We start from the raw sequence: 144,179 nt of genomic DNA, 5'->3' as shown, positions 1-144,179 counted from the left end.
GTTGAAAAGGTTAAGTAGAAATAACGTAAAATTATTACGTAACATCGCTGTGACTTTTTTACGTATATTTTAGGTAAAATTTGACGTAACTTTTGTCGTAACTTCTCCCAAAATGTTGACGTTTGTTTGACGTTATATATACGAACACTGTTAGCTGGGAGCCGATGAGTTGTGTGAGGAGGGTAACATAAGAGAATTACACCGTTATCTCTTGCATAATTTATTAATTCCAAATTCTTTGTATGTGTGATTTGTGGGACATTAAACTGAACCGATGCACGGTAATGTCCCATTTCGCCGTTGATTACAGCTCTGACCGCCCCTTCCATAGACTGTGTAGACCAGCTCTGCCTCTGGGTGACACGTTTGTATTTAAACACCATCTGAAACAAAGTACCTAATTTAAGGAAGGGCAAAATGGGGTACCCCATTTTACCCTACCCTACTCTACCCCGTTTAGCCCGCTTTGCACTACTTTAGGTTAAGTGTTAAAAAATTCTTAAAACATTGTTTATTTGAACAACCGCTACGACATATTACGCTCAAAATAGTACATGTTTAGCTGAAATGAAAAAAAATAATGTGCAAGTAACCCAACAGTACTTACCTTAGTTTAAATCGCTCTTAACAATTACAACTAGTACTCGTCCGTTAGTCACACAATACACGTCAGTCGCCTACAACGGTATTGTTTGCACTACCGGTTTAAAACTCGATCAAATTACAGAGGCTCGTCTCCTGCAAGTACCTGTTACGGTACAAAGTAGATAGAGTTGGGGGTTTCGTTCTCAATCGCGGTACCCCGTCTTGCCCGTCCACCCCGTTGTGCCCGCCCTTCCCCTAATGCCCGTCTCCCCTTAAGAATCCTTCCTCATTAACAATAAAAAAAATATGTTTCAAAATAAAACATGCCTAAAATTCTTATCGGGACCTGATAGAACGTTTGAACTTGAATTTAGGTATTTGATGATTACAAAAATGATATTTATTACTTGTGTTTTGGAGCCTTGAAAATCGTCATCTTTCGTTCTTTTTTCAGTTTTAAATTGTTTATAACTAAAAAACGATCAACTCTAGAGAAAAACTACATCAGACCTTTTTTGTTTAGAATGATCCAAAAAATTTGAAATAATATTTGCCCGGGTCGATTTTTTTTAAAGTTCATTTTTTAAATATTATTTAATTAATTATACTTAGAACAAAATTAGATCGGGCAACCCTTGTTTTTTGTAATTGTTACCATGCTAAATTACATATTATATCCAATAATTTTTATCCGATAAATAGCTATAGACCAGGGCGCATCTGTAAAAATATTAGTACATTTGGACGTTGAGAGGTGACTCAAATTTTTTTGCAGAAATTGCTTGAAAATAAATCAAATAATAATATTTGAGTTATCCTCCCTCTCAAAAAGGTCCGGAACATTGTTTAAATAATCAAAATGTCAAAAAATTAAGGAAAAATTCGAATTTTTTCTTGGTTTTTTGATTATAACTTTAAAAGTATTCATTTCCGAGAAAAGTTGTACTGACATAAAAGTTGCATAATTAAATTTACTACAATATAGAATTGACTAAAAATTAAAAAAATAGTCACCCTTGTTGCAAAATAGCAATAATTGTGAAAAAAACATACAAAAACAAGTATTCGCATTTTACGTTTTTCAACCATTTATGCTACACTTAGGACCTTCATATTTCACCCTAAAAAACTTTATGATACAGTAAAATAACACTCTATATTTCATTAAGATCGGTTCAATAAATTTTGCAAAATATATTTTGCAATCCAGCTTTCGTAAAAAAAAAAAAAATTTTTCAAAATGTTACAGGACTGAAAATAAAGCAGATAGCAAGTTGAAAATTTATTTTGCGTATAGAAATGTACTGTACCTTTCATTTGCAATTTTGCAAAATTAAAATCGATTAACACCACGGCGTCAGGAATTTTTTTAAATAAACATTAATTATTAGTGCTACGCGCAGGACAGCGGATAGTTTGCTCTGATTGGGCATTCCAATGACGTTTGATAATGATTGATACATTTTAATTGTTATTACATTTCGATATATATAAATAAATTTGTTTATTGCAAAATAAAAACACATACTCTATCCTTTGAAATAACACTTTTATTAGCAAAAACTTCTTTGTTCATATATTTTAACTTAAATAATAAAAGTTTATTATTTTTAAACATATGCAATTGTTTAAACAATATTTCACAAACAATTATAAAATTAGTTTGATTTTTGTGGAATTAAAATATTAAAATACAACAAAATATAGAGTAAGAAAATAATATATTAGATAAAGATTGGAAGAAATTTTTGTTGGAAATCAACTTGTGTGAATCGAACACCGCTGTCCTGCGCGTAGCACCAAAAATTATTGTTTATTTCAAAAATTTTCTGACGCCGTGGTAATTAATCGATTTTAATTTTGAAAATTGCAAATGAAAGGTACAGTACACTTCTATAAGTAAGAAAAATTTCAACTTGCTATCTGATTTATTTTCAGTCCTGTAACGTTTTGAAAAAATAAATTTTTGGTGCGAAAGCTGGATTGCAAAATTTATTTTGCAAAATCTATTGAACCGATCTTAATGAAACTTACAGTATTGTTTTACTATATCATAAAATTTTTCTGAATGAAATATCAAGGTCCTAAGTGTAGCATAAATGGTTAAAAAACGTAAAATGCGAATACTTGTTTTTGTATGGTTTTTTCGCTATTATTGCTATTTTGCAACTAGGGTAACTATTTTTTAAATTTTTAACCAATTCTATATTGTAGGAAATTTAATTACGCAACTTTTATGTCAGTACAACTTTTCTCGGAAATGAATACTTTTAAAGTTATAATCAAAAAACCAAGAGAAAAATCGAATTTTTCCTTCAATTTTTGACATTTTGATTATTTAAACAATGTTCCGGACCTTTTTGAGTGGGAGGATAACTTAATTATTATTATATGAGTTAATTCCAAGCAATTTCTGCAAAAAATATGAGTTACCTCTCAACGTCCATCTCAAAACAGATGCGCCCTGGACTACTAGGTGAAGTTCGACCTTATATCAGATCCTCTTTGTTGATGTATGGTGTAGGGCCATCTACAACTTTTTTATTAAAATTTGCGAATTCTCGAATCGGGTTCGAATTTTGGCCAACACAAATAAATACGACGGGTCTTAAGAAAGCAAAAAACAACGAACTACAAGAATTTTTGAAATCGAACAAATGAATAACAAAGAAGACTAGTGAATATCTACTCTTTAAAAATCAGTACAAAATAACCACAAAATATTTTACCATGATTCCAAATATAACAACAAATTAAAGAATAGAACATCATAGAATATGGCAGTAAAGAATTACTAGAAAACCTAAGAAATGCGAGGAACAAATAATATCGGACAGACAGTTCGGTATCATTAATGGTACACGACAATTAGACCGAAATCATTAGACCGAAAGCAGTAGACCGAAAAGCACTTTACCGAAACCTCATTAGACCGAACAGCATTAGACCGAAATGGTACATAAATTAAAAAAGATTGCAGTAAATTATGCTAGGATTTTGTAAATCTGTCTTTTTGTTTATTGTATTTTTTTTGTATTATTTTATACATAGACTGTACAGTCTGATATGGAATAATTTTCATCCGTTAAACAAATTAGTGAAGGTAAAACTAAATTAAGGGTAGAGTGACGATAACGCCATTTTAACTGTTTATAATAACCATCCAAATACAAACATTTAGTTGTAATTAATTACATTAGTCTTATCTCTTTTACTGCGACAAATAAAAATAACTGCTCTTCGGTCTTCTGCTATTCGGTCTAGTGAGGTTTCGGTAAAGTGCTTTTCGGTCTAATGAGTTCGGTCTACTGCTTTCGGTCTAATGATTTCGGTCTCTTTACAGTAAACCATCATTAATGCAGTGGGTACCTACCAGAGAGGCACTTTTTGAAGTGCGCAGGTACTGATTCAAAAATGCAGGGACGTTAACTGCGAAGTATACGCGTGTTTGATCGACTATGAAAAGGCATTTAACAGAGTTCAACTCCAAAAGATGATTAACATTTTAAAAGAAGCAGACTTGGATGATAAAGACCTCAGAATAATTTCAGAACTCTACTATGGAATCAGACCGCATATATGAAAATTAACGAAGAAGAAACAGATGGCATAAAAATACTACGTGGGGTTAAACAGGGATCTATCCTATCGCCGTTCATATTTAATATGTATTTAATATGTTGATAATTAATACGGTACTCAGAGACAATTTTTAACGAGGCTCCGTTAGGCATACTTCTAAATGGAGGAAGAGTAAACAATATTAGAGATGCCGACGACACCATGGTGATAGCAGATCGTTTAGAGGGACTTCAGAGGCTAATACCCAGAAAACGAAACAAATGATTATCATCAAGGAGAATATAAACGGAGCTCATCTATACATTAATATTAAAGTCACCTTATGTTTTTAATATTATTTTAATACCTATTTAAAAATTTATGCAAGTTCCCTATTTCATAATTTTATTTTGGAATTTTCGAAAACGATTTCCGGATTTTAAATCAAAACAAGTGTAAAATGTAATTCTCACTACAAGTAATGGTTGTGATCTATCGTATACAGAGTGAGTGAATAAATTCAATACCTAGCTCAAATAATAATTGCTTTTTTGAAAAATGCTCAGACCTGTCGATTAGTATTTCAAATGGAAATTTTTTTCATACAATAATGGGAGATATGACGTCTTCGTTGATTTTCTTAAAGGGCAAAACTGTCATTTTGATAGCCATTTTGATAGGGTATGTAAAGTTATAGTACATAACTGCAAAATGTCAAATTTTTATTCCCTGCCATTTACAAGATAATAAAAAATAAAATTAAATCTCTAAAGCGCGTGATACACACGCAAACTTTAAGTACGCGGGTTTAAAGATCGCGGACTTACACGGCTCGCCGTCGGTGATACACGACAGACTTAAAGTACGCGGTTTTAAAGATCGCGGTCGCCGTCGGTGGTTTGTGCTATTTAGAAATTTTATCTTATTATATACTTCGTATCGTATCCTATCGTGTTATATATTTTTAATACTAATAAAAAAAGACGAAATCGAAAAGTGTGGGTAACAAACAAAATATCATAGATAATAAGAGGGTGGTGATATTTTCATCAGGAGGATAAAACAGCCTATAAATAATTAGGTTTACTCAAAAACAAATAATCAAAAATAATTTAGTATAACTTAAAATAGTGTTTTGCGGTTTCCTCAAAACTTATAAAATGTAACTTGTCTCCTTTCAACAATAAACGATTGAATTATTTCTAGGCAATTTGCTTAATTAGTGAACATATAAGTGTAACTTTAAACGCAATAACATGATGGCTCGAGGCTCGTGGTAGTGATACACGTACGGGTTACGAGTAGATTTCAAACTTGTTGGATCGACGGTGTACTTACTCGGCCGACTTAAAGTACGCGTACTTGCTGTGATACACGCGCGAAAAAGGTCGTCGAGCCATAAGTTCGCGTACTTACTCGCGTGTGTATCACCCCTTTAAAATAACATTATAAATTTATGTAAAAAATTAAGATTTGAAATACTAATCGACAGGTCTGAGCATTTAAAAAAAAAACAATTAGTATCTAAACTATTGAATTTATTCCAAATTACAGACTCACTCTGTATATAAAATATTATTTAAGTTAATATGCCAAAAAACAGTTGATGTTCATGTATATTCGCTAAAACGTGCCTTAGCTGTCAAAAAACTGACTTGACTTTGACTTTTGATTAAATGTCATTGTCAATATGTCAATCGAGATTGTATCTTTAATAAATTGTTTGTTATGATGTTTTTACAATCTAATAATACAAATTAATTAAAAGTGTTTTTGTAACTTTTTGGAAACTATGACGACTTCGGAGCAAATCGGTCTAAATAAAACATGGGAACTCTCTTTGTACGAGTTACATCGAACTCCCCAAGAAGCGATCACCGACAACACCGAAATAGCTGTGAGTCCAAGAAGCCTCCACAGTGAATTGATGTGCCCGATTTGTTTGGACATGTTAAAAAAGACTATGACTACAAAAGAATGCCTTCATAGGTTCTGTTCAGACTGCATTATTACAGCATTGAGGTCCGGTAATAAAGAATGTCCTACTTGCAGAAAGAAACTAGTTTCAAAAAGGTCCCTGAGACCAGATCCTAACTTTGATTTGCTAATATCGAAAATATATCCAAGCAGAGATGAATATGAGGCTCACCAAGAAAGGGTTTTGGCTAAGTTGAACAAAAGCCATTCACGAGAAGCTTTAATGCAGTCAATTAAAGAAGGAATTAAAATTCAATCCCAAAACAGACCTAACAGAGGAAGAAAGACTAATGAACCCGTGGTTGGCCAAGAGAATAACTCCGAAGAAAATAATCCAAATGCTCCAAACGCTGCAGATACTGCTGTAAGTTGTCATATACTGAAATATATAAAATACAATAATGTTAAGGGCACTCGAAGTCCCATTTAATGACAATGTTAACATTATGTCACATATATCTCTAACCAAAGCACATAGAGACCTAATTTTTTGTTTATTTTGAAACTAGATGCATTGTTTAGTCCCGCGTAGATTTCTGTAAAGGAAGCGTTCAAGTATTACGTAACACAATTTTTGAAGATTTTTGACCTCCCTCCCCCCATGTAACGCACCATAACGTTTTTCTGTACCCCCTCCCCCTACCTAAACGTTACGTAACACCCAAATGGCCATTTGAACCTAAATGGAAAATGAGGTTGCGAAAAGTACCGGAAACTCGGTAAAAGAACTTTGCTATTATTTTAATGGCATTTGAGGTGATAATAAAAGCTTACAATTATCATTCAGCCTTAAATGTCCACTGCTGAACATAGGCCTCCTCCCCTCGTTTCCAACCACGTCTATCCTGCGCTGCTCTCATCCAGTTTTTATTTAGCTTTCTTAAGTTGTCAGTCCATCTTTTAGGCGGTCGACTGACGTTTCTCTTGTCTTCTCTTGACCTCCATTCAATAACCTTTTTGTCCATCGCCCATCTGTCATTCTGGCAATGTGTCCTGCCCATCTCCACTTCAACCTGGCTAGCCTTTCAATGACGTCAGTCATCTTTGTTCTTCTCCTGATGTCTTCGTTTTTTATTTTGTCTTGGAGAGTTATTCCTAACATTGACCGCTCCATTCTTCTCTGCGTTACTCTTAGTTTGGTAGCTGAGGCTTTAGTTAAGGTAAGTGTTTCTGATCCTTACGTTAAGACTGGGAGGACGCACTGATCAAATACCTTTCTCTTTAGGCATGTGGGCAACTCACTTTTAAAAGTTTCTCTCAGTTTTCCAAATGCTGCCCACCCAAGAATGATTCTTCTATTCAGTTCATGTGTCTGGTTATCCCTGCCAATCGTAATTTCATGTCCCATGACATGAATTATGTTCAAAACTTACAATAATATTCTTTTATTATTAATTTTACATTTACATTTTCCCAACTTGGCCCCATCCTTACATACATTTTTGGCTTCATTCTTTATTGTTCTTCTCATGCATTCTTCTATTTTACCTTTTTTAATAAAAGCTTAAAATAAAATAACATATTTATTATTTCAACATTTTATTTTGCTTAGTAAAAATTTTTGTATGACGAATAATATACTATGTTACCAGTAGTTTCAGAAAAATAGTGAGAAAAATGTGTAAAACTTTTTGTTCTTCAACGCCCTGTATCGTGAAAACGCACGCCGTTACAAAAATTATTTAGTAAGCAAATCCCAATTATTTTTTAATTTTTCACCTATTCTAGAGATTGTGTTACCTTTTTCTGAAACACCTTGTATATACAGTATGTCCCTGTAAGTTGTATCCATATGGAAAACTTTTTTATTATTAATTTTACGAAAAAAAGTTATTCTTTATAAAAAGCTCTGCATGGTCCAAAACCTAAGATTTAACCATCAAATATAAAAATTTTTGAATATTATACGAGGTATGTCAAAAAGTTTGAATTTCACTCAAAAGTAAAGTAGCTTTATTTTTCGTAATATTGGAAATTGCTATTATGAAAAGTTGTTTGGAATTAAAAACTATATTCTAATATGCAATTACATACTTTTAATTGACAAATTTTTTTTTTTGAAAAATTATGGATAACTATCATTATTTTTTCAGTTATTCCAATTCTGATAATTCTTTTATTATTAATTTTACGAAAAAAAGTGATTCTTAATAAAAATTCTGGATGGTCTAAAACTTAAAATACAACCGTCTTATATCAAATTTTATCAATTTTATACGAGGTATGTCAAAAAAGATAAATTTAGATCAAAAGTAAAGTACCTTTATACCTCAGAATATTAGAAGGATATAATTACATACTGAAACATAGTTTAGAATTCTAAATAACTTTTCATAATAACAATTTTCGATATTGTGAAAACTAAATGTATTTTACTCTTGAGCGAAATTCATATTTTTTGACATACCTCGTATAAAATTGATAAAATTTGACGGTTGTATTTTAGATTTTAGACTATGCAGAACTTTTTATTAAGAATTACTTTTTTTCGTAAAATTAATAATAAAAGAGTTATCTGAATTAAAATACTTACTGAAAATAACATTAGTTATCCATAATTTTTCAAAAAAAAAAAAATTTCAATTAGAAGGATGTAATTGCATACTAGAATACAGTTTTTAATTCCAAACAACTTTTCATAATAGCAATTTTCAATATTGTGAAAAATAAAGCTACTTTACTCTTGAGTGAAAATTCAAACTTTTTGACATACCTCGTATAATATTCAAAAAATTTGATATTTGATGGTTAAATCTTAGGTTTTGGACCATGCAGAGCTTTTTATAAAGAATAACTTTTTTTCGTAAAATTACATAGACATACTGTATATAAGAAGGCACTTATGGAATAACATTATTTCTGTCCTTGTTTTAAATAATTTTAAAAAACGCCGAGACCCGTAGATTTCCATATATAAAAATGTGTGCTTTTTAAACATAAATTTAAATGTACAGGGTGATTCATGCAAGCCTAGCGTAGTCCATTATCTTTAATTTTAATTAAACACCCTGTACCTGTATATTTTTGTTTTTAGAAGCTGCTTAACAACCTCATCTCAAAAATGTGTATTATGTAGGGTCTATTATGAATAATGCAAGGTGAAATTTTGAAATTATGTATAATTTTCGTCAAGATGTTAATCACATAAAACTTTGAAATTAATAATTCAGGAATCACACTTTAAATAAGGGTATTATTTTTTAAAATATCTATTAATTTTCTAAACTAACTATCAATATAGTGGGTTTTGTATTTAATGCTTTTTATTTAAAGACATTTTTAAATAATTTGAAAATTTGCATATTTAAAACATTAATGAATACCTACTGCTCAAAACTATACTGCATGTTATGGACTTCAGAAAACATACATGATTTATGAGCATGTAGTTCCCTCTGCAACCTCTTAATCCCATAATATGTATTTTTTCATTGTTTGAAAAGACAAAAATTACCCATTTCATTTTTACCAAAATATAAAGTACCTATCTATCTATTCATCAGATAAACCCATAAATAACTCCGAGGGAACAGTTCCGGATATTGGAAACATAATATGACACATGGTCTATTGAAAACAAAACAATTCTCAATGAAAGAATCCCTTGTTATCTTAGGTTAGGCACTTGGCATCATTTTTACCCTGAAAATCCTATGTCGCTAACTTTACCATCAAATATAATTTAGGTGAAGTGAAACGAAAGAAGATTAATGCGCTGTTGGATGTTGGGCTTTGGGTTGTATACTATTAATGAGAAATGGTTTATATTTGAGCAGTGAATTTTTTTAGATTTTTTCGGTAGATTTTATACAGTTTTCAGTAGATAAGTATTATTGGAGTTAAAATCAGTAGGTTTTATATAGTTTTCAGTAGATCAGAGTTCAAAGCGGTAGGTCTACTGAAAAAACAGTAGACCTGGTAACCTTGTGTGAGGGTGCAACATAATACAATTCAGTGGTCTATGTAAAACATAAAAGAAATTATGTAGTTTTTTTATTTAAGTTAAAAAAGAATGGTATGTAACGCGCTGCAGTGCGCTGTTCGAACCCCCTCCCCCCATCTACGTGCCGTAACCTTTTACGAGACCCCCCCCCAAACTGCGTTACGTAATACTTGAACGCTCCCAAAGTTAGAGTGAAAGAAACATTTGTTTTAATTTTTTTTTAAATACTCTTACAAAAAAAACCAAAAAAGTTTGGATTTTATTTTTTATTTTACTTGTTTTTTTCAATAAAACTTTACGCGGGACTTGATATTATCTATCTACAACTACTGTAAAAATTTGGACCTTCTATCATCTAAGGATCCAGAGATATTTGACATCAAAAGTTAAAAACCGAGTATTCGGGAAATCGCAAAAACATAAAACACTAATAGGCTGTAAAGCTACCAGTACACAGTAACTTGAGTGCAGACGTTCAAAAAACAAATAGTTTTGTACCATGGATATTTTCTACTATAATGTGTTATATATCGTTGGAAAGAGAAGATTTCAGAGAATAATTTTCAATTATAACCCAAAAAACTTAAAAAATTTAATTTTTGGACTTTGGGTACCCTTAAGGCATGCTTAACAAATTTTGTACATTTATAAAATATGAATTTACAATAGTTCTGTACTTAATAGTAGTTCTTGAAGCATAAAATTCAGATATGCTTCTTAGTCTAGACCAGTGGTTCTCAAACTGTGGTACATGTACCACTGGAGGTACATATCATTATTTGAGGTGGTACACAAAACTCAAAAACAGCCAAAGTCAGCACCACTATTATAGTTAATTAGATCACCTAGTTAGATAGGATTTCAGTTAGGTGGTACCAAAAATAATAAAAAGTATTTGGTGGTACATGACTCAAAAAGATTGAGAACCGCTGGTCTAGACTCTAGACTAGACCTAGACAGGTTCGAATTATGGGTGTTTGCAGTATTTTTAATCTTATATTCTTTTAGAAATGTCTCCATATTTATGAACAGGATTTAAATATACCAAGTTGTGTAATATTTTTGAACAATAAATTTACCAAATAATCATCTATTCTACAAACTTCTGGACATTTTGGAAGCTTTTATATCTAAAACAAAATCAAATAGATTTTAAAAAATTCTTATCAAAAAAGAATTTCATCTTTTAACACTTTATGTGCTGATGGCATACATAGTGCCTCCACCAATGTGCGGATGGCTCACATGTATGCCAATGAATATATGAACTAACATGAAAATTAATTTCAGTTCAGAGTACAGTAGAACCTCAATTATCCTTGCTCCACGGGTCGGGATGTGGCACGGATAATCCGAACATATATTTCTTATATATTTTATGATACATATGTACACACATACATATGTACCTACTATCAAAAGATAACAAAAAAATAAACCTCATAAGTTTAAACTAACTTACAGTTCAATATTCTGATGTATTCTCCGCAAGTTAAAAATATCGACAAGGTTCCAAGCTTCTCGTTGCTCAAGTCTAATAGAATATTGACAGTTTCCTCAGCCACATGATTAGTTACTCTTTTGACTGATACCGTCCCAACATTTTCTTAGTCTTGACTATCATCTTCATGAATGAAATGTTCCTCATTTGAAATGTTCTTTTATTTTCAAGTGTTCATGAAAAATTTCTTAACACACATTGGCCCAGAGATTGTTATGTCCTCTGATCTTTGCAGAAACCACTTGGTTGGAAAGGGTTTCATCAAGTTATTAAAGTCGATCCTTTAAACAAACGATTTTCCTTGCACATATGGTTTGAGAGAGTCTGACTTACATACATATGAAATTTTGTATAATTTTATATTTATATGCTAATTTAATAGATTTACTTTAACGATATTTCGATAAAACCTCAAAAATGCAATTTGAGTAATGGAAAATTATAGCACAGATAATCAGGGTTCTACTGTATGTCTTAACTCATTACATCTGCACGCAACAGGTTAACATACCGAAGCTTCGCAAGAATGTAGGCTTGAGTCAAAATTTGACGAAATGGGCTTATTAATGTAGATCTACTATAAATAAAAGTATCTATTGTGTGAATAAAGACCTATTACGTTAATAATAATAGTCGCTAAGAGATGGCACTAAGTGTCTATATTTGTTTGGCGCGAAAACAGTTAAATACTTAACATTTTTGTATGAATTCAGTCCAAAGTTAGTTACGCAGCATACTGTGGAGCAATTTGTGTATTTACTTCTCGTCAAGGCAACGGTTCTTATACTTACAATTAGTTTTATGTGAAAATTCTCTCTAAAATAAGGACCGTTTTTTAAATAGGGCAGTGTTTTAACAAACTTGAAGTAAGTTTTTCTCAGGAAAAAAGGCTCAAATCTAATAGGGCTTAACAAAATGATAAATTTAACCATTTTAACGCTTTATAAATTTATATACATAGTTATTACAGTTTGTATTTAGATATACCCCATCCCACGAATATATGACCCTCTTGGATTATCGCGACAACGAATATTTTACTGTGCAAAATATGAAGAACGAAAGTAAATTGCAAATTATGTTGTTGATTATTGGAGTAATTATTAGAGCAAAACACTTTCGAACTTCTTATGATGCACACTAAAATATTCGTTGTTGCGATAATCCAAAACAGTCGTATATTCGTGGAATACACCATATACTTATTTCTAACAAAATTGTATAGCTAATTTCTTAAAATTAACAACTCATTCGGAGTTATGCCCATAATCATATCTATAAAATTTTAAAATGCCTCTCCTCTAAAATCGTCTTTTTTGACTTAAGCCTACGTTCTTGCGAAGCAGCGATATTAACACCCAAATTTCTAATTTGCTTTTTTCATTATCCATACTTCGCTACCATGTCACTGTGAGCCTTATTACAGTTTTATATAGGTATCCTTAACTTTGTTCTTCTCGATACATATTTGGATTTCATCAGTGTTCTTAGGTCTCCCATATTTTTATTTGCCTTTACCAATCGGGCATTCAGATCCCATTCTTCCTGGCCTTTCTCTTAATAACCCCCAAATATATAAAATCGAAATTATTCCCTTGATTCATTAGATATGAAAATTAACTGCCTCTCTTCTTTTTGCTCTGTAATTCCGAGTATCATGTATTTTGACTTTTTGTGGTTTATTTCTAGGTCAAAACATTTTGCCTCCTTTTCCAATAAGTTTTCTTGATTCTTTTTGTTTTTTAGGAAGATCTTCAGCGAAGGCCAGACATTGATGTTCATTGTTGAAGATTGTTCCGGTCATTTTAACTCGGCTGTTTCTGATTATTGTTTCCAATGCCAACTTAAAAAGCACCGTGAATAACAGATATCCTTGCCTAAGACCTGTGTTTATTTCAAATTTATCCTATGAGGATCCTCCAAACTATGTACATGATTTCGTATGCTATTCAGAGTCTTACTAACCTAATCAGTTTTGCAGGTATGCCCAAGGATCTCAGTGCTTCATACATTTTATTCCTTCTTGTCCTATCATAATGCTTGTTTAAAATCCATAAACAACTCATGAAGGGATACCTTATGCTCATAGCAGGTAGTGTGAATTTCTTTTAGTGTAAAAATCTGATCTGTCACTGATCTATTAACTCTAAAACCGGCGTGATATTCACCTAGTTTATCTTCAGCAAATCTGTTGAGTCTTTCTCTTAGCATCCTGGCTAATACCTAATACCTTGTAACAAGTATGCAACAGAGCAATACCTCAACATAATGTGTAATTTTCACATTCCAATCTACAGTAGAACCCTGATTATCCGTGCTCCTCGGGACCGGAAGTGGCATGGATCATTGAAAAGCACGGATAATCCGAACATTTATTTCTTATATAATACATATTATGTACGTATATACATACATATGTACCTACCATATACACACAACTAAACTTATATGGAATCACCATGTATTTCAAAGTAATATTTATTTCTTTTGAAAAAACTTGTTATTGTTGCGAAAAATAAAGGTTTTTATTGAAAATAAATAAATCTATAAGACAATCAGATAGTACAGCTCGGTACGGTATAGGTTATTTGCTTGAGTTGCAAATTGAACGAAAATAAATAAACTAACTTTTGTGTCAAAAAATGAAAATATGCCTCATGTGGGGTTATAAAACTTTTTTTTCTTTTTTTTTTGAAAAATGGCTTTGGCAGAGCCAATTAGCCAGACTTTTTTGTGATTGATTGCAGATTCATAGTCATAAATTTCTTATAAATATAAGTACATTCTACAATATTATTTTTATAGATACAATGGTACATTGTGTAGCTTTTTTTATTTTGTTTTTTTTTTCAATTATTTTACTGTTTTTTTAATATATATTTTAATTTGTGCGAAACACTTTTTTTATTCTTTTTTTATTTTTGTTTTTATTTTTTTTTCTTTTTTTTATTTATAATTTTTTTGTTATTATTTTATTGTGTTTTTTTTATTTATTATTTTTTTTTAATTTTTTCAAACCACATTAACAAATTATGCCTATTATATTACGTTTACAACTTGTATTTACATAATTTAACATGTTTATAAATGAGATGAAGAATTTCCATATCTTTTGTAAATATTAAAGTAAACTGCGCGTCATAGAAAACGGGCACCCTAAAAAATGGGTCATTTTTGATGTCGCGTATCTCCTAAACCTGTTGTCCGATTTAAATGATTTTTTGAATATGTTATAGCCCTATTCTTTGTCAATATCTCTGTAATGATATTTTTGGAAAACAGGTAAATTTTCATTGTATACCGGGTGTACGAATCAAACTGTGTTTTTTTCTCAAAGTTCGCAACACCCTGTGGATTATTCTAGCATTTATAAAATACTGAAATTAAAATTCAACTATAGCCTCAGATTTTCTTAACATTGTGTTTTTTGATTCATTCGCTTATGTTGGATAATACAAAAGTTATGTACTTTAACAACTAGCCATGTTCTTCATCAGTATAGGGTGTTATAAGTCTAAAGTGTTTCAGGGACTAAATAAGTTCGACAAACTTTAAGGGGTAATTCTGCATTAAAAATAATGACAGTTTGCTTTATAATCATATATCCGCAAAAGCTTCGTTTCCGAGATACGGGATGTTAAATTTTTTCTTACAAACTGATGGTTTATTTATTGCTTTAAAACCGGTTGAGATATGCAAATGAAATTTGGTAGGTTTTAAGAGATGGTTATTGGGCATTTTTTGACATTCAACTAAGAATTTTATATTCACTATTGGAGCGCATACGGGTAATATGACCGATCATATTATTCGTATGTACGCCAATGGTGAATAAAAAATTCTTAATTGTATATAAAAAATGTTCAAAAATTACGTCTTAAAACCCACCAAATTTCATTTGCATATCTCAACCGGTTTTAGGGCAATAAATAAATCGTCAGTTTTTAAGAAAAAATTCAACATCTTGTATGTCGGAAACGAAGCATTTGCGGACATATGTTTATAAAGCAACCGGTCATTATGTTTTCATGCAGAATTACCCCTTAAAGTTTATCGTACTTCTTTAGAAACACCCTGTACTGATAAAGAGCATGCCTAGTTGTTAAAGTACATAACTTTTGTATTATCCATCATAAACGAATGAATCAAAAAACACAATGTTAAGAAAACCTGAGGCTATATTTGGGTTTTAATTTCAGTATTTTATAAATGCTAGAATATGCCACAGGGTGTTGCATACTTTGAGAAAAAAACACAGTTTGATTCGTACACCCGGTATACAATGAAAATTTACCTGTTTTGCAAAAATATTAATACAGGGATATTCACAAAGAATAGGGCTATAACATATTCAAGAAATCACTTAAATCGGACAACAGGTTTAGGAGATACGCCACATCAAAAATGACCCATTTTTTAGGGTGCCCGTTTTCTATGACGCGCAGTTTATTAAGGTTTATTAGGAAAAAACATTTTAAGGGCCGGTTGTTCGAACGCTAATCAACAATGATCATTATCAAATAATTAATTACTGTCAATGTCAATTGTTAAAACATAATTAATTACAATTCTGAGACTATAATCAATTAATATAACAATAATTATTAACATAATTAATAATAAATCTCATAATTGTAATTAATTATGTTTTCAGCAACCCAAACAAAGTTGACATTGACAGTTTTGGTGACAGTAATTAAATATTTAATAATGATCATTGTTGATTAGCGTTCGAACAACCGGCCCTACATCTTTTAATTCCTTATAAAGGTCGTTTATGTGATTTATGTTTAAATGACATTCTAATATGACATGTGTTAGATCTCCGATTTTGTCACAAGTACAATTGGGAGTATCTGACAAGCCGATTCTATGCATGTAATATGGCGTAAGAGCATGATTGGCTCTCAGCCGATTAATGGTCTTTATAAAATATGGTCTGTTATATTCTGTGTAAAACCATATTTTTGAGAATATCCTAGGGTTACAATGAGCCAAATTTGAGCCAGTATTACATTCTCTGTAATGCAATTGCCAATTATTTTACAATTATAGAACTTACAACGTGGAAAGCTTATTGGTCTTGTGGAGCAAGTAATGTTCTCAGAGGGACATAGCTGTAAAGCTAGGCGTAACACAAGGTGTTCTGTACAAAACCTGTGCTATTCTCCTTTTCATGAACATTTTTCAGTGCGTCACAAATTATAGAAAAAAAGGTAAGTCCGTGATAATACACATTTATGACATTTATTCTAACGTGACATTTTAGTTAAATCTGACAGTTGTCAAATTTTATTTTCAATTTGGAATAAAACCAAATCAATTGTGTCTATTGCATTTATAAAATGGTATTTTCTTTCATTTGTATAGTCTTATAAATTGTACAGATTATATTGATAATAGTATTATTTTATTTAATAAATAATTATTTTTTGATTATGGCGCCATCTATCGACAACTAGAATAATCACCAAACTAGAATAATTACCAAAGTATTCACAGACGTGCCTTTTTTTCTGTCACATACAATTTAATGCGTTAGAGAGAAATCGAAAAACTGTGACGCACTGAAAGATGATCATGAGAAAAAGAATAGGTAACAGGAACTAGCAAAGCTCAAAAATAAAGCAAGGGAAAGTCGCCAAAAAGTAATAACGGCTCGCCATGATCGTTTAATTTCGAAGACAGCTTTTAGAAGCTACAGGTGTAACTGTTTCAGTTGAAACGATAAGAAGAAGAGTTCGTGCCAAGAAGTATACAACAGTTATGGGTTCCCGAGTTATCCAGACAGCACAAGATTGATCGTCTAAATTAGGGTCTTACCACCAAAAATGGAACATTGGGAATTGACAAAATGTGCTATTTTCGGAAAAAATCAGAATTGGTGTAAAATCAAGTGACCCACAAAATCGTGTGCTTAGACGTCGAGTAAGACAAGCAAGAACGAAAACTGTCAGATCTGTTCACAAATATACAAGGGGAAGTGTAATGTTCTGGAGAGGAATTGGGATCCGTAAAAGAAGCTCATTTAATTTTCATCCCATCAACTTTAACTGCTCTCACGTATGTTGATAACCTGTAGTTAGGCTCTGTATAGGTGCAACAGGAGAAAATTTAATTTTCTTGCATGATAATGGACCTCCACATACCATTAGGGTCGATTCTCACTATACCTCCCGTTTACTTTCCATACGCATGGCATTCCGTTTCCATAAAATATTATTAAATACAAATCATATAGTATATGCCCACTTTCCGTTACGTTTACCTACCATCCCCGAAGCTTTGCGTTCAATATCGGCCACGTATTTTTCGGCGACGTCTCGGATACCCTATGGATAAAGTGAATATTGCTATTACCTCGCGGTTCAGTCACGTATTTTTTTCTACGACAAGGTGTGACTTGTCGGGTAGAGTATGGATTGGGGGAATACATAGCGGTTATGGATAGGGGGAATACATGTTGAGAAAAATTTGGACAATAAAAAATTTATAGAACTTGTCTGACATGACTTTTTAATTTTGAAAATAAAAAATACAGTGATAATACATTTAAAGACGGCAATATTTTGGGCGGCTGTTGCCAAGGAATTAAATATTTTCTTCATCCAATATCTTCTTAAGCAATTCCGCTGGTTCATCGGCGGATTGATAACCTTTACGGAATATTGTCACTCCATTTTTTGCTTGTTCGGCCGATACTTCTATCGATTGGTGATTTATTTCTTGCTATTTTGACCACACGTGTCTCTCTATTCTGCTATGTGGTTGTTCCATTCTTTTTTCTTCTGTTTAGTGTCCATTCGTTTATACATCCTGGGATATATAGTCCTGAACATTTCAGGGACTACCTTCTTCGCTTTCCGGTGACACAATTATAATATGTCTGCTTGTTCTAACTGCATCGTTTCACTAGAAACAAAGTTAGAGAACTATAGGTTCTTCCAAGTTGTGCGTTACCTTTTTCGCTTTCTGGTGACACAATATAATTATAATATATCTGCTTGTTCCAACTCCGTTGCTTCACCACAAGTGAAGTTAGAAAACTATAGGCTCTTCCAAGTTGTGCGTTACCTTTTTCTCTTTCCGGTGACACAATTATAATATATCTGCTTGTTCAAACTCCGTTGCTTCACCACAAGCGAAGTTAGAAAACTATAGGCTCTTCCAAGTTGTGCGTTACCTTTTTCTCTTTCCAGTGACACAATTACAATATTGTTCAAACTCCATTGCTTCACCACAAGCGAAGTTAGAAAACTATAGGCTCCTCCAAGTTGTGCGTTACCTTTTTAGCTTTTTGGTGACCCAATTATAATATATCTGCTTGTTCCAACTCCGTTGCTTCACCACAAGCGAAGTTAGAAAACTATAGGCTCCTCCAAGTTGTGCGTTACCTTTTTCGCTTTCTAGTGACCCAATTATAATATATCTGCTTGTTACAACTGCGTTGCTTCTCCAGAAACGAAGATAGAAATCTATATATTCTTCCAAGTTGTGCGTTACCTTTATCGCTTTCCGGTGACACAATTATAATATATTATCTGCTCGTTCCAATTGGAACGATTATCAGAAACAAAGTTAAATTTTTAATTTATGAATGTTTTTAATATTGATAACGATTTCCGAAGTGAAAGTCGAAACGTCAAGTAAACTTGATTTCAAAGTCGAATTGTGGCTTATGCCCAAATAAAATAGTAAATCTTATTTTGTATTTCTCACGCCGCGGCGCGCCGGTAAGAAAACAAATGTGAAATAAACTTTTTTTACATTGGTCCGCATGTATATTTTACATTTCTATTATTAAATTTTCTTCAGACCACATATTTCATCAAGCCGGAAAAAACACGTGTATTCGAATCAAAAATTTAGGGTAAAATGTTACCAAACCGGTACAAAATGTGTGGAATATTAAGTGGGAAAAGTAAACGCGACGTCTAGTGAGAATGGTGGTTAAATTAATGGAAGGTGTATGGAACGGGTATGGGAAGTAAACGGAACGTATAGTGAGAATAGAATTTTAATGGGAGGTGTATGGAATAATTATGGAAAGTAAACGGGAGGTATAGTGAGAATCGACCCTTAGAGTGACTAGAGACATCATTGAAGCAGAAGGTATCCCTTGTTTGGAGTGGCCTGCTTGCTCACCCGAGCTTAACCCTATAGAGTATCTGTGGGATATGCTTAAAAGAAAAATTAGAGCTCGCCAGAATAATCCACAAAACACCGCACGGCTAGTACAAGCTGCTCTTGAAGGATGGAGCAACCTACCACAACAAAATGTTGATAATTTGATTAGAAGCGTGCCCACGCAAACTGATGCGTGCATAAGGACTAGAGGTGATAACACTGACTACAAAAAAAAAACAAAAACAAAATAAATAAAAACAATTTAAACATTTCGTTTTACATCGAAATTTTTTATGCTATTGACTTTAAAACAACTAGTTTCAATTTGTTTGTCAAATACTTTATTGTTTTATTTAATTGTTATGTATTTGTTATTAAATTGCTTTAAAATAAATATTGTTTGACTTCATGTGTTCGTTTTGTTAAATTCGCACGAAATAATAAGAAATATGAGATGATTCCATATAAGTTTGGTTGTGTGTACATACATAATATTATTATGTACCTGTGTACCATAAAAAGATAACAGAAAAAAATAAATTTTTCTTTACGAGTCTCCATCTTGATGTATAGAGTTTCCGAGTGATTTACGGTGGCGTCATTTTGATAAAACCTCAAAAATGCAACTTGAGTAATAGAAAAATCATAGCACGGATAATCCGCATCATCATCATCATCATCATTTGGCTCTACAACTCTATGTGAGTCTTGGCCGCGTTTACTATTTCCCTCCATTGTTGTCGGTCCTGAGCAGCTATGTCCCATTGCTGTACTCCCATTTTGCGTAGATCGCTGGCTACTGCGTCCTTCCATCTCTTTCTTGGGCGACCAACTGACCTTTTTCCATCGGGCCTTTCCCAGAATGTGGCGTTTAGAAGTCTTTCGTCACTTGATCTTAGTACGTGACCCGCCCATCGTATTCTGTTTGATTTAATGTAGCGTACTATGTTTTCATCTCCGTATATTGTCTGGAGTTCATCATTGTGTCTTCTTCTCCATTCTCCTGTTGTCTCTTCTCTGCAAGGCCCATAGATAGTCCGCAGTATCTTTCTTTTAAGTACCAGTAATTTTGTTGTTTCCCGCTGATTCAGAGTCCAGGTTTCGCTTCCGTACGTTATTGTGGGACGAATTATTGTCTTATATACTCTTATTTTTGCTGGTCTTGAGAGTATTTTTGATTTAAGTAGGGTCCTTAACGAGTAATATGCCCTGTTTCCTGCAATAATCCTGGCTGCCACGTCCTTTTCATAGTTATTTTCAGATGTTATGATCGCTCCCAAGTACTTAAATTCTTTGACGACTTCAAAATTGTATTCATTAATTGTTACGTTTTGTCTAACCCTTGGTCTTGGGTTCTTCGTAACCACCATGTACTTGGTCTTGTCCTCGTTGACCTTAAGACCAACTTCCTTGGCTCCGTTCTCGAATAGGGTGAAAACTTCTTTTGCATCTCTGGTGGATTGTGCAATTGTGTCCACGTCATCCGCAAAGGCTAATAGTATTTTTGATCCGCAGCCTGGATAATCCGCACACGGATAATCAGGGTTCCACTGTATTCTCCTTTTTGTATATGGGGCATAATAAAGCTTTGGTCCAATCTTTGGGCATATTTTCTCTTCCAATAACCTCTTGATAGGGTTATACATCCTTTTTTGTTGTTTTTCCCCTCGATTCTTTAGAATTTCCACAGCTATTTCGTTTTCTCCTGATCTGTTGTTATTTCCGAGCCCGTTGATTATATTTTTAATATCTACTTCATAAAACATTTTATATTGATTACATGCGAAATTATACTTTGTATTTAGGTACCTGCAATTACTCAGCCTGTAGCAGCCACTCCTCCTGTTCAACCACCTCTTCAAACTAATGTGACAACAGCTCCACCTACTGCAAATACAAATGCTCCCAGCCCATCACCATCAGGCAGAAGTACCCCTTCACAACCACCTAGTCCTGTCTCATCTAGTGTTAGTTCAATTAGTAAGTCTTTGGGGAAGCGGCCAAAAAGGTAAGTTGGTAATAGAGGATTAGATTTTTTATAATTAACAAATTATTTGTTTATAGTGTCTTAACATCTGAAAGAAGCGAAGAAAGTGAATCTAGTGAGAGAACAGAACAAACAGATACTGAGGGTGAAGGTCCATCTGAGCCAATGACTCTTAATGAAATTGAATTGGTATTTAAACCACACCCCACAGAAATGTCAGGAGATAATTCTTTGGTGAAGGCATTAAAAGAAAACTCTATAAGGTAATTGGCCAAAGCATATGTGTGTAAATAAAACTCATTTTCTTGATCAAGACTGAAAAGTAAAGTACGTCAAATGTTAACTGCAATTTTCATAATCATCATCATCCTCACTCGACCCACTGCTAGATATAGACCTCCCCTGTTTGTCTCCAAAGTGTTCTATCTTGTGCTTTCTGTATTCAGTTTTTTGTTGTCTTTCTTAAGTCGTCTTGCCATCGTGTTGGTGGTCTTCCTCTGCTACGTTTATCGGTTCTTGGTTTCCATTCAACTAGTTTGCGAGTCCATCTTCCGTCCTTCATTCTGAAAACGTGTCCAGCCCATTTCCATTTTAAGTTACAGTTCAATGACGTTTACGACTTTGGGCTTAGCGCGTAGATCTTCGTTTCTAATCCTGTGTCATAGAGTGGCTCCTACCATTGATCGCTCCATTCTTCTTTGCACTACTCTTAGTTTTTGTGCGTTTTCTTTGTGAGCGATAATGTTTCTGCACCATAGGTCATCACCGGTAGCATGCATTGGTCGAAAACTTTTTCTTCATATTGGCTGGAATTTCACTCCTAAAAACGTTCATAAGAGCTCCGTATGCTGCCCATCCTTGTATTATCCTTCTGGATACTTCGTTTGTTTGATTGTCCTTACCTATCTTAATTTCATGACAAAGATATATACATATATTTGTCTACCAGTTCTATTTGTCCATTTTGTATTTCAAGGTGGTTACTTGGTAGTAAGTCCGTCATATATTTTGTTTTTGTTATATTCATTTTTAAGTTCTTCCAACATTTCTTTTATTTGTTCCAAATCGTCTGCAATCAAGACTATATCGTCTGCGTAGCTTAGGTGGTGTAGCATCTCTCCGTCCACATTTATTTCTTTGTCACTCCATTCGAGGGTTTTAGTCGCTTTTTCTAGAGCCGATATAAAAAGTTTAGGTGACAACGTATCAGCTTGTCGGTTTCCTCTTTGGATTTTTATTTGGTTGCTGTTAGCACAGTATAAAGAAAGACAGTAGAACCACTCTCCGAAAAATTATAAGTAAAATCTTTAGTCGCGCATGGCAACCGCGCAATGTTCCCAGTCGCATTTGCCCCACTCTCGCATTGCTAGTCGCGTAGAAACGTACGGGTTTTAACAGGGAAAACCCGCATCCACCACTGGTGAATTACCAATTGCGTACTGCCGGTATTACTTCTTGAGATCAAAGTGCCGACATGGAAGAGGTTTTACTGTCTCTCTTTATACTGTGCTGTTAACGTGTAGTTGTATCAAGCTTGTAGCATTTTTATATATGTATACAGTACAACCTGCCACATCTGGACCTCCCATATCTGGACGGTTCTAACATCCGCATCTATCGAAATCTACCGAGAAAGGCAGTCCTGCTGTTGAACAACGCACTCTCTCATCCCGATCCAAAAGAACTAAAAGATAGCGAAATAAAGTGTCTTTTTGCCTCCAAATTTGACCTGTGTCAGCCTCTGGACCAAGGTATTATAGAATCTGTAAAATGTGTCTATCAACGAAAGTTATTGACGGCGTTGATTACTGGAATGTATGAAGGAGAAAATGGTTTCAGAGACTATAAAAGAAGTAGTCTTGATATCCTGATTTTTTCATATCCGGATTGGTCTGTCGCCACATTGATCCGGATATGGCAAGTTTTACTGTGTTACATATTAGCCTCGAATATCGGCTATCAATGCGATTCTCGTTTAGTGCTTCTATAACACTGTCGAGTTCTACTGAATCGAACGCTTTGTGGAAATCTACCAATGTTAAAACTAAGGGCTTGTTATATTCTATGGATTGTTCGATGAGTTGTTTTATTGTTTGGAGGTGCTGGTTGGTTCCAAAGTTTGCTCTGAATCCAGCTTGTCCTCTACTTTGATATAAGTCTAATTTCTTGTCTAATCTTGTGGTGATTACTCTCGTGAAAAGTTTATAAAGATGATTTAACAGACTGATTGGTCGGTAATTTTCCAGATCAGTTTTTTCTTCAATTTTATACCTGCATATTTCATTTTCCATATATACCTTCTCTTGCAAAATTAGTATAAATATAAATCATACAAAGTGTTTTAAAAGCTTAATACTGGAAAACTGTATACGAAATAGTAAAATATTATTTAAAAGTATGCCAGTTGTATAATGTCCCCTATCGTATTGTATAATACCTGTCAGATTTATATCGTTTTTAAAATTCAGTACAGTCACTGAAGGTGAATATTAGTATGATAGAATTGATTCAAAAAATGACATAACCCAGACATCCAAAGTGAAAGTTATCCTCCAACACCAAATTATTCTATATGGTCCATATAATGTTCAGAAAAAAGTCACACCTTTTTGAGCGTCAGATTTGGGGGGGAGGGGGGAGAAGTCGGTAAATTCGTAGTTTTTTACGTTTTTCGTCAATATTTCTAAAACTATGAGGTTTAGCATGAACAACCTTCTACACAAAATTGTTCTACATTAAATTTGAAATAAAAAAGGCCCTATGCATAACCCTTCTAAAATGAACGGTTCCTTAGTTACGGAGGTATAGTCCGTTCGCTAAACTCAGACTCAACTGGCTACTGATTTAAGCTAGTAATTTTGCCAATTTGATAAAATTGGCAAAAAAATAATTACTAAATAGTTAATAATAACTAAATATTTAGTAATTTTGTAAATTTTGTCAAAATTGGCAAAAAACAAAAAAATTACGTACTAAAATCATTAGCCATTTGCGTCTGAGTTTAGCGAACCGACTATAGTATAGTATAATTGGTCCAAAAAAAGGCCTAACCCAGACATTAAAAGTAAAAGTTTTCTCCAACACCAAATTGTTCTATATGGTACACATATTGTTCAGCAAAAAGTTACACCATTTTGAGCGTCCGGTTTGGGGGGGAGATGGGGGAGAAATCGGTAAATTAGTAGTTTCTTTACGTTTTTCGTCAATATTTCTAAAACTATGTTTGAGCGTAAACAATGTTCTATACAAAAACGTTCTACATAAAATTTAAAACAAGAATGGTCCTATCCATAATTGTTATAAAATCAACGATTCCAGAGTTACGGAGGGTGAAATGTGGAGGTTTTCGATACTTTTTATATTTTTTGGGCAATTGATGATGATTTTGGGTGGTGAGGTTGACGTTTCTTCAAGGGCTTATCACTGACATACCATAGGCCACTGAAATAGCAAATCCTGTTAAGGAAAATTTCTTTCAATCAGTAAAAATATTATAAATTGCGCAAAAAATATAAAAATATCGAAAACCTCCACTTTTCACCCTCCGTAACTCTGGAGTCGTTGATTTTATAACAATAATGTAACGGACCTTTTTTGTTTTAAATTTGATGTAGAACATTTTTGTATAGAACATTGTTTACGCTAAAGCATATTTTTAGAAATATTGACGAAAAACTACTAATTTACCGATTTCTCCCCCCGCCCCCCCCCCCCCCAAACCGGACGCTCAAAATGGTGTAACTTTTTACTGAACAATATCTGGACCATATAGAACAATTTGGTGTTGGAGAAAAACTTTTACTTTTAATGTCTGGGTTAGGCCTTTTTAGACCAATTATACAAATACTACTTCCGTAACTTTGGCACCGTTCATTTTAGAAGGATTATGCATAGGGCCTTTTTTGTTTCAAATTTGTATAGAATGTTGTTCATGCTAAACCGCATAGTTTTAGAAATATTGATGAAAAGTTTAAGAAACTACGAATTTACCGATTTCTCCCCCCTCTTCCCCAAACCCTACGCTCAAAATAGTGTGATTTTTTCTGAACATTATGTGGACCATATAGAACAATTTGGTCTTGGAGAATAACTTTCACTTTGGATGTCTGGGTTTGGATCTAGTTATACCATACTATATGAGCTATTACCTCCGATTTCGTTGAACCTTCATCGATTTTCATGAAAATTGGTGAGTAGTTAGAGGACACCTCAAGAAACAAAAGTGGTATGGTGCCAACTTGCGTTTTTACCCTGGGGGTGGTTGCCACCACTTTCCGAGGGCGAAAATTATTTTATTAAAAATAACCCCATAAATAAATATTGGGAAAAATTCTAAGCAAATCAATACTTTTTGAGTTAATAAAGATCAAAAATTTTAATTTTTCGTGAAAAAGATGCGTGTTTTAAAGCAGTTTCATAAATTCATAAATAATTCAAAAACTAAGTTTTTACAAAACAGTTATTATCAAAATTGAAGTTAATAAAAAATCGAATAAGTTACAGTGGAACCTCGATAACTCGGATTAATCGGGACCGCGGCCGATCCGGGTTATCGAAAATCCGGGTTAGCCGAGAATATAGTAAAAATTAATAAAATACAGTATAGTTACAGATAACCTCCATTATAATTACAAAAACATAAAACACATATGCACAGTACACATCTAAATTACGTATAGTTGTATAGAGTGTAGAGTATTGTTCATTTCTTGGTAAAAAACTCAGTCATACTGTAGATGTAGCGACACCATATGATGCTGCAATAAATTGATTTTAAAGATTCGCCTTTATCAATTCTACCTAATGCTTCTAGTTTCTTTTCCATTGTCACTACAACATTTTTACGTTTTGTTGCCATTACATAGGCAAAAAACACGCAAACACAATCTGAAGCACGATTACAGAACTGAGGTGAACAATACGACTATACTACACACAATATGGTCACAAGGGACAATGTTGGTATTTCAGAACAGACTAAGACCATTGTTTTAAAAAAGATTTTTTTAAATAGTCTTCTAGTCTATTTCAAACAATGCTAAGACAGTTTGACAAAAATAAAGGAAAAGGAATACAGACAGGTGCCTGTTCTTTCCGATAAGCCAAGACGGTCGCTCTGCCGCCGTGTGTCATGAATAATTTTTACTATCGTATAGTTCAAATTACACAAATACACATTATCTCTCAAATATTATTTTGCCTACATACATTTTTATTTGATAAAATTGTTAAATTGTTTATTTGTTAATGATGAAAATCGGTCCGGGTTAGCCGGACTTCCGGCTTATCGGGGGCCGACTTATCGGGGTTCCACTGTACTTGAAAAACTTTTAATATTAATTCAAAGTGCGTTATAGGTAATTGAATGTATATTTTTTTGTGCGAATACTCAAATCTAAGTATTTAAAATTACATAACGGAAAAACGATGCATTTTATAGCATATACTTACTAAAGACTTATCAAAGTACTCAGAAATACGTATCAAATGAGCTCCAGGAGTAGCTGATAGCATCAAAATTGATGCTCCAAAAATTTTTACAAGAAAATGTTTTTTAATGCCTCCGTTAATTTTTATATCAGGTTTATTCAAAAACCATTTGAAAGGTAATTTCAAGGGCTATAAAACATGTAGTATTAAAGTTGATCTTTTAAATCCCTAATTTTTTTAAGATAAAAGGGGAAAGGGTCACGGTTGTATGGTTATCGCAGTAAAATTTAGGCTTTAAACGTTCCATATCGGTTATTTTTTATCCTACAAAAATAAAAAACGTAAGATCTTTGCTAACAAAAAACTCAATTTCGTCTTGATATCATTTTTTACGCATATCGAGTATTTTTTTGAGTTATTATCCAAAGAAAATTAAATTTCCAAAAATTAGAAAAATTCTGATTTGCTTAACTGTTTAATAAGTACCTATATTTTATAAAATGCATAGTTTTCCCGTTATTTAAGCTTGAATATTTAGATTTGAGTACTCGGCAAAAAAAATATACATTTGATTGCCTATAACTCACTTTGAATTATGTAATATTAAAAGGTTTTTCAAGTAAGGAATTTATTCGATTTTATATTAGCTTCAATTTTGGTAATGATAATTTTTCTGTAAAAAAGTTTTTGAGTTATATATGAAAAACCGCTTTAAAACGGATTTTTTTCACGAAAAATTAAAATCTTTGATCTTTAGTAGATACAGTTGATCCCAAACCCTTTTTTCAGTGCGTCATTAATTTTGACGTCATATAAGGTTTTAAGAATGCCGCGAATCGCTGCATGACATTTTAGATCAATCTGACAGTTGTCAGAATATTTATATTTTATGTTTAGATATATAAATATCAATATTTGCTAGAATATGAATATTTAAAATATTTTAAGGAAAAAATAAATAAATATAGAATACAATTTCACTATACAATGTCCGAATATACCAATGACATAAAATATTTATTTTTGCGTCGTTGACAACTGTCTAACCTAGAATTACAATTGTCATTTTATCCGTTAACATTGCGTAAGTACTGTCAGGATAGATTACTTTTGTTTAGAATTATCTTTATTCGTATCATGGATTGGTTATCCATTTAGAGTATTGTAATTGTCAACCAATTATGCATCTATAAGTGTAAGTCGCTTTAATATGGAAATACCCTTCAACAAATAAATAATTTTCGAAGTTCTATGTATAATAATCAGGGGCGTCCGTTTTTTTCTGTCACTTCGAGCTTAATGCGTTAGAGCGAATTCGACAAACTATGACGCACTGAAATAAGGGTTTGGGATCAACTGTAACTCAAAAAAAATTGATTTATTTACTTAGAATTTGCCCCTCTATCGATTTATGGGTTATTTTGAATAAACTAATTTTCACTCCTGAAAAGGAGTGGTGAGCTGGGCCGGGTACTGATAAATTGTACTCAGGTACAGAGTACCGGGTACTTTTTATATTTGAGGAACGAGTACAGAGTAACGAGTACATTGCCCAAAAAAAGTACTTAGAGTACAATACTCAAAGTAGAATTACCCGAATTTCTCGGGTACTTATTTCGAGTACATTTGAATATAGAACCCGAAAAAAGGTAAGAAGGTACCTAATAATTATCTCTGCCTCTCTAAACATATTTATATATGAGTCATGAAAACATAAAATAACGTACAATTCCAACTTAAATAAAAAAAATAAGAATTTTAAAAATTGATCATTAATTAATAGACCAGGGCGCATCTGTAAAAATATTAGTACATTTGGACGTTGAGAGGTCACTCAAATTTTTTTGCAGAAATTGCTTGAAAATAACTCAAATAATAATATTTGAGTTATCCTCCCTCCCAAATAGGTCCGGAACATTGTTTAAATAATCAAAATTTCAAAAAATGAAGGAAAAATTCGATTTTTTTTCTTCGTTTTTTGATTATAACTTTAAAAGTACCTATTCATTTCCGAGAAAAGTTGTACTGACATAAAAGTTGCGTAATTAAATTTCCTACAATATAGAATTGGTTAAAAATTTAAAAAATAGTCACCCTTAAAATAGCATACAAAAACAAGTATTCGCATTTTACGTTTTTCAACCATTTATGCTGCACTTAGGACCTTCATATTTTACCCAGAAAAACTTTATGATATAGTAAAACAACACTGTAAATTTCATTAAGATCGGTTTGATAGATTTTGCAAAATAAATTTTGCAATCCATCTTTCGCAAAAAAATTCATTTTTTCAAAATGTTACAGGACTGAAAATAAAGCAGATAGCAAGTTGAAATTTTTTTGCGTATAGAAGTGTACTGTACCTTTCATTTGCAATTTGCAAAATTAAAATCGATTAACTACCACGGCGTCAGGATTTTTTTTAAATAAACAATAATTATTGGTGCTACGCGCAGGATAGCGGATAGTTTGCTCTGATTGGGCATTCCAATGACCTTTGATAATGATTGATACATTTTAATTTTTATTACATTTCGATATAAATAAATAAATTTGTTTATTGCAAAATAAAAACACATACTCTATCTTTTGAAATAACACTTTTTTAGCAAAAACTTTCTTTGTTCATATATTTTAACTTAGAGAATAAAAGTTTATTATTTTTAAACATATGCAATTGTTTAAACCATATTTCACAAACAATAATAAAATTAGTTTGATTTTTGTGGAATTAAAGTATTAAAATACAACAAAATATAGAGCAAAAAAATAATATATTAGATAAAGATTGGAAGAAATTTTGGTGGAAATCAACTTGTGTGAATCGAACACCGCTGTCCTGCGCGTAGCGCCAAAAATTAATGTTTATTTAAAAAAGTTCCTGACGCCGTGGTAATTAATCGATTTTAACTTTGCAAATTGCAAATGAAAAGTACAGTACACTTCTATAAGAAAAAAAAATTCAACTTGCTATCTGCTTTATTTTCAGTCCTGCAACATTAAAAAAAAATGAATTTTTTTGCGAAAGCTGGATTGCAAAATTTATTAAACCGATCTTAATGAAATTTACAGTGTTGTTTTACTATATCATAAAGTTTTTCTGGGTAAAATATGAAGGTCCTAAGTGTAGCGTAAATGGTTGAAAAACGTAAAATGCGAATACTTGTTTTTGTATGGTATTTTTCGCAATGATTGCTATTTTGAAACAAGGGTGACTATTTTTTAAATTTAATTACGCAACTTTTATGTCAGTACAACTTTTCTCAGAAATAAATAGTTTTAAAGTTATAATCAAAAAACCAATAAAAAATCGAATTTTTCCTTCATATTTTGACATTTGGATTATTTTTTAAACAATGTTCCGGACCATTTTGAGTGGGAGGATAACTCAAATATTATTATTTGAGTTATTTTCAAGCAATTTCTGCAAAAACATTTGAGTCACCTCTCAACGTCCATCTCAAAACAGATGCGCCCTGGACTATAATACAGTAAAACCTGTCAGTAACGGCCACTAAAAATGAAGGAACTTGGCCGGTATTTCCAGTTTTTGTAGTCCCCAAATACATAAAAAATAATTGGAACTTTGTTTATTTTGTTAATAAAAGCAAATATAATTCTATACATAAACGGAAACTACTAAAACTACTTTAATATCCTAATATAAAACAAAACTAGGTAGGTACATACTATACTACGGAATAAACAGATTGATGTTAAGCTTTTTTAAAGAATTTTTCAACTCCCTTTTATTTTTTTATATCCTTTAATCATTTGAGTTTTTACACCATATTTTTCTGCCAACTTTTGTGAATTTAAATCATACTTATAAATAGTGACAAACGTTTTTCTTTTACAACGCTTTTACGATATTTTATTATAGGATTTTAAGAACCTTGTGACCACCGACCCGATGCAGGTTATTTAATCTCCTGTTTAGGTAGATACAATAGGTCCTAATAGTACTGCGAATTTCCATCAACAAATAGACAAAATTATTTTGACCGACATTCACATTCAATTTTTATAAAATGGGCTTTAAAAATATTTAACTAATTTTTCAAAGTTTCATCAGTTCTTCATAGCATTTCTTCGAGGGCTATTAATTATTATGGCATAAGAGAATAGGCGCGTTTGCTTGACTTTGCGAATGGACTGATACTGAAAACGGCGTTTTGCGTGTTGCTATTAATTTGCTGTCCCACATGCAACGACAAGTTTAGACTTGCAAAAAGTACTCGATAAATGTACTCGTATAATAAACGCGGGTACCAGGTATTTTATCCATACGCTACGGGTACGAGAACCGAGTACTTTATTGAAAATGTACTCGGGTACTGAGTACCCAAAATGTACTTAGAGTACAAAATTCGGGTACTTGTACCCGGGTATTGCCCAGCTCTGGGTGGTACCCACCCCAGGGTAAAATTCCAAGTTGGCGCACCATGTAACTTTTATTTCTTGATGTATCCTCTAACTACTCAACAATTTTCATGAAAATCGATGGAGGTTCAACAAAATCGGAGGTGAAAACCTCCGATTTTGTGTGACTGCACTAATTAATTTTGACTTTTTTGTCCTAAGAATCAAGGTCAAATATGATTAGGCAAATGAGACCATAGTTTTCACAGTAATATCATTAATCTCTTGAATATAGAAATTGCTCATGATGCCAAAATGTTCTTGTATGATGTACAGCTGTTAGCCCAGTCGGGATACCATTTGACCTTGCATTAGAAGCTGCCCCAAATTTTATTTTTCCAATCTTTAGTGGGGATCAATAGTAGTATAAATTTTAAATCTCGACTGAATTTGACCGTTGCGTTAGCCGCCATCTTGATTTTAAACGAGAACCGTTTTTGCTCAATATCTCCGCCATTTTCAACTTTTCGACAAAAAATATACAAACTGAAATTGTTGAAATTGCGATTTTCTATAATTTCGTTTATTATAATTTTTTCGTGCGGTCCATATTTTCCGAGTTATGGGGAAAAACAGTGACAGTTAAAGCATAATTATTGATTTATTGAATTATCTCGTTTATTCTTACTTTTACAACAAATTTTAACCTATACAAAAATGAAGAAAATTAAATTTTGTACAATTTTGATCTCTTTCATTTTTTTGATAAAATCAATATTTAAGGTAGTACTTATGCGGTAAAGGCGCGAGCGTAAGACCCGATTGATTTTAAAGCAATTGTTTTTGTTTAATATATTCCCCATTTTCAACTTTTCGACAAAAAATGTAAGGCCTGAAATTGTTGCAATTACGATTTACTACAATTTTTCGAGAGAACCTGTGGCGGGTCTAAGGGGGGATGGGAAAATTCCCCCAACGGGGTCCAAAATTAAAAAAAAATTGTTGAAATATTAAAATATTCAACAAATTCGACAAATTCAACCAATAAAACCCGCTAGTTAATAAAATTGAGTGAACTTAATGCATATAAGTTATTATTTATGTCTTATATGTACTTAGTTTGGTTGGTGTTTTATTGGAAGTTTCAAAAATTGTATAAAATATAATTCCTTTATTTTTGTTTATGTACAATTATGTCGTAAAGTTAATACTAAATGAGACAATTCAATAATTATGCTTCCCCTCCGCTTCCACTATTTTCCTCCTCAACTCGGAGAATATTGATCGCATAAAAAAATTGTGGAAAAGAAATTGTAGGAAATTGCGTTTCCAACAATTTTAGTTCCTACCGTTTTTGTCGAAAAGTTGAAAATGGCGGAGATATTAAGCAACAACGGTTCTCCTTTAAAATCAATATGGCGGCTAATGCAACCGCGGAATTCAGTCGAGATTTTAAATTTACACTACTATTGATCTCCTCTAAAGGATAGAATTATAAAATTTGGGGCAGCTCGGAAAAAAGATTCAATTCAGTAATTATGCTCCCCCCACCACTTTTTACTATTTTCCCACTTAACTCGGAAAATATCAACCGCATGAAAAAAATTGTTAAAAAGAAATTGTAGGAAATCATATTTGGAACAATTTAAGTTGAAAATGGCGTAAATATTAAACAAAAACAATTGCTACAAAATCAATCAGGGCCCGGATTACGTACACTCGATACGCATCGTATCCGCCATGTTTTCCCATAGCGCCTTACGGGAAAACATGGCGGATACGATTCGTATCGAGTGTTCGTAATCCCTATGCAGGTCTTACGCTCGCGCCATTATCGCATACATACTACCTTAAATATTAACTTTAGCAAAAAAATTAATAAAACTAAAATTGTGTAAAATTCGTATAGGAACATTTTTGTCGTAAAAGTAACAATAAACGAGATAATTCAATAATTATGCTCTATTTATATATAACTGTCACTATTTTCCGCTATAACTCGGAAAATATCGATGGCACGAAAAAATTGTAAAAATAGAAATGATAGAAAATGACATTTTCAACAATTTTGGTTGTTATACTTTTTGCCGAAAAGTTGAAAATGGCGGCTAACGCAACGGCGGAATTCAGTCGAGATTTTAAATTTACACTACTATTGACCCCCCCTAAAGATTAAAAAAATAAAATTTGGGGCAGCTCCTAATGCAAGGTAAGGCCTGTTATTCGTCTAACCCGATTGGACTATGTGACCATTGAATAGTTTACACTCTTTAATATACAGTGGCCAATTTTTTGAATTTTTACTTCGTTTAAACGCTCCTTTTACGTCAAAGTGACGTTAAAAGTTGGGGACCCAGAATAGTTTGATGAAAATTAAAAAATCAATATAAAATTACTCTATTTTACAAAATGTAACCAAATGGAAATTATAGAAAGAAGTTTTCTTGAATAAAATTGAGTTAAAATTATTGAGTTTGGCAATTGCTTTTGGTTTTGTGCGTCATTCAAATGTATAGGCATTTTGGACGCGTTTAATCGCTTTTTATTATAAACTGCGCGTCATAGAAAACGGGCACCCTAAAAAATGGGTCATTTTTGATGTCGCGTATCTCCTAAACCTGTTGTCCGATTTAAATGATTTTTTGAATATGTTATAGCCCTATTCTTTGTCAATATCTTTGTAATCATATTTTTGCAAAACAGGTAAATTTTCATTGTATACCGGGTGTACGAATCAAACTGTGTTTTTTTCTCAAAGTTCTCAACACCCTGTGGATTATTCTAGCATTTATAAAATACTGAAATTAAAATTCAACTATAGCCTCAGGTTTTCTTAACATTCTGTTTTTTGATTCATTCGCTTATGTTGGATAATACAAAAGTTATGTACTTTAACAACTAGCCATGTTCTTCATCAGTACAGGGTGTTATAAGTCTAAAGTGTTTTAGGGACTAAATAAGTTCGACAAACTTTAAGGGGTAATTCTGAATTAAAAATAATGACAGTTTGCTTTATAATCATATATCCGCAAAAGCTTCGTTTCCGAGATACGGGATGTTAAATTTTTTCTTACAAACTGATGATTTATTTATTGCTTTAAAACCGGTTGAGATATGCAAATGAAATTTGGTAGGTTTTAAGAGATGGTTATTGCGCATTTTTTGACATTCAACTAAGAATTTTATATTCACTGTTGGAGCGCATACGGGTAATATGACCGATCATATTATTCGTATGTACGCCAATGGTGAATAAAAAATTCTTAATTGTATATCAAAAAATGTTCAAAAATTACGTCTTAAAACCCACCAAATTTCATTTGCATATCTCAACCGGTTTTAGGGCAATAAATAAATCGTCAGTTTTTAAGAAAAAATTCAACATCCTGTATGTCGGAAACGAAGCATTTGCGGACATATGTTTATAAAGCAACCGCTCATTATGTTTTCATGCAGAATTATCCCTTAAAGTTTGTCGTACTTCTTTAGAAACACCCTGTACTGATAAAGAGCATGCCTAGTTGTTAAAGTACATAACTTTTGTATTATCCATCACAAATTAATGAATCAAAAAACAGAATGTTAAGAAAACCTGAGGCTATAGTTGGGTTTTAATTTCAGTATTTTATAAATGCTAGAATATGCCACAGGGTGTTGCGAACTTTGAGAAAAAAACACAGTTTGATTCGTACACCCAGTATATAATAAAAATTTACCTGTTTTGCAAAAATATTAATACAGTGATATTGACAAAGAATAGGGCTATAACATATTCAAAAAATCAGTTAAATCGGACAACAGGTTTAGGAGATACGCGACATCAAAAATGACCCATTTTTTAGGGTGCCCGTTATCTATGGCGCGCAGTTTATTTTTCAATACGCGCGAAATTTTTGACAAGCAATTTGACATTTAGTCAATCTGTACTAAATTGCGATTTTAAAGTATTACAATATAAAAATGAAGGTGTAAAATACTTAGTGACCACGACTGTACATGGTCAGTTGACATGTTTATAGTTTTCTAATAATGACATACTTGAGTGATTATTTCATTCATAGGAGATTCTGACCAATAGAAAGCTACAGAAATCTGAATTAAATCGATAATTTTTGATAATCTCCCGTCGTTAAGTATATTACGTCAGATGCCCTTCGTTGCTACGAAAAAATACATTCAGTGACATTAATGACAATTAATGTTTTAAAAATTATAAAAGTGATGACTTTCAATCGTCAAATATTTATAAAAACTGTGTGTTTAATGGTACTTACATAAATAAATTACAATAAAATTTTGGTTTTGAACAGTTTTATTCATGAAATAATCGCAACAAATTGCACTCGACCTCTGAAATTAATATAGAATTTTTGCTCTCGTGACACTTTGACATAATTTCACTTCGGCTCGTGAAATTAAAACTGTCAAATTGTCACTCGGGAAAAATTCAATAATTTCAGAGCTCTTGTGCAATTACTACTGATAATTTATGTTACAGATACATCAAAACAACTGCAAATGCAACAGTTGACCACCTGCATAAGTATCTCGCAATGCGTCTTACACTTGATTTAGATTCACAGTTGTCAACTACACACAATTTACTAAATTTTTGCATTTACATATCTCCGGCCACAGGCCAGTATGTGCAGTTAAATGGCAACCAGACTCTTGGTCAGGTAAGTCAAATAATATCAATTATTTTAAATTTCTGTTATAGTCCGGGAACTGAAGCTTTTCACCTCGCAATTTTTACAGAATGGACCGATTTGCTTGAAAATTTGAGAAAAAGTAGTAGATAGTCCAAGGATTAAAACCTATATGATGCCGAAAGGCGCTTTTACCATGGGGGTGGTTGCCACCCCATCCCGGGGGTGGAAATTTTTTATTATATTTTGACCGCAAAAGTTGATAAAAACATTCATTCTAAGCAAAAAATGTTCTATACATTTTTTTGATAAAATGAATAGTTTTCGATTTATTCTCTATCGAAAGTGTTAGTTTTATATCGAAAAAATAAGTGTTTTTCAATAATATATTAATTTATGATTCACTCAATTTTTGCCGTACGAAAAATTTTCTTAAACCAATTTCTTGGGAATTAAATAACCTACAATTTCATATTTAAACATTTTTTCTTATCTCTGATGCTAATGTTTCTATTCTGAAGAAATCAACATTTTTACCAAACTACAAAAACTCGTTATTCGCTTTTAACCCCAGTTTTTTAAAAAATAATCTTTCTAAGCCAGTCAAACTTCTAGAATCTATTAATAATACATAAATCAAGAAGAATGAATAAGGCCAATGACTAAAAACACCGCTAACTTACATTATTATGCTTCCAATTGGATTTCTCCTTTTTTTTTTTCTAAAAAATATGTTGATTTTTTAACCGTAACTTTTCTATTTTTTATCGTAGAAAGTTTGACAAAAAATAATTTTGTAGGTTTTTATAAGGACTATAAGACTGTTAATATTAATTATATTTAAAATCCACAGTCGCAAAAAGAGGTGACTTTGAAAGGGTTGGTAAAGGTGGTTTTTGCATGTTATTACAAGTTTTAATTATCCATAGCTCACTAAATTTTTGCTGTAGTAAAAATTTTTGCAAACCAGTTTCTTGAGAATTAAATAAGCTACAATTTCATATTTAAATATTTTTTCGTATCTCTGATTCTAATCTTTCTATTCTGAAGAAAAAGCCATTTTTTTCCAAACTACAAAAATTCGTTATTCGCTTCTAACTCCATTTTTTTACAACTAATCATTCTAAGCCGGTCAAACTTCTAGAGCCTATTAATAATATAAAAATAAAGAAGACCAAATAAGGTTAATGACTAATTTTAATAAGGGTGGTGATTAGGAGGTTGCTTCGGATCACTTTTTCGCTGAAAAAAGTAGGGATTAACATTCTTTTCAATATGCGTCACTTAATTTTTGAGCTAAAGACTTTCTTTTTATTTCTGGAGGTAGATATTTTCAAATGCTTTAAATTAGTTTGAACAAGTTATCCTCGAAAAATGCATAGTTTTGTCGTCTTTTGACTTTGAAACTACAGTATTTAGCATTTGACGAAGAAGAGCTAACACTTAATAATGTATAGCTCGATTACTATTGGTCTTAAAAAAAAATTAAAAGAAACGGTTTTGTTTATTGTTTCAAGAGGTACATTTTTGTTAAGTAAAGTTGTTTTGATAAAACGAAAACTTTTGGAGTTATTAGCCGAAATCTTATTAACAACATTGATTTTTTCGATATAAAACTAACACTTTCGATAGCGAATAAATGGAAAACTATTAATTTTATCAAAAAAATATATAGAACGTTTTTTGCTTAGAATGAATGTTTTTACTAACTTTTGCGGTCAAAATATAATAAAAAATTTCCACCCCCGAGATGGGGTGACAACCACCCCCATGGTAAAAGCGCCTTTCAGCATCATATAGATTTTGATCCTTGGACTATCCACTACTTATTCTCAAATTTTCAAGCAAATGGATCCATTCTGTAAAAATTGCGAGGTTTTGTCCTATTCTAAGCTTCATTACTTGGACTATTACTCTTTAATAGTTACAGTGGAACCCCGATAAGTCGGCCCCCGATAACCCGGAAGTCCGGCTAACCCGGACCGATTTTCATCAGATAAACATTTTGATTTTCAGTACCTAGGTATTTTGTATTTTGACAATGACACCCATTCTGGGCGTCGAAATGTTAATAAAATTATTTTTTCAATTTAACAGGGTTTTATTTCCCATCAAAATAGTTAATTATCAGATAAACATTTCAACAATAAAAATGTATGTATGTAATATAATATTTGAGAGATAATGTGTATTTGTGTAATTTGAACTATACAATAGTAAAAATGACTCATGGCACAAGCCGGCAGAAACAACAGGCATCTGTCTGTAGTAATCCTTTATTTTTATTTCAAACTGTGTTAGCATTGTTTAAGAAAGACTATTAAAAAAATTCGTTTTTAATCAATGGTCTTAGTTTTCACTGTTCATAATACATAATAACAAAACATCGTTCCGATTGTGACTGTATGAATACAGTACATATTGTATTGTTCGCTTCCGTTTGCTTAGGTTTGTGTTTGCGTGTTTTTAGTAATTTAGATGTGTAGGTACTGTGCATATTTATATGTATATATTTCATGTTATTTCAATTCTAACGGAGTTTATCTGTAAGTATACCGTATTTTATTAATTTTTACCATATTCTCCGGCTAACCCGGATTTTCAATAACCCGGATCGGCCGCGGTCCCGATTAATCCGAGTTATCGAGGTTCCACTGTATTTATGCACCACGGGCATTAAGTAGATGTTTATGCTTGAGGGCGACTGTCTAAGTGGGCGCTCCCAACGAGGCGCCGAACTTAGTAGGCGAACGACGCACCCCTAATTTGAGCTTAGAAATCGAAAAAGCGACCATGATGGGTGAATGATAAATTTTTATCATTCTTTATGTCTCTGACTGAATTTAAAGTTTATTTTGATCTAGAGTTGGTCGAACATGTTCAAAAACTCTTAGTTTTTCATTCCTGTAACTTATTAAAATAAACATTATACAGCGTGTCTACTTAAGTTGGAAACATATGGGAAACTTTTTTGTTATTCATTTTACAAAGAAAAGTTATTCTTTATAAAAAGTTCTGCATGCTCTAAAACCTAAGATTCAATCATCAGATATCAAATTTTGTCAATATTATACGAGGTATGTCAAAAAATATAAACTTCGTTCAAGAGTAAAGTACCTTTATTTCTCTCAATATCGAAAATTCTTATTATGAAAAGTTGTTTGGAAATAAAAACTAAGATCAAATATGCAATTAGGTAGATGCTTCTAATTAGAAAAAAATATTTTCCAAATTTTTCTCAAATTTATTGATACTAACTTATTTTTATTTATTACACATACGATAACTCTTTTATTATTACTTTTACGAAAAAAAGGTATTCTTTATAAGAAGCTCTGTATGTCCTAAGACTGAAGATGCAACCATCAAATATCACATTTTATTAATTTTATACGAGGTATGTCAAAAAATATGAATTTCACTCGAGAGTAAAGTACCTTTATTTTTCACAATATTGAAAACGGTTATTAAAAAAGTTGTTTAGAATTAAAAACTATGTTTCAATATGCAATTACATCCTTCTAATTGAAATATTGTGAAATATAAAGGTACTATAATCTTGAGCTAATTTCATATTTTTTGACACACCTCATATAAAATTAATAAAAGTTGATATATCATGGTTGTGTCTTAGATTTTAGACCATGCAAAGCTTTTTATGAAGAATAATATTTTTTCGTAAAATGAATAATAAACGAGTTATCATATTTGTAATAATTAAAAACGATGTTGGGTAGGTATCCATAAATTTGAGAAAAAATTTTTATTTATTTTTTTTTTCAATTAGAAGCATGTAATTGTATATTTTATCTTAGTTTTTAATTCCAAACAACTTTTTATCATAAGAATTTTCGATATTGAGAGAAATAAAGGTACTTTACCCTTGACTGAAATTCATATTTTTTGACATACCTCGTATAATATTAAGACAATTTGACATATGATGATTGAATCTTAGGTTTTGAGGCATGCAGAACTTTTTATAAAGAATAACTTTTTTTCGTAAAATTAATAACAAAAAAGTTTCCCATATGTTTCCAACTTAAGTAGAAGTTTTCAGGGACTTTCGGCCCTCGGTAATAAGGTAATCTTTTATTCTGCGTTTAAATTTTTCAAAAATACTTATTAGTTTTCTCAGGATTCGAAAAAAACGAATCCCATTTAAATAGTTTTGGAGCCGAAAGTTTGCGTCTATTCCCTTAATGTCAAAGGTGCATACAATCTTTTATGTCATACTAGTTTGTTATTGTATTCACAATCTAAAAAAAAAATAAATTTGGAAAATTTATCATAGTAGAGTAGGCAATATCATAGTTAGGATAATGATGTCAAACATAAATAAGCATTTGCTGCAATTCAAACATAAAAAGTGAAAATGCAGGAAAGTTTTGAAATTCCCGAAGAAATCACAAAAAAAGCAGAAAAGGCAACACAAAACTTGCTACCAAAGAAATCGAGAGATGCGTGCTACAAAGAATTCGAAAAATTACTGATCTGTATGGCAGAAAACTATGTAGAACATAACGAGCGATCCACAATTATTGGGATCAAAGCTAGCCGTGCAAAAAATTACGTATGTCTTGTTTTAATCTGAATTTATATCATTGGTTTATCAATTAATGTTGATTAACATTATAAAACATAAAAATTTTTAACACAGAACTTTAATCAAAAATAAAAAGAATTAACAAAATTATAAGTAACAATAATAAATAAAATCAAACAAGATGCTGTATATGTCCACCACCAACATCTCTACATAACCTAACCTTTCTTGTTAAGTTGACGTACACTGCAAAGTTGACGTAAACTGGAAAGTATATCTGAATTAAGAATAGACATGCACTGTATAGCTATCTCTGTCGTTCAGAGCCACCTATGGTGACAATAATTTTGGATCACACGTTATTAATGGAACTGTGCTGCTTAGATACTTTGGCGATGTCGCTGAAACGTTTTTTCTGAGTTCCTTATGATTCAAATATTCAATGGTATTTAAAGAAAACTTTAATGGTAAATAAGAATATTAACATCCCTAATTACCATAAATTAAGCGAATATTTGAAACAAGGGTCAAAAGGATGCCAGTCAAATTAGTCGTAAAGTTCTGTCTAGAGGAGATGTTTTAAAATTTATCCATGAAGCACCGAACGAGTCGTTTTTAATCAACAAATTTGCATTAATATTTGGTGTATTTGGTGGATATCGACGGCAAGAACTGATGAATATGCTAATTACGTAGAAGATAGAAAATCAGTTTTTGTGGTAAATGTACAGATACAAAAACCGACAAAAGGCGCGTTTTTGCTATTATTGACGAAGACAAAATGAACAGTTAGAAGCTAATAAGAGATTAAATGTCTTTACAACCACATAGTTGTTAAAAAAAATCTGACCTATGAAGGTCACTGTACTACACAGCCAGTTGGAAAAATACATTTGGAAAAATTCTCATCATCAAAAATATCGGGTTTGAACGATCCTGACAAGTATACAGGTCATGATCTGCGTCAAGCATTGGCATGGCAGACTCTGGGAGTCAATATGTCAACGTCGAAACAGCATTATGGATGGAAGAGTACGTCAGTTGCTGAAGGATATAGAGAGGGTAGTATGTCTTCAAAAGATTATGTTTCAGGGATGTTGGCAGGGATACCTTTTGGATCCGGCTTTTCCTTACATAAACTTGATAGACTTGATTTGGATCCACTTCCCGTCCTTCATTCTGGCTACACGACCCGCCCAATTCCACTTCAACCATGCTATTCGCTCTATGACATCTCTGAAGCCAGGGCCCAGAGCACGCCAAATAGAATTCTATTTTGCTGACGTCACAAAATAGAATTTCATAATGGGAGAATCGACGGTTGCTAGGCAACGTGACGTCACTAAAATAGAATTCTATTTGGCGTGCTCCCACAGCTGTCCTTCTGATTTCCTCGTTTCTAACCCTGTCTCTGAGAGTCAGTCCAAGTAGTGACCGTTCCATTCTTCTTTGGGCCACTCTAAGTTTGGTTGCTGTGGCCTGGCTTAACGATAGTGCTTCCCAATGACTGGAAGCACACATTGGTCAAACGTCTTCTTTTTCTTCAAGCCCATGTTCACATGATTTGTAGATCTAAAACAGGCATTCGACAGAGTACGATTGAAGGACGTGCTCACTATCCTTGGAAAGAAAAACATAGGTCAGAGGTATAGAAACATAATCAAAGAGCTCAATAGATCCAACAAAACACGAATAAAAACCACACACGGGCTCACGGAAGAAATCAAAATCAATGTCGGCATTAGACAAGGGGACATCCTCAGTCCATGCCTATTTAATTTAATAATGGAGGAAGTTATACGTAGTGTTAACAAACAAAATGAATCAGGGATACAAAATGGGTAACCGAACCATGAGAATACTTTGCTACGCAGATGATGCAATCTTAATAGCCGAAAACGAAGATGACTTACAACGCCTACTACAAAAATTTAAAATAACCGCCGAAAAGTATAACCTGACACTATCCACAGAGAAAACCCAATCGATGGTAATATCCAAGAACCCAATTAGATGTAAATTAGTAGTGGACGACCATATAATCGAACAGGTAATGGATTGTAGATACTTGGGTGTAGAAATATCTAGCGGCAGGCATCTGTGACAAGAAACAAAACAGCAGGCAACTAAAGCAGCGAAAATATCTGGATTCCTGAGGGATATAATCTGGCGGAATAAATATATGAGCAATGAAAGCAAAGTCCGCATTTATAAGACATGTGTTAGACCCGTACTGACATACGCAGATGAGACAAGAGCCGAGACAACAAAGACCAAACAAATAATGAGAACAACAGAGATGAAAACCCTAAGATCCATAAGAGGTATTACACTCAGAGATAGAATACGAAACGAAGACACATTGAGAGAGCTAGGTGTTCAAGACGCAGTGAGATGGACAAGAGCACGACGACGCATGTGGAGATATCACGTAGATCGGATGGATCCTGAACGTATGGCGCAATGGGCGAAGACACAGAAGCCCAACACCAAGCGACCCATATGAAGACCCAAAAAACGATGGTACGAGAGCTGGAGCTCCGGATCGCAGCAGAGACTGTAACAGAAGAAACAGGACATAGTCCTATTACAAGAAGAAGAGAAAAAGAAGTCTTCTTTTTCAGATAATTTAGCATGTTGCTCTTGAAGATGTCTGCTAGAGCTCCATATGCGGCCTTATTGTCCCTGGCAATTTGGATTTCATGCCCTAAGTATTTATATTTATGGACTATTTTAGTGCAGTCACTGAAGGTTTTCGCCTCCGATTTCGTTGAACCTCCATTGATTTTCATGAAAATTGGTGAGTAGTTAGAGATTACCTCAAGGAACAAAGGTGACATAATGCCAACTTGCGCTTTTATCCTGGGGGGTCGATTCCACCCCTTCTCGGGAATGAAAATTATTTTATTAAAAATAATACCATAAATCGATAGAGGGTCAAATTCTAAGCAAAATTTGTTATATAAAGTTATTAAAATAAATCAAAACTTTTTGAGTTATTAAACATCAAAGATTTTAATTTTTCGTGAGAAAAATCCATGTTTTTAACTGATTTTTCGTAACTCAAAAACTATAAGTTTTTACAAAAAAGTTCTAATTACCAAAATTGAAGCTAATAAAAAACGAAATAAACTACTCGCTTAAAAAACTAAACTAATGGTAATTGAAAGTGAGTTAGGGGTAATTGAATGTATATTTTTTTAGACGAGTACTCAAATCTAAGTATTCAAGCTTAAATAACGGGAAAACGATGCATTTTATAAAATATACGTGCAATGCACTTATCAAAGTACTTCGGAATACCTATCAAATGAGCTCCAGTAGAAGTTAATAGCATCAAAATTAAGCAAGTTATGATGAAAATAAGAGAGCCCTTTCGAATTTTTTAGGAAAAAGTCAAAAATAAAGCATACGCCATTTCCACAAAAATTAAAATTTATAGTAATCCTTACTAGAATTTCTTTATAGTAATATAAGTAATGATTTCAATAATTTTGACCGGTTTAGAATGCATATTTTTGAAAAAAAGATATAATTTAAGAAAATCAGAATTTTTAAAATTATTGTAATTTTCATATTTTCTTTTGATAATAACTCCAAAAATACTTAATATACGTAAAAAATGTTATATAACCAAATTTTAGTTTTTTCTGTACCAAATATTTCACCGTTTTTACTATTTCCCTAGAGTAAAAAATAACCGAGATAGAAACGTTTTAAACTTAAATTTTGCTGCGACAACCATGTAACCGGGACTATTTTAAAAGCACACAGTAGCGATCAACAGGTAGCAACAAACGCGGTCCAAGATTGCGAAAGTTCTGCGAACTTTCAAAAGTGAGGCAACAGTGCGTCGGAAATTCGACAATGACAGTGACGTTTATACTATCAAAAACAATAATGTTTATACACATAGGCGCGAAATGTTGCTAAGTCAGTGACGTTCGATTTCCTGTTATAAAAAAATCGATTTTTAGTAGTTCCAATGTGACACAAAATCTAGGCACGGAATAAAAAAGTTTATTTGAAGAAAGTGTATTTTTTTTGTCTTTCTTAATGGCGGTACAGGTTCCTTTTTTCAATATTTAATTTAGTTATAGAGTAATTTCTACATACTAACATATTTCTGAAATTGGGCTCTGTACCGCCATTCTTTATTATATTACGAATATGTGTGCCAAATATCTCGACAAAATATTCAAAATTAGAGCCGCAATCTTGGAACGCGTTTGTTGCTACCTGTTGATCGCTACTGTTTGTTTTATTTTTAAAAAAGTAAGAGGTTTAAAAGGATAAATTCGACTTGGTTTATTATCCCTTGAAATTAGCTTTCAAATGGTTTTTAGGTGAACCTGGTATCGTAAAAATTGACGGAGTTATTAAAAAAAACAACACCATTTTTTGGAAAAATTTTTTAAAGATAAATTTTGAAAAATTTTTGGTGCATAAACTTTTAACGCTATGAACTTGTTCGGGGACTCATTTGATAGATATTTTTAAGTACTTTGAAAAATATTTAATTAATACTTTATGTTATAAAATGCATAATTTTCCCGTTATTTAAGATTAAATATTTGGATTTGGGTACTCGCCAAAAAAAAATATACATTCAATTACCTATAACTCACTTTAAATTAACATTAAAATATTTTTTTAGTAACGAGTTTATTTAGTTTTTTATTAGCTTCAATTTTGGTAATAACTGTTTTCTAAAAACTTACACTTTTTGAGTTATTTATGAAAAATCGATTAAAAACATGGATTTTTCTCACGAAAAATTAAAATCTTTGATGTTTAATAACTCAAAAAGGTTTGATTTATTTTAATAACTTTATATAACAAATTTTACTTAGAATTTGTCCCTCTATCGATTTATGGTATTATTTTTAATAAAATAATTTTTAACTCCGAGAAGGGGTGGCATCCACCCCCAGGGTAAAAGCGCAAGTCGGCATCATGTCACCTTTGTTCCGTGAGGTATTCTCTAACTACTCACCAATTTTCATGAAAATGGAGGTTCAACGAAATCGGAGGTAATAGCTCATATCCACCTTCAGTGACTCCACTAATTTGGTTGAAGTCGACTTTTGGATTTTCGCTTGGTACCAGGTTTGTCAAGTATTGTGCTTGCCATAAAGTATACTATTATGTAGTTGGTAGCTAAGCAGTAAAAACACAATAGTTGAACAATAGTATGTCATACTAGTCATACAATAGTACGACTAGTATGACATAAAAATATTTAAGCTTTTGTACACTAATTTAATTTTTATGTTTAATATTTTTCAGGTCAATGACAAATATTGGAAGGTGAATAAACCCTTGGAGATGTTCTATTCATGGAAAAAAACATAGGGAATGGGTAAGGGGCCAAAAAAGGCTCCCTAAAAGGGTGAGCGAGGATTTTTTGAAGAAGGTGTATTTACTCAATGGAAAGATAGCAAAATGGTCTGAATTGTATAAAATTAGCTATGCAAATTATGATCGTTTGTGGTCATTTTAATATAATGTAAGCTTGTATATAGGCTGTAGTATTACATTAAAGAAATTAATAATTAAGATGAATCCTGCTTTTTTTTTTTCTAAAAAACAATAAGTCATATTGATCGTGTTATAATCGAAAGAACACATCTACACTAAAACGGCTCTTGTCTAAGTTAAATATTATGTTTATGTGGTTTTAAGCTACATATTTATTGTAATGCTGTTTTTAAAAAAGATTATTTTAAAAATCCTGCGAAAATATATAAGCAACAAGTTGTTGTTATTAGGTTGTTTTCACAAATTTTGAAAAAAATGTGAAAACGTTGAATTATCCACGTCCGTCCGTCTGTCTGTCTGTCCATAAACTCAACCCCTTCGTCATTATACCAGATAGAATGACAAATGAGGTGTCAAATGAAAGCTTATAATCCAAGGATGGTACTAAAGGTGAGAAATTTGACCTAGGACTTCCGGTTTTAGAAATTCAACCGGAAGTACTGTTTCAACGTCACCGGAATATTACAAGTGATCTATTATTCGACGCCTTTCGCAAGACGAGAACAAATATATACTTCCGGTTTCATGACTGTCTGTCCATCCGTCCGTGAATACAACTCCTCCGTTATTATTACAGATATAATGACAAATAAGGTGTCGAATGAAAGCTTATAATCCAAGGATGGTACTAAAGGTGAGAAATTTGACCTAGGACTTACGGTTTTAGAAATACAGCCGGAAGTACTGTTTTAAAGTCACCGGAATATTACAAGTGATATATTATTCGACGCCTTTCGCAAGACGAGAACAAATATATACTTCCGGTTTCATGACTGTCTGTCCATCCGTCCGTGAATACAACTCCTCCGTTATTATTACAGATATAATAACAAATAAGGTGTCGAATGAAAGCTTATAATCCAAACATGGTACTAAAGGTGAGAAATTTGACCTAGGACTTCCGGTTTTAGAAATACAGCCGGAAGTACTGTTTTAAAGTCACCGGAATATTACAAGTAATATATTATTCGACGCCTTTCGCAAGACGAGAACAAATATATACTTCCGGTTTCATGACTGTCCGTCTGTCCGTGAATACAACTCCTCCGTTATTATTACAGATATAATGACAAATGAGGTGTCAAATGAAAGCTTATAATCCAAGGATGGTACTAAAGGTGAGAAATTTGACCTAGGACTTCCGGTTTTCGAAATACAACAGGAAGTACTGTTTTAAAGTCACCGGAATATTACAAGTGATATATTATTCAAAGCCTTTCGCAAGACGAGAACAAATATATACTTCCGGTTTCATGACTGTCGTCCGTCCGTCCGCGAATATAACTCCTTCGGTACTATACCAGGTAGAATGACAACTGAGGTGTCAAATGAAAGCTTATAATCCAAGGATGGTACTAAAGGTGAGAAATTTGACCTAGGACTTCCGGTTTTAGAAATGCGACAGGAAGTACTGTTTTAAAGTCACCGGAATATTACAAGTAATATATTATTCGACGCCTTCACAAGACGAGAACAAATATATACTTTCGGTTTCATAACTGTCTGTCCGTTCGTCCTTGAATACAACTCCTCCGGTATTATTACAGATATAATGACAAATGAGGTGTGGAATGAAAGCTTATAACCCAAGGATGGTATTAAAGATGAGAAATTTGACATCGGACTTCCGGTTTTAGAGTTGCAACCGGAAGTACTGTTTTAAAGTCACCGAAATAGTATAAGCGATATATCATTCGACGTGCCTTAGGAGAACAAATGTATACTTTTGGTTTTTATATCATTTCCGGTTAAAAAGTTCTAACCGGAAGGGCCATATTATAGTCGCAGGAATAGTATATGTAACACATCAATTGAAGCGTATTGAAAAGTCGAGCTTGAACCTTTAGTTCCGGTTTTGAAGTCATTTCTGTTTAAACAATTATGACCCAAAGTTTAGTAAAAATGACTCAAAATTAGTAAAGTCGTTACACGAAGAGTTCAAATATCGACTTCCAGTTCTATTTTCGATTACTTTGGGTGAAAACCTAGGACTTACGAAGTTCAATTACTTGTTATGTTTTTCAAAATTGATGGTTGATTTACTTGGCCTTGATCTTGTAGGCATCAGTATATTCACTGTAGAAAAATTCCAAGTTGAAAAAGTTTATAAAATGACATATTTGAGGACTGTCATAACGGACCGACTACATTGCGGTGCAAAAAAATCGATCCACTAAAAATTTGGTCATTTTTGATGTTTCGAATTTTCTAAACCTGTTGTCCGATTTAAGTGATTTTTTACCACGTTATAGCCTTATTCCTTGACAATATCGTTATAATAATATTGTTGCTAAACAGTCAAACTGTCATTGTATACCGGGTGTACGAATCAAACTGTGTTTTTTTCTCAAAGTTCACATCACTCTGTGGATTATTCTAGCATTTATAAAATACTGAAATTAAAACCCAACTATAGCCTCAGGTTTTCTTAACATTTTATCTTTTGATTCATTCGCTTATGTGGGATAATAAAAAAGTTAGGTACTTTAACAAGTGGCCATGTTCGTCATCAGTACAGGGTGTTTCTAAATAAGTACGACAAACTTTAAGAGGTAATTTTACATGAGAAAATAATGACAATTTGCTTTATCATATGTCCGCAAACGCTTCGTTTACGAGATACGGGATGTTCATTTTTTTTACAAACTGACGATTTATTTATTGCTTTACAACCAGTTGAAAAATGCAAAGCAAATTTGGTGGGTTTTAAGACGTAGTTATTGCACATTTTTTGACATACAATTAAGAATTTAATATTCACCATTGGCGCGCAAACGGGTATTATGACCGATAATATTACCCGTACGCACGCCAATGGTGAATATACAATTTTTAATTGTATGTTAAAAAATGTGCAATAACTACGTCTTAAAACCCACCAAATTTCATTTGCATATCTTAACTGGTTTTAAAGCAATAAATAAATCGTCAGTTTGACAAAAAAAAAATTGAACATCCTGTATCTCGGAAACGAAGCGTTTGCGGACAAATGATTATAAAGCAAATTGTCATTATTTTCTCATGTAAAATTACCCCTTAAAGTTTGTCGCACTTATTTAGAAAAGACCCTGTACTGATGACGAACATGGCCAGTTGTTAAAGTACATAACTTTTTTATTATCCAACATAAGCGAATGAATCGAAAGACAAAATGTTAAGAAAACCTGAGGCTATAGTTGGGTTTTAAATTCAGTATTTTATAAATTACAGAAAAATATACAGGGTGATGGGAACTTTGAGAAAAAAGCACAGTTTGATTCGTACACCCGGTATACAATGACAGTTTGGCTGTCTAGCAACAATATTAATACAGCGATATTGTCAATGAATAAGGCTATAACGTGGTAAAAAATCGATTAAATCGGACAACAGGTTTAAGAAATTCGAAGCATCAAAAATGGCCAAATTTTTAGTGGATCGATTTTTTTGCACCGCAGTGTATATCCAGAAATAGAAACAAAACACAGAATAGCAATGAATTAAACGACTTTTACGAAAACTGAGTCATTTATTTGCAATAATCATTTCAGTTAAGAACTAAGACAAAGAATGATTACGTGCTGTTTGATATGTGCCTTTGTATGGTGCACTAAACTAAAAGTATCGACCATGAACAGAATTGAAGCATTGGAAATGTGGATTCACAGACGGATGCTGAAGATACCTATTGGACTGCAAGAAAAACTATCGAGGAAGTATAGGTAGATAGGTACTAGGCTAAGGGTCAACAAATATAGAGAACTGTTAAACACCGGAAAATGTCTTATCTAGGACATAATATTTCACCTCACTATATCATAGTGAGCGAAACTCGATATATTGAATATCTACTATACCTACAACTGACCCTTAAAGGTAAAAATATAGAGGGCCGTAGCAGTGTAGGAAGAAAACAAGTTCTTTGGTTAAAAAAACATTCGTGAATGGGCTCAGATATCAAATGCAGGACAATTATTCCATATTGCAGAAGATCGAGAAGCCTTCGCAATGGTGATCACCATAACGGATAATTTTGGTAGGTATGACGCGTGAGGAAAAAGATAATATATCCAACGAAAATTCATGTCGACAAAAGTCAAAGGGGTTGATAAAGTATCAAATAAAAAAATGAGACAATAAGGAACCACCGAAATGGAGGTCTCGAAAACTATTTAAAATGGTTTTAAAAAATATATTATAATTGCAGATAAAGTACCAACTATAAAAAAAGAGGTTTGGAAAAATATTAAAACAAAACTTCGTAGAAGATACAAAATTGTGTATTGAATTTTATATAATTTACTATAATTATAAAAAACAATCCCTTTTTTTTAAGTAACTTATCCTACTTTTAAACTAAGCGCCTTTATGATACTTGACAGACACTGCCTTGGAACATTTTTACTTCTCTGTGAAAACGTCCTTCATTGGGTGAATGGTCGTCGAATGGTGAAATGTGACAGTGACAGCTGGTTTTGTCAAGTGAAAACAATCCAGCAGATAATAATTTATAAATTATTTTTAATCGTAAAAAGGTTATACAAATACAACAAAATAATTGATTCTTTTTAGAATTTCATACAAATAAGCACATTGTATCTGGTGATCGGGTATGTATTGCTATAAATTAACCAAACATATTTTTTGTTCACCATAATCTGCACAGACAAACCAAATACCTATTAAGAGATAAATATAGTGATCATAAAATAGTTAGGTATATAATTAGTACTTAGTTGATATTGTATTTTGTTTATTGCTAATTATGTTATAAAATAAGAGTCTCAGGGTCCCAGTACCTGGATAATAAATATTTGTACAAAAGGATTTATTAATTTATTTTTAATTTTTGTATTTTGACACCAATATAAAAATCAATGTTGTTTATATTTATGTAATAACAACTTGTTGAGGAAATCTAACTCTATTTTGATTCCTGTACAAAGATTAAATTATGAGACTGTAAACATTAGGTGATTGATGCTATTTTGAGTTACATATTATTTGCTATTTACAAAGTGCCATTGGTATCCGATAAGACCGCATAAGGTTGGGTTGATCAAAGATGTAGTGTAAGAAAGTAATTAGGCCATTGATATATTTCCTATTTACAAATAATGTTTAGGATTATCTAGTATTGGTATATGATAAGATCTTACAAGGATGTTTTAATCGGGACGTGGGGACGCAGGTGAGAAACTACGTAAGAAATCAGGTCACTGATATATTTGCTATTTTTGGTTTCATATATTTGCATTTTACAAATAATGTGGAGGGTTACCCAGTATTGGTATATGATAAGATCTTAAAAGGTTGTTTTGATTGGGGCATGGGGACACAGGTGACAAATTACGTAAGAAATTAGGCCACTGATATATTTGCTATTTTTGGTTTCATATATTTGCTTTTTACAAATAATGTGGAGGGTTACACAGTATTGGTATATGATAAGGTTGTTTTGATCGGGACGAGGGGACGTAGCGTGTGAAAGTAAGTAAGAAATCAGGCCATTGATATATTTGCTATTTTTTCTTTCATATATTTATGTAGGATTACGTAGTGTTGGTATATGATAAGACCTTATAAGTTTGTTTTGATTAGGGTTGTAGAGTGAGAACATAAGTAAAAAAACAGGCCATTGATATATTTGCTATTTTTAATTTCATATATTTGTTATTTGCAAATAATCTGTAGTATTACCCAGTATTGTCCATACTCTCTTTAATATAGCCTAACACAGGGCTAACAAAAAAAAAAAACAATCCAAAGCCAAAAAAGACAATAATCCAAAACTCGACACTAAAAAACCATTCATATATGTAGTTTTATTATATATTGAGCCAAGAAAGAAAATACCTCTGCAAGAGTGGAATTAATTTTTTGCTAATGTACCAAAACCTTTTCTAATATCAGTTGATTTTAATGCCCACCATGTTTCTTGGGTTGCGAATTTAATGACACATAAGGGAGTATTTTACCTGATGCAGTAAACCAATGTGATCTTGTTTTTCTAAATAGTGGATATCCAAGCGCAATCGACTTAACCCTGTGCTCTCACGATATTATACAATTTTTTACATGGACCACAAACGAGGACCCACATGGATCAAATCACCTACCCATATTGATTACACTCGATGGTGAAAATGATCATCACTTAGATGGACCCTCGGAGCACAACACATGGCAGTTAAAAAATGCAAACTGGAATCTGTATGTAGCTAATCTTGAATACAGAGATATAGCCCAAAATTATGAGGAATTCCTTTCTGTGATTAATGAAGCTGCAGAAATCACCATCCCAAGAAAAGTTTCAGGTCAGATTAAGCACCGTAATCACTGCCCGAAGCCTTGGTGGAATGAAACATGTAAAATCGCTGTATAAGTATAAGCAAACTCCAAATAGGGAAAATTTAATGGAATTCAAAAAGATGGATGCTTGCGCCAAACGCACATTCAAACTCACAAAAAAGCAAAAATGGATTGAGTATTGTGAAAGCCTAAACCACTATACCCCAATTTCACAAATTTGGAAAAAGGTAAACTCCTATAAAAATCGGAAAGTTCAAAATAGATTACCAATAGACCCAAATTCGAACCGGATAGAAGAGTTTCATATCAAATTTTCACCGCCATGGGTTCCAACCAACCGGAATGAATGTGATTACCAAATTTTGTCAGTACCAAGGAAAATGACCTATCTAAGCGATATATTTATGATGTGAGAACTTAAACGATCTATCAAACATACCAGAAATGGTATAGATACATAACATTTCATATTCTATACTTCATAATTTGCCAATGAATCAGAAAAAATCTCTCTTAGGTACAGTGGTACCTCGACATACGAGGGTAATTCGTTTCGTAACCTTGCTCGTATTTCAAATTGCTCGCATGTCAAAGCAATTTTCCCCATTAAAATTAACTGAAGTGTCATTAATCCATTCCAGTCCCAAAAAAACCACCTTAGTTGTTTTTGTTAAGTGTTTTTGAATAAGAAAAATGGTTTTACAAGAAGAAACATTTATTTATAAATAACAAAAAGGTCTGGTCGGAGGTCTAGGTCTATACTAAAAATTTACACAGTGTAAATTACACAAAGATCGAGATTACAATATGGTTGGGATGGGAACGTGGAATACGAATTTTTGTCAGATTTAATTTACAATGTCTATTTAATTTGTCGGTCCAAGTAATAGTCACATACAGACCCCTAAAGTGATCTTTATGGCGGAGCCGTAAAAATCTATTACCAGTAAAACTGCCTTTTATTTTATAATACAAGTAGGTAGTCAAAAAGGCATGAATTTTAATAAAAACCGGTTCCTCGTATCTCAAATTTTGCTCTCATCTCAAAGCAAAACATCGCTCGCTTGGCGGCTCATATCTCAAAACACTCGTATATGAGGGTGCTTGTATGTCGAGGTACCACTGTATATATAATGCAATATGGACAGGACAAACAACAATCCCTGAACATTGGAAGGAGTATATTATCATTCCAATAAAAAACATGACAAACCTGATTCCATCCCAACCTCTTATATACCCATATCATTAGCTTCATGTGTGCTGAAAACTTTTGTGAGGCTTATTAAAAATCATCTTGAGTAATGGTTAGAGAAAGAACATATTTTACCTGATACACAATATGGTTTCAGAAAATCTAGATCAACATTGGAAGCATTGACAGTAATTGTAACAGATATTTTAGCTGGATTTACTAGTAATCTCATGACTGGCAGGTTTCAATGATATTACAGGGGCATTTGATAACGTTAACCTAGATGTTTTAACGAATAAACTGATTTCAATTGGATTTCATAAACAATTAGCCAACTTTATAACTTCTCTGTACACTAACAGAAAAATACATTTAAAAATAAATCAAATAATCACTACACATAGAACTACAAACCTTGGTCTTCCCTAAGGCAGTATTTTAAGTCCGCTCTTGTTTATACTATATACAATGGATGCCAGTGTTAAGCTACAAAACATACGAACAATACAATTTGTAGATTATATTGTTTTTTATTGTACGAGGGATACTTAGGATTATATCTAGATCGGAAACTGGAATGGAAGGACTGTATACATCAAATAACGAAAAAGTCTGAGAATGCTATTAACATACTGAGAGCTTTCTGTTATACTAAATGGGGAGCCGACCCAAATATCGCCTTGATGTTTTATAGAACCATGATAAGGTCAATCCTAGATTATGGTAGTCGCTTGTTTGGATCAGCGACACAAATACATTTAGATAAAATAGAAACTCAAAAAAACAAAAATTTTAGAATATGTCTTGGATATCTCAAGTCAACTCCAATAAATATTATGGAAGCTGAAGCTGTAGAACCACCATTACAACTGAGAAGGCAACTAATCAGTAACAAGTTCATCACAAAAGCATTTTCCAAATCCGCAAGTTATATAACACCTATCCATGAACTTTCAGTTTCAGTACTCACACAGTTGTATTGGCGAAAAAAGAAAACTCCACTAATTTGTGAAAGTTATACCATTCTTTCCCAATACAGGTTGGCACTATATACATCAAAAATCCAACCAATATTTTCAGAACATCCACATATTCTCTTTTCTAAACAAATTAAGACATTTCAGATCGACAAAAAGGACCACTTCCTCGAAACAGTTAATCAACGATGGCCTGATTACTACCAGATTTACACCGATGGATCAAAACAAATTCGTACAGGTGCCACTTTTTATGATCACACCGCAAAATATCATGAAGAGTTCAGACTACCAGATGAGGCAACGGTATATACAGCAGAAATGTTTGCAATAAGTGAAGCTCTGAAATATATACTTAGAACTCATCGACCCAAAAGTATTATATTTACAGATTGCAAAAGTGTTGTCGAAAGACTAGAAAATATAAGTGCATCTAAAAATTTAAATCATCTAGAAGTAGAAATACTACAGACCAATAACCAAATACTTAGCTTGCAAAAAAAGGTGATAATAGTTTGAATCAAAAGACATTCGGGTATTCAAAGAAACGAAATTGCCGATAAGTTTGCAAAATCTGCCTCAGACTTAGACTGAGATTTTATTAATCCTTGTATTTCATATACCGATTTGAATGCCACACTTAAAATTCAGCTAAAAAGTAAATGGCGAGAACTGTATGACAGCAAACAAACAGGATTAAATTATAAATCATGTCAAGACCAAATCCCAAGGCTAAGATGGTTCCATAACCAAAACAACAGGAATTTTAATATTACTATTAACAGAATAAGAACAAATCATGCAATGTCACCAAGCTATAAATGTAAAATTGGTTTAATTGATAATTACTCATGCTTATGTGGTGAACTGGGAGACTTAACACACATTATACCTGATTGTCCATTAAATAAATAAATAAATAGTGAAAGCATAGATAAATTTTATAATGAAGTAATTGATAACAAAATTTCCTTGCCGATTAATTTAAACTGTATAATTTTCAAAAGAATATTAATATACTGCATTGCCTATATAATCACATCAAGAGGTGCAAGATGAAATTGTAAACTGCTAACCATAATATGGTTAAGTTAACATGTATTGGGTTGACGTGTGCAGTTTTTTGTTTTGTGTTCTAGAGTGGAATTGGTTGCGGAGTTGCTAATGAAGATTCGTTGGCAGTTCTGCAGCTGATTCCGTTTTGGAGCGCAGGGCGGGGAATTGTACATGATAACTTTCACCATATTAATACTTTATCCACTATAATCGTGAAGAAGGATGATTTGTCAATTAGAAAAATATATATTATATATGTATGTATGTGTTTTTTATTTTATGTTGTAGGTATAATATATTTTTTAGACCTGGATCCCGCGTAAGAAAAAAAAGTTGATTAATAGCAAGCTGAAAATTTGTTAATAGCTTAACGGTGTCTAGTCGGACAAACTTTGATGCACGGGAACACTGGAACAGGGGAAGTTTTAACTGTGGAGCATGATAAACGTGTCGTCCTCACAAGTTTATGATTGTGAAAAATAACAAGTTGTTTTTAAGTTTATTCGATAGCCAACGTTATATAATATATGAGAAAATGTTTGTCCGACAAAAATGTTGGGCATTTTAACGAGTCCGACACGTAGAACATGTCACATCACCGGAATTATGTTGGTGATGAATAGCAGTCTGATTTTTGGATGAGAGTTTAATGAAAGGTTAAAAAAGCAATTGGAAGTTATGTCCGACAAAATTAATGGGAAGTTTTCGTAGTCGGACATTCTAAACAGGTAAGATATACACAAAAATGCTGGTGATAAATAGCTTTCCGACAAAGATGAAATTTAATTAAGTAAATAATTCCTTACCAAGAATGACTGTTGTCGGAAAAAAATAAGGGGTAGATTTTGTAGTCGGACAATTTAAAAAAATAATTTTTGAAATTTCAATAAGGGGTGATCATTCTATGTCAAAAGTACCTGCAGTCAATTACAATCGATATCTTTCGATTTATCTCAACATCATTTAGATACCTCACTGTAATACATTTATAGTAGATCAGGCAAAGTATATTATGGATTGAGTGGTCTAGCTATCTTTGTCTGCGACATGCGCGGGATCGCTTGGTTAAAAGAGATAGATAGACCACCTATCGACTTTTTGCACTGTATTCCCTGTCTACCCTTATGTCTATGAATACATTTCCATTTAAGAAAACTGTCACTTTTGACAATAATTCATAATAAATTGCAATCGTAACTTCAAATTTAAACTAATCGATTTATTTTGGCAGCAAATTATTTCTAGCCATGTGACATATTAAATACATTAATATATTTCATTTGTAGAAAGTTGAGAAAAATTACGTTATACAATTTTAATAATAATTTATTTAGGTACCCTTTTTCAATCAAGCAAAGCATTACAGCACGAAGAATGATATTCAATAGAATTTTCACAATTATCTGGCAACTGAACCTCATTGAATTGATGACCAAGCATTTTACGAACTTTGTAAAATGTTCGAAAATTACTCAAAAATGTTCCGTTGAATGGTTTCACTTTTGATTTGGCGACTTAAAATTTAAACTGTTGACACTCAAAAATAGGCACAAAAACACTCCATAGTTAATATAAATTTTAATTTCCAACACACGTGGCAAACAGAAACTCAGAGACCATGTACTTTCAAATACTACTTTGTATAGCACAAAGTGTCACACTGACAAATGCAGCCTTCTATTATAATACATACTTCTAAGCAAAATGTGTCATATTTACGTCTATTCTTATAAGCACCGGAGTTTTACACTCTTCACATTTTTCAATGTCGTTTACAGGGTTAAGATTTAAGTATGGAAAAAAGTGTATACAACGTTTTTTGTAGGAAATTTTCCGTACTTTCTGATGCGCCTAATTAGAAAACCCTAAGAGATTGCTTTCACATGTTCTTTGACATTTTTTTTATCATTTTGAGAATATCTAGAACAAACTCCACCCAAAAAAATAATTGTTTTGCTATATATACATGCATTGATACTTACCTCACTGTTTTTGGAGTGTGCATGTATATATATGCACATGCAAATATGTGAATATAAATAATAATATACAGCTAAAATAACTTTATCAATATGTGACTAAGTCATTCTGAAAAAATGTTTTTTATTTATTTCCTTCGATTTGCCCAAACTTTTTGTCCGACATATAACTTTTTGCGTTACAAAATATAATTTTTACATAAACAAATCAAAATTAGCTTGCTATTTATCACCAACATTTTTGTCTATATCTTACATGTTTAGAATGTCCGACTAGGAAAATTTCCCATTAATTTTGTCCGACAGAACTTCCAATTGCTTTTTTAACCTTTCATTAAACTCTCATGCAAAAATCAGACTGCTATTCATCACCAACATAATTCCTGTGATGTGACATGTTCTACGTGTCGGACTCGTTAAAATGCCCAACCTTTTTGTCGGACAAACATTTTTTCATATATTATATAACGTTGGCTATTGAATAAACTTAAAAACAACTTGCTATTTTTCACCATCATAAACTTGTCAGGACGACACGTTTATCATGGTCCAGCGTTAAAACTTCCCCTGTTCCAGTATTCCCATGCATCAATGTTTGTCCGACTAGACACCGTTAATCTATTAACAAATTTTCAGCTTGCTATTAATCAACTTTTTTTTCTTACGCGGGATCCAGGTCTATTTATTATGTTAGTTAAATATGTAAATGTTAGTTATAGTTATATATCATATATTCTAGTTATGTAGTCTGTAGTAGTATCATAGTTAAATGTAAAAATTGTCTGGCTAATTGGTCTTTACCAAAGCCATCAAATTAAATAAAAAAAAGCTCGACACAAATAATAGGGTATGCAGATGACCTAGGAGTGATAGCCCGTGACAAGAGAAGTCTAGAAGATGCACTGCTAACATTGACAAGAGAGGCAAAAATCAGGGGGTTAATAATCAATCAGAAAAAGACAAAATACTTAATAAGTACGAGAAATCAAGACCAAATAAATAGAATAAAAGAAATAAGAATAAGTAAGTGATAATGTATTCCAAAGAGTTGACTGCTTTAAATACTTAGGAGTGATAGTAGATGGTCAAAACAGAAGAAGCATTGAGATAAATGAAAGAATTAAAGCAGGGAATCGGGCATTCTGGAAATACCACAAGCTACTTCAAGATAAAAACCTGAACAAGAAAACAAAGACAAATATAAAGCGGCAATTAGACCAGTCATCACCTATGGAGCAGAAGCAATGTGTCTTACAAAAAAAATAAAGAAAAACTGAGAATAATAGAAAGACAAATTATGAGGAGAATACATGGTCCAATTAAGACAGATCAAGGAGAAATACGAATTCTGATGAATCACGAAATAAGAAATCTAATGGCAGGAGAAGATATAGTCAAATTCATTAAGGGCCGGTACTTTATGCCTCGATTAACAGCCCGTTAGTTAACGGAGGTTTAATCGGGACCTCTTTAGGGTCTCTTGCCTTGTAATAAATGCAATTATAATTATTATTATACTTATTTTAATTATTATAATACTTGTAATACTGTAATTGCATTTATTACAACGCAAGAGACCCTAAAGAGGTCCCGATTAAACCTCCGTTAACTAACGGGCTGTTAATCGAGGCATAAAGTACCGGCCCTAAAGCACAAAGACTAAAATGGTTTGACCACATCCAAAGAAGAGGAGCAGATGAACTAAATAGGCAGATAACAAATTGGAAACCAGTAATAAACAGACCTAGAGGAAAACCGAAAATAAGATGGGAAGGTCAACTATCAAAAATATTCCAAAAAACATAGTTCTAAATAATTCAGTTGCTACCAATGGTCAACAAATTGATGACTTATTTGCTAATCACTTTTTTACAGTCTTCTCAAATGCAAAGGCAATGCCTCCTGAAAAATCTTATAGCCAAATTAATATAGATGGTCCTGTGATACGTGTGTCTGAGGTTTTCGAAAAGTTAGGGACTCTTCCTAATAAGCTAATGATCGGTGCTGATGGCATCCCAAATCTTGTTTTAAGACAGTGCAAATATTTATTATCTCAGCCATTGTGTCAACTGTTTAATTTGTCTCTATCTACTGGAATTTTTCCCCATATCTGGAAAGAAAGTTATATCTCTCTTATATTTAAAACAGGCTCCAGAAATGGCGTTAAAAACTATCGTAGTGTATCCATACAATAATTATCTATCTCAAAGTTATTTGATAGTCTCATGTATAGTTATTTGAACTGGCATTGCAAACAGATCATTATTGATTGACAGCATGGTTTTAGAGGTCATTCCACAATGACCAACTTGCTTGTATACCATAGTAAGTTGTTGGACGCCTTGGAGAAGGGGTATCAAATTGAGGCTGTGTATACTGACTTCTCCAAGCATTTGACAAGGTCAATCACTTATTGGTTGAGAAGCTAAGAAATATAGGTTTCTCTGATAGATTGGTGGAATGGTTGCTTAGTTTTTTGAGTGATAGAAGGCTAGTAGTTAAAATCAGTAACTTTATATCTAGAGTGATTGAAGTATGTTCAGGAGTTCCTCAGGGGGGCACTGCTCTCCTTTGTTATTTAACCTGTTTGCTAATGACCTCAAAAATGTCTTGAAGTATTGTGACTTTCTGATGTTTGCTGATGATCTCAAATTATTTTTGACTATACGTAATGAACTACAAATTACGAATTAGTTTACTACAAAAATATCTGGAGAGTCTTTCTCAGTGGTGTGAACAAAATCTCTTAGATCCTAATATTGTTAAATGCTTTCAGATTTCATTTCATAGGAAAAAAAATAGAATACCATCATTTTATTCTATAAATGGGCAAAATCTTAAAATAAATGAGGTAGCTAAAGACTTGGGTATACTATTTTGAGTCCAAACTGAATTTTAGTGATCATATAGAGATAGATTAACAGTAAAAGCGAACAGGATGTTAGGTTTTACACTAAGAAATTGTAAAGGGTTATCTTTGGAGGCGGTGAAGACAGTATATGTTGGGTTGTTCAGATCACAGCTTGAATATGGGCCAATTATCTGGTCTCCTCAGTATAATGTCTATAAGGCATTACTGGAGAGTGTGCAACATAAATTTCTACGATATTATAATTAATATGTTCAATCTGAATATGATTTCTGACCACAACTATTCTCATATTTTAAAGTACATATTTAAAAATTGTTACATGGTAGAAAAGAAGAATTATATCATGTCCAGAAATTCTTTCACAAATCAAATTTGCTGTTCCTTAGATAATGCTACGACAAAATAACTTATTTTTTCTTGGCTTTCATGCAACAAATTATGGTAGACACTTAGTAGAGGATCCGATATAAGGTCGATTTGCACTGATCTGTTTAATGGATAAGAATTATTGGATATGTAATTTAGCATGTTAACAATTACAAAAAACAAGGGTTGCCCGATCTAATCTTGTTCAAACTACAATTAATTAATAATTAAAAAATGACATTTTTTTATGAATTTAAAAAAAAATTAGACCCGTGCAGATATTATTTCAGATTTTTTGGATCATTCTAAACAAAAAAGGTCTTTTGTAATTTTTCTCTAAAGTTGATCATTTTCGAGTTAAAAAAAATATCATTTTTGTAATCATCAAGTACATAAATTCAAGTTCAAACCTAATTTATTAGGTCTCGATAAGAATTTTAGCCATGTTTTCTAGTTCAATGCTAGTTCAATCCCCAGCCCGGTGAACGGAAAATAAGGCTAACGCAGAAGTTTAAAATTCATAGGAATCCAAGGCTTAGACTGGAATATGCGGGCATCTGATCGGCCTAGGGGGGAGCAGTACCGCAAGGGATAAGGGCTTGTGGCTCAGTGATACTCCCTCATAGATATATAATTGTTTTTATTAAATTTGGCATCCGTTTATGATGGTTTAGTTACTTAACTGTTTCTTTTACAGATAAGGAAATGTTTACGATGCGCCTGAAATTGGGTTCAGATAGAAATAAAGAATGGACATCTTGCTTTTGTTTGCATGTTCGAACAGCTACAATCCTATTTGGGATATGGCATTTGGTAAGTATGTATTAGATATTAATTTCGTAATTATTGTTTTCAGAATAATTTTGTTCAATAAATTTTCTTCGTTTGATGAAACATGAGACTATTAGCAACTAATTGGAGTTATTAGGTTCGTCTTTAAAATATACAATCACAGAAAGTAGGCTACATTACAAGGCTGATATCTGATGTTGTGACGGAAGTGGTCAAATTATTCAATCAATTATGATATGATAGATATAATAGACTACATAGAACAGAAGAGATTAACCTAGTACAGACATTTCAGAAGAGCAGAAAAGAAAAGTTGGATAAACAGAATAACAGAGTGGAGCCCGATGGGAAGAAGGAAGAAGGGCAGACACCGAAGATTCTTTAGAGATGAAGTTGATGAGGACGTCTGCAGTCGTCCTCGAAAAAAAGAAGAAATCTGCAGGAGCAAAGAAGAAGTCTGCAGGAAGGGGACTGGCAAAACAGAAAGAACTGAAGAGAACGGTTGACTGAAGGAATACAGTGAAAACTGTGGAAATCCTTAGTATGTACAGGGTGGGCCAAACAAAAGTATCCACCTCGATATTTGGCAGTATTTATTAGATTTTAAGAAAATAAAAAAACAGGTCAATTTTTGATCCAAGGGAGATACATTTTTACGGTACAAACATCTGCCATTTTTCAACTCACTCCCTTCCACTTCCCCCACCCCGTATTTTTAAATAGGGAATAGGGGTCGTGTGATAGCTCATTTGAAAGGTTATTCAATTCTCTATTCAGTAATATCAACATTGACATATACATTTATATAGGGTGTCCAAGAAAAATTATTTTAAATTGAATTAATTTACACAAAAAGAAAAATGTATGTAATTTATTTAACTCAAAAAACATTCTACTGCTGACAAAAACCATAAAAAAATGTTTATTTGATAAATAAACATTGTTTGTTGCTTAAATTCAATATTCAACCTACCAAGAGGCAGATGGGTGGAAGCTTGAACATTGAAATTGAACGAAAAACAGTGTCTATTCATCAAAAAACATTTTTTTCTGTTTTGTGATAGCAGTAGAATGTATTTTGAATTAAATAAATTACATACATTCTTCTTTTTGTGTCAATTAATTAAATTCAAAATAATTTTTCTTGGACACACTGTATAAATGTTTATGTCAATGTTGATATTAATGAATAGACAATTGAATAACCTTTCAAATGAGCTATCACACGACCCCTATTCCCTATATAAAAATAAGTGGTGGGGGAAGTGGAAGGGAGGGAGTTGACAAATTACAGATGTTTGTACCGTAAAAATGTGTCCCCCTTAGATCAAAAATTGACCTGCTTTTTTATTTTCTTAAAATCTAATAAATACTGCCAAATATCGAGGATACTTTTGTTTGGCCCACTCTGTATAATTTATTCTCATATGAAGTCGCTTGTGCTGTCATCTCTTTTTCATTGACTAAGAACCTTAAATATGAGTCATAACAGGTAGAAACTCCATCGCACAGTTACATATTTTATGCTCCTTTCTTTGGTTTTATATTTAGACCAGAGAAATTAGCAAATAAAAAACCTTTTTCTACGACCGTTTATTAACATGCTCATTATTCGCTATTTTTTCATAGATAATAGCACCCATTACTGTACCCGTGAGTAATAATTCATTACTCACGGGCTGAAGTTACTCACGGGTCATTACTCACGGGCTGAAGTTAGATTCAAGTGGCGCATGCCACTTTTAATATTAATCGTATATAAACTGCAAATAAAATTACTTAAACTTGTTTATTTAATACAATATTTATTGTAATTGATACCAATAATTAACTTCGAAAAATGTTTAAAGGAATTTTAACTGTAACAATGTCAGTATATTTTTTACGTTTATATCTTGTTTACTAAAAATTTTGACGTTTATCATTTAATTTAGTGACACTGACATTAGCGCATTTTGTTTATATTAATTGGAATTATAACTAATATTGTGTTTGATTTTTAAGTTATATTGTGTTAAATATGTTATAACATATTATGTATAGTTATAAGTTATATTATTATATTATATGTATATAGTTAAATGTAAATACAGTAGGAAAAATGAAAGAATACCCATGAACGAACATATAAAACACGCTGTATTTTCCTGTCACCGTGTCGCACAAAAAATTGGCCAGCGCAAGTACATGTAATAATTATTGTTACATGTACTTGCAATGGACAATTTTCTTTGTGACACGGTGACAGGAAAATACAGCGTGTTTTATATGTTCGTTCATGGGTATTCTTTCATTTTTCCGACTGTATACATTATAACTATATAATATATGAAATACGTCCACCGACAACAGCCATTTCTTAGATTCACTGACAGTATAGGTACAAATGTAAGCTTATAATTTTTCGGAAATGAATAGATCTTATATTAAGTATTTCTAGTTGTATTTTTACAATAAATAAGAATTTAGTAATAGTAGGCAACCAATTATTCAGCCACGTACTAGGGGTAAATAGCATTTAGGTATTTTTGTAAATTATTATAATTTAAATCTCGAGTAGATAATTAAATTTTTTACTAATTAAAATAAAAAAAAGGTCGTAGAAAAAGTATAGTATTCTACTCGCATGTAATGGCTATTACTCACTCTGATGAATTACGACACTCGCCTACGGCTCGTGTCGCAAACTTCATCATCGTGAGTAATAGCCGTCATTACATGCTCGTTGAATAATATACTATTTTCCTGACACTATTTGATACAGGTATCTACCGTATCTAACAACTGCTTTATGGAAAAGTGACATAATTTTACTAAAAAAACATAGAAAATCCGTTAAACTGAGAGTCTGTAAAGTTGTTTTCGTTAATTTGTTGCTTAATTATTGCAAAAATAGCTTCAAGAGTCAATTTTTTGAAAATGATTAATAACTGTTCTAAAAATGTACAAACAACTTTTAATTTTACGTGATAGTAGGGACAATATCACATAAAGGGTTGCGAAAAAGTCTGGCAACACGGTAATTTCTCGGAAACCGCTAGAACGATTTTTATAGATTTTGGTGTGAAGGGTCTTCTAATGTGGCCGATATTATAGTGGTAATTACATTGTTGTCAAATCTTCCGTTTTTCTGGAAATCTAATGAACTTTCTTATTTTAAATGGAACACCCTGTATATTTTTTGCGTTTTGAAGTCCTTAAGAAATACTGATTATTTTTTATGTTATATTCCCTATACCTAAATGCCATAATTTCGGAGATATTGCTACATTTATTAAAAAAAATTAAACAATTTATAAAAATCAATTTTCTCGGCCCGTGTAGACATTATTTTAGGTTCTTTGGATCATTGGGGATAAAAAAAGGTCTTTTGTAATTTTTCTCTAAAGCTAATCGTTTTCGAGTTACAGTGGAACCTCGATAAGTCGGCCCCCGATAACCCGGAAGTCCGGCTAACCCGGACCGATTTTCATCAGACAAACATTTCAACAATAAAAATGTATGTATTATGTTAAAACATTTTATCTGTAGCCGCTTCTGGAATGTCTTAAAAATATCGAGTTTCATTGATAAAACTTGGGCTTCGACCATAATAAATATTTGAGAGATAATGGGTATTTGTGTAATTTGAACTATACGGTAAAAATGACTCATGGCACATGGCGGCAGCGGCGGCAGAGTGACGTTCATTATCCATTATCGGGCTATCGCAAACAACTGGCACCTTTTATTCCTTTATTTATTTTCAACTGTCTTTTAAAAAATTAGTTTTAGAACAATGGTCTCTTAAACTTTAAACAATGAAAGAGCCACTGTTCTTAAATAACATAACATCGTTCCGATGGCAGACGAAATTGACACAATCGAAACTGACTGAGTTTTTTTACCTAGAAATGAACAACACTCTATCTATACTGTCTATACTATACTCTATACCAGGGGTGGGCAAAGTGCGGCCCGCGGGCCGCATGCGGCCCTTTAGACATTTTTTTGCGGCCCGCGGAAAAAAAATTGAATCGAATTGAATGCAAAACATTAATAAATTAAACTAATTAAATAAATGCTAATTTATTAATGTTTTGTATTTTAATAACGATTTCCGAAGTGGAAATCGAAACGTCAAATAAATTTAAATTCAAACTTAAATCGTGGTTTATTCCCAAATGAAATAGTAAATTGCAGAGATGCCGCCAGGAAATAGCTTCTGAACAATATTAGTGAAAAAGAAATAGGTTTTTAGATAAAATAAAAACAAATAAATGTTTATATACATATATTTGGGGGAAATAGCGTGCTCAAATAAGTGCAAATGTTATTTAGTGAGTGACAGGTGTATGCTTTAAAAATTTTGAAATTTTCGATTTTTTTTTTTATTATTTTAGGTAAGTAAATGAAAGTACATAACTTCAATAACATAAAAGTACACATAACTGGGTAAATGAAAACAATGACCAAGGTAGAGAAATTAAGACACGCATTTGCAAGAAAAGCATTTATAAAAATGAAAAAAATGTTTGTTAATTGAGACCTTCCTCTGGAGCTGAGGATAAGAGCCTTAAGGTGCTACGTTTTCTTGACTTTGTTGTATGGAATGGAAAGCCGGAAGCCGGATACTAAAAGTACACAATATAAAGAAGTTGGAAAAAATTGAGATGTGGTGCTATAGAAGGATCTTGAAAATACCATGGATCCAACGAGTAACAAATGCAGAAGTGTTAAGAAGGCTACAAAAGGATAGCAAGGTGATAAAGAATATCACAACAAGAAAGCTGAAATATTTGGGTCATACTACCAGAGTAACCAGAGGTGCTAAATATGAGATATTGAGGTTCATAATGCAGGGTAAAAGATCCATAGATAGAAGAAGAATTTCCGGCCTGAGAGAGTTAAGAGGGTGATGTAGTTGCAGCTCAGTAGATCTTTTCAGAGAAGCCGCCAAAAAGGTACGGATATCTGTGATGATAACCAACCTTCGATAAGAGAAGGAACTACAAAAAGAAGAAGACATAACTTCAAGAATGCTCTATGAAAATATGAGTTTGACCGGAGTAAAATTACCAGAAATACAGCATCTTTAATATCCATATCTTCGACTAGCTTTGCAGCAGCTTGAGCGTAGTGAGAAACGTTCAACAGCTGTCCCCTTCTCTTTCGTAAATTACTCCGCCATTTAAAAACATATTTCGATGTGCATCACGATTTGACAAACAAAAAAGAAATTTAAAATAAAAGTTGTCAAAACTTTAAACGCGTTGTTGTCAAAACTGCCTTTTTCAAAGGTGGTGGATAACTCAAAAACTACTTGACAGATCCACCGGAAGTTTTTCATAGATTTTCTTTAGTCATTTCGTGAGGTAACGTCGTCGGGATATTTTTTGCTTAACAATAATGAACATGTTAATTTTCACTCTTTCTTACAAAAAATTTCGTTTTTTGACTTCTGAGTGATGTCAAAAACTCAAAAATAGTTAAAACTAAAAAAACTCGACAGCGTTACCTCAAGAAACTCATAAGTTAATAAAATATTTGTTTGTTTAATTTAGAATGATCTTATGAAGAGTTCCGATATCTACTGCAAAATCCATTTTTTTGAAGTGTCTGTAAAAATTTGTCACCGTTGACTAATTTTTCAATATTTGGTCTTTTTTTAAATATTGTTTTAATTGTATTGAATTTGTTTATTTAATTAAAAATAAAATAATTATACCATAGTTTAAAAAAATCACAAAAATTTGTTTGAAATTTTGATTTCAACCCCCACCCCAAATTAGTAAAAAGTTAAAAATTCGAACATGTTAAGGTAATAAATATTGCGGCCCTCGGTAATAGACCAAAAACATTTTGTGGCCCTTACTAAAAAAAGTTTTCCCACCCCTGCTCTATACAATATAAATACAACTATAATAGGTAAGTTAGATGTGTATGTGTACTGTGCATATATATTTCATGTTATTTTAATTATAACGGACTTTATATATAAGTATACCGTATTTTATTAATTTTTACAATGCTCTCCGGCTAACCCGGATTTTCGACAACCCGGATCGGCCGCGGTCCCGATTAATCCGAGTTATCGAGGTTCCACTGAATAAACAATTTAACACTAAAAGAAAAACGAAAAATGAAATAATAATCTTTTTTTTTTAATTACGGAGTACCTAAATTCAAGTTCAAACCTTCTTCTATCAGCTACCTATAAGAATTTTTGGCACGTTTTATTCTGAAACATTTTTTTTTAATTATTAATGAAGCGCATATGAGAGGACGGGCGATCGGGTTGCATTAACAACTAAAAAACAATATTTTAAAATGAAACAAGACCAAATTGCTTATCGGTAACTGATAAAATGAGATTCGAACTTGAATTTAGGCACTTCGTAGTTTCAAAAATAATGTTGTTCTAAGCTATTTTCTTGTGGCATTTTTATAATTAATTAGTTTTGATGGGAAAAACCACACTTTTACTAAAAAAAGATTTTATTATCGTTTCGACGTCCAAATTGGATGCCGTTGTCAAAATACAAAAAATATTAATGAATTTAATGAATTAAACAAAAATGTTGTTGCTTAGTAACGAATTCTTTTAATAATTTATATAATCTGACTCATTTATATCGGCAATTCAGACATATATTAATATTAATAATAATAATAATAATAATAATAAATGTCTTTATTAGCATTCCAAAAATTATACAACAAAACAAAAATATTAATTGGTCTGTAGGGCGAGGTTCAGCTTGTACATCATTGAAGGACAGCAATGTACAGCTGCTCTTCCACCTAACCCCCATTTCCTAATAGAAGGGCGAAAAACTATATTTTGTATATAAATATACTTACATATACTGATACTACTAGATAGTATGCAAATTAGGTACTCTAAAAATCGTAGGCTTGGCATTACTGCTCAGATAACAAATATTTAAACATTTTTTCCTTAAAACTATGTCCGGATAATGTACGAATATCATAATCAAAATTATTCAAATGACTCGCAATTGAAAAAGAAAATGAGCGTTTGAAAAAATGCGTTACGTGACGTGGTAAAGAGAGAGTGTTCCTATGTCTTAGATTAAGGTTATGGACATCAGTTCTATAAGTTATTCTATTGTATAGGTAAGGAGGTACCCCTTCCCGAAGAATCTTATGGTAGAAACATAAAGCATGAAGTTTTCTGCGGTCTTTCATGTTTAACCACTTATTTAAAGTAAAAGTATGGCTAATACTTTGATACTTTCTAATTCCAAAAATTAATCGTAAACAGGAGTTTTGTAATTTCTGTATTCTCCTAGAATCAGTCTCAGTAAGGCATGCGTTATAAAGCACATCGCAATAATTTAATTTTGATAAAATTAAAGATTCACACAACAAGGATTTGGTAGCACTGTTTAATATATTACGACTTTGGTATAGAAGCTTAAGTACCCCGTATGCTCTTTGTAAACAAAGACTAACATGGTGTGTAAATCTTAAGTCTTCATCCAACCAAACCCCCAGGTTTTTTACCTTTTTGCTAAAAATCAATTTACCATTTTCTAAAAGCAGTTTATTTGAGTAAGTTTCTAAAAATATTTTTCGATGAGAGGATCTACCAAAAACAATAGCCTGAGTTTTGGACGCATTCAGTTTTAGGCAATGATTTTGAGAAAAAATCTGCATATTTAATAAATCATAATTTATTGCATGAACTGCTTGTTCACACTCGTCTAAATTAAATGACATATAAAGTTGTGTATCATCAGCATAGTAGTGTTGAGTGCAAGACAAAAAAGCAGAAGGAAAATTTGATGTATACACAGAGAATAAAATGGGACCTAGTATCGATCCTTGAGGAACACCATTGTTAAGTTCTAAAAAAGAAGAAATTTCTTGATGAAGTTTTACAGCTTGATATCCATTTGATAGATAAGATTTCATTAACTCGACTGCTCCTTCATCTAACCCAGAGAACTGTAGAATATAGGATAATAAATCATGGTTAATTGTATCAAAGGCTTTCGAGTAATCCAAAAGAATTAGAATTGATATTTTATTTTGATCATAAGCTTTGAAGATGTCATCAGTAATGTTTACTAAAGCAGACAGACAACTATGCCCAGACCTGAAACCGGACTGTATAGAAGGAATAATTTTATTCTTATTTAAGTGAGTACTTAACTGATTTTCAATTACCTTTTCTAGAATTTTGGATAATGTTGGCAGAACACTTACAGGTCTAAGATCATTTAAACTATTAGGAATTTTAGTTTTAGGTAATGGAATAACATGCGCACGTTTCCAGTTATTAGGAAAAACAGAATGTTTTAAACAAAAGTTGATAATATGCGTGATATACGGAAGAAGATAGGGAATACACAACTGTAATGTTAATATGTTAATACCATCATGTCCAACAGCTTTACTCTTTATCTTATTTATTATATATAAAATATCAGTTTCAGAGACTGGTTTAAAATTAAGCAATTTGTTAAAATAAGTTTTAACCTTGTTTTGATAAAACATTTTTGTATCTAAGTCCTATTATACATTTTAAAGTAGAAGACTTTAAAATGATATTGCCAATATTTATGAGTTGCATTCCTGGAACGACTTTACTTAAAGATAGTTCATTCGATTACCTGAAATCAACCCCAACTCAAGAATATCCGTCACAAAAAATCATAACATGTGATCTGTCTTTAAAAAGACAACCACAAGCAACGATAAAAAACAATAGGAAATAAATTCAACATTTCAACAACATTCAAAACAACAACCACGTGAGATCTATTCTATCTAAAACTAAACCTAACAGTGAACAAGAAAGAACAAAGAATTGTATTTATAAAATACCTTGTGAATGCGAACAATTTTATTTGTTCAGGACCATTAAACGTTAGAATAAGTGAAAATCAGTCTTATAAAAAAAATAGAGAATTTGATAGATCTCATATATGTCAACACGCATGGGATAATGAACATAGAGTTCAGTGGAGAGATTCAAGTATAGTCCTGAAAGAAACAGATAGTAAAAAGAGAAAAATCAAAGAAGTGGGTCTAATTATGCTAAATGAAACCAATTGTGTCGCAAATTCCTCAGTAGAATGCAGTAGGATGTGGTTACCCATACTAAAAGAGGAAGTCAGTAGAAAGAAAATACCACGATTAGTAAGCCAGTAACATATCGAGCTAGTACAGATTTTATATTTTTGTGTTATTTATATATCTATGTATTATTAATATATATTATTTATAATTTAAAATAACATATGTACAGGGTTATTCACTATATTTTGACCCCCCTGTAAACTGCTTTATTTACAGAATTAGAAAAAAATGGTAAATACAAAAGTTATTCGATTTTTAAAATATGATCTTTTGACATATATAACATACTAGTGACGTCATCCATCTGGGCGTGATGACGTAATCGACTATTTTTAAATTAGAATAGGGGTGGTGTGCTAGCTCATTTGAAAGGTAATTAAATTCTCTATTCAGTAATATAAACATTAAGATAATTATTTATACAAAGTGTCCAAAAATAATTTTTTAATTAAATTAATTGATACAAAAAGAAGAATGTATGTAATTTATTTAATTTAAAATACATTTTACTGCTGTTAGAAAACAGAAATAAAAGTTTATTGCACAAATAGACATTGATTTTTGCTTAAATTCAATGTTCAAACTTCCAAGAGGCAGATGGGAGGCAGCTTGAACATTGAATTTAAGTGAAAAGTAATGTTTATTTGTTAAATAAATATTTTTTTCTGTTTTCTGACAGGAGTATAATGTATTTGGAATTAAATAAATTACATACATTCTTCTTTTTGTGTCAATTAATTTATATAAAAAAAATTATTTTTGACACCCTGTATAATTAATCATGTTAATGTTTATATTACTGAATAGAGAATTGAATAACCTTTCAAATGAGCTAGCACTCGACCCCTATTCCCATTTAAAAAAATAGTCGATTACGTCGTCACGCCCAGATGGATGACGTCACTAGTATGACATATATGTCAAAAAATCATAATTTAAAAATCGAATAACTTTTGTATTTTACATTTCTTTCTAATTCTGTAAATAAAGCAGTTTACAGGGGGGTCAAAATATAGTGAATAACCCTGTACATATTAAGGTCAGAATTTGGTATTAGTTTTGAGAGTAAACAAAAGTAAGACCTAATACTCACGATGTCGAGATAGTACCACAAGGTTTTTTTCTGGTTTTCCCTCGTGATTTACTATCGAATCTCTAACGCGAGAATTTTACAGTCACCGCTCCATGTGGTTGTCTTTTTAAAGACATATCACTTGTTATGATTGTTTGTGAGGGATATTCTTGAGTTGGGGTTGATTTCATGTAATCAAATGAACTATCTTTCAGTAAAGTCGTCCCAGGAACGCAACTCATAAATATTGGCAATATCATTTTAAAGTCTTCTACTTTAAAATGTATAATATATTATGTCTGAAGTGCCGATATATTTAAATGAGTCAGATTAAATACATTATTAGAAGAATTTTTTACTAAGCAACAACATTTTGGTTTAATTTATTAATATTTTTTGTATTTTGACAACGGCATCCGATTTAGACGTCAAAACGTTAATAAAATCATTTTTTTAGTAAAATTGTGGCTTATTTCCCATCAAAACTAATTAATTCAAAAATAATATTTTTACTTGTGTTTTTGGACGTAGAAAATCGCCATTTTTCTATTTTTTTCAGTTTAAAATTGTTCATAACTCGGAAACTATTAACTTTAGATGGAAATTAAAAAAGACCTTTTTTGTTCCCAATGATCCAAAAAAGCGGATAGCATAGGCGGTTCAGATGGTATAAAAAGGGGTTTTTTAAAATGTAACACCCTTTGTTTAAATAATATAATTAAAAAATGGGCAAATGCTGTTAAATGAAACCTATACCAAAAAATCAGCCACTTATTTGTGATTAATTGCCGCAGGGTTTCTTCTTGATTTTCATTAGAGTTAGGGAAAAATAATTTTTTTAAAAACATGTTTTTTAAAAACTAGTCAGTTTTGGGGCGCCACCCCCGCTAAACGGTGGGTGATAGACATATGCTGTCGCGAAATAAATAGTGGGACATATGAGGCGCTTAGTGCAAGAGTGGCCTAACTCGTAAAAACTGATATTGAGAAAAAGACGATTTAGTTTTTATTAAATATGACCACTCTCTTTTCTGTAAGGATTATTATCCTTAGTTTTAAATTTCAACACCTTAAATTAAGTTAATAAATTTCATTTTACATTAATATCACAAAAAAGAAAAATTTTCAAAACATTTTTGGAAAAAAAATTGTAGGCCACTTTTGCACTAACATTATATAAATAAAAAAAAATAAAGTGCGTTTTTGCATAAAATATATTTTTACAATACTTGTATACAAAAAATGAACAAAAGTCAAAACAATGCCCTTAACTAATTTTTTTTTATAAACATTTATTCCACTATTTGTTCGGAATCTTCTATAGCGCAAAACACATTATCTTCATCATTATCTTGTATACGTTGACCTGAGTTTTTAACATTTAGGTTGTTATAAAAGTTATGTAAATAGGGTGGTACATACACCAACAAATCTTGTAAATTGCTAAATTTAGCTGCTTCAATGTCTCTGCCCTTTGGGTATAAAAGTGGAAGTTTTCCAATAAACGTAGATATATTGCGCTTCGTAATATCTATATGTTTAAAAATAACATCCGGATTGTTAGATTCTTTATAATGTAATTGTAATGGTTCAGTTAAAGAGTATCGCAACCATTGCATTTTTAACCAGTTGACCGATTCACCCTCGACAGTCTTTTTACGATTAGTAATGGTTTTCTCTAATGGAACACTACTCACGAAATCGTTGCTGGTCATTTCTACAACTGTGAATGGATTTTGTTTTTTGGCTGTCCTAATCACTCTGGTCCAATCTCTAGGTACATACTGCCGTGCTTAGCGAAAACACCGTATCTGCAAAAATCTGAAAAAATGAAATTTTTACTTATTTCTAACCCAAATGTGCATATCTATCTTATTTGCTTACTAGCAATGACGTAAGTTACGCCAAAACACATTAAACACACCACGTCTTATGCCGTATCCTGTGTAAATGTTTACGAATTCTTAAACTAAAATCGATTTTACGCGAATGTGATGTCTCTGCAGATACGGCGTTTTGGCTAAGCACGGCAGCATAGATATCATTGAAAGTTTTTTTGTTCTTCTCTATGATCCCAAAGTCACGGTCACAGGCTAGATATGAAAGCCCCGACACCAAAAATTTATGGTCAATTTGCTGGACTTTTGATATCTTGGTTTGTATGATATAATTACAGAATAGAGACATTTTGATATTCCTATTCTGCCCTCCGCATTGGTCACTATACATAATTAATTTTGACGTGTTAACATAGTTTTTAATATAATGCTGTATGCAAGATCCAATCTCTTGAGGTCCTCTAGATGCTATGGCTTCATGCCAAACGTACATGTGGGCCTGATTGCTTGACAAGTTGTGGATACCTAAACAGTATGTCCACAACTATCTTTTGTAGTAACATACCCCAGTTGAAAGATGAGGAGTAGGTAATGTAGACATGAGATCAAACGCTATTATAGTGACATCGTTTTCAGCTATTTTACCCAACTCCGAATCCAATGCCATCCCAGCACGTGCGCTTTCTGCCTTTCGAAGATGCAATTCTTTCTCTAACTTTAAACTTGCTAAAGTAACTTCAGAAGTTTCTGTTTTTATTTTTTGTTCAAATTCGTCACATCTTCTACAACTGTCAGATATAGTTGCATGAAAAGTTAAATTAAATTTTTTTCTGAAAACATCTCTAAAAACAAATTGTGACGCAGGATCATTTGTTTCTTGTTTGTATAAGGAATACATAGTTGACAGATTTAAAGTGGGAGCCAAATAACAAAGATTGGGATTTTTTGTTCTAGAATAGTGTGACTGATATTTTGGGAATCTCGAAATAAAATTAAAAATATTGTCAAGTTTCTCCTGACTTGTTTTATTATGAGGCTCCTTTTTTCCTCGTTTATCCTTAGAAGGTGTACCACCTTGCTCCTTATTATTCAAAGCACGTGTAAGCCGACCATCTGAAACTCTCAGGACTTTTTTAAAAAACTCCTTGCAAACTGGAATCTCTATGCCTCTTTCTCTTGTCAAATAATATCGTCTTGTGTATTTTCTGGAGTCACTTTGAGCATTATTGGCTAATTTTGAAGTAAGTTTGATTTGGCCACATAAATAAGACGTCTGTAAATCATAATTGGTGAGTTTATAGAAATCTTTAAAAATAGTTTCACGCTGTTGAAGAGTAATAAGTTTATGGCATTCTTTAAAGCAGCGGCAGTCGGATGGATCAAATTGTTTGGCAGCAACTACCTTACCCTTAATGGTTGTATACTCACGTCCACTGTTTCGTAATTTTTTTCTTATATTACGTTGCCATTGACTTTTATCTGCAAATTTGCGCCGAGGACCACGTTTCTTACTTCTTGGAATTTCTCCAGGATTTGCAATATCGTTAGATTGAAAATTGCTTTGTAAATTCTCATCAGCCACCAGCACCTTTTCATTTTCAGCTAAAACAAAGTTTATTAGTTTCTCGCAAACGATTATAATAATAATAAAATACCTGTACTTTTTTCACTTGACGATTCTTCTATATCAGAAGGATTGTAGCTGGAACCTGAATCTGCAAATGGATCATCAATACTAGAGATATCACTGTCATCAAAGATATTATTGCTTTTGCCTGAAAGAGATAAGTTACAGTAATTCAGCCGTGCATTAAAATATACTTTTTAACACCTTATTCCAAAATGTCTGCTTTTACTTTTAATAATATTACTACTTAAGAAAATTATCTGGATAATATATTTACCTGATGTGGATGGAATATCCATAATGAAACTTCCAAATAACTACAGTTAAACAATTAAAGTATACACGAGCTGTTAAAAAACAAATAATAATTTTAAGGTTAAAAGATAGGCCACTAGTGCACACGAGAAATTGAAACACATAGATAGGCACGAACGTTGGGCTATTACTGCACAACCGTTTGTCAACAAATCGTAATACGCCAAAGTGACCTTGACCATTCCTCTACCGTCATTTTAATCAAATCGATGTGGGCCACTATTGCACACGATAGATTAATAAAAATACTAACGCTCGGTGTTATTAACTCAAATATCATTTTTTTTTAGTTAGGCCACTTTGGCACTATGCGCCTCATATAGTCCTCTTCGTATTTCTATTAAGGAAATTTTTTGCAAAACGTACAGGAAGGGCTACGTTTCGCAAAAACCACAAATTACCCCCTTTAAAGGGATGAAAATGGGGTTCCGGGGCGAAATTTTTTAAGAATAAATTAATCTTGTAATAAGCACCCCTTGATATAATAGAGAAAAAAAATAAAACCGGACTTGTGTCAGTTTTGCGAGGTTCAACGTCTGTACACTATTATGTAGTTAGTTTGTGAGTTGTTTATGTAACCAAGTATGTAATTTGTTTAAGCAATTTAAAATAAATATTTTGCAAAATTTTAATTCTCTTATTAACCTATTAGTACTAGAAGATATTATGAAATGATAGGTAACTTAAATATCTATGTATTGTAGTTATAAATATCTTTTTTTAAATAAATTTAAAAAAAAAGTTAATTTTTTATTTGAAAATAAAATGTATACATATATGTTAATTTTTCTTGAATCATGCTTTTTATTTTTAGAATTACTTTTTTTGACTGAAAAACTTTACAAATATATTTTAAACACATTGTTATGGACTTTGTATGATTATAAATAAAAAATAATAAAGTTAAATATATAAATTGGTAATATAGATTAATTCCGTAATTTTTATTTATAGCTATGCAAAGTTCTTGCTATTTTTATTCTGACACTTATTTCTGTTGTTTGAAACAGAAAATTACTTTCTGAAATTCAGGTTTCCAGGTATTTGTATTTATCAACTGTTTCTATCGTCACATCTTCCAAATGTATGTTTGTCTGTATATTTGTTTTCTGTTATTATCATATATTTAGACTTCTTTATATTGATTTTTAGTCATATTTTTCACAGAAACTGCATGTCTACTTTAGTAGTAGTTGGAGTTGTTCAGCAGAGCTTGCCATAATCACGGTGATATCTGCATATCTTATGTTGATAATAGTTCCTCCGTTAATTATTATTCCTTATGTTTCATATAGTAATGCTTCTTCAAAAATGGATTCAATCTATACATTGAATAGTAGTGGAGACAGAATACATCCCTGCCTAACTCATCTCCTGATTTCAATTTCTTAACTGTTATCATTCTTTTCAAAGTCCCTTTTGTCTATGTTTTTGTCTTTAGAATTTGGACTAATTTTTCATGTCATAGGTACTTTGTCGAGTGCTTTTTCAAAGTAAATGTAACAAACATGTACATCCACATTCATATCTTTGAGCTATCACATTAAAAGCAAATTACGTATCTCTGGCTTCTAATTCGTTTCTGAAATAATGTTAGGATACATAAAAATTTATCGACCAACGTTCAATATTTGAAATCCAACATGTCTCGGTGAAAAACGTCGAGTTTTAAAAGAGCTGATGTGTAAAAACATACTCGGGTATCCATTTGATTTCAACGCTTTCTTAAATGTTGATAACATGCTTATCCGAACGAGGTTCATAAAGTCTTAGTGATTGATTCATAGAATATGTTATATTTTAACCCTTTCAGGTGCTTCATATTTTGGCTCTGACAGTACTGGCACTGATGATGCGCAATCATCATGTGATTCTCCAAAAGAACGAAGACCTACAAACTGATTTCTTGCCTACCCCTCTAAGCAAAAAAGATGATGACAATCCCTACTATTTGCCCACAACTCAGGATAGCCGCAAAATATACACATGTAAGTCATAACTATCATATGAAACAATAAATTATAGATGTTAGAGGGTTTATTACTTTTATAAAAAAAGGGGACAATTATTATTGCAGTCGAAGGACTAATCACTGAGCCTTGATCCAATTCTATTTTTATATGAAATTTGTCAGTCTATCGAATATATCCCACACCTGTCCTAATCCTAGTTGTTACTCCTATATACATGTCTGTCACAATCTTCAAATACTCACCGGCAACTCCTTTCTTACTGAGTGCTCACCACAGCACCCCTCGGGGATCTCTATCATTATGATTTCTCAACCATACCATTGGTGTATTATTCCTATTGGTGTAGTCACTGAAGGTGGATATTAGCTATTACCTCCGATTTCGGTGAACCTCCATCGATTTTCATGAAAATTGGTGAGTGGTTAGAGGATACCTCAAAGTGATATGATACCAACTTGCGCTCTTACCCTGAGGGTGGACGCCACCTCTTCTCAGGGTGAAGACATGTGAGGCAGAGATAACCAGACATGTGATCTCCCACGTCGCATAGGATTAGCCTGAGCATCATTTGGTAAATTAAACTATGTATTTAAATCGGACTTACCCATATGCCTCAAAAGGAAAATCTTTGACCACTGTGTATTATCTGTATGCACGTATGGAGCGGAGACATTAATACTCATAAAAAAGATAGCGAACAAGATTTGCGTAACTCAAATCCCAAACGAAGAAATACGGCGTAGAACTACAACAGATGCTGTCAAAAGAATCACGTCGTTAAGTGTAACTGGGCAAGACACGTCGCCAGATTATCAGACAACCGATGGACAAAACGTACTGTCGAGTAGAGGCAACGACAAAAAGCACTACAGAGCAGAGGACGCCCACCAACCAGAAGGACCGACGCAACAAGACAGAGACAGATGTAAAGAACTGTGGGAGACCTATGTCCAGCACTAGACGCACACAGGTTGATGATGATCATATCATCGTGAAAACATTTTCGAGCATTTGAAGCCTGAAGTCTTTTTCTATCAGTATTATGTCTTTCACGACGTGTCCAAGACATCACCAATGCAACAAAGTAGAGATGTTAAAAAAGTTACAAAGTACTCGTTACTTACGAATACCGAAAGTAACGATTACTGTACAGAGGGGCAAATCGTTACTTTGATTACTCTGATTAATTCGTTAACGACTATTGTATCTACTTTGATTACTTTGATTACTCTGATTACTTCGTACCAATCGTATCAGAGCGAGTAACGACTATTGTATCTACAACCAGTACACTTGATTACTTTCTACCAATGGAATCTCAGCGAGTAACGGACGAGACTGGTATTTTACGAGTGTTATCGAATATCGTTATCGGTATGAAGCGTTTTAAGGGTGTGAGGACCTACTGAGAAATACGATTCTCGATTACCGGTACTCAAATACAAAAGTACCAAAAGTAATCATAGTAATCAAATCATTTTTATACCTTAAACAGATCGGTGAAGGTCGTTGTTACATCGGAATACCTATACAAAATACCTACCTACTGAGAAATACGATTTTCAATATGATTACCGGTACTCAAATACAAAAGTAACAAAAGTAATCATAGTAATCAAAGTAACGAATACTATAAATGATTACTTTATACAAAAGTAACGATTTGTAACGAATACTCGAAAGTAACTATAATCAACATCACTAAACAAAAGTGCAGTATTATTCCACACCCGCTTACATTTTTGTGTACGGGCCAGGAATTGGAAAAGCTTTAGACTTATTCTATTTTGACATTTTTTTCTTTATATTATTTGAATGTTAAATTTATTTTCTAGCTGACATCGATATGGGAGCCCTAATGACGGTTTGTACCTTATCCATTACCCTTCTTATGGTCTACGGAACAATTAAAGGAAAACCGACACATGTCCTCCCATTCTTCTGCCTACAACTTTTCGATTTTGCCATTACAGCGTAAGTAACACTGATTTTTTTGTTGGGTAAGAGAACCGTTTAAAGGTCGATTCGCACACATCCGTGACGTGACCGTAACAAGACAGTGCCATATCAGTGCTTCTCCGGACCGTGATTTTGACTGTTTCATGTCGTGTTCACACAGCACAGTATCGTAACGTGAAGGTTATCAGAATGACGGTATTTTCCGACAACGAACTGTTGATAATTGCTGTGGTCTTAGATAAAGAAGATAAAGCAGAATAACAGGAAAAGAAAAGAGAGACTACAAATAAACGCTTGTGGATCCATCAAACTTGGAAGAAGAGAGCAACGGAAGGGGAATTCTTTACTCTATATAAAGAGTTGATGGACGATTTAAACAAGTTTTTTGAATGAAAACGGGATAGTTTCCGGGAGTTGGCTGTATACCATACAGTTAAATAACTTTTTCCGTCTACCGTCCATTTATGATCAATTTTAACACCATCAAAATCATTGATTAATGACCCCTATTAATGAATGATTTTCTATTATTGAACGATTTCATTATAGGCAACACAACATTCATTGCTTGCATAAATTAATTAAACGCCCTGTGATTGGCAGTGACCTATGGTGTAGGCAACCAAACATATATTGTCCTTTTCATGATCATTTTTCAGTGCGTAACAAATGATAGGAAAAAGGGTAAGTCCGTGATAATACACATTTATGACATTTATTCTAACATGACATTTTAGTTAAATCTGACAGTTGTCACATTTTATTTTCAATTTGGAATAAAAGCAAATAAAATGTGTTTCTTGCATTTATAAAATGGTATTTTCTTTGATTTGTAATTGTATAGCCTTATAAATTATACAGATTATATTTTGTAATACTATTATCTAATTAAAAAAATATTTTTTTATTATGGCGCCATCTATCGACAACTAGAATAACTAGAATAAATGTTATAAAAATGTCACCGACGAAATGTAATCACCGACGTGCCTTTTTTTCTGTCACATACAATTTAATGCGTTAGAAAGAAATCGAAAAACTGTGACGCACTGAAAGATTATCATGAGAAAAAGAATACCTATTTATATTCCCACTAAAAAATTTAAAAATACACTTGTTGGTTAAATAACTATTAACATGAAGTAAAAATTCCTTTTATGTAACTGGTATAATTTAATCAAGAATTAAAATTCTAAAAAATCCAAATGGATTACATTAATCGTTCAGAACGTTTTCTGACTTATCAGTCCATCTTCAGTGAAATCATTTTACTTGATTCTTCTTCTTGCAGTACCGTCTCCTATCGGAGATTGGTTACCATTACAGCAGTCTTAACTTTGTTGGCTGCATTTTACTTGCTAAATAGCCTCAAAACCAAACAGTGGTTGGATTTAATATGAAATTTACAGTATAAAATTGTAAACATAATACGACTTGAAGCCGATAAACATGAATAACTTTCCGGAAACATGAGATTACTCTACTCTGACTTTTTCCCGTACGCTTTGGTTGACATTCATCTGCCAACTTTCTAAGCTTTTTGAATATTTTAGAATGTCTTAGAATCCGTTTATGTTGTTGTTGAGTAAACTGTAAGTATATACAGGGTGATTGATTAGTAGGATAAAGCTCAATAGCTCCGCTATTCGCGGTGTGCAAGTACTTGGAAGGGAAACGAGAAACGACCGTGCGCGAGTCGCGGAGAAATATTGCAACTATCTTAAATAATTCATATTGTCAATTGAAATTGTCAAATTGACGTATATTTCATACCTTCTGTCATTGAAGCAGAAAAATTATATATTGCTCCACAATAGTGATATGATATGCAATTATTATATATAGTATGGTATAGTTAGACCCAAACCCAGACATCCAAAGTGAAAGTTATCCTCCAACACCAAATTGTTCTATATGGTCCACATAATGTTCAGAAAAAAGTCACACCATTTTGAGCGTCGGGTTTGGGGGGGAGAGGGGGGAGAAATCTGCAAATTCGTAGTTTTGTACGTTTTTCGTCAATATTTCAAAACCTAAGCGGTTTAGCAGGAAAAACCCTCTTCACAAAATTGTTCTACATTAAATTTGAAATAAAAAAGGCCCATGCATAACCCTTCTAAAATGAACGGTTCCAAAGTTACGGAGGTAGTATGGTATAATTGGTCCAAAAAAAGGCCTAACCCAGACATCCAAAGTAAAAGTTTTCCTTCAACACCAAATTGTTCTATATGGTCCACATATTGTTCAGTAAAAAGTTACACCATTTTGAGCGTCTGGTTTGGGTGGGAGATGGAGGAGAAGTCGGTAAATTAGTGGTTTTTTTACGTTTTTCGTCAATATTTCTAAAACTATGCTTTAGCGTAAACAGTGTTGTATACAAAAATGTTCTACATAAAATTTAAAACAAAAAAGGTTCTATACATACTTGTTATAAAATCAACGGTTCCCGAGTTACGGAGGGTGAAAAGTGGAGGTTTTCGATACTTTTTATATTTACCGATTTCTCCCCCCTCTCCCCCCCAAACCCGACGCTCAAAATGGTGTGACTTTTTTCTGAACATTATGTGGACCATATAGAACAATTTGGTGTTGGAGGATAACTTTCACTTTGGATGTCTGGGTTTTTGGTATAGTTACATCATAAATATTGCCCAAAAAATATAAAAAGTATCGAAAACCTCCACTTTTCACCCTCCATAACTCTGGAACCGTTGATTTTATAACAATTATGTATACAACATTTTTTGTTTTAAATTCCATGTAGAACATTTTTGTATACAACACTGTTTACGCTAAAGCATAGTTTTAGAAATATTGACGAAAAACTTAAAAAAACTACTAATTTACCGGCTTCTCTCCCATCTCCCTCCCAAACCGGACGCTCAAAATGGTTTAACTTTTTACTGAACAATATGTGGACCATATAGAACATTTTTGTGTTGGAGGAAAACTTTTACTTTGGATATTTGGGTTATGCCTTTTTTTGGACCAGTTATACTATACTACCTCCGTAACTTTAGAACCATTCATTTTAGAAAGATTATGTATAGGGCCTTTTTTATTTCAAATTTAATGTAGAACAATTTTGTATAGAAGGTTCTTCATGCTAAACCGCATAGTTTTAGAAATATTGGCGAAAAACTTAAAAAACTACGAATTAACCGAATTCTTCCCCCTCTCCCCCCCCCCCCCAAACCCGACGCTCAAAATGATGTCACTTTTTCTGGACATTGTGTGGACCATATAGAACAATTTGGTGTTGAAAGATAACTTTCACTTTGGATGTCTGGGTTATGCCATCTTTTGGGTCAACTATACTATACTAATAAAGGTAAATTTAATTAATTGTATTTTGCTTGCAGTACTGCATTTTAATAACTAATTTTATTTACTACATACAATTGTTTACGTTTGCATAACATAACCTGCATCTTATTTTTTCTTCTCATTATTTTTTTGGACTATGGGCTTGACAATTATCCAGCAACCAGGACTAATATAATTGGCCAATATAATTAAAAGTGCGAATAAAAGTACAGAGCGTAGAAATAGAGGTCGCTTTGCCGAACTTGCACGGTCCCAATAGTAATCGATAGCAATAAAAGTTAATAACAAATATATTAGCCACCTTTGAGCTTCACATTACAAAATTAGTTAGAATGTTACAGGGTGTTCGATAACACAGTGGCAGACCAAACTTATGTTTTTTAAAATGGAACACCCTATATTTTATTTTAAATTCGAAATCCTGTTAACTTCTCCATCACAAAAATATAAAGGTTTGTTATGTTATACAGGGTATTTTCAAAGTTATAACCAATTTTATATGAAAATCGTAACAAGTTCAACTCCCTGTATAAATAAAAATAAGCAAAACAACAATGCAGAATTTTCAAGAATGGTCGATATTGCTAATTTTCTTTATATCAAATACAGGGTGAGTCAAAACGCAAGTACATTATTTTCTCAGTAATTTTAAATGGAACACCCTGTATTTTATATCACTATTGAAAAGTACCATTACCGTACTTTAATTTTTAGATAACATTCCCTATGTCTAAATTTATTAGTTTTCGAGATATTTTCATTTTTCAATGGACCAGTAGCGTGGCCACCCAAATCATCAGAATTTAATAAACTGGACTGATTTTTTTGGGGTTACGTTAATAATGAAGTTTATAAGATACCTCCAACAACAAGGGATGAGATGAAAAAAAGAATATAAAGTGTATTTCGATGTGTTAATTTACAAATGCTCCGTAGAGTAAGTAGCTCATTCAATGATCGTTTTTAGGCGTACATAAATGTGTTAGGGATAATTTTGAACACCTTATGTAATTAAATATTAAAAATATTTTATTAAAAGTAGCTTCTAATATTTCAAACATGTTTTTTTGCAAAATGTATTACTGATAAATTATGTTTCGTTCTTTATTTGTTATATTGTTACATGTACATACAAAAGTAGTGTTTAATTGTCTTCACAAAATATTGTATTTTGTGTTTGTGTGTTTTTTTGTAAAATTTATTACTAATTTTCTTTGTTTATTTGTTGCATTTACATAAAAAGGTAGTTTTTAATTGTTTCAAAAATGTTGCATGTAGTGGTTGTGATTTTGTTTGTAAAATGTATTACTATATTACTAATAAATTATTTTTATTTCTTTATTTGCTACAGTGTTACATTGATTACCGGATTGATAATCGGTAATCTTCAATTGTCAATTCAGTCATGGCTTACTTAAAATTTAGATAAATTTAAACACCTAAAATAATTTGCTCTGAAAAATGAAAATATCTCGAAAACTAATAAATTTGGGCATAGGGAATGTTATATGAAAATTAAAGTACGTTAATGTTACTTTTCAATAATGATATAAAATACAGGGTGTTCCATTTAACATTTCTGAGAAAATAATGTACTTGCGTTTTGACTCACCATGTATTTGATATAAAGAAAATTAGCAATATCGACCATTCTTGAAAATTTTGACAATACGTTAAAAATATGGCATCAATAAACCATTGTTGTTTTGCTTATTTTTATTTATACGGGGAGTTGAACTTGTTACGAATTTCATATAAAATTGGTTATAACTTTGTAAATACCCTGTATAACATAACAAACCTTTATATTTTTGTGATAAAGAGAAGTTAACAGGATTTCGAATTTAAAATAAAATATAGGGTGTTCCATTTAAAAAAAAAACATAAGTTAGGTCTGCCACTGTGTTATCGAACACCCTGTAACATTCTAACTAATTTTGTAATGTGAAGCTCAAAGGTGGCTAAAATTTTTGTTATTAACTTTTATTGCTATCTATTACTATAGCGGAGCTATTGAGCTTTACCCTACTAATCAATCACCCTGTATAGGGTGGCCGGAAAGTCCCTTTACATTAATCAATTGCTACTGTTGTACTACAGATGGAAAAATTATAACCCAATTTTGTAAGTTATTTATTACTTATTTATTTCTCTAAAACATCGCTGTGCATACATCCATTATCGCAACACATTGATACGACGCCATGTTCGTATGCTCATCCGTCTCAGCATGTCCAGAGTTACTGGCTTAAAAGCTTGACGAACTCCGTTTTGCATTTCTTCATTTGAAACATATCTGCGTTTTCTAATTTCCACTTTAATGAAACCCTACAGTGCATTGTCCGGCGTTGTCAAATCTGGACTTTTTGGAGGCCAAGCAATTGGAGAACCTCGCCCAATCCATCGCTACGGGAAGATTTCATTCAGGCGCTGGGGAACAGCGAGAGAAAATGAGGTGATCCGCCATGTTGTTGAAAATAAACACTGTTAATAGTGCTCCGAGCTCTCAATTGCGGTAGTAACTACTCGTTGATCATCTGCAGATAAGTATGTTGAATTATGGAGCCTTTATAAAATATGGCCCAATGCTTGCACAAGTTTCAACTCGAGTGCTTAGTCTTCCACTCTTTGGAGCGTCAAGAACGGTTCCCAATGAAAAAGCCTTGTTCTTCCAGAACGTTAAAGTTGGTCTGGATGGTGATGGTTTTTCAAAACGAACAACAAAATCATTCATAATGGCTGCCATTGTTTTATTGTTATGACAACGTTAGTGTATCCACACTGCAGTTACCAAACGCTCTTCAATTGTATACAGTAGAACTCCAATTATCCGCACTCGAATTATCCGGATCGCCAATTATCCGGATCAAATTGAGAAAAAGAAAAAATCAAGTTTGTAAAAAAATAATTCATTTTACTGTGATTCAATATTGTGTGTCAATATTACGTAATGTAAACTTTGTCATTTACATATTGCTGTGTATACTGTATTGTTTTTCATAATAAATACCGTATATGTTCTCCATTGTGTTTTGCTGTAATTACGTTTCTTTCCCGGAAAAGGCATTTTTCGAGAAAAATCCAATTATCCGGATTTTTGATTATCCGGATCGGGTCCGGTCCCAATTAATCCGGATAATTGAAGTTCTGCTGTACTCACTTGTGTCTTGTGTCCGCCAGTACGTTTCAATCGCGGCATTGTGACCAGATAGATGACCTTGACGATGCGGATGCGCCCGAACACCAACAAACATTGGCGTGCTGTTGCAACATTATTATTTTTAGTGTAAAGGGACTTTCCGGTCACCCTATAGTATATCTGGGTCTACCCCAAAATCCCGACAGCCAAAATCCCCGAGAGCCAAAATCCCGACAGCCACAATCCCGACGGCCAAAATCCCGACACGCCAGAATCCCGACAGGCCAAGATCCCGACAGGCTAGAATCCCGACAGGTTTGATATAAGTTTGATATAAGTTTCTTTTTAACATATAATTACATTTATTTCTTGTTTTTTGTTTATGGCCATCTGTTTTTTATTTTTTGTTACTAAACAAAAGTATTTTGTATTAAAAGTATTAAACAAAAGTCGGAATTTTTACTTATGTGAGGATTGTTGCATGTCGGGATTTTGGCCTGTCGGGATTCTGGCGTGTCGGTGTTTTGACCGTCGGGATTTTGGCTGTCGGTATTTTGGGCGGCACCGAGTATATCTAACTAAAAAAAATACCATTTTCTTTCATATCCCATTTTTATATTTCGTGTCCATATACTTCTTCTTCTTCTTCTTGTGCCACTCCTATCGGAGATTGGAAATCATCCATATACTTAGGATTTGACAAATCAAAAAGATCCGAATTTTTACGCACCAATACCAATTCAATTAAGATTTCGTCATTCATTTCGAATAATGCAACCGTGGTCCTTCAGTGAAAATAAAATATCGTCGGCGAGACATCTGTCTGTACGGTACAGTCACATCGACAACACTGTCTGACCACTGTGCCGGGCGTGTGCGAATTGGGCCGTTTATTTTCCCAGAAGAATATCTTTACGTCGCCGGTGGAATCACTTCACGTTCAAGATACAGTCACGGATGTGTGCGAAGAGGCCTTAATAGTAGATTATTTTATATTTTAGTCTAACCGCAACTGGATACTTTTGCTACTTGAGATCTGCTCATCGCCTAATCGCAGAAAACTGGAACCTTCCTCTGCGCCAAGAACTTCTCCAGTTGAGCCCGCAAGTTTTGACGCTCATAGTGTTGCTGGCCTTCTTATTTTCAATGTTATGGAAGGTAAGTATTTTATATTTTTACATTTTACGTATCAAATCCTTCGGGCTGAACCTCTCCTCTGACTAAATTTAGAATTTATCTAATCAGAAGTGCATACTAATAGAAAAAGAGGAAGCTTATACATTTCTTAGTATCTGATGCACGTGGTTTTTACCTACCGGTAGAGGACCCCAACCAATAGTAGAGGACCCAAACATCCAAAAACAAACTCGACACATTCGAAAGGAAAGTATTGAGGAGAATACTAGGATCTGTGAGGAAAAGCGGAATCTTCAGAATTTGATACAACAACGAGCTTTATTAACTTTATAAGGAAACACCCGTCAGCCTTCATTACAATACAAAGATTGCAATGGGTCGGACATGTGATAAGAATGAGAGGTGATAGGCTACCAAAAAAGCAGTGAACTCTAGAATGCAGTAAAAGAGACCGGTTGGAAAGCCAAGAAAGCGCTGGGAAGACACAGTAAGCAGTGACGCACAAGCGCTTTTAGGAGTCCATGTATGGAGAAGAGCAACCACAGACAAACAAGCGTGGAGGCAAAAAATAAAAGAGACCAAGGCTCAATTTGGGCTATAGTGCCGCAGAAGAAGAAGGTGGAGGACCCAAAAACAGACGAAACATTGCAAGCAATTAGCAAAGTGAAGAACGCAAAAGCTCTAGACTTCGACAATATACCGACCGAATTCCGTAAGAGAAATAAAAGAGAAACTTTATATAGACAATGTAATATAACAAACACTCCTGTGGAGAGAAGAGAAAATACCAACAAACTGGCACGAAAGTGTAATAATCACCATCCATAAAAAGGGAGACAAAACAAAGTGCTCTAATTATAGAGGCATCTCCCTACTTAATACGGCCTCTTAAATCCCCCTACTTAATACAAAATTTTATCGACCATCCTATTAACCATGCTAGCGCCTTTTGTAGAAAATTTCATAGGGGAATACCCAGCCGGATTCAGAAGAAATAGATGGACCATAGATCAGACTTTTACCTAACGCAGCTGCTAGAAAAACGATGGGAATTCAATAGAACTATCCCTGATTAGCCCTATTCTGCAACTTTTGACAAATCGAATCGTAATTACCCGAAATCGGAATGTTGGATATCTATCGCATCGTTTTCGTGTTTGGATTCCATCCAATGGCACTACAGCCCAAATCGAGCCTTGGCCTCCTTCAATAAGCTTCTCCAATCATTTCGATTTACCGCTGTTCTTTTCCATGAACGCGTTCCCAGGAAGTTCCTGGCATCCTCATCGACTTCGTCTTCCCATCTCTTTTTAGGTCTTCCAACAGGTCTTCTTCCCTGCATTCTTGCATTCAGCAATTTTCTGGGGATTCTATTCTCATGCATGCGGACCACGTGCCCTGCCCACCGTAATCTATGCAGTTTAGTGTGTTGTGCTAGAGTTGGTTCGCTATATTGCTCGTATATTTCTCTATTATACCTAATTCGCCAGTTGTTATTTTCACTTATTGGGCCCAGTATCCTACGTAATACTTTTATTTCAAACACATCTAATGCATTGGCAGATTTCTGTGTCACCACCCATGTTTCGCAGCCATAACTTACTATGGGCCTGATTATTGTTTTATATACCCGGAGTTTTGTTTTCCGGTGTACGTCTCGCGATTTGAATATGTGGCCCATCGCGAAATAGCCTTTATTTGCCAGCACACGCCTTCTATTTATTTCCGGTTCTTCTTCATTGCTTGCAACCAGATCCATTCCTAGGTACGTGAATCTATTCACATGTTCTCGCATATTTGGATTGGCATTCCATAACTCGCATCGAAATCAGTGTAAATCGAAAACGACAACTTCTATTTGGCGCGCTCAGGAGGAGGTGGCAACAGCGCACTGCAAAGTGAAATGATTGTTCTGTGCGAAGAATTCGTCAAGACAAAGCAGAAATTTCGGTTTGCTTTGGATGGTTTTGGTTAAGTGTGACAAATTCAACACAAGAATAAAATTTGGCAAGGGGAACACCGTTTGGGAACATCATTGGGAAGAAAAAAACATCTGCTGAGCATTTAAATTACATAGTAGACTTTATCTCTAAACATAAAATATTATTGCACGGTAAAAGTAAGTTTTTCGCTAAGAAAAAATTGAATGAGAACAAATAGGCCTGGATCCCGCGTACCAAAAAAAAGTTAATTAATAGCAAGCCGAAAATTTGTTAATAGCTTAACGGTGTCTAGTCGGACAAACTTTGATGTACGGGAAGCATATTTACAGATGCTAGCATGTGTAGACACCAGGGTGTTGAAATCAGTTAGGGTTTGGAAAAACAGTAAATTTACAGATGCTAGCGCGTGTTGATACCACGGTGTTGAAATCAGTTAGGGTTTGGAAAAACAGTACATTTACAGATGCTAGCGTGTGTTGACACTAGGGTGTTGAAATCAGTTATGGTTTGGAAAACCAGTACATTTACAAATACTAACAGATTTAGACACCAGAGTATTGAAAGCAGCTAGCTTTTTTAGTGGTTATACATGCATAGATGCTAACGGCTATTGACATTGTTTTTATATACCTACTCTACTGCTGTGGAAAAATATTTAAATAATTAAGGTATTGACAAATAATTAAACGTTGTTGGGATAATAATATATTAACACAAAAGAACAATATAAAAACAATGTTCTTCCGAACCTATTTCCTTGTGTCATTTTTATAATTAATTAACTATTGAGATGGGAAATAAGCAACAATTAAATTGAAAAAATAATTTTATTAACGTTTCGACGCCCAAATCGGGTGTCGTTGTCAAAATACTGCTAAATTAAACAAAAATGTTGTTGCTTAGTAAAAAATTCTTCTAATAATTTATTTAATCTGACTTATTTATATTGGCAATTCTGACATATATTATACATTTTAAAGTATTTTTTACTAAGCAACAATATTTTTGTTTAATTTAGTGGTATTTTGTATTTTAAAAACGACACCCGATTTGGGCGTCGAAACGTTAATAAAATTATTTTTTTCAATTTAATTGTGGTCTATTTCTCATCTAAATAGTTAATTATAAAAATTACACAAGAAAATAGCTTCAGAACAACATTATTTTTAATGATGATCTTTTGTGTTAATGGGTGATTCCATTTCAAATCACTCAATGTTGGGGCAAAAAAAATTTGGATCTCCGATTTGTCTGAAAATTGGTATATAGCTTCTGCGGGACGTAAAAATAAGATACTTAAGGTCAAAAAATCTTCTTCTTCTTTTTTTCTCAAAATGTTATTTTATGCTATTTTACAGTGATTTGGTGTTTATTTAAACAAATTTGCATTTTCTATCGTAAAGTATTAATGGAAAACATAATATTTTAGTAGAAGGGACTCATAAATGTCATTATATGGCATTATAACAAGTTACTTTGATTCAAAATAAGTTTTTGACCAAATTTTATAGTGTAGAAAACATTAAAATACCGTTTTTTACATTTTTCTCCATTCCCAAAATACTTCATAATCGATTTGGCTAAAAATTTGCCCACAGATAGTCAAAACATAGGACTTTGTGGTGAGAAGGATTTGAATTATATTACAATACCAAAAAAGTTACATGCAATATCATAGTCAAAAATATAGGCGTCTACTGTAAAGTAAAAGACGTGTAAGTAAAATTAACGCGAAAATATCGACCTCACGACAAAAAGTTGTTATAAAGAAATTGTAATAATTGTAAATACGATTTATGTGGAACAATTTCAGTTTCTACCATTTTTGTCGAAAAGTTAAAAATGGCGGAGATATTGACCAAAACAGGTTCTCCTTTAAAATCAAGATGGCGGCTAACGTAACGGAGGAATTCATTCGTAATTTTAAATTGTGGCTACTATTGACTCCCCTAAAGATTAGAAAAATAAAATTTTGGGCAGCTCGGCATGCAAGGTCAAATGCTATTCCGACTGGACTAATATACTTTTGAGTCTGATATTACTTCATGTAACTTTTTTTGGTATTGTAATATAATTCAAATCCTTCTAACCACTTAAAGTCCTATGTTTTGTCTATATATGGGTAAATTTTCAGCCAAATCGATGATGATGTATTTTGGGAATGGAGAAAAATGTTTAACGATTTCTTCACTATAAAATTTGATCAAAACATTGTTTTGAGTCAAAATAACTTGTTATAATGCCATATAATGACATTTTTGAGTCCCTTCTATTGAAATATTATGTTTTTTATTGATACTATGCGGCGGAAAATGCAAATTTGTTTAAATAAACACCAAATCACTGTAAAATCGCACAAAATAACATTTTCAGAAAAAAAGAAGAAGATTTTTTGACCTTAAATATCTTATTTTTACGTCCCGCAGAAGCTATATACCAATTTTCAGACAAATCGGAGATCCAAAATTTTTTGCCTGAGTGATTTTTGACATGGAATGTACCTAATATATTGTTCTTTATATCCCAATAACGTTTAATTATTTATTAATTCCTAAATCACTTAAATATTTTTCCACAGCAGTAGGTATATAAAATCAATGTCAATAGCCGTTAGCATCTATGCACGTATAACCACTAAAAAAGCTAGCTGCTTTCAACACTCTGGTGTCCAAATCTGTTAGTATTTGTAAATGTACTGTTTTTCCAAACCCTAACTGATTTTAACACCCTAGTGTCAACACACGCTAGCATCTGTAAACGTACTGTTTTTCCAAACCCTAACTGATTTCAACACCGTGGTGTCAACACGCGCTAGCATCTGTAAATGTACTGTTTTTCCAAACCCTAACTGATTTCAACACCCTGGTGTCTACACACGCTAGCATCTGTAAATATGCGTACGGAAACACTGGAATAGGGGAAGTTTTAATTGTGGAACAGTTTAAAAATTTGGAACGTGAGATTACGAAAACGTCCCATGTATTTTGTCGGACAGAACATCCAATTGATTTGTTACCCTTTCATTAAACTCATGCAAAAATCAGTCTGCTATTACTAACCAACATGATTCATGCCCTTTGACATGTTCTTCGTGTTCCACTCATTAAAATGCACAGTTGGTGATAAACACCAGTCTGATTTTTGCATGAGAATTTAACGAAATGGTAACAAATCAATTGGAAGTTCTGTGTGACAAAATACATGGAACGTTTTCGTAGTCTGACGTTCCAAATTTTTAACCTGTTCCACAATTAAAGCTTCCCCTGTTCCCCTACATCAAAGTTTATCCGACTAGACACCGTTAAGCTATTAACAAATTTTCAGCTTGCTATTAATCAACTTTTTTGGTACGTGGGATCCAGGTATAAAATGCCGAGGTCAAACAGATGTATAGGGCTAGCGACGTAGTCCAAGAGATTAAATCCTTAAATCCCAACGTCAAGATGGACTTGCCATGCCCATAGACTCCGCAATAACCGTTTTGCCAAGCTAATCTGAGAAGAAGTCCCGATAAGAAGACCTTTAGGACGTCCACGAATGCGACGGAGAGATGACATGGCCAAATTTAATAACAATGGGGCTACACACTGACCCAACTATTATGGACGACCGTTCGAGATGAAAGCGAGTTGTGCCGTCAGCCAATACCCATCCCGGGTTGCAGTGCTACGAGAAGAAGAAGAAGAAGATCTAGGTGGTTTCGAGTGAAGCCATTATTTTGAGATCATTGGTATACTAGGTTTTTAACTTCGCCTCTGCAGTATTGTTATGTTTTATTCTAAATGCTGTCTAGGTACACGCTAACGTGTACGCAAATAAAAAAGTTAGATACACGCGAGTTAAACTTCATCAAGCCAGTGACGTCATTATTTAGCGTGCGCAGTGACTGTACATTTGGTACACGCTATTTTGATAAGTCTCCTTTAACTCCCTCTATAACGAGAACTGAAATGGTAGACTAATTACCTCGTTATAAGCGGATCTCGTTATATCAGGCAACAATAATATTGTGCATACATATGAATATATAGTTTTCTAAAACATTAACTTCCTATAGTGAAGCCATTCGGAGCAGTATAAAATGCTAAAAATATTGTTTCCTCGACAATAAGGCTTCGCCATCATAAATTGTAAATTTTCTTACAATATTCAATATCGGTCAATAGATAAACAGAACAGGAAGAAGTTTAATATAGGCGGTGGATTTTATTACACCACTTTCCTCGATAACCGCACAGATGTTGGGGATTTTTGTATACAGGTAGTTGGGTTATTTATTTATAGCCATTACAACGATAAAAACAGATAAAGATACATATTTTACGATTTCATTTTTCCTCGTTATAACCAAAAATTCCTCGTTATAGACGTGTCACAGTTCAATGGGAATTTCATGGGACATCTAGTCTACCTCGTTATAAGGGAAACCTCTTAATAACCGTGTTCGTTATAAAGAGAGTCTACTGTATTTGTTATTAAGGGAAGGGGAAGGGAAGCAGAAATATTCAGATGTTTTAAACTTAATTGTAATAAATCAATGTGTGTATATTCAGGTTAGCAAAATAAATATGTATTTAGTTGACATGACATGTACAAAATATTGTTAAAATAATTTTTATACGTAAGTTTTGTGAAATGATTGTGAAAGCTTTGTGTCTTCCATTTATTTTAATTTTGGGCGGTAATACCGTTTCACTTATAACTAAAAAACGCTGGACGGAAGGGCCGTCCGAGAACTTTATCGTACCGATCTATTATCGTTATCGTACTAGATACTGGCATTCTATAAAAATAACAAAGTTACTCGTTATTTTGATATTTTAGAAACACCTTGTATACTTGAAAATATTTTATGATTCTACGCATCATTAATTCCTGCATTTGAGAAAATGTTCGGGGACACACTATAGATTATTGCATAAATCAATAGAATATTAGTCATACTTTCATTTCAAATTAGTTCATTTTTCATAGAGAAATTAATAGTTTACAATATTTGCATTTTACTACATGGATTATAATGAAATTTTGGGAGTAGCCCAAAGCCCAATCTCCTAATTCAAAGTCTATCCTATATACTATATACTATGGCGCTTTCATCATGGGGGCGGTTCCCACCACTTCTCGGGGATAGAACATTTTTATTTTCGAATTGCATGGAACAAAAGAAAGAATTTTAAGAAAATTTAAAAAAGCGCTCTATAATTTGATCTTATTTTTTTCACCCGTCCAACTTTTTGAAAGTAGAACTAACACTATATTAAGAGGTATTGCAAAAGAAAAACAATGCATTTAAATTCTGGTGAATGAGGGGTTAAATGTATGTACTTCTCATTTTTCCTTAAAGTACATTAGTCATATCTTTTTTTGCACCATATCTCGCTTAGTTTGAATGCAACCGACATTTAACAATGCTCGTTTTAAAGGCCTTTTCAAACACTACAAAAGCATGAGCACTTTGAGCATGCATCAAATAACACTGTAGTAAAATGTATTGTAGAAGGAAAACGATGCATTTAAATTCTTGTGGAAGAGGGGTTAAATATACAGGGTGTCCCGAAAAGATTGGTCATAAATTATACCACAGATTCTGGGATCAAAAATAGGTTGATTGAACCTCACTTACCTATATACAATAGTGCACACAAAAAAAGTTACAGCCCTTTGAAGTTACAAAATAAAAATCAATTTTTTTTCATATATCGAAAACTCTTACAGATTTTTCATTGAAAATGGATATGTGGCATTCTTATGGCAGCAGCATCTTAAATAAAAATTAAAGTTAAATTTGTGTGCCCCATAAAAATTTTATGGGGGTTTTGTTCCCTTAAACCCCCCCCCCAAAGTTTTGTGTACGTTCCAATTTAATTATTAGTGTGGCACCATTAGGTAAACACACTGTTTTTAAAACATTTTTGCCTCTTAGAACTTTTTCGATAAGCCAGTGTTTATCGAGATATTTTGAATATTTATCGAATCCACCACATATTTGTATATGGTTAAGTACGATTATAGAGACCTGTTGAACAATATCCCTTCGTTGGCTCAGTGTAGATGGTCTTTAAGTTGTGATGGAAACACCAAATAATAGTAGCAGAGTTTATTGATGAGACTTACACTATGGATGTTGACCCGGGGTACTTTGAGTAGAGACTTAAATGATGAGCGTTGAAGACAATCACTCGCGTTAATGAATTAATAATAATTGAATTTCTAGACAAGAGATCTTAGTTTTATATAAGTTTAAATTGGGTCAATGTAAACACGGGCCCCGCGTGATTTTGTGTATCTAATTAAGGTAAATTGTTTATCTTATGTCAGCAACTTTTGGCTGATGTCCAAATTATATTATTGATAATTGACCAAATGTGTATGTAATTTAATTAATTACGTGTGTGTGTTTAATAACAAATAAATGCATTCGATCTACTGGGTGATAAAATGATACTGTCCAATTTCGGATATGAATACTGAATATTTGATATTGGACATACTGCGGAATCGGGCAAAACCTGGCCCAAGTGTCAATACCCAAAGTTTACATATAAGTATTACATAAAATAGTCAAATTCAAACATGTTAATAAATAAATAGTTTAAGAATAATCAACAATCTTCCAACCGTACTCTAGCTATCAATGTCCGACTATATCTCTAGATTAAAATTAGGGCAATTGGATGAAAATGTGGAGAGTGGAATGTCGGCCTTTGAAGTCGACGGTACATTGTTATGCCGATTACTACTTAATGCAGGTACTTCCTGTTCGTTAGTCTGAGTATGTGGATTCCCTGAACGACATAGTCGTACAACAGGACGGTATTTCCATAACGTGAGTATCCCAATTATTACCATTATAGTGATGGTCCCGGCGGCTACAAAATAATGCCAATTAGATTCTGGAATCGATTGCCACTGCGTATGCGTCATTTCTTGTTCTAGACTTTCCTCCTCAAGTAACGCGTGACGTAGCTCTCCTCCTGGTATGTCCAGGTAGGTGTTTAGAGGCATGTTAAACCTGCGGGGTGTCCTCGCCACCAATTGGGCCACGGGAGTGATTGGCGCCTTCAGGTAGCTTGTTACCGCTCTCTCCATCCCACTGCTAGTGGGGAGTAATGTAATATTTTTCGTTTGGGCGATACATTTGGGTGAAAGTTTCAGGAATGTGACTCGTTCCAGTACTCTTTCGCTCCGATTTCCATCGCAAATAATGGATATGTGTATCGTGACTGGCGTGATAACGAGCCAGAGGTTGGGGGTACCCATCTTACTCCATTGAGCTGTCGGTATTGTCCTGGCTACCACTGGACATGTGCTATTCTTAGATCGCTCATAAATTTCTTCAAGTATGCAGTTTGGTTGGGTATCCATGTTCCTTATAGCCGTTGGTGAGCACGCTATCTGCGTCTTTGTCAACAGTAAACATCTTTCCCTATCTTCTGCGGTCAATTCGAAGTAGTGCAGTGTGTTATAATCTACGACCAGTAGATTCCTTGGGGCGACAAATGTGCGCAACACCGACCCCTCAACGTTAAATGGTATGGCCGTGACTTTCAGCATGCTGTACTTAATTTTCCCTGTCACTATGAAATAGCCGATGACTGTTATATATCTGTCGTCATGACTGACTTCTGTTTCTATAATGGGCTGTCGTCGTATTTCGACCCCTTGTGGCAGTATCTGCCCTGCTTTCTCTATCAATTTGGTTATCTCACCCGGTTTCACTATATCAATGAAGTGTCCGTGGTTATAGTGAAGGTTTAATATTCCCTCGTAAAATTGAGTATATTCGTTTATGAATTCCATAACTTGCAACGCTATCGTTTGTATTCGCAACGTGCTATATTCGGTTTCTAGTCTCTGTGCTTTGTCTTCTACTTCGTTAAGTCCTTTAGATATTTCTTGTAGGCCTGTGATTAGTGCTTTGTATTAGTGTATTCACCTTTTCCATGTATTCTCTTAACTCTGACTGCAGCTCTTCATCCTCCTGCAAATCTTGTTCATTTTCTGGCCGTAATAATTCCTCGATTCTTTGCTTCCTTATCTGTATCTCCTTTACTTTCGGTGCTTTTCCTCTTTTCAGTACCATTCCATATTCTTCCAACAGGGTTTTCCCCTCAATATATGTCTTAAATACCTGATCATGGTATTTTGTTTCAAAATATTTTTCTTTCGTTATACCTCCTTCTAGCAGCTTTTCGTGGTTATTCAGAAATTTTGCCCAATATTCTTCTAATTTTTCCTGCCTATCCCGGATGTATTGTTGACTCCTCCGAGATTGAGAATCCTTTTTAGTATTTGAAACTAGTTTCGCTAATTCTGCTCCTATCTCCGCTTGCTTAACGTATACACTTTCCATGGTTATTTTTATAAAATTTTAAATTCAGCGGTAAATATATTAAACAATATGAACTGTATTTTATTTATTAAGCAATGTACTTAAATATGCCTATAATGTCTGGCTAATTGGCTAGTCCAAGGCCATCAAATTCACACAAAAAAAAATATCTGCTTATTAACAATTATATTTATTTACTATACCTGTACTATCACGCTCTCTCGTAAGCCAGAATGTATATAAATAAAAATGTAATTGTATGCCCTTGTCAAGTTTGCAATTTTTCAACATTACCGTAGGTCGCTTGCCTGACTAAGTGATTTCTGTTTGTAAATAAACTGAATAGTATTACGATTTCACTAACGCTAAAATTGAAATTCTTTGGTTGGATAATTTAATGAACCTTTGTATTTATAAAAGATCTGTAAATGATATATGTAATATTAATACTGGAATCTTATTCAAATGTGGCAGTTAGATATCTATGTGATTAATTTTTACAGAAATAGGTAAAATATTTTCATTTTCTAAAATAGTGAAAATTTAACTGAAATTATTATATAGAGTGGACTTTTATCGTTCTATAAGTTACGTAGTATTTTAATTTTTTCGAAATAAAGTATTTAATTGAAATTAAAGCAAGCTATATGTTTATGAACGTTTCTTTTTTTCTCAAATTATTTTTCAAATATATTTTTGTCTCTGTATTATTTATATGGTATACATTCTAAAGTACATTATTTTACTATTGATAGAGTGGAGATTGTTGTTCTAGATTGTTGAATTATAATAAAAATACAAACTTGTTAAATTGTACGATTGTAACAGTTGGAAGATTTTGTAATTATTCAAAAACTTACGGTTTTTTTTGTTTTCTTAGACGTCTAGGGTCCCTCGCTTCTGGTAGGCTCTGCAATCGGCTCTCGGCTATGGTACTGCTCTTAGCTCTGCAATCGGCTCTCGGCTTTGGTACTGCTCTTAGCTCTGCAATCGGCTCTCGGCTTTGGTACTGCTCTTAGCTCTGCAATCGGCTCTCGGCTATGGTACTGCTCTTAGCTCTGCAATCGGCTCTCGGCTTTGGTACTGCTCTTAGCTCTGCAATCGGCTCTCGGCTATGGTACTGCTCTTAGCTCTGCAATCGGCTCTCGGCTTTGGTACTGCTGTTAGCTCTGCAATCGGCTCTCGGCTTTGGTACTGCTCTTAGCTCTGCAATCGGCTCTCGGCTTTGGTACTGCTCTTAGCTCTGCAATCGGCTCTCGGCTATGGTACTGCTCTTTGCTCTGCAATCGGCTCTCGGCTTTGGTACTGCTCTTAGCTCTGCAATCGGCTCTCGTTCTCCCGGGTCTAGTGGTCTCTCTCTGAGGGTGTTGCTGGTGTGGACTGTATAGGCTTTCTCAAACTTCCTTGAAGTATTCTTTTTCTCGATAGGACCATGAACAATATCCCTTCGTTGGCTCAGTGTAGATGGTCTTTAAGTTGTGATGGAAACACCAAATAATAGTAGCAGAGTTTATTGATGAGACTTACACTATGGATGTTGACCCGGGGTACTTTGAGTAGAGACTTAAATGATGAGCGTTGAAGACAATCACTCGCGTTAATGAATTAATAATAATTGAATTTCTAGACAAGAGATCTTAGTTTTATATAAGTTTAAATTGGGTCAATGTAAACACGGGCCCCGCGTGATTTTGTGTATCTAATTAAGGTAAATTGTTTATCTTATGTCAGCAACTTTTGGCTGATGTCCAAATTATATTATTGATAATTGACCAAATGTGTATGTAATTTAATTAATTACGTGTGTGTGTTTAATAACAAATAAATGCATTCGATCTACTGGGTGATAAAATGATACTGTCCAATTTCGGATATGAATACTGAATATTTGATATTTGACACCTGTTAATAATCTGAAAATGTATTTATAATTTACATTTTTAGGTATATTTTGAAAAAGAAGCCACATCTCGATAAAATGGGACTTATCAAAAAGAGACTAAGAGGCAAAAAGTTTTAAAAACACTGTGTTTAACTGATGGTACCACAATAATAGTTTAATTGGAACGTACATAAACATTTGGGGGTGTTTAAAGGAACAAAACTCCCATAAAATGTTTATGTAAAATATTAAAAAAGAAGCCGCATCTCGATAAAGACTCGCTTATCGAAAAAATACTAAGAGGAAAAAAAGTTTTAAAAACGTTGTGTTTAACTAATGGTACCACAATAATGAATTAATTGGAACGTACACAAAAGTTTGGGGGGCTTTAAGGGATCAAAACCCCCATAAAATTTTTATGGGGTGGACAAATCTCACTATAATTTTGTTTTAAGATGATCCTGCCATAAGAATGACACATGTCCATTTTCAATAAAAAATCTTTAATAATTTTCGATATATTGAAAAAAATCGATTTTCATTTTGTAACTTCAAAGGGCTGTAACTTTTTTTATGAGCACATTTGTACTAAGGTAACTTAGGTCCAATCGAATTATTTTTGACTCCAGAATGTGTGGTATAATTTATGACCAATCTTTTCGGGACACCCTGTACTTCTCAATTTTTTTCTTAAAATTCCTTAGTCATCAATTTTTTGCAGCATATCTCGCTTAGTTTGAATGTAATAGACATTTAATAGCGCTTATTTGAAAGGACTTTTCAAGCACAATAAAAGGTATTGGTAGCATAAGTCGGCGCACACAGTGGAGGCGGTTTCCGCTAGCGGGCAACGCTAGCGGGACCCGCTTTTAAACGTTTTCAAAAAGAATGCACGTCTTTAAATGTACACGAACATAGTCAAAGCAGGTCCGCGCGGACCAACCGCCTCAACCCGCCTGACCGCTTTTGCTAGAATGAGAATTTAGTTTTTTCCGCGCGATTTTAATGTTTACTGCAATGATAATTTTTAGTTTATTCGCTCTTTTATAATAAGAATTAATAGTTCTCCATGGATTAATTTTATAAATAATTGTACATTATAATAAACAAAAGTAATAAAGTCAATCTTATTGAAACCGTAATTTTGTGTGACTTAAGTGCACTTTACATCAACAATAAATTGAACAATAAATTGACCAAGTTATTCAAGGCCAAATTTGACGTGTTCTCAAAGCACAATTTGACATCCATATTTGTTCGTTATTAACTTGACGTCAATAAATTCGTGAATTTCTTGAAAGCAAAATTTTCTTGTCCTCAAAAAAATTGAAGGAACTTAGAATAAATGTTGTAAAAATGTCAATATTTTCAGTAGTACCAATGCAATGATTTTTTTATTAGAAGCTTTTGAATGTCGTTTGTTTCTTTGTTTGAGTAAAGTGTTTGATTTGAAACAGAATAGAATAGAACAGATTAATAAAATAAATAAAATAGAGAGATAGATTAGAATAGATATATAGTATAGAATAAACTTGAAATAGAATAGAGTAGAATATAATAGAATAGATGTAATATATATGTAGATACTTACTAATAAAGTATTTGATTTAAAACAGAATAGAGTAGAATGTAACAGATTAAATGAAATATATAGATAGATTAGAATAGATATATAGTATAGAATAAAGTAAAATATAATATAATAGGTGAAATGATGGTGAAAAGCAATAGTTTTAAGTACCTAGGATGGGTATTACAGAGTAATGGAGAAATAGATGGAGATGCATGCAGTAGAATTAGGGCTGGATGGATGAAGTGGAAAGAAGCGAGTGGTGTGTTGTGTGACAGAAAAATTCCAATGAAGCTGAAGGGAAAATTCTATAAAACAGCCATAAGACCGGCTATGATGCACGGAATTGAATGTTGGGCAGTGAAAAAGAAAGCGGAACAATGAATGCATGTGGTGGAAATGAGAATGCTTAGATGGATGAGTGGAGTGACAAAGAAGAATAAAATTAGAAATGAGTATATTAGGGGAAGTCTAGGTGTGGCACCAATTGATGCCAAAATGAGAGAGCATAGGTTAAGATGGTTTGGTCATGTTCAACATCGAGACGTTAATCACCCAATACGAAGAATAGCTGAAGTGCAGATTCCTGGAAGGAGTAGGAGAGGAAGACCAAAGAAGACGATAAGGCAGGACATGTTGGTAAAGGGGATTAGCATTGATATGACTCAAGATAGAATTGTGTGGAGAAATGCAATTAGGGAAGCCGACACTGCATAGGGATAAGGCAAAGAGAATGATGATGATGATAATAGGTGTAATGTGTAGATACTTATATAGAATAGGTTTGAAATAGAGTAGAATATAATAGAATAAAGAGACTATATACCTACATAGATACATCCCTAATAGCACAAGGGTGTCCTTCACGGACTTTAGGGAGGTCCGTTTTCGTCCAAGGAACGTCCTATTTTGGTCCAAATGTCGCGCTACCGAATGTCCGTTGGACGTCCACTTAAGGTCCGAAGGGACGTACATTGGACCTTAATCGGACGTCCTAGGGGACGTAAATTGGACCTTAACACGACGTCCTATTTTGGTCCAAATGCCACGTTGCCAAACGTCCAATGGATGTCCACCTAACGTCCGAGGGGACGTTCAGTGAACGTCAATTGGACCTTCATAGGACGTCCCAGTTTGGTCCAATGTCTTGCTGCCGAACGTCCATCTAACGTCCTGAGAGGACCTCCGGTGGACGTCTAGCATCGATATTTAGACCTGTGGATAATGTATGGTGGGAAATAAAAAATATATTTTTAAGGAACTTATATTACATCTTATATTAAATTACAATTATTGGATATTACATTAAATTACAATACACTTCTCCAACAAATTAACGCACCACCTTAAAAATAGGGCACTTTTGATGTCTCGAATTTTCTAAACCTGTTGTCCCATCTGAGTGATTTTTTTATAATATAGCCTAGGCCAGCGTTTCCCAAATAGTGGGTCGCGACCCGGTACCGGGCCACGAAAGCAAAATACCGGGTCACCGAACTATTTAAAGACAGTTTCCATGTCACTTGGTAGTACAAGATAAGGTGGAAGCTGCAACAAAAAAACTTAATTTGTGGACACGTTGCAAGGAAGCAGGAAATTACTAAGCTTTTTCAAAGCTAACAGAACTACAAAAAGAGTATACGAATCCATTGCTGGATGAGATTTCAGTGGCTTTCAAGGAACACCTGCTAGGACTGGAGGCAAATATAAAGGAATAATTTCTCCCCATCCAGAACAACAAAGCATGGATAAAGAATCCATTTACAATGGACGTAGAATCCGAGACAGAACTTCCGGATTTAGATATTGAGTCAGTAATTGAACTGTCATGTGATAGGACATTCAAAGACATATTTGACAAAATACTACTGATAGATTTTTGGCTGTCTTTCCGACAGGAGTACCTACCCAGTTTTAGCAGAAAAAGAGATACAGTTTCTGATTCCTTTTGTTACGACCTATAAGAGTGAGGCGGGGTTTTCAGCACTGGTTTTCCTCAAAAATAAATATAGGAACAATTTGAAAGTCGAACCAGACCTGATGATAAAATTAAAATTAACATCTTTTCCTCCAAACGTCAACCAGAAACAACTGCATACTTCTCATTAATAAAGTATTTGATTTTTATTTTGTATTATTAAATTTTTGTTTGAGCTAATGATTCTTTATTAAAATATATAAAACTATAATAAATATTTAAATATGTTTTCTTGTACACACACACACACCAGAGTATGCAAAAAAATTAGTGGGTCACCAAGGATAAGCTCATAAATAACCGGGGCACGGAAAAATAAGTTTGGGAAACGCTGGCCTAGGCTATAGGTTACATCCTTAAGCTTGTCATGCACTGGGAGCTATACTGTAATATATGTATATTATATCATATCGCTCTCTATAGTAATGAGTGAGCCTGCAGACAGGGAACTAATGGTTCCGTATGTGCAGGCTCACTCATTACTCATTACTATAGAGAGCGATGTGATATAATATATATTACAGTATAGCTCCCCATGCATGACAAGCGTAAGGCAGTAACCTATAGCCTCAGGCTATATTATTATAAAAAAATCACTTAGATGGGACAACAGGTTTAGGAAATTCGAGACATCAAAAATGCCCAATTTTTAAGGTGGTGCGTAATGCACTGTATATATAGGTAAACTTATATACAGGCTGTAACAAAAATAAAATTTTTGTGTTTATTTAGTTGGCTATCTATTATAGTGTACAATCATCTAGAATATTTTGAACAAACTAAAAACACGAATATATCATCGAAAAATTAATAAAAAGGTCTTAAAATGCTTGGTTAGATATTAAGATCTAGTTAAAAAGAAACCAAAAACTGGACATTTTCTACAGAACGTAGATTATGAATTTTTAAGCCAGCTAATCCCATTTATTATACAGGGTGTCCCGAAAAGATTGGTCGTAAATTAAATCACATATTCTGGGACCAAAAATAATTTGAATGAACCTAACTTACCTTAGTACAAATATGCACACAAAAAAAGTTACAGCCCTTTGAAGATACAAAATGAAAATTGATTTTTTCGAATATATCGAAAACTATTAAAGATTTTTTATTGAAAATGGACATGAAGCAATATTATTGCAGTAACATCTTAAAGAAAAATTATAGTGAAATTTGTGCACCCCATAAAAATTTTATGGGGGTTTTGTTCCCTTTAACCCCCCCAAACTTTTGGGTACGTTCCAATTAAATTATTTCTGCGGTACCATTAGTTAAACACTGTGTTTTTAAAACTTTTTTACCTCTTTCTCTTTTTTCGATAAAGCTCTTTTTATCAAGATATGGCTTCTTTTTAAAATGGTTCAAAATATACCTAAAAATGTAAATCATAAATAAATTTTCATATTATTAGTCTCTATGGGCCATTCCACGAACATACGCCTGTTTTGGATTACTTTGACAACGAATATTTTACTGTGCAACACAAGAAGTACGAAAGTAAATGGCGCTAATAATTATTCCAATAAACAACAATGTAATTTGCAATTTACTTTCGTTCTTCTTATTTTGCACAGTAAAATATTCGTTGTCAAAGTAAACCAAAACAGGCGTATGTTCGTGGAATAGGGTATACAATCGTACTTAACCATATACAAATATGTGGTGGATTTGACAAATATTCAAAATATCACGGTAAAAACTGACTTCAAAAAAGTACTGAGGCAAAAAAGTTTTAAAAACATTGTGTTTAATAGTACCACAATAATAATTCAATTGTAACTTACACAAAAGTTTGGGGGGGTTTAAACGAACAAAACCCCCATAAAATTTGTATGGGGTGTCGGGTGTCCAAATTTCACTATACAGTGGAACCTCGATTATCTGTCTCTCTATTAACTGTGACCTCTGTTAACCGTTTTGTAAGAGAGACTAAAAACTTTTTTTACAGTCACCTCCTGTTTTCATATGATATTTTTTGACATGTTTTGTAGTAAATTCAATTATCTATTTACTACAAAACATGTCAAAATTTACATGTGAAAACAGAGATGACCCTAAAAATGGTTTTTCGTCTCCTACAAAATTCATGAAAAAGCAGATAGGAGGTATTGTCACATCACCGACGATATACCAGAAGTATATGTGGCCATACCAAATAATACATCCTTGATAAATATAAACATTTTTATTGCACAAAATCTTGTCATATATTTTTTTCCATAATCATCACTACGATGATGATTCATTTGTATTGAATTGTACATTGCAATTCTCTGATGTTTGGGAAAAAGGGCTTAAGTCAGAATTGCACATCGATAACGTTTTGATGATTTCTGGACCAGAAAAATCGGCTCTTTTTATTGGTACATACAGTTTAAGTCTGCAACACTTTTTTTATGGTCCAGAAATCATCAAAACATTATTGATGTGCAATTCTGACTTAAGCCCTTTTTGACAAACATCAGAGAATTACAATCTGGTCATAACTGACCAATGAGCAATTTTAATTTAACCTAAATTACTACTGTTCCTTAAAATGAAGAGCTTACCTCATAGCGTCTCTTATCTAATCTAACAAGATCGTGCACTATTCTAACATACACAGGCACACAAGCACTACGCTCTGCTTTTCACTATCAACTATCACTCAAACTAGTTCAAAAGGCTTTGTCCTCTTCAATCTTCTAGTTTGTCCAGTAGTAGATATGAGGAGCTGGATTTCCTCAATATTCTCATACTTATGAAGTTGTTGTTGCTCATGACTTCCTGTTATCTTCTTGATGACTATATTATCCAGGTTCCATTCCTAGGTCTTGATATTTGTTTATAAAGTAATATCTTATTATCTGGAGTTTCTTCCAACTAGTCAATACACTTTTTATAGGTATCTTTCTTTTGCCTTTCATAGCCACAACAAGGCTATAATACGTTTCCTTCCTGGTTTTTTTGTAGACCACTTTCAGCTGATTCTAAAAAATTAAAATGAATGGTAATTTTTCTATTCTTTACAATTAAAAATCAAAAGAAATAGGTGCTACTATTTACAGGTAATAATATGCATAAATAATTCGTTTCCTAAAGAATACAGAAAATTGAAAACGTTTTTATAATACTTCAAAAACAACTGCAAAAAAAGCCACTAATTTCCATTTTTCCACCCCCTTATCTTATATGCATTTTCCAATCAAAATTTTTAGGTTGTCATGAACATGAAAGACTCAACCTCAACAAATAATAATAAACAAAAAGCTCTACTTCCACTTCCCGCCAAATGGACACAGGTTGGTGACACTGAATTCACGCCAAATAAAATGAAAAAATAGACCAATTTTCTTTTTCATCAATTTCTTCACGTGAAGTTTATAACGAACAAACTTAGATGTCAAAGTGTGCTTTTACACGTCAAATTTGGCCTTGAATAACTTGGTCAATTTCTTGTCCAATTTATTGTTGATGTAAAGTGGACTTTAGGTATTTCTAAAACCATTCCAGTATTAACTATTAACTAAATCAGTACTTGAAAAATAAATTTACAACAAAACTACTTACCTCAATTTTATAACAAGCCTTTCTTCCGGAAGGATAGCCTGCTTATGTAAATTACACCAGTTTTTAATTAAACGATACTCCTTCTTCTTCTTAAAGTGCCTATCCGTTCCGGATGTTGGCGATCATCATGGCTATCTTGACTTTGTCTACCGCAGCGCGGAACAGTTCAGTGGTAGTGGTATTATACCACTTTTGTAAATTTTGAAGCCAGGAAATGCGTCTTCTTCCCGGTCCTCTTTTACCATTTACATACCTTCCCTTGGAGAATCAGTTGGAGAAGGCCGTAACGTTCTTGATTTCTCATTACATGTCCTAGATATTCTAATTTTTTTTGTTTTGATGGTTATGAGAAATTCACACTCTTTCCCCATTCTACGCAGGAATTCCACGTTAGTAATTCGGTCAACGCAGGATATACGTAAGATGCTCCTATAACACCACATTTCGAAAGCTTCGAGCCGATTCATAGATGTAACAGTTAGTGTCCAAGCTTCCATTCCGTAGAGCAGAACTGTGAATATATAGCATTTCAACAGACGGTATTTTGTTTTTAATGATATGTCTCGACTGTTGAAAATGGGTCTCATTCTAAAGTATGCTGCTTTCGCTTTTATTATTCGCTGTTTAATTTCTGAGTAGTCCCATTCGCTATTTAAATTCGTACCCAGATATGTATATTCTCAACTCTTTCGATATTCTGTAAGTTGAGCGTTTAATATTGTTTTTAACGATACTCCACTTTTTTTTTTTTTTTTTTTTTTGGAGGTCGTCTGACATATGTCTCCGATGGCACTGCAGCCTCATGGGCTTATTGTGCCAACCATCCTACCTTTTATGTCACCCAATCCACAAGCTTGGTTCCACGTACCAAATTGTACATCCCTAGCATGGGTTGGGTGGCATATTCTGCTGGACTTAATTTTGGTTGTCCATAAATAGCCTGCCTTTTGTGATCCAAAGCCTCACACTCGTACAGTACATGATGTGCTGTTTCAGTTCCCCTATTGCACATTCTGCAGTTAAGGTTCCCTTCGTACAGCCCAATTCTATTCAGGTGTCCTTTTAGGGCACAGTGACCCGTGAGAAGACCTGTAATTATGCGGAGCTGACTCCTATGTAATTTTATTAGTTCCTCAGCTCTCCGTTTTGAGGGTTCCCTTATTAAGGGCCTCCCGTGTCGCTGACCAGGTACGTTCCCCCAGTATTCTTTGTGTTTGTTTTTGACCCATTCCCTGACTTGTCCCCTAATTATTGTTTTAGGTACTCCTAGAGCAGGTTCTGGGCCAAAATATAAAGTTGATGAACCGTTCCTTGCCAGCTCATCTGCTTTCTCATTACCGTCTATCCCGGTGTGTCCTGGCACCCAGAATAGAGTTACACTATTTCTTTCGGCCAGTTCTTCCAGTTCTTGCCGGCATTCCCATACCAGCCTTGACGTCACTTTCGGGCTCATTAGTGCCTTCAGTGATGCTTGGCTGTCTGTGAGTATATTGATCCGTCTATTTTCATAGGCCCTCAAGTTGTTCATTGCGACACACTGCAGAATTGCGTACATTTCCGCTTGAAACACAGTTGTGTATGTTCCTAGTGAGAAACTGAGTCCTACATTCTCTGTTTCACTAAAAATACCGGCTCCAGTGCCTTCATCGGTTTTTGATCCGTCTGTATACCAGATCGATCCTCTGATTTTGCTACTGATGCTGTTCCATTCCCTTCGGTCATTGATTTCTATTCCGAAGTTCCTATTAAATGTGTATTTTGGTACCATGTGGTCAGTGTATGTATCAGATATACTTACCCCACCATAGTTCCAAATCTGATTATGGCCAAGGTTCTCGTATTTATCCCTTGGTTTTCCTTGCAGCCTGTATGCTCCCATCCTCGCTTCCCCTTTGATAAATATATCAAGAGGGGGTAGGTCTAACAGGGTTTCCAGTGCCGCCGTCGGTGTTGTTTTTATTGCTCCCGTTATTCCCAAGCATGCAAGTCTTTGTATCCTGCTTATCTTATTTATAGCGGTTCTTTGCTGCATCTTTGTCCACCATACCAAGGATGCATATGTTATCATGGGTCTCACTATCGTTGTATATGTCCAGTACGCCATTTTCGGACAGAGTCCCCATGTTTTTCCATGTGTGCGTCTGGTCAGCATTAATGTCGCCTCCGCTCTTTTAATTACTCTTTCAAGCTGTCGGTTCCAGGTAAGTTCTGGGTCCAGTATAACCCCTAGATACTTTACCTCTTTAGACAGCTCCAATTGTTCACCATTAAGGATCAGAGGCCCTAAGTCCTCCAGCTTCCTTCTTCTGGTGAACGCAATTGTGACTGTTTTGGAAGGACTGACTCTCAGCCCTTCTTCCTCAGTCCATTTGGTGACAATATTAAGGGCCTGTTGCATGCGTTCCCTTACTATGTTTTGGAATTTTCCCTGAACAAGGACTACCAAGTCGTCTGCATAGCCCAGGGTTTCATGGCCGTTCAATTCCAGGGACTCAAGCAAATCGTCCATGACAAGGTTCCATATTAGCGGGGACAGAACACCTCCCTGCGGACACCCTCGTCGGACCTGGGCGATAATGCTCTCCCCTAGAATGGACGTATATACGAGTCTCTGTTGTAGCATGTGGTCTATCCACTTGCAACAAATTTCATCGATCCCTTTTCTCCTCGATGCTCTTGAGATTGTTTCTAAGGATATGTTATTGAACGCTCCTTCTATGTCCAAAAAGGTCGCTAATAGTACCTCTTTGTGCTTGAGAGCATATTCAGCTTTTTCTACAAGCTGATGTAATGCTGTCTCTGTTGACATTCCTGCTCTATATGCATACTGGTTCTTATGTATCGGTCTGTTTTCCAATACGCCATCCCGTATATGCCTATCTAGCAGTTTTTCTAGCGTCTTAAGCAGAAAAGACATAAGACTTATTGGTCTCAGAGACTTTGCCCCATCCTGTCCAGTTTTTCCAGGTTTTGGTATAAAAGTTACTCTGATCATTCTCCATGCCTTTGGAATATATCCTAGAGCCAAACTGCTCCGAAGCACTGTACATATTCTATTTGCCAGAAGGTCGGATCCCTTCTGCAACAGTACTGGATAAATCCCATCTAATCCTGGCGATTTATAAGGTTCGAATGAGTGTAGTGCCCATTTTACTTTTTCCCCAGTTACTACTTTCTTTGCTGCCTGCCATTTCTCCTTGGATGCCCACAGAGGGGTATCTAGTTCTGATTTCTGGCAGTTCTCCAAAGTTAAGTCTGTAACTTGGGAACCGGGGAAGTGGACTTTCAGCAGTTCTCTAATAGTTCCTTCCCCTGTTTCTGTGTACTCTCCGTTTTCTGTTTGGAGAGTATATATCGGGCTCTGAGGTCCTTTTGAGAGAATCTTATGGAGTCTGGCGTATTCTGGAGTTCTTTCTATATCCTCACAGTACCTTCTCCATGATTCTCTTTTCTGCTTCCTCAGAGTTTTATTGTACTCAGTTAGGGCCTTTCTGTATTCATCCCAACTGATATTCTTGTTCATTGCGTTGTTGAATTTTTTACGAACTTTCCTTCTTAATTCTTTAAGTCCCTCATTCCACCAGGGCACTTTCCTGTTGGATTCCTTATTGATTGAAGGACAGTTGTCATTATACGCCGAGATGATTGTGTCTTGCAGCTGCTCCACAACCATTTCGAGGTCTGTTGTATTTCTTATCGTATCCTTAGTCTGTTTTAAACTATATTCCAGGTCTGCTTTATAAGCCTCCCAGTTAGTTTTCCTAGGGTTACGATAGGTTTCTAGGGTACATGTTTTTTCCCCTACTTCAAATTGTATGTGTCTGTGATCCGAGCAACTCGCATCATCAGACACACGCCAATTTGTAATTTTATTGCTAACGTAGTTGGTGGCTATCGTTATGTCTATGACCTCCTTTCGAGCCCTAGTCACAAAAGTCGGTTTATTACCTGAATTTATTATGTTCAGCTCGTTTTCCATGACAAATTCGAGTATAGATTCACCTCTTACATTCGTGTTCGTACTTCCCCACGTTGTATGATGTGCATTAGCATCACAGCCGATGATCAGCTGGGTTCTGGATCCCCTGCAGTCTCTTACCAGCTGCTCCACTTCCTTAGTTGGAGGAGAACCAGGTGCATCATATGGAAGGTACGCCGATGCGAGCGTAATCGCTCTTGACACCCTTCCCTTCCCCGGCCTTATCTTGACTGCCGTCAAGTCTCTAAAACAAAAATTTGTTAACGGCAGTATGTTAAATTTCTTTTTGATAATAATGCAGGTTCGAGGGACCTCGGAGGTTCTGTCATATATGAGTTCCCCTCCAACTCCCCCTAACCCCATAATATTTCCCCTGTTCACCCAGGGTTCCTGAATAAGGGCCACATCGAATTCCCTTTTTGCAGCCGTAAGGGCAGCCGAAGCAGCCTTACTGTGCTGCAAGTTAATTTGAAGGATTCTGATTCTCCCCTCCATCTTTTGCTCCAAGGACTCTAAAGATGACCATTCCGAGTCTGTAATAAGCTCGGAAACGGTTCCTCTCGAGGGCCCTGAAGGACACTTCGTCTATAGAGAAGGCCAGGAGTACTCCTTCCTTCTCTACTTTTTTGTTTAGAAGGAGCCACCCTCCCACTCTTAATTCTGGGTTCTGTTGCCCCAGTCGTGTTCGGATAACTCCCTCTTCTTGTGTCTGGCCTGGTATAAACACAAGAACTTTGGGTCTTTTGGGAAGATCTTTGGATTCGACAGCCGTCAAATCCGCGTTCTCCCACAAACGGCCCAGCCGTTCCACTGCACCTACCAGCCAGTTTTTGGTGTGTTCATTAGCGGGGGTAATCCATAAGACGCCTCCGCTAAAGGTAGTTCTGGCGAACTGCAGTGGATTACTGCTCCCCGAAGGAGCTTCATCCATTGCATCCGCAATCCTACTCTGGATCAGGTCAGCTTGAGCCTGATCCAGTGTTACCTCCGGATGTCGTCGATCTATGATCGCCATCCTGAGTCTTTGTGCGGCCTCTGTATAAGAGTCAGCAGGTCTGGGAGCCTGCTTCGTCTTTTTGGAGACCTGGGGTGGTGTAGCAGAGTACTCTCGGGGTCTCTTCTTACTTTCTTTATCGGGTCCTTTGTCTGTCCCGATAGCAGGTCTAGAAGAGCCCTCTTTCCTCTGCATCCTTTTCCGTGGTCGTTGTTCCCACGTCCCTTCTGCCATTTTTCTTTCCTTTGTCTGTTTCCTCTTCTGAGCCCCAGACAAACGTTTTTTGTCTGACAGGTCCATTCTTTCAGCCCCTGTCGTGATTGTATCAGCGGTTCCTTGAGTTCCCGCTGATGCTTCACTGTCGTGTTCTATTGTGTCCACGACAGTGCTTGAGCTGGAGGACTCGTCCGAGTCCGAGATCACTCCAGCCTCTTTTTTTTTATTTTGTTTTTGTTGGTCCATGTTTTATCCCACGAGTAGCTAGGGAAGTTTTGGTCACCTGTGCCAGAGCCCCGCATTAACACAGGAAGGCTAATAAAACCAGGGATTCGCCCATTTCCCGGAGTTCGCATAATAGCGGCTTAGCAACCCCTAAGTCCCGTAGGAGCATCCTCTACTACGCCAAACCTTCGGCTTATGCTGTTCCACCTTAGCTTGAGGGGATTTTTATTGTGGTTACCTTCCACTTGGCCGGCCGGTTAAGGCAAGCCCCCACACCTGGCAAACATTTCCTCAACAACCACCCGTCTGCCAGGCACGGTATGATAGCAGTCATTCACTCTCTCATGGAAGGGCTCATGTGTCGCACGATTTGGGCTGATACCAGGTCCTTCCTCCCGCGACACACGGGTCCTCGTCATTCATCCTCTCAAAGCACAGGTCAGCTGCCTCCCCTAAACTGTGCTACCACATGATCCGCGGTGCCTATTCTGTGGAAGCCCACATTATTTAGCAATCTTACCAGCGAGTGTGCGAGGAGCGTCATGCTCTCCGACAAGTCCGGAACTTCATGTCGCACCTCCCCCTCTCACTGGCTCACCCTATCAGCCATTGGGACGCGCCAGATGGGTCGTGGTCAACCCCCCGTGGGTTTGCAATCCGCAGGAGGAGGGAACTAGTCCCAACTACCGCAGACTACAATCCCCGGCTGGAGCGTTCTGTAAGTTGAGCGTTTAATATTGTTTTTAACGATACTCCACTTCTCCAAAACATATTTAAAAGTCTCTTGAGTCATTCTCATATACTGGAAGAATCGTTCATTATCTTTTAATTTTTGAAATAGATGATGATATTCTCCATAAATTAATCTTTCTCGATTAATAGGATGTACATCAACTCTCTTTCTTTTCAGTTTAGTCAAAACAGAATCTAAAGCAATTATATCATCATCGGAAGACGACATTTTGCTACAAGTAGTAGACGCAACTGCCAGATTTGAACGATCTCTCTCGCTTTTACCCGTCTTCACTGTGTTACCATACCCGCGCGCGAGAACCGCGCGGTTTGCCCGCTAGCGGAAACCGCTTTCACTATGTGTGCCGCCTTATACACCTAAAATCGACCGATTCTCTGTTATTTCAAGTTGAATACATTGATTTGAGCACGCACCAAAAAAAAAACAAACTCTTTTTACCTACCATATCTCTTTTTGTATTATAAATAGAAAATTTACGAAGGAACGAATCTCTTTTTTATTTATAATCTTAAAAAAATTTTATATAGTGTTTTTAGTTTGATGCATAGTTTTTAAGGTATTCACAAAAAACCGTCCGAAAACGTGTCATTTTTTAATGAAAATGGCCAATTTTGAACTACGCATAACTCAAAAAGTATTGAGTTCTCAAAAAAAAGTATAGATCAGTTTTTGCTTAAAAATAGGTTCTCTAGCCACTTCCATGCTTATTTTGACCAACAAATTTTCCACCCCCTTGAAGGGGTGGGAATTGCCCCAAGATAAAAAGCGCCATAGTATATAGGGTAGATTTTGTTTCTTGAGCTATTCCCTACTTACTGTGAAAATATCAAGTACATCGATGTAGTAGGATGGAATTCGGAGCCAAATACCCTCATTGACTGCCCTATAATAATTCTCTGCTATGATCGCGTGAGAGGGGACACACACAAGATTCTAGCAAAATTCCAATTTTCTGTAACTTTTCGAGTATTTGAGACACAGCAATGAGTTTTATGTCATTGGAAAGGTAATTTTACATTCTTTCAAAATATGTAAATATATACAGGGCGTATCTAAAAAATTAAGATTTTTTTTCATTTCCGGTTCAACCGGAAGCCATATTGTAGGTAAAATTTATTGTGCTAATAGATAATAAAGTACTATATATGTCTACCACATTTCAAATTTTAGTTTCTATTAAAGAGGAAGTTACGGGCACTCGAATATTTTTTTTATAAAAAATTCATAACTCCCCTCCTGTGAGGAGTTAAGAAATCTGACTAATGTTATTCAGTTTACCGATAGGATATCAAAAAATAAACAAATTCCTTGGAGTCATTTTTGAGAAAATCTAGTTCAAACTTATGTCAAATTTTGACCCCTTAAATATAGGCAACCCATAACGTTTTCTGAAAAACGATAATATTCTTGTTATAGCCCCATCTTTAGGCTATATAAATGTTTTTTCAAATTAAATTTATCTTAAATAAGTTTTTAGATTGGTAGGGAAATGTATCGGGTGGGCGGTCGGCCATGCTGGCCGCCATTTTGGATTTGGAAATGTCAAATTCCGTATTTCTATTTACCTGTCGATGAGCTAACTTTAAGTTAAATTTCATTCGTTTTGGTCAAAATTTGCAAAAATGGGCCCCAAATAACCCCCCTATTTCGGCCCCCCTTTGAGAGGTTTTTTTCAAAAGCTTAGTTTCTCGAAAAAATTCTTTTAAACTTACTCATACCGAATTTCATCGAAATCGGTCTAGTAGTTTTTGCTGGGCGGTGGCGACATACGTACGTACATACTTCCGACATGTTTTTTTTTTATTTGCTTTTTAGACTCAGGGGGACTCAAATCGTCGAAAAAAAGTGAAATCTGAAAAAAATTTTTTTGCACGATCCTATAACTTTATCTATTATACTCATACTGCGTATGTAGTACGATAAAGTAAAAATATATCGTTGTCCTAATCTGTAAACTGCGTAACTCCATAATTCTCTGAAAATGAGTTTTTGCTGCCATATGTTTGAAAAAGTTCTTACTTTTGGTTTAAAAAAGACACACGTGCATATTTTTTACCAAATAAGTAGGGACCTCTTCGTATACACCGTATCTCCCTTACCGCCAAATTTAGTACGAAAAATACGTAACTCCCTAGTTTGTCATACCACACGACTGACCTATCACTGTTTAGAAACTGATATTTTCAAGAAAAAGTTGGTGGAAAGTAATATTAAATACTTATTAAACAATATACAAATGACAGTGATATGCGTATCTATAAAATATTCCGTTTTACCATCCTATCTTTTAAAATAAGAGATACGTAGTATTCGCATTAGTCATATTTAAAGACATTGTTTTTTGTATTTCCTGTAAAATTTTGATAAATGGAGTTACGCAGTTTACAGATTAGGTCGACGATATATTAATTTATAGTCTCTTATCTTTTTCATACTGTTTTAAAATGTTGTTAAACTCATTAAAAGAACTAAGTAATTGTCCGCACTACATAGTTAATTTAAAAACAAACACTAAACAAAAAAAATAAGAAATCTCTATTAAACACAAGGCGATTAGACAAATTCTAACCTCACTCTGACACTCGCGGTATTTGCCACAGCATACACGCGGCTCAAGTTAGCGTGTATACAAAAAACCAGTAACAGTTCACGTTAAATAGTGACGTCATTGACTTGATAACGTTTAGCTTGCGTGTACCTAACTTTTTTATTTGCGTACACGTTAACGTGTACCTAGACACAGCGTATACTAAAACCTGGGTCAGTAGCTGGAATAGAGAATATTATTATTATGGTTCACGTACATTAAACCTACACTTTACATAAGAACACGTTTTTCGCTAATGGTCATCTATTGTATAGAGTTAAGGATTCTTGGTATTAATTATAAATAATAATTACATGTTTCATGCGAACATAAACACAATAATACAGTGCGCTGGAATAAGTGTTACAGGTCGATTTTTAAAATAATCATGGTATATTACAGCATCATTGTTTCGAACTTTACGCGATTACTCTTCAGGTGACAGGCATAACTTTGATTTTTTTAAATGGGAAAGTACATCATGTACCTCATTTGAAAGCTTTTGAAATACTGATTACAAAAAGGTATAATACTTTAATCCTTTTTGAGAGCGTAGGCGCAAAATTTCGGTCGAATTGTTTTTAAACGCATTCATTTTTTTTTTCGAATCCTGAGAAAACTGATAAGTATTTTTGAAAAATTGAAACGCATAATGAAAGATTACATTATTACAGAGGGCTGAAAGTTCCTTAGAATAAACAAAAATTTTCTTTTCAATGATATATTTGAAATTAAAAATCAGACTAAATTTTCTCTTTTTTTACCGCTTAAAATGCCGCTTTCACTTAAAAATTTTCCGCCTGCGCTTTCAAAAAGAATAAAAGTATTATACATTTTTATAATCAGCCTTTCAAAAGCTTTTAAATGAGGTGTCACATGATGTACTTTCCCATTTAAAAAAAATCAAAGTTATGCATGTCATCTGAAGAGGGTTCGCGTAAAGTTCGAAACATTGATGCTATAATATACTATGATTGTTTTCAAAATCGACCTGTCAGAGCGTTTTGCTTATATGCTAAAAATAAATAAGTTAATATCGATATATTTTTGGCAAAGTAACGTAAGTGACATTTTATGTTTTTTCATTGAACTAAAGCTATTATTGTTTAGAAGGTACTGTCAAAGTGTAGTAAGTCTAGAATTAATTCAAACGTAATATGTCTAGGCTTACAACACTTTGGCAGTACATTCTAAACAATAAGAGCGTTTGTTTAATGGAAAAACATGATTCGCCAAAAATGTCACGTTACTTTGCCAAAAATGTATCGATATGGGAAGAGAACACTTATTCTAGTGCACTGTATAAATATTATCTTTCTTAAGGCATACTGGATCAGTGTAGTTTGGAGATGCTACAAGTACCTAACCTTCCGCCAACAAACTAACCGAAACGCCATTCGATACATCATTCCTGAATCCGACCACCGTGGTATCACCGATCCAGATTATCCGAACCTGTTCCGCGATCAAGAGGCTGTCTTTGGTGTTTTGAAACAGACTCCGCCTCCCTCATATCAAGATGTTATGGATGAACAACCGCCACCATATCCTTGCACTACGCAAGTCGTACAGGAGACGCCAAACAGATTTAGGATTATACAGAACACTACGGAAAATCAGGTAAGATACCATTCCTCAAATAATGTGTCTACGTTTCCTTACAACTCTTCTTCTTTCTTCTTCTTGTAATAGGACTATGTCCTGTTTCTTCTGTTACGCAGTCTCTGCTGCGGTCCGGAGCTCTCGTACAATCGATTTTTGGTACTTCTGTGTCTTCGCCCATTTCGCCATACGTTCAGGGTCCATCCGATCTACGTGGTCTCTCGACATGCTTCGTCGTGCTCTTGGCCATCTCACTACGTCTTGAAAGGCCTAGCTCTCTCAATGTGTATTCGTTTCGTACTCTATCTCTGAGTGAGATACCTCTTATGGATCTGAGGGTTTCCATCTCTGTTGTTCTCACTATTTGTTTGGTCTTTGTTACCTCGGCCCTTGTCTCAGCTGCGTATGTCAGTACGGGTCTAACATGTCTTATAAATGCGGACTTTGCTTTCGGTGCTCATATATTTATTCCGTCAGATTATATCCCCTCAGGAAACCACATATTCTCGCTGCTTTCGTTGCGTACTATTTTGTTTCTTGCCACAGATGCCTGTCGCTAGATATTTCCACACCCAAGTATCTACCTGTTCGATTATATGGTCGTCCACTAATAATTTACATCTAAGTGGGTTCTTGGATATTACCATCGATTGGGTTTTCTCTGTGGATAGTGTCAGGTTATACATTTCGGCGGTTATTTTAAATGTTTGTAGTAGGCGTTGTAAGTCATCTTTGTTTTCGGCTATTAAGATTGCATCATCTGCGTAGCTAAGTATTCTCATGGTTCGATTATCCATTTTGTATCCCTGATTCATTTTGTTAACACTACCTATAACTTCATCCATTATTATTAAATAGGCATGGGCTGACACCCCTGTCTAATGCCGACATTAATTTTGATTTCTTCCGTGAGCCGATGTGTGGTTTTTATTCGTGTTTTGTTGGATCTATTGAGCTCTTTGATTATGCTTCTATATTTCTGACTTATGTTTTTCTTTCCAAGGATAGTGAGCACGTCCTTCAATGGTACTCTGTCGAACGTCTGTTTCAGATCTACAAAGCATGTGAACATGGGCTTGTCGAATTCTTTTGATTTCTGAACTAATTGTCGCATGATGAAAAAAGCTTCTATTGTAGACCTGTTTGGGCGGAAACCCTGTTGTTCGTCCGATACACCGAATTTCTTGTATATTTTTTGGGATCTTACAAATTCTTACCAATCTTGATAGTATTTCTTTCACACCGGATGCTATTAAACATCTTCTTCCTGCTTCCTTAATAGGCTCGCACCTATTCCATCTTTGGATGCCTCCTCATCAGATATCGAGGTTGTCACTCCATCTTTTCCTTGGCCTTTCTATACTCCTTCGGCCGTTTGGTGATCTGTCTCGTGCTATCTTTACCAGTCTTCCTTCTCCCATTCTGCTTATATGTATATGGCTATACCATTATTTTTTTTCTTTTTAGTCTCCAGTCATTTATATTCTCTATATTACAGCTTTGCCTGAGGTCTTTTTCTGAGGATTTTCCTGTGATGTCTCGAACTGTTTTCATTTCACACGTTTCCATCAGCATTTTTGCCCTTGTGATGTCAGGTCTTGTTTCCGCAGTGTAAGTCATAATTAGCCTAACTAAATACTGTCCTACAGTCCGTCTAATATACTTAACGTTGCACGTCAGAGATCTAAGTTGACATTGTGGCCCAATTACAAAAAATTCTTGAATTCATTTTAAATCAAATATATCACATGATTTTTGCGGAAGTGGTTTATACAACAAAACAAATTAATATTCAATGTAAATAAATAAAAACTTTAGAAATAGAAAACAAGAATTAAGTTATAATCATACGTTAAAGTAAATAATAAAAACAGTAAATATGATACAACAAATACTTATAGTAAAGAATAAAAACAAATATGAAGTGTCATCACCGCAACTGTCAAATAAATGATAATTTATACCAAAATGTCACCTTCGTTCGATTACAGTTACAGTGTGTTCCGAACAAATGTGCTTCATAAAAACGCTTTATAATCCATTTATATAAATTAAATTTAAGTTTCTGTCTTACAGACTTCTTCAGTAGAGCTGCCGCACACCTCTGAAGCAAAACGAAACCAACTGTCTATTTTGAGTGGAATTTTAAAAAATAATTTAAAATTCACTTTTGGGACGCTTTCTGCGACATCTCTTATAGAAAAGCGAAGTCTCAGATAAAAAAGTCACTATTAAAATAAAAATTAAAATAGCGAATAATTAGTTAAATCTGAAAATTATATTTTTTAAAATTCCACTTAAAATAGACAGTTGGTTTCGTTTTGCTTCAGAGGTGTGTAGGCAGCTTTACTGAAGAAGTCTGTAAGACAGAAACAGTGCATCGCCCCTCTGAATCGGAAGGAAACGTAAACTGTCTTTTTCATTTCTATCTTTACTCAGATTCGAGTACTAGGAACTTTCTTTCTGACCTTTTCCTAGACGAATGAAAGCGGAATGTGACTGCATATTGTAGAGTCCTTTTTGTTTTCTATATTCGTCATCTCTTGTTCTTATAAATTGTAAAAGGCAGAAATTAAGGATGTACCAGAAAGAAGTTTTAACCAGGAAAGTTTTCAGATTTAAATAATTATGTGTTATTTTAATTTTTATTTTAAGAGGATCGGTACGTATTTTCGGCTGCAATGCTATTCAAACGGGGATTCATTTTTTTCGAATCCTGAGAAAACTAATAAGTATTTTTGAAAAATTTAAACGCAGAATGAAAGATTACGTTATTAGCGAGGGCCGAAAGTCCCTGAGAACTTCTATAATGTTTATTTTAATAAGTTACAGGGGTGAAAAACTAAGAGAAAATGTAGTGTGATTTTTAATTTCAAATATCTCATTCGAAAGAAACTTCTTATTGGGACCGTGCAAGTTCGGCAAAGCGACCCCTATTTCTACGCTCTATACTAAAATTCGCACTTTTAATTATATTGGCCAATTATATTAGTCCTGGTTACTGGATAATTGTCAAGGCCATAGTCCAAAAAAATAATAAGAAGAAAAAATAAGATTCAGGTTATGTTATGAAATCGTCAACAATTGTATGTAGTAAATAAAATTAGTTATTAAAATGCAGTACTGCAAGCAAAATAAAATTAATTAAATTTACCTTTATATAATAATTGCATATCATACCAATATTGTGGAGCAATATATAATTTTTCTGCTTCATTGACAGAAGGTATGAAATATACGTCAATTTGACAATTTCAATTGACAATATGAATTATTTAAGATAGTTGCAATATTTCTCCGCGACTCGCGCAGGGTCGTTTCTCGTTTCCCCTTCCATTTACTTGCACACCGCGAATAGGATTCGAAAAAAATGGACACCATGTCCGTGGAAATCTAACATTCGCTATCTTTGTCATACAACGCACTCATTCGAATATAATGTTATGACAAGACTCAAGACAGTGACAAGTGGAGATATGTCCGACCCGCTATTTTGATGTTGTTCTGAAGCTGTTTTCTTGTGGCATTTTTACAATTTTAACTATTTATAATGGGAAATAACCCACAATATTATTAAATAATGATTTTTATTAACGTTTCGACGCCCAAATCGGGTGCCGTTGTCAAAATACAAAATACTGTATTTTGTATTTTGACAACAAAAATCATTTTTTAATAATATTGTGGCTTATTTCCCATTATAAATAGTTAAAATCGCTATTTTGATATAGCAGTTCATTCTGCTACTGCTTTTTAACGCTTTTACGATGATAATAAAATCAATCAACGAGTTGTTTATTAAATAGTATTGATAATGTATTTGAAAAATAATAATTTATTTAAGGCGTACAATTAATAAAAAGTTGTGCTTGTTTCGTAGTATTTTGCTTCAGTTTAAGTGAAGTTGGTGGTTGGACGTCTTCGGCGTAGGTATTTTTTTGTTACAATATGGCAGCATTTATGAATGTGTGTCATAGAAAAATTTACAAACTAAGAAGAAAATTCTTAATTTTTGGGGTCATTCTTTTATCAAATAAAATTTAATAATTGTGAAGAAGATTAACAAATAACAATTGTTCATTTTTATCCTCGCGTAACTCTTTTGTCGCTTCGGATCTGAGTCACTCATTTTTACTCATGTACAATTCTAATAATTTGGTACGTAAAAATGTGAATTCACAAATCACAAGCACATGGAAAACTAATTCCATCACGATTGGTGTAATGCAGACACGGCTGGCGCCACGCTTTGTAGTAGATACTTATGGTATTCTGGTCAGTAGTAGGTACTTCTGTTGTGTAGTAAGTTCTTCTCAACAAAAGCACCTACTTTTATGTAAAAGAAAATGCTACAAAGTAGTGACTATTTGCTGAAGCAATAGCATCTACTACGTTTTATGCATTCCGTCCATTTTCTTGAGTGAATTATTAAATGTTGACTTCATAAAGATGATTTTATAATAAAAGGCTTCGCTTTTTACGGAGAGTTTTAACGCTTTTTTTCTCGAAGAAAAATAATAAAATGATATTTTCGGCTCCTTTTCCTAAGTGACTTCTCTATTGAGGTTGGCGGTCAATATGGCAAATTTCTCTCTATTCTGAGCTTGATGAACTAAGTCATTTCCTGTTGTGTGAGTCCAATCTCTGATGTTTCGGAGCCAAGATTTTTTCTTTCTTCTTTAACCCCTTTTACCTTCGATCTTGCCATCTAATATTACCTGGAGCTGCTCAAATTCCCTGTAGCGCATTATGTGTCCTAGATATGACGTCTATCTAATTTTGATAGTATTGACCTTATCTAAGCTTTCCATGGTAACAGGACATTATTAAAATAACTTTACAACTTTTTTTCTTTTTCGACTATTTGTATAGTATATAAATAATGGTAACCACTGAATACATAATTAGTGAACAAATAATCCTATCATTTATACAAGTAAAGGTTATCCAAGAACATTCAAAAACTGAACGAAACCGAAATAGCCATCTCTACCTTTCTAATGACAATGTCACTGTCAACCTAATGTTTACATCTGCAGTTTCCATACCAGTGAGAATTTTACTACACGTAATTTGAAGTTTAAAGACAGAAAAAGTACGGATAGCCGTAAAATATTTGCGAATTATGTAGGTACCCATAGCCTTAATAGTTAATTTTTTATCTGAGACTTTTCGCTTTTCTTTTCTGAATTAAAGTATTTCATATTTTTGTCCATGAGTATATTGACATGTTATCATAAATAATGTAGCGTAAGCACTGTTGCCGATATGAAATATACGTTTTACCTGTCCCAGTTTAAAGAGATAGGCTTCAAATCCGATGGTCAATAGTAAATGTTCATGACTTCCGCCCGTCCAGACTTGCAATTTTTAATAATTGTATTTTTTTATATAGGAACCTAGCACCTCCGCCGAAGCTGTCAATGTCACACCCGTAATCGAAACTAGTGCTGAAGTATCACCTGCTGTAGTACCAGAATCTCCCGTATCCCAACAACCCGAAGAGCCTGAGTTACAACCAGAAGTAGGTAAAGCCGAAGCCGTTGAAATCGTAGTTGAAGCTGATGAGCCAAAGAAGGAGACCGAGCAAGACCCAAAAGTTGAGTCACCCACTAAGAAAGTTGCTGTCGTCCCACAAAACGAAAACTAGATCTATCATCTTCAAAATTTAATTCACTTTTTGGGATTTTATATATCACCCAATTTGCTCCAATTTTTAGCTAGTTCTCATAAATAAATTAAAAAAATGTTTTAACTTTCAATCACTTTGCAATGTGATTTTTATTTTGGGTATACATGTTAAATAAGAGTGCTTTAATGACAGTTGCATAGTGTAAGGCCATTGTCCCATCAAAGCTACACGATGTCGTCACGTTTCACGATGTATCTTTATTTTTTAACCTATGGTTTATATACACCGTACTCCCACCAACGCTCCTGCAAAAAGACATTCAAGTTATGTGTCGGTATCTTGTTGCCGCGACTCAACACACTCGACAGATCAGTTTAATAGAAAGATTCAAGCTGTGTGTGCGTTAGTCAATCGTATTCATATCATCGTCTTCACTTGATGAAATTGTTCACTGAACTAAATGTAGTAGAGACACAGCATAGAAAACGCAACAGCAGTGACACACTAGAAGGCGGGAGAAAAGTTCGCGCACTATTACTGCGCAGATCGTCGGCTATTTTCCTCGTAGTACCAGACAGTGTAGATAATCGATAGTGTTGCCGATTTGTACATAATTATCAGATTTACTTAACTTTTATGACATTCTGATAATAAATATTTTTTAACATAATTTTATACGTATGCCTGTGGGAATTATGTCAATAATTGGGACATCACACAAAATATTGACGATGAATGGCGATTGTAATCTTTTGCAGAAATTCCAGAAAATATTCAAAAAGAATCTCTTACGGGTAATAAAGTTAGTACAACAACTGATACTGCAGCAGTGCAGAAATAAAAAAAAATCCCGTTTTCTGAGATATCGTTGTCTGTCGACTTTTAAATGCGATCTGTGGCCAAATATTAAATTAGTGTTAGCAAAAGTGAAGGAGTAAAAGAATGTTACTCCTTTCAAACAGACAAAAAATGTTAAATTATTGTAATCACATAAAGTCTTCATTTTCACAAGATGAGGACGAGGAAATTTTATTTGAAAGCGTTCCAGATGTAGTTTTATTATAGCATAATAATAATATATTACATATAATTTTGTTACAAGTATTTTTGAATTAACAAGTTGAATAAAATAACTGTTTTCTTAATGTATTTTTACTACCCTTAGAAACTACTAAGATCAAAAATTTTAACATAATTTTTCGCAAAATCTGATCATTTTAGCAGTGGCTTAATATAATTTCATATAGTGACATCGGCAACACTGATGAACGAACACATCACATCACCACTGAGATGTATTAGGTACGCGAAAATGGCGACTCTGTTCTTTTCAACTTCAAAGGCGGCATCGGGGAGTGTCCTTGCTGGTCTAGTTTATTATGCTGTGGTAGAGACGTAGAACACACACGTTGCTTTGATAGGACAACTCCATGTCGCCTGCCTGTGCCATATCGAAATCATGTCGCTGTTGCGCAGATTTGGTGAGACAAGGCCCTTAGACCATCAGCTGTCGTTGAGTCACTCTATAATTCGTACAGAATCATATTCTGTCGTGCACTGTTATTATATGTAGAGATATTTATTTGGTTACTTAATGTTACGATAGTGTAAATGAAAAGCCTGTACTTTAAATATATAATAATATCTTCTAGAGTTAATATAATTGATCTTAGTTATTATCGTGGGTATTTTAGAGTGAAATAAATAATGTAGTTTAAGTGTTACTGTTTTTTGTTTCTTTTTCCCATTCCTTCAACTAAACTGAAGTGCATAGAAATCGGCTTACATAAAAATTTGGTCATTTTTTATGTCTAGAATGTCCTAAACCTGTTCTCCCATTTAAGTGCTTTTTTTTAAGAGCAAACAGTAGCGATCAACAGGTAGCAACAAACGCGTTCCAAGATTGCGGCTCTAATTTTGAATATTTTGTCGAGATATTTGGCACACATATTCGTAATATAATAAAGAATGGCGGTACAGAGCCCAATTTCAGAAATATGTTAGTATGTGGAAATTACTCTAAAACTAAATAAAATATTGAAAAAGGAGCCTGTACCGCCATTAAGAAAGACAATATACACTTTCTTCAAATACATTTTTTTATCCCGTGCCTAGATTTTGTGTCACATTGGAACTACTAAAAATCGATTTTTTTATAACAAAAAATCGAACGTCACTGACTTGGTAACATTTCGCGCCCATGTGTATAAAAATTATTGTTGCTGATAGTATAAACGTCACTGTGATGTATGTAAATAGGTAGTATTCGGAACGCACTCAAGTTGGTAATATTGTAAGAGTGACGTGACAGTGACAAGTACAGTGAAGCGGAAATAAAACCATTCTGAATCTAGACACGATAGATACCTTAGACAAGGAAAAAAGAGAGGACGAGTAACACTCATTTAACACACACGTTCCAAAAGTGAAGCCAGTTTTTGGTTTGTTTGTCACCAAAAACATGGCGGTCACGTCAAAAATAACAATGGGTTGCCAGTGGTGGGTGTTCGTTGAAGGTTAAAATTTCATAAAAAATAAAGTAAATCATCATCTAAAATTCGTAATAAAAACATATGTATGTATTGAAACATGTACGTAATATGAGCAACTTAATAAAACATTTACTGTACACAAATTCTTCATTTTAAATACATTTCATGTTTTCGTTTTAAATACTCAATGCAAAACATTACCCCAAAGATACGTCGATTATCAAAATCTCTGGTGTCGGTTTGGCTTCACTTTTGGTCATAGGATTACTCGTCCTCTCTCTTTCCTTGTCTAAAATAGATACAAGTTGTTTCATTATAACCTCTCCTCCAAAGTTAACCTAAGAACCCTACCACGTGTTACATTATATTATTACATGGTGCCGAACCAAATCGAATACGTTAAGAAAAAGATACAAGTGCAATGGAATTCAAGGCAGCTATAAACTCGATGCAAATGTCAGGTAACTTGTATGAAAATTGGAAATTCTTCATACAAAGATTCAAAAACTATTTACAAGTTACAGAATTAACAAAGAAACCTGAAATAACCCAGTGTGCACAGCTATTACAGTTAATAGGGGACGAACGGTTCAAAATATATAACACGTTCAAGTTCTCAACAGAAGAAAAAGACAAGTTAGAACTGTTAATAAAAAAATTTGAAGCACATTTCAAGCCAAAAAGTATCGTGTCAAATGCAAGGTATTGCCTGTTCACCAGAAAACAAGAAGAAGGTGAGTCAGTAGACAAATTTATAACAGATTATAAACAAGGCAAAAAATTGTGAGCTACAGAATTTGGAGGACAGTCTGATTAAGACTTGCATAACTTGTGGGGTAGCAGATGAAACGATGAGACAGAGACTATTAGAAGAAGATGAGATGAGCTTGGAAAAAGCAATCAATCTGTGTAAAAGTATAGAAAGTTCGAAAATCCAGTCTGAAAAAATGAAGTCAGAGGAGGTGCACTACATAAAGAAAAGAAACTGCAATAAGAAATATGAAAATAGAGAACAGTGGGAAGACAGAAGAGTGAATCCAACTCATTCGAAGTCCCAAGACGGCCAGTTCAATGGTAAATCTGGAAGCAGTTCAGGGTGCAGTAGGTGCGGAATGGAGCACAGAGGCCAACCATGCAAAGCATATAAAGCTAAGTGTAATTTATGTAATAAAATAGGGCATTATGCAAAAAAATGTTTTCAAAAACAAATTAAGTATGTAGATGTACATGATTCAGAATCAGATGATTTGTTTATAGGCTTGGTAAATACTAAAAATAGCAGTTTTGATGATGATTTCATGATAAATTTTGAAGTTAACAAGCGTAAATTAAGCTGTAGATTATATACCGGGGCAATGGCAAACGTAATATCAATAAATAAGTTAAATTCTCTAGAAGTTAATGTTGAACTACAGAAAACAAACTGCAGGTTAACAACATTTTCGAATGAAACACTTAGGGTCATTGGAAAATGTAGTTTAGAATGCAAATATAAAGATAACATGTACAACATAATGTTTTATGTGGTAGAAATTAATTCACCAACGGTATTAGGTCTTCCTACATGTAAAGCTTTACATATTTTAAAAAGAATCAATACTATAGAAAAAATTGAAAACATTTGAATTCTAGAGAAGTTACATTTAAAAATGATTAATCTGATGTGAAAGAAATATTTAAAGAAGTTTTTTCAGGTATAGGCTGCTTGGATGAGCCATACAAAATCGTGCTAAATGAAACTGCACAACCAGTTATACATCCTCCAAGAAAGATTCCACTACAGTTAAAGGAGAAACTACAACTTGAATTAGCTGAAATGGAGAAAAATGAAATAATTGAGAAGGTTGATGAACCTACAGATTGGGTCAACTCTATAGTCTTGGTAAGAAAACCAAAAAGTAATTCCATAAGAGTTTGTATAGATCCTAGAGACTTGAATAAAGCTATCAAAAGAGAGCACTTTCAACTCCCTACGATTGATGAAATAGCTGCAAATTTAAAAGGTAACGTTTATTTCAGCAAGCTTGATGCCTCAAAAGCATTTTGGAGCATAAAGCTTGATAATGAAAGTAGTAAATTATGTACTTTTAACACTTGCTATGGTAGATATAAATTTTTAAGACTGCCTTATGGCGTTAGTTCAGCAAGTGAGGTGTTTCACAAAAGATTCAGTAAAATATTTAATATGGAGGGTGTAGAAACATACATATATTGATGATTTAATTGTTTATGGCCATCAAAACAACAATACATGATAAATGTTTATATCAAGTTTTAGAAAGAGCTAGGATAAATAATGTCAAATTTAATTATGAAAAATGTAGTTTTGGTGTAAAAAATGTAAAATTTTTAGGATTTAATTACAATAAAGATGGTCAAAGTGTTGATAGTGATAAAATTAAAGCCATTCAAGATATGAAAAAGCCAGAAAATAAAAAAGACATACAGAGATTATTAGGAATGATAACGTATTTCTCTAAACACATAAAAAATTTGTCAGACTTAACCGCACCTCTTAGGGAATTAATTAAAGAAAATGTAGAATGGCATTGGTCACATAAACATGATGAATGTTTTAGTAAAATTAAGGAAATAATTTCAAAAAGCCCAGTATTAAGACATTTTGATATAAATGAAAAGTGTTTAATATCGGTTGACTGTTCAAAAGACTCAATAGGAGCTGTACTTTTACAAAAAGGTCAACCAGTAGCTTACATATCAAAGGCTTTAACTTTAACACAACAAAATTATGCACAAATTGAAAAAGAACTTCTTGGAGTTCTGGTGGCATGTGAGAAATTTCATAATTATATATATGCTTCCAAGTTTGATATAGAAACTGATCACAAACCATTGATATCCATAGTAAAGAAACCCTTAATGAATGCGCCACCACGACTTCAAAGAATGTTATTTAAATTGCAGAGGTATGACTATAATCTGATGTATAAAAAAGGTAAAGAACTATATATATAGCTGATACGCTATCGAGATGTTGTTCGGAATTGCCTGTAATAAAGAATGATTTAGATATTGAACTAGAATCACAAATTTGTTTAGTAAGATTAAACATTAATGTTTCAAACAATCAACTGCAAAAAATCAAAGAAGAGACTAGCAAAGACAAAACTTTAATCGATCTAAAGACTTTCATAAAAAAAGGTTGGCCAAAAGAATTAAATAATGTACATAAAGATTTAAAAGCATTTTTTAAGATTAAAGATGAAATAGCCTTCTTTGATAGTTTCTTGATGAGGAATAGTCAAATAATAATTCCTCATGTAATGAGGAAAGAAATGTTAAAAAGAATTCACTATGGCCATCAAGGAATAAATAAATGTAAAATGTTAGCTAGACAATCATTATATTGGCCTTCCATGACAGTTGACATTGAGAATGAAGTTAAAGGTTGCCCAATTTGCCCACAATTTGAAAATGAAAAGAGAGAACCTTTGACTCCACACAATATCCCAGAACTCCCCTGGGAGGAAGTTGGCTCTGAAATATTTTACATAGGTCAAAAAAGTTATTTAATGGTGGTAGATTATTACAGTAAATATCCAGAAATTTGTCTGTTGAACGATACAACCAGTTCAACTATAATTACACATTTAAAATCGATATTTGCTCGTCATGGAATACCAAAAATATTTTACTCTGATGGTGGACCACAATACACAGCCAATGAATTTGTTAAATTTTGTCAAGAATGGGAATTTAAAAGCATAAAGTCAAGCCCAGAAAATCATAGATCTAATGGTCTAAGTGAAAGATATATTCAAACCTACAAAAAAGCATTAAGAAAATCTCTTAGAGATGGTAAAGATACATATTTAACATTGCTACAACTTAGAAATACACCAATTGATTCAAATTTACCATCACCATCTCAACTTTTAATGTCACGAGTACTTAGAACTCAGATTCCCACCACTGACAAAATTCTAAAACCAAAATTATGTAATGCTAAAATAGTAATCAGCGATTTTCAGAAAAGACAAAACAGTCAAAAAGCTTATTATGATAGAGGGACAATAAATTTAAAACCGCTTAAAAATAATGAAAAAGTTTATATTAAAGATAAAAACAAATTGAGAGAAGGTCTTATCACACATAAATTAAGAGATAAAACCTACTCGATTAAATTAAGAGATTCTGGGTCAGAAATTGCAAGAAATAGACAATTTTTAGTTCGCATTCCTGAAACTTCTGACGATGAACATTCAGATAACGAATCTGAAACTAGTGAGTCACAAAATTTTGAAAGTGTCTGATAACCATTCTGATCATCACTCTCCAATAAACTTACCTCCACAAACCTCTTCAGGTCGAATTGCTAAAAAACCTGATAGACTAGATTTATAAGTAATTTTATTATAAAATAAAGGGGGTAAAGGATGAATGAAACAATTGTGGAAATTTATAAATGTTTATTTAAAGATTTGTTAAAGAAAGTTATGTTTATTTTGTCATTAGAAAAAGAGGGGGATGTGATGTATGTAAATAGGTAGTATTCGGAACGAACTCAAGTTGGTAATATTGTAAGAGTGACGTGACAGTGACAAGTACAGTGAAGCGGAAATAAAACCATTCTGAATCTAGACACGATAGATACAACCCAGCAAACAGGTTTGAGCCCAGTTACGTGATGATTACGTTAAATTTACGGCGAATTTCAACGAATACGTAACTCGGTGATTTATGACGGAAAAAAAACGTATTTCAGTGCATTAGTGCTTACGTTATACATGTTTGACATTAGAATAATATAAAATCATAATGACGAATATGGTACATGTTTTTTATAATAGGTGTGAATGTCGGATACATCGCAAAGGTACGTTTATTTCACGTAATAATCACGAAACGGAAATAACTTCCTTTGGTTAAATTTTGAGAAATATTTTGGAAAACAAAATTTTACAACGGTGTTGGTTAAATACGTATCGCTTGAATTTTACTCACTGTATTTTATGGACGTCGAAAAATTAGATGTATTTCACGTAAAAGTAATGTAAATAATACCAATATTTAAACAAAAAGTTTATGATTTCACTTTTAAAATCATTTAGCATAACTATTTCAATCCAACCTTGATTTGAACCTATTTTGGCTATTTTTTTCTTAAAAAATATCACAGGAGCTAAAATGATGTCGAGTCTAATTTTCAAATCGCGCGCGGTGATGACGTACTACCAAGCCTTTCTCCTCCTTTAAATACTATCACGTGACCACGGTACGTGATTAACATAGTTGGTTCGAAAACTAAATTAATCGATTTATCGAATAATAGATACGTTCCGATAGGATTATTTTTTTATATTATTCTGGTATTGAAATAGATTTTTAGTAAGACCAATTAGTTAATAGTAAAAGAAATTTAAAAACAAAAAGAAAATACGTAATACTAATTTAAAGTTTAACTGTAATTTAAAAATAATCGATAATCATAACCTCTAAAACATCAGCTTCTCACAACAAAAAGTGAAGTGAAGGTGAAACGTGAAGAGCTTTATTTCCCTCGTTTTATTTTAGGCGAGTTTATTTATAATAATGTCTTTCGTATTAACGTTTACCTCACTGATCGAGGTTTGAAGTGCAGATGATGCAATTAGAAAAAAACAAGAAAGTGTCCTCCTCGAAATAAAAAGTGACCTGTGTTGTGTTTTGTGTTGGCAAATTTTTTATTGTGTCTTTAGGTCGGTACCATTTTTGGTTCATTATCTTGTATAATAATTATACAAGACAAATGTTTTAAAGTCTCTAAATTCTACTAAATAAATACATTGTTAATACTTTATATGCTTGTTTTATTTATATCATATGAGGATAATAATTACGTGATTCATAAGTTAATTAAGGTCGAATTATTTACGTGAACCGAGGACGTATCTGATATGTACTGAATTAAATAGCGTACTATGATGAAATTGACTTTATTTTAGATCACAAGAGATACATGGTTCTTAACCTAAAAACTAAGAAGTAAGCGCGCTTTTCTGCCTTTCATCCTCGACATGTCATCTGTCACGACTCGCAAGGTGGGTTCCGTTATACACAACATTTCTCCCCTTCTATAAAGAAAGCTTGTTGGGTGGTTTCACAGCTCTCCCATATCTGGTAACCACTGGCAAAGGTGTCTGCTCAGATTCTAGAAGAGGGGAAACAGGGCTTCTAGATGTCGCATCAGTTTGACTATGCCTAGGTGAACTACTAGTAACAGTGTCATTATTACTAGAATGTGGAATTGCAGTATTGTTTTCCTCCACCTGAAGGTCCATGTCATCACTTACATCAATATTAGGCAGGCGGGTGGGTGCAGATGTGCTCTCATCAACATTTAAAGGCGCTTTTTGAATCACTGCACTCTCACTCACTTCACTTCTAGGTTTTTCCTTAGCTAGACGTATGCTGTCAGCATGCACAAATTTTATAACATTATTAACATTCACAAGGTAAGTACAATAACTTAAAACTTTAACTACATTTCCCAAGTCCCATACATGTGTACGAGTATTTTTGACATATACTTGGTCATTTGTATTATACAATTTAATATTTCGAACTGGTTGATCAGAGTTTACAAAATTACCATTTTCAGATGGTCTTAATAAATCATATCTGGTTCGAGGTCTGATTTTAAACATACACTGAGCTGGAGAAATGCCTGTTGTAGTAGAAGGAGTATTGCGGTAGGTGAAGAGGAAATTAGTTAACTTAATTTTCACAACAGTTAATGTTATATTTTCTGAACATGAAAATAAATTGCGCTCTAATGCTTTCTTTACTGTTTGGACCCCTCTCTCTGCTAGTCCATTTGATTGTGGATGATATGGTGGCGATTTAATTGGTTTTATTCCATTACTCTGACAGAAGGAAACAAACTCTGCTGAATTGAATGGAGGCCCATTATCAGAAACTAGCTCTACTGGTAATCCAAAAATGGCGAAAACATCCCTTAGTACCATTATGACCTCCCTAGCTACTGTACCATTTTCCATTAACCTGACTTTTATCCATTTAGACTTATTGTCCACTAAAATAAGGAAGATAAAATTTTGCTTCTGGAAAAAATCAACATTTACCCTATAAAAATTATGGGGTGCTAATGTCCATGGTATGCCATTTGACCTATTAGGAAAATTCTGAGTAGACTGACAAACATTACACGATTGAACAAACTTCTCAATACTTTCATTCATTCCAGGCCACCAGCAATAGGATCGCATTAACATTTTTAGTCTTACTATGCCTGTATGTTGTTCATGGAACAAATTAAGTACTCTAACCCTGAGTGAGAATGGAATTACTACTTTAGTACCTAAAACCAAACAATCTCGTTCAACCGAAAAGTTATTTCTAAGTTTAAAATATGGTTTTAAATCATCTCCCTGTACATAGTTTGGCCAACCAGATAGGGTTAACTCAACTACTTTGGACAATAAATTATCCTGCTTGGTTGCTTTGGCTACATCTTCAAAGTCCAAAGGGACTTCACTTAACATGTTAAATGAAAATATTTCACCAGACACCTTAGTACTATCCTTACAAGGTAAACGGGAAAGGGAATCTGCATTGGAAATTGAACTTCCCTTCTTATATTCTATGGTATAATCATATGCTGACAATGTAAGGGCCCATCTAGTTATTCTTGACGCGACTGTTACTGGAATGCCTCTGTTAGCTCCAAAAATGTACTGCAAAGGCTGATGATCACTGACAAGGGTGAACTTCCGACCATATAAATATTTATGAAACTTACGAAGAGCAAACATTATAGCTAATGCTTCCCTCTCTATATTTGAATACTTTTGTTCTGCTGATGATAAGGTTCCCGAGGCAAAACAAACAGGCCTATCCTCCCCATCTACTCTGTGACTCAGTACAGCTCCTACTCCAAAACCACTACTGTCACAAGTGACATATATTGGAAGTAAAGGGTTATATAAGGTGAGTACTTGGTTTGACAAAAGCAGTACCTTACTGCTGTCAAAAACCTTCTGACAATCTGTTGACCATACAAAAGAAACATTCGACCTACATAACTTGTACAACGGACCTAGTTCACAGGACAGCATAGGCAGAAATTTAGAATAGTAGTTAAGAAGACCTAAATATGATTTAAGTTCCGTTAAGTTATGTGGGGGTTTAGCTTTCTTAATACACTCTACTTTTTCTTCCGTAGGGTGTACCCCTGACTCATCAATTCTATGGCCCAAAAATTCAACACTTGTTTCAAAAAATTTACATTTTCCTTCATTAATTTTTACATTAAATTCTTCTAGACGTGAAAGAACATTAATTACATTATTATGACAATTTTCAAGAGATTTACCATAAATTAATATGTCATCGATATAGCATTTGGTGTTTGGTATACCTGCAAGAATATTTTCCATTACTGTCTGGAAAATTCCAGGTGCTGAACTAATGCCATATGTTAATCGATTAAAAGTAAACAACCCTACTTACTTACTTTCCGTGTCCGGAACACCAACAACTTTAAATTCTGTATTTCCAATGGTTGGCCACATAGATGGCCCTGTCATTTGCTATAATTAAGTCTTGTTCTGTGCAGGTCTCTCTCATCTCTGTGCATGATAGTAGATGCCGGCTGGTCTGAACCGCGCCACAGTCGCAGGTATCGTCCTCCTGGTATCCCCATTTTTTCAGGTTACTAGCACAACGTGAAACGCCGGTTCTTAGTCTGTTTAGCGCTTTCCAAGTCGGATACGGTAAATTGTGTCCAGCAGCCATTTCCTCCGAGGGAGGAAAATGTGTCGCGGTAGCTGACGCTTGCCATAGGTGTATTCGGCGCGTCTCTGGCGCTTCGGGGATGGATCTTGATGTTTTCAGGAAGCTTTTCCGAGATCTTAGTCTGCTTGGCTGAGTTTGATGGTCATATAAGGGGTGTCTTCGGTCCGTCTCCTGCTTTTTCCGTTCTACCTCTGACGTGACCTTCCTCCTGATAGGTGGTGGAGCAATTCCAGCAATGGGGTATACCTCTTCGATAGGTGTCGGTTTCAGGCAACCCGATATTATACGGACCATTTCATTTAGAGCCACGTCGACGTTCTTTGCGTGAGCAGAGTTTGCCCATACTGGTGCTCCAAACTCCGCGGCCGAAAAACATAATGCCAAGGCAGAAGTGCGGAGAGTGTGTGGTTGTGCTCCCCATTTTGTATTAGTTAGCTTGCGGATGATATTATTTCTGGCACTTACTTTCTTCTTGACATCTTGACAGTGGTATCGGTAAGACAGAGTTCTATCCAGACGGACGCCAAGGTATTTTGGCGTCTTGTTGTGTTCCAGCATCTGACCACGCCATTCCACCTCCAGCGACCTTCGGGCATGCTTGTTTCTCAGGTGGAAAGCACATACCTGGGTTTTTGTGGGATTGGGTTTCAGATGGTTTTTATCATAGTATAGAGCTAAGTTTCCCAGGGCATCTGTCAGTTTCACTTCGACTTCATTGAAGGTTCTTCCCTGAGCTGTCACCGCTGTATCATCAGCGTAAATAAATTGCCTTGTTTGTTGGTGTATGGGTTGGTCGTTGGTGTATATGTTGTATAGAATCGGCGCGAGGACACTTCCCTGTGGTAGCCCATTTTTTTGGTCCCTCCACCGACTGTTCTTGGACTGGAGCGTTACGTAGAAGCGTCTATTCTGGAGGAGACATTTCACTAACCTTGTTAGTCGGAAATCCTTTGTAGTTTCGTAGAGTTTTGCGAGTAGCCGTTGATGGTTAACTGTATCATAGGCGGCAGTTAGGTCTATGAACGCTACTCCTGTTATTTCCTTCCGTTCAAAACCATCTTCAATATGTTGAGTGAGATTAAGAATTTGACTGCAGCAGCACTTTCCGGGCCTGAATCCTGCTTGTTCTGGAATAATTTTAGTATCCACATATTCTGCGATCCGGTTCAGTATCATTCTTTCAAAGGCCTTGAAAAGGTGGCACAAGAGAGATACAGGTCTAAAACTCTTTGTATCCGCCGGATCCTTCCCTGGTTTTAAGAGGGCTACCACTCTAGCTTTTCTCCAGATTTTGGGGATTTGTAATGTACGGATGCAGCAATTCATCATTTTTACGAGCCACTCTACGGTTTTTAGTCCAAAGTTCTTTATTTGCTCTGTTCGTATGTCGTCCAGGCCAGCCGCTTTATTATCTTTCATTTGATGGATCGCGCCTCTCATCTCCTCTAGACAAAAAGAGGTACCTAGAACATCTCTTTCTTCGTCGATATTCCGTTGAGCTCTCACCTTGTTCTTTCTTGATGTCGTCTTACCGTTCATTAGCAGATGATGGGCTATCTGATCGGGTGTGACTTCTGTCATGTTGACTGCCGGAGCAGCGGGATCGTTGCCAAGATTCCGAATCAGCTTCCAGGCACGTCTGCTGTTTTGTTTCATGTCCAGACTCGTGACCAGCTTGCACCACCTTTCCGTTCTGTTGGCGGATATCGCATGTAACATTTCCTCCCCAGCCTGTATTGTCGCTTCCGAGAAAGGGTCTTCTTCATATAGCTGTTCGTATCTTTTAAGTAGGGGTTTAGATTCTTCATTGAGCCCCGCTATGTACTCAGTTCGACAACCTCTAGGGATAAATTTCTACTAATGTTAAGTTAAGAGCAGTTACTGGCAATAACATTTCAGTTGTAGGTCAAATTTATGTAAATGTCTTGTATAAAAGCCAGTTAACCTTGTTGCCATTATTAGTTATTGAAAGCTCAAATAGGTTTTTGCCTTTGATAGGAAGGAATTGGCTAAATTTCGTTTTCGCAAAGACGTATATGGTAGACACCAATAAAGTACGACGTAGATATATTAATATTATGTGACACATGACAGAAGCTCGAAACAAGTGACAATCGATGAAGAGCCCTATTGTTAAAGAATTAGGCTATAACATATCAAAAAATCACTTAAATCTGCCAACAGCTTTAGGAAATATGACATTAAAAATGACAAAATTTTTAAGTGGACGGATTGCACGCAAGTTTACATAAAAATATATTGAACTAAAATCATATCGCACCTTTAATAAAAAAGCGAAATAACTCAAAATTCATGGTTTTCGAGATTTAATCATAAAGTGAAATAACTAGACGAGAAGAACCTGTTCCGTTTAACAGCCAGGTTAAAATGATGAAAATGAGAGAGATAAATGATTTTCCCGCTCTTTTTTATGAACGCCTTTGCACAAACCGGTACTCGTAAAGTGGTGGAATTGAGTTATACTTATACTCCGGCTGTGTTTGGAGGTAAGATATCCGGTGTTTTCAAAGAAAGTGATACAATACGAAACAAGTCTGTGTTTTACTAACGAGTTGCTATCGCTTTTTTGAAAAGTGTATTCTTTCAGATTTATTTCACTTTATTAGAAAACTAGTTGAAGATTTGTTAGTTCATTTATGAGTTAGTTCATTTTAGTAGAAATTATTTCTTATTATGTGCCGTATTATTTCAACTTTATGCAGTTTCTAATTAAAGATTTAAAAAATTACTAAAGTACAATAAGTATTTATTTCAATATTCTACTATTATTTTATTAGATAGGTAGTTAGAAACCTTCACGTATTTGACTTGTTTCACTTTATTATAAAATCAACAATAATTATTGTAATAGTAATACTTTTAATATGCAATGGTTTGATGTTTGCATTGATACTTATGTACTTATTTTTTGATAATCCAATTTAATTAGATTCTTGTTGACTATCAGCTTCTTGTCTAACTATAACCGGTATAATATTTATACTCTTGTTTTAGAGTGGCGTCTTCTAGTCTAGAGCACAAAAATACTTGGATTAGTAGCGAAAAATTCCTCATTGGATAATAATTCCATCAATGAAAAACCCGTTAATAATAAATGTGAAACTACGGAAGAAGTAAGATTCAATTTGTATTACTTTAATATATATGTATAAATACACATTTTTTATTATAAACTAAGGCTTTTACTTGTTTCTACCAAATAGTAATAGTATCTTAATAATAGTAAACTTACGTATCTATGTCAAAAAATACAAAAAAAAGCTATCCCCAAAAGTGCAGACTTAAGTGCTCCGAGAATATCAATACAGCAAACAGATATGGTATTTTTTGCAAGTTCTGGGAATTAGGCAGTTTGCTACAGCAAAGAGCATACATAAATTCTTGTATGGATGATTCAACCTAAGTACAGGTACACAAACGCTGAGAATCCTAGGCGCTGCAACCAGGCTTTCCATTTTGTTATAAATGATGTCAAAATTAGAGTGTGCAAAACATTTTTTAAATCAACTTTAGATATTTCTGACCGCATGATTTTTACAATGCAGACTAAGATTGATGCAAATGGTTTTGCACTGGATGATTTAAGAGGAAAACATGGCAAGCACAGAAAAAATGATCCAGAACTGATAACCGACACCAAGGGGCATATTAATTCTATACCAAGGGTTGAATCTCACTGTCTACGCGTTTCTACTTCAAGAGAATACATAGAAGGCAGCAAAACCATTAAAGATTTATACAATGATTTTAAATTAGAACAAGAGCGGAACAATATAAAGAAATTGGTACATTATATTACCTATTATAAAATATTTACTACTGAATTTAATATCGGTTTCTTCCAACCAAAAAAAAAGATCAATGCGATCTATGTAATACCTACAACAATTCCAATGTTAATGAAAATAAAGACCTGGAGCAAAAATATAAATCAAATTTAGAAGAAAAAAAAACTGGAGTAGGGCTGAGAAATTAAATGACCGAAACAAAGTCAGCCAAAATGTAAGAGTAGCTAGCTGTGCTGCAATGTCATACAGGTCAGTCTTCTTCATTTTATTATAAATCAAAATTGAACTGTTACAATTTAACGGTGTCGGAACTGACAGAAAGAATCTAAGGGCCGGTATTTTCAACCTCACTTAAGCCAAAGCTTACTTTAAGCCTTTGCTTAAGCTCAGATACCTGTATTTCCACTTCAATTTGATGCTTAAGCCTAGGCTTAAACCAAATAATTTTAAGCTTGCGCGGGAGTTGGTTTAAGCCTTTGCTTAAAATTTGTTTTCTGTTTTCTGAGGTTATTTCTATAGATTATTAATTAGAAAGTTATTTTGAAAACCAACTTTTGAGTAATAACGTTATTATTAGATTATTAAATAATAATCTATTAATCTATTAATTTATTAATCGTAATAACGATTATTAAAATTCTTACTACTTTTGGAAGGTGTAGGCACATGAAAATTATTTATTTCTACAATGCTTGGTAGGTATATTTATTTTACAAAAATAAACTTACATTCGAATTTGACATTTTAAGGAATATATCCAATAAACAAAATTACAAAGACGGATCTATTGCTTATGCAAAATAACAGTAAAAATATAACCAGAGAAAATATAGACAATAAACTAACAACACATGTACCATGTACACCAAAGTATGTGAAGTCTGACAATACAGATGACAATATAAAATTAAACGTCAACAGTAGTGGTTTTTACCTCAGAAAAGTTAGTTTTGGCATTTTGACGTATTCAGAGGTACCAAACCAATTAACTTTACAATTGAGCATCAGTTTAGTTACGGAAATGATGGAAATACGGCACCCGGCTTAAGCTTTTCCTTAACTTTTGACACAGGCTTAGCTAAGCAAAAGCTTAAGTAGCTATTGAAATACCGGCCCTAAGCAGGCATATAAAAATGTACACTGTTATTTTTGATCTAAATGTGATGCAAAACGAGGCTCCATAGAAATCGGTTCTTGCATATGGGCCTATTTAAAAAATATAAGTGAAGAGGGTGATGGTGAAAAAGAAGTCATATTCTATTCAGACAATTGCTGTGGACCAAAACAAGAATAAGTATATAACATCGCTGTATTTATTCGCTGTGCACACGTTAAAAATTAAGAGAATTACACATAAATTTTTAATAAGGGGCCACAGTCAGAACGAAGCCGATAGTGTGCACAGTCTTATTGAGAAAGAAGTTAAAAAGAGCTTGAAATCTGAATCTATTTACACTCCAGACCAATATGTAACTTTATCAAGGAATGCTAGAAAATCGAACCCACCTTTAATTGTGCACGAGATGAATTACCAATCATTTTATGATTTAAAAGGTTTGCAAGAAGAATTGGGGTATAACTTTACGATTAATACTGAGGGAGAAAATGTTAACTGAAACGAAATCGAAGCAATACAAGTGAACAAAGATAATCCTACATATTTTTTTATAAGACATCATACAAGGATGAGACTTATAAACAGGTAGAGTAAGGAACAAACGAAAAAAAATAAGATCAATAACGGAAATAGCACTCAAACCCGCCTATACAGAAAAACAAAAATTGAGTACAAACAAACGGAAAGATTTGTAAGCATTGCTATCTAAAGGATTGATCCCTTCTTTTTACTCCCAATTTTATAATTCAATAATTTAATCGTTTTTTAATTCATAGTTCTAAGATAAACGTTGTGCCATATTTGAGAGTAGCCACACAAGTTTCTTGAAACAATCTATTTTATATTTTCGGTTTATTTTTAAAATGTATTAACATCTTTTCATTGTATTATTATAGTTTACTTATGTTTTAGTTTAATTTTGTAATCAGGCAATTTTGTTAATAAAGATAAATAAACGAATAATCAGTATTTTATTATAAAGAAAACGAAAATTCATTTTGTGTTTAAGAAAATATAGAAACAACTAGGATTAATTCAGTGTCAACTCAAAGTTTTTACATCAAAACTGCAACAAACCTTTATGTTTATTTTACATGACAGTTCATTTAGCAATAAAAGAGCATCATGTAGAATTATTTCATCGGCGCAGAATATATTAGCCTAAGAGCTGTGAGACATTTTTGAGTAGGTATTTTAGGCAACCTGAAATTTTTTTAGGTGACTCTTCCATGATAGCCTAATACAAAAATCCCGGTCTGGCTGGAGGGTAGCGGTTATTTTCCCCAAAAATCCCCCCCAAAGTTAAAAAAAGGGTAAATAATTGTTATTACAAAAAATATCATTGACGTGACTTTAAAGTAAATTTAAATATTCAAATATAAAGAAAATAAACAGGTCAGGCGATTTGAGGACGATTTTAACTCTGCAAGGTACTTGCATGGGCGCAACAGGATTATTTTCAGGGGGTGCATCTGAACTTCAGAAGATTTCATCTGAATCTGTACATACTATTAACGAGTATAAAATATACAACTATAGTATTTTTACTACAAAAACGTTATTACGTAGGTCAAAATTTTTGACGTAAGAGAACTGTCAAAACATTAGAATGTGACTTTTCATTATTGCCGTGTTTATAATAAACATAGCAATAATGAAAAGTCACAATCTAATGTTTTGACAGTTCTCTTACGTCAAAAATTTTGACCTACGTAATAACGTTTTTGTAGTAAAAATACTATATACATACATGGCTATGATGTACATTCCTTCCGGACAGGGAGGTGCAATTGTTATTTTGACAGGGTATTTTTTAATATTAAAAATATATATTCTAAAAAGACAGGTTTTTTTTGGTGAAATTTTTCAACTGCCAGGTGATTAAACAAATTACGCGAGCATGTAAATGAAAAGCGCTATAGGTAAGCAGCAGTGTGAGAAAGAGCGTATACCGATAGCTGTTTGCGTCCTATATTGTAGCTGAGAGAGTCCGTTCGCTCGAGAAAAATCACGCGACCTGGCGATACCCATGTTGTTGTGCCTGAAACGTTTGAGTAATTATATATTATAGTTTCTTAAGTAACTTTTTATTAATTAAAGGAAAATAATAAGTACTATACAATAGATTTTGCAAATATAACAGAAAAATACAAATTTATTATTATAAATATATAGGTGTAGAGAAGCATAAAACTATAAACTAAATTAATTATGTGTCCGAATCTTGTACTACTTCTTCAAACTCCTCATCTAAGCTTAAATATTCATTCTCTTCTTCTTCGTCAGACTCCACTCGAGACTCAGATTCCTCTTCTACATGATCTGTAATATATATTTAGAATTAATTAAAAATTAATTAATTGAGTTGCTACGTATTCTCTCTCCTTTTATACGGAGTCGAAGCCTGGACAATCACGGGCGCATCTGAAAAAAGACTTGCCATTGTTGAGATATGGTGTTATCGAATAATATAAAAAATATCATGGACACAACACGTAACAAACACGGAAACATTAAGAAAGATGAAAAAGGAAAAATTAATACTCAACACTATGAAGGAAAGAAAAATGAGCTACTTTGGTCATATACTAAGAAATAAAAAACGTGATGTGATTGGTTATATAAGGAAAAGTGCTAGAAAAAAGAGAACCGGGAAGAAGATGCATATCCTGGTTGAAAATTTTAAAGTAGTGGAGTGTTAAAAACAATAATAGAACTCTTCAGAATCGCTGCAGAGAGAATAAAATGGGCCGTGATGATGGCCATTGTTATAAAAGGATGAGGCACACGAAGAAGCAGAAAATTGAGTTAACTAAAAAAAAGATTTCAGTTATAAAAAGAACATGTATGTAAGCTTACCCTCAGCAATATATCTGAAATTCTCTTTGGTTCGCTGATGAACTATAGCAATCATAAACTGATTGAGGCAAACAATCTCGTACATAAAGATGGCTCTAATTCCGTATGTAGCTTCGTTATATTTATGTATATTTTAAAATTTCCAGTACCATACTCCATAAAAATCTCTAGATCGTCACTTTGGAGATGATCCATGTATCCAAGCATAATTATCAAAACATCTGTATCAGAAGTTTTAATAAGAACATTGCTAGTCTTTGCTAATGTATTAAGCTTACATACGTGATGAACTATCTTCGTGTCGGCTTCTTCGTGATTTTCGCAGGTCATGTTGACGTCGATCGACATTTCTATACCATCAGTATTTACAACATACGAATCACATAAATCATAATTTAAATTTATTAATAAATTACCAATAAAAGGCACCATCTCCTCTGTAGACCAATGTTCAATTAAAAATTTAAATACCTAAATTTAATATTTTTTAATTCCTTGGCAAAATCTGTTAGTATCCATCCATTTCTGTTAGATGTTGAAGAATTACCCCTTATAGCCCTTTTCATTCACATGCACGCGTTATTTGTGTCACCTGGCACTTGGAAAGTTACATAAAAAAAAACCTGTCTTTTTTAGAATATTTATTTTTAATATTAAAAAATACCCTGTCAAAATAACAATTGCACCTCCCTGTCCGGAAGAAATGTACATAGCTATGCATGTATAGTTGTATATTTTATACTCGTTAATAGTATTTACAGATCCAGATGAAATCTTCTGAAGTTCAGTTTAGATGCACCCCCTGAAAATAATCCTGGGGCGCCCATGCAAGTATCTTGCAGAGTTAAAATCGCCCTCAAATCACCTGGCTTGTTTATTTTCTTTATATTTAAATATTAAAACCTTAAATTTAGTTTAAAGTCACGCCAATGATATTTTTTGTAATATCAATGCTTACCCTTTTTTTAACTTTGGGGGGATTTTTGGGGAAAATAACCGCTACCCTCCAGCCAGACCGGCATTTTTGTATTAGACTATCATGGAAGAGTCACCTGAAAAAATTTCAGGTTGCCTAAAATACCTACTCAAAAATGTCTTACAGCTCTCGGACCATATGTTTAATCATAAAGTGAAATAACTATAAACTATCAAAAGAACAACACATTTGCACCCTTAACAATAGACGAGAGGATTAGCATTTACTAAAATCTAAGAGCTTACTAATTAAACTCTCCACACCAACCTTTAGAATTCCTCTAACCCGTATGATTTTTGTGAAATTAATTTTTAACCTGTACTGTGCAAAACTTAAAAACTTTGACTGCAAATTCCCACAATGTCCCTGTGTTTTTTGAGTTATTTCTTTTTTTTTTTATTAAAGGCGCGATATTGATAACATACCTTTTAATGTTCTTTATAATTTGGAGCACGAAATATTGTAAAATATTTCAGTTTCTCTGTAAATACAGTGAAAATTATTTAAAAACAAATGAGAACTGTCAGAATTAATCGGTCTACCAATAGATGTTGCCAAGTTTCAACTTCATGGCTTGTTAAGTAAAGGTGGCTATGACAGTGCACGGAATCCAGCAGCGGGACTCCGTGCACTTTCGTTTCAAGCGATGCGATCGCATTTATGCAAATTAGCAGAGTATAGACGTAGTAGAAGAGGTGTTCCCAAATTCCCAACAGACTACTAAATTCCACACGGACGTAAGCAGTGATTGGTCGTTATCATCTGATTTTGACATAGATAGACATATGGATTTTGATGAATTTTTGTGGTTATGTAAGTATATTTTTTGTCTGTCTGAGGCCCGGTACTTTATGTCTCCGTTAACTCAGGGTTGCCAGATTGGGGGAATTTCCCCCAAATTTGGGGTATTTTTTCTTGTTTGGGGGATTTTTTGGGGGTATGCACTGAATGGGGGATTTTTTGGAGGAAAATTTTTTCGCATTGGGGTTTTTTGGGGTATAATTTTAAGCACACATTCCATTGCTTGGCCGATTTTGAATTTCAAGTTATAAACTGTGATTCACAAAAATCTTTGAATATAAATTCATTTACAGTCGATTCTGCCATCTAGTACAAACTACTTAACTTATTTTGTAAAGCATTACAGTTTTCTCCAATAGCGACACAACAAAATTTGGTTTTTGGGCGCTTGATGGTGTATTTAAATATTCATAATGGTACCTATGTGAAACACAGAAAATTGTATCTTCAAGTTTAACTTTATTTACTATTCTAGAATTAACTTTGAAGAAGGTTATATTTCTGGTGTGTTCAATAATAAGCATAATTAATTTAAATTAGTGTTTGTAGACGTGTTAATCTAAAAATATGCCTAAAGAAAAGGAGTATACCCGAAAATACCGACTTGCTTGGGAATCGGATGCGGAACTTAAAGAAAGGTAATCTGTTTAATAGAATTTTAATGGTGTGGGTCATTAATAATTAATTATTCTATGTATGATGGATTGGTCCTGTATCAGAAGATGACACAAAATCATTTTGTGATATGTAAATGGCAGATTTACAATATATTGTATAAAATCTACTAAAATTTACACTGGTACAATGACACTTGACAGCCAAAAAAGAAGAAAAAATGACAGATGACAGCCCAAAAAGAAGAAGAAATGACAGATGACAGCTCATAAAAAGAAGAAGAAATGGCAGAT

At 33.7% G+C, this 144,179-nt stretch overlaps 2 protein-coding genes across 2 annotated transcripts; both read left to right on the top strand.

Annotated features, from left to right (window-relative positions):
• The first annotated feature begins 5,833 nt into the window (after window positions 1–5,833).
• LOC126881559 (E3 ubiquitin-protein ligase RING1) lies at window positions 5,834–46,233 on the top strand. Its single transcript, XM_050645886.1, has 5 exons — window positions 5,834–6,487; window positions 21,500–21,702; window positions 21,759–21,944; window positions 35,972–36,152; window positions 45,958–46,233. Exons 1-5 carry the CDS (start codon window positions 5,939–5,941, stop codon window positions 46,021–46,023), a joined length of 1,185 nt encoding a protein of 394 aa, XP_050501843.1. The 5' UTR covers window positions 5,834–5,938; the 3' UTR covers window positions 46,024–46,233.
• A 4,398-nt stretch (window positions 46,234–50,631) lies between these two features.
• Window positions 50,632–124,184, top strand: LOC126881560 (lysosomal-associated transmembrane protein 4B). Its single transcript, XM_050645887.1, has 7 exons — window positions 50,632–50,798; window positions 61,643–61,758; window positions 77,493–77,667; window positions 79,488–79,626; window positions 87,079–87,235; window positions 116,550–116,846; window positions 122,224–124,184. The coding sequence occupies exons 2-7, from the start codon at window positions 61,651–61,653 to the stop codon at window positions 122,476–122,478; spliced, it is 1,131 nt and encodes a 376-aa protein (XP_050501844.1). The 5' UTR covers window positions 50,632–50,798; window positions 61,643–61,650; the 3' UTR covers window positions 122,479–124,184.
• Window positions 124,185–144,179: the final 19,995 nt, after the last annotated feature.

This window comes from Diabrotica virgifera, chromosome 3 (assembly GCF_917563875.1).
Source record: "Diabrotica virgifera virgifera chromosome 3, PGI_DIABVI_V3a".
Classification (NCBI taxonomy): Eukaryota; Metazoa; Arthropoda; class Insecta; order Coleoptera; family Chrysomelidae; genus Diabrotica; species Diabrotica virgifera.
Note: the sequence above shows the minus strand (reverse complement) of the source record. Positions and strands in the feature narration are given on the sequence as shown.

What these genes read in the sequence shown, in the direction of transcription:
- LOC126881559 (XM_050645886.1), top strand. Translation starts at nt 5,939, where the DNA reads ATGACGACTTCGGAGCAAATCGGTCTAAATAAAACATGGGAACTCTCT. An exon ending in CAAACGCTGCAGATACTGCT is followed by an intron (nt 6,488 to 21,499) that starts GTAAGTTGTCAT and finishes CTTTGTATTTAG; the next exon opens with GTACCTGCAATTACTCAGCC. An exon ending in TTGGGGAAGCGGCCAAAAAG is followed by an intron (nt 21,703 to 21,758) that starts GTAAGTTGGTAA and finishes ATTTGTTTATAG; the next exon opens with TGTCTTAACATCTGAAAGAA.
- LOC126881560 (XM_050645887.1), top strand. Translation starts at nt 61,651, where the DNA reads ATGTTTACGATGCGCCTGAAATTGGGTTCAGATAGAAATAAAGAATGG. An exon ending in TAGCCGCAAAATATACACAT is followed by an intron (nt 77,668 to 79,487) that starts GTAAGTCATAAC and finishes TTTATTTTCTAG; the next exon opens with CTGACATCGATATGGGAGCC. An exon ending in TATTTTCAATGTTATGGAAG is followed by an intron (nt 87,236 to 116,549) that starts GTAAGTATTTTA and finishes ATCTTTCTTAAG; the next exon opens with GCATACTGGATCAGTGTAGT.